Source organism: Helicoverpa zea, chromosome 15, assembly GCF_022581195.2.
Source record: "Helicoverpa zea isolate HzStark_Cry1AcR chromosome 15, ilHelZeax1.1, whole genome shotgun sequence".
NCBI lineage: Eukaryota > Metazoa > Arthropoda > Insecta > Lepidoptera > Noctuidae > Helicoverpa > Helicoverpa zea.
In genome coordinates this window covers 9,535,463-9,679,641 of record NC_061466.1, presented here as the reverse complement: position 1 = coordinate 9,679,641, position 144,179 = coordinate 9,535,463, and the positions used below count along the sequence as shown (strand labels likewise).

Here is a 144,179-nt window from a genome sequence, read left to right as displayed (position 1 = left end):
CATTGAGCTAGAGTAGGCCCTAGACATTGCAAGGTAATTTCATGAGTATCGATTATGTCATTTTCTTTTGTAAGTGCTTTGTTAAAGTATTAATACTAATTGCGTTTGACAAGCTTTTAGTTACTACCGTATCGATGGATACTTGTAGGTGAGTCTAGGCGCTTGATTCATTACTTTATGTTATTTGAACATTCATTGATTGTAGTTTGAATAGGAAAAAAAAAACAAATTAATTTATATTTAAACGAAAACATTCTATATATCTAAAAACTAAACTGAAATGAAAACGCCACTATTTCGGATTTAAAAAAAAGCTCGCCGTTCTTGCAACCGTAAAATTCGCACTCATAAAAATAATATCGCAATTTTCGCATACAGCTTGAACAAAACCTATGCGAAAGTCCAATAGTTCAGCTTTAATTCAATAAAGCGTACATTAAGCGTGAAACAATTTTCATAAATAAGCATTTTCTGGCAAACTTCCCATGACTTTGAGGGTATTATTCAAATATAAGCAGATTTGAGCACTTTGGTGCAGGCCAGCCCTGAGTTTGTTCCCTCAAGTTTTTGTCGGAATATTTGTCAATAAGCACTTTTAGTTTGGGATCGTTTTTCGTGGAATTCATTTTCTTCTGTATCATTGAATTGAAAATATCGAGGAAAACTAGTAATTGTAGGCGCCAATTTAAACATAGAGAGCTAATTATTTCAAATTGCATTTTGTTCGACTTCTTTAATCATTTTGCTTGCATTTCATTTACTACCTAGGTACTTTAAAATTGTATTTTCATATAATATTTTTAAAGAGCATAAACAGATAGGTACATAGGCTAAAGACTGAAGTAGTTAAGAGTTTGATATTGCTTTACGCTTCATTTAAGGGCGAGTAAATCCATAAAATAATTTACAATAACCTCACCAAACCCTTCAAAATGATATTCTTGAATAATACCTAGTAACTAAACCACAAACTAACAATTTGTTCCTCACAAGCCATTTTATCGCAAAAATACTCGCAACGTAATATTTTTAGAATCTCAACCTGGTTTTCTCTGGCTACTGCAACGAAGTACCTACATTTGAATAAATGCTATCCGTTGATACAACTTGAAATGCAATTAAATTCAGGCTTATATTTGTAACTTTGTGCTACTGTTTTAAATTGCTATTGTTTTCTGTGTTTTATTAAGTGGAGTTGGTTTAATTTAACACTGTCTGTTTCGCTCTGAGGGAACTATTTTGAATACGCGTAGAAAGTATGGTTGGCGTTCTTTGGGGGAGGGCTTTTTTCACGACGCTAAAAATCATCAAATGACCCCTCCCGCTGTGGGTTAACAGCGGCGAGGGAGTGTCAGACTCTTACTGACTAAAAACTACTTTTATGTACCAGGGCCGCGGTAATAACTCTTTCGAACAATCCTGCAGCCCCGGCAGGCTACAGTGCTGAACGTAGGCCTCCGGGGCGGGGCCCGTTCAGCACTGGACGGCAAGTAGCTGATATGATGATGATAATATGTGTTCTCGTACCGTTATAGAATATAGCCTATGTCACGCGGATATAGTTCAGATTCCTAACAGGGCAGTTTTCGAATCGGAGCAGCAGTTTAGGAGCCTGTATGGTACAAACGAAAAAAAATAATATCGTCTATATAATATTAGTTTATATAATATCAAAAGAAAAATAACTTCATTTAACAAACTCATTAAGACATTCTATGAAATTAAGTTTCAAGTCGATTACAAGAATCTAGCTACTTTAAAACAAAAATAAATGTCTACATTAAAACTCTATATTACGATAATATTTGAAAAATTACTACTTAAATCAAAACTTTAATTAAAAAAAACTTCGTAAGAAAAATAACTATTCAAGTAAATGAAACCTAATGGATTTTTCTCCTAGTCCTAGATTAACATGGAAACTTATTTCGTTTATTATGAATGAAATACTAACTAAATAACTTTGTAGACGGTCGTTATAACCACTTTGCAGTTTTCAACAAGAAACTGAAAGCACACTTGCCGAATATAAACGCTCAGCAGGAACTTGGATGTGAAAACATACAGGACTTAAGTTAGTGCAGTCACGTTTGTTAAATATAATAAGTGATTTGAATTATGATAGGTCAAAAGCTGACAATTTGAATCGCCATAAGACACTTACATAGTAATAACTTCTTGCAAACGCGTGTATTATACCGTCAAAAAAATGAAGATCCGCTTCTAAAATGGCGTCCACGAGCACAAAATATGTCAAAGTTTCTAATACTGCTAATACAGATGCTGGGTTTTGTGTAGTAATTATCGTAAATATGTAACGCTTATGTATTTTTTTACAGTTAGCGATTTCATTCAAATATCTCTCTTTTGTTTTGCTTGTCTTTTGTGTTGTGATATTATGTCTAACTGCGGTGAGCAAATTCATTTCAAATTCAATTCAAAGTAATTATCGTAAATATGTAACGCTTATGTATTTTTTTACAGGTAGCGATTTCATTCAAATATCTCTCTTTTGTTTTGCCTGTCACATATATTATGTCTAACTGCGGTGAGCAAATTCACAGATAGGTTAATGAAATTCGCATTAAATGACAAGGTATAGGACCTAGTCTAAAATACAAGTCATTATATGATCGACGTCTCAACTTAAAATCCAAACCAAGAGTTTCTCGTATCTATGGTTTCGTAACAGATATTTTGCCTTGCCTTCAATTTTACTTATAATACTGAGCTCAGTTTCCAGTCAGGCTGAATACTATGAAATCTAGTACTTTAAACGGAACTGACTGCCTATCTGTTGAACATCTGGTAACTTGATAACATGATATGCCTTGGTAAGATTGTTAGCCAGGATTTTGAATATAGTTTCGTACAAAGGCCTACCGTGTACTCTATAGACAAAGAGTAAGCTGACATTGATTATGAACGTTACTCATTTCCAAATTTGAATTGGTAGACACCATGTCTTTTTCCTATACCTATATATCTTTGTGTTGTTTTTTTTTACAATTACCGGTTTTTATACATATAACACAGAAAATAATAATCATTTGTTATTTTCCCACCTGCGTTCCCGTTCCTCTTTCTCCCCCGTATGTCCTCCGCTAAGAGGTCTGCACTGAACTACTCCTCCACATTTGTATAATGCGGACATTCGTTTATACAGCACGTGGATCATTTACAATCGTCTCGTATACCGTGATATTGTTTACTTGGAGAATATATATTGTTCCTCATTCTTCCCCTTTTGAGTGGAGAATATAAGGAATTCGCTATATTGATTAAAGAAGGCATTAATGAGGATAAGTATTTTTGTTAGTAATTATAGGTAATGCTCTCTATATTCCCGTGGTGAAAATTGTTAATTAACATTAACTAAAAAATAACAGTAACTTAATACAACTTCAATAACTATCATATTTTAAACCGCAAACTATAATTCAATTTAGGGTTAACCGCTATACATACAATTTGCAGCATCAAATTACATATTTATTTAATTAACAGATAATTATAAAACCAAAATATTTCATATCAGTCACTACAAATCTGGATTATAAAAATACTAACTAACCCCCGCGGTTCTACTCCCGAACAAAGGTGGCAACTTTACACAACTGGATTACAGGTACCCAACCTAGGACTTCCCTTTTAAGACCAACCTACTACCTAAAGAATTTTATCAGATCGGACCGTTCATTCCTGAGATGAAGTGTATTCAACCAAACAAACAAACTTACAGCTTTATAATATTAGTATAGATATAAAAAACAGCAGTAACAGGACTCACGTTTGATTTGTAATCTAATAATATTAAGTTATTTACGGGCCGCAGGGCAATAAGTTCTTGTTTCCGATAAAATGTTGCCACAGAATTCAAATCGTGTGTGGTATAAGCGATGAATGATTTTTGGCATATCTTAGAAGTTTGATGTTACATATTTTTGATAGCGTTGTTTAAAGAATCATTGCAATATTTATGTGACCAATAGAATAGTATAAAAAAAATATATTAATTGCACTTTTATTAATTAAACTGCTACTTACCGACTAGAATAAAATCTGCCTATTCTTTGCCTAACTATGTTGGAGTCTGCTTGCTAGCCTGACTTACAGCAGCAGCTGAGAAGCAGTGTTTTACATGGACTGACTGCCGATTGCCTATACTTTGACCTACTTGTTACCTTGTTACTTTGGCAACCTTTACTTATTGACTAAATCAATATCATCATCATAATAATTATGTTGGCGACCTAAAAATAATCCTCATAGTAACCCGCACTACACGTGGAAAATAATATCACACGGAAGTAAGCAATTCTCCCCAAAACAATTGTTTCCCCCAATGTTTGCTCCCAAAACAAAAAATAACGGTCAGCTCATAACTTACACCGCTAAGGTGCACAGGGGGAAATTTATTCATAGAATTCAATTTACTTCAGGTGTGGCTTGACCCTTAACGGGGAATAAACGGGCCCTATTATGAGTGACTTTCGTTTTTTTGTTTCTTTTTTTCGGCCTGTACCTCTGGATTACAGGGTTTGGATCGAGTGTTCGTGGTAAATTGCGCGGATAGATTGCAATTTGTTGGATTTGTTTTTTGAATAAATTTGTTGTTTTTTTTTCAGCGTAGATTTTATTTATTTTTTGGAAAAAAATTATCAAGGGTATCATTATAGTCGTATAGATGATTTTGAATCTTTTGGTGTATAGAGCTAGACCTTTTTGTTTGTATGCTTACGCGTAAGTCGCAGGAACCGCTAGACTGATCTGATCTTGCAGTCCTGGATAGCCCAGTTAATCGAAGAAGGCTCTAAGCTGCTGTTTATCCGAAAGGGCGGAATAATTCTCATAGAACGCGGGTGAAACCGCTAGCACAACCAAGTATTATAATATATACTTGCAAATTACCCAAATAAACACCAACGCCAACCAAAACGCCAACTAAAACTTGAACTAAAATAAACTAAATCATCCCGTTTTTCGTGCAACCACTTCAGCGAACAAACGATTTCCTCATCCTCAGCCAAATCCAAGAGTTTCCTCATATATTTGTGTTTTTGTCCACATTCTGTCTGCATTATGCTAATTTAACTGGAATTACTAATTGCTTGTGAAACTTTGCGCTGTTGGCGATGACAGCAAAAACGGGAGCTGGTTTTGTGTCATTATTACTTGCATGTTTAAACATGTTTAAAACAGATATATATGGCGTCGTAAATGTCTAACGTTTAACCAAAGTTTTCGAGGTGACGGTGAAAGTTATATTTGTAGATTAGCATAACAATTTTCGTCAACATAATGAGGTTTGGTTGTGATTTCGTTGGTTACAGGATAAAACGACTTGGAAATGAAGTAGCCATGACTGTAGATTAGCGGGCTTTTGTCGGTTAGCGGCACGTAGGTCACACTCCAAGAATTTGTTTATTGCTACCGGTACAAAAGCACCTTCTTCTGAATATCACAATCATAATAATTATCTGTAGGTCCAAGAGTTAGAAGCTACACTATTTCCTAGTAAGCTGTAGTTCATCCCGGTACGAGAAAATGTTACCCCGGAATGCGGTAAAACCGTGGAGAAATAACCAGTATACATAATGAAAACATTCTAATAGAATACCAATCAATCATAAATGATTGTTTTAAAAACAAAACCAAGTGAAAATCTCCTACCCTACTACTTTCGGCAATGCTTCGTCGAAAAACATGTAATAAATTGTATGTAGCCCGCGACAGATGCGAGTACGAATTCAAATAAAAGCGCTCCACGTCAAAATATTATTACATTATTCTGTTATTTCCAATAATATTTGGATTTTATATTGAAATGCTATAGTTCTATACGTGCGCTCATATTTGCCAGCCGTGAGGTACGTAATAACATTTAAAACTAAGTGTGAATATTCCGTGAGGTGAAATATAAAATGATGAATTGGACATACAAAAACAACTAAGTGTTGTTTTTACTAAAATACGCAAATGACGTCATTTTGGTAAAAAAATGTTGAATTATGGAACTTTATATTACACTAGCTTCTGCCAGCGGTTTCACCCGCATCCCGTGGAAACTACTTCCCGTACCGGGATAAAAAGTAGCCTATAGCCTTCCTCGATAAATGGGCTATCTAACACTGAAAGAAATTTTCAAATCGGACCAGTAGTTCCTGAGATTAGCGCGTTCAGACAAACAAATAAACAAACAAACAAACGCGCGTTCAAACGTTGGGTAGGTTCTCCAGTTTGTCGACGGTTCTGGTTTGTTCGAAAGAGTTACCGCGGTAAAATCATCAAATGCCCACCTGCTGTGGGTTAGCAGCGGTGTTCCTTCGTAGGCCTTTAATGTACCAGGACCGCGGTAACTTTTTCGACCAATCCCGCAGCCCAACACCACGGGTCTTAGTCAGTAAGTGTTTGACATTCACGCACCATCTCTTTCGCATATCAGAGTATCAGGCACTTACTGACAAAAACCCACCTACATTCCTCGATCCCTTTTTCTACCAGGACCGTAGTAATACTTTCATATTAAAACATGTATGACTTTTATATCAAATAGGTACAAAAATGATGAAGAGAAAGGCCGAAATATTTTTGTACGAATGTGTGACATTTAACTTTTTCGTTTATGTTACTAGGTACGTATATATTAGTAGGATTAAAGAGTGGGTGTTTTTCACGACATGTTACAAATAAAAGTTAACTATTGGCGGATCCCACAATGATTCCATATACTCAAGTTTTCATGTAGGGTAAAGGCGGGATAGATGCCGCAGTGGGATAGATGCCCCATTTTTAAAAAACCTAACTTCCCATGCTCGCGATTAAGAAACAACCGTTTAACTAGAAGCCACAAGCACCCCGCACCTAAATTAGCCACGCGCCATCGAGGGATGAGGTCGCGTTTCGCTCGTGTGTGAATTCATCTCCGCGGCGAACTTACAGCGAGCGTAAAATTTTTAAAGGTGAGTATTTGCTGTTGTATAACTTTATAAGTAGATATTAATTCCATCAATTTTTTTATTACGTATGTATATTGTTTCATGAACTATACATTTTGATGTAAATAGTTGCTCTATTGTATTTATTTATTTAAAAAAATACTAGGGTATCTAACCCTGTTAAAAAGGATAGTTGCCCTGATTTTTTACGGTATAGGTGCCCCTAGGGGCATCTATCCCTCCATACACCACGTGTACCCTGAATGTATTATAAGTGCTTTGAATATATATTTTTCATGTGTTTATGTATAGGTATTTACACTTTTTATTGATTACGAATGATTTACAGTTCAAACAGTGAAGATGAAGACAATTCACTTAAGAACAAAGTTAAGGAATAGAAAACTAAAGGTTTGCCGGTGAAGAAGACTAAAAGAGATGGGCAGGATGAGCCTAAAGATACAAATAAAAATAACTGCATATAATGCTTTGAAAACTATGAATAAACAAAGTCTAAATCCGACTGGATTCAATGTGTAATGTGTCAGTGCTCGTTACATGAAACCTCTATACTTTTCAGAAATTTTTGCTCGAGATGTAGAAAACTTAAAGCACTGTCCGGTTAAATATTATGATGCTAAGTATATTGTGTTATTTTAGTTTTTAAGAAAGAATGATTTTTATGATTTTGCATGTTGAAACTAAATAATTAATATTTTATAATAAGTGTTTCAAATATAAAATACATTATTTTTGTTGAAAAAATACTTTTAGAATATTATTGTGTTAATTTTAATTAATCTGATAATGAATATAAAAAGATTTTAAAAACTGCAAAATACTTTTCATTTCAAATAAATTAAAGTCAAAAAATATATAAATATTATTAATTTAATATACTTAAACAGTATGAAGGGCATCTATCCCGCACCGTAGGCATCTATCCTCGCTAGTATTTTCAAGGTGGGGCAACTATCCATAGGGGTAGGCATCTATCCCCAAAAATTGAGGTCTACAAAAAGCTAAAATCTGCAAAACGTGTAGTATATAGGTCCAAAAAGACAAATCACAAATAAACATAAAGGATTAAACTAGTTACATTCATAGGTGTTATTAATGTAGAACCAATATTTATTAAATTATAAGCATATTTCAAAAAGTGGGGCATCTATCCCGCCTTTACCCTAGACCTTTTGTAAGCACGACCTATGGTTCCCTATTATAGAGCCTGAAAAAGGATAATGGCTATTTTTATTCGGGTGCTGGAAGTGATTCCGTTCATGGAATCGTGGGGAACAGACAGTATTTTATATACAAACTGAAGAATAATCCACATTACTCCACTGGCATAACAAGGCACATGTTAGTATGAGATCCTCTTATTTCTTTCATTTTAGAATCAAAGACCATGTGTACAAAGTGGTCTGTTTTGTGACAAGTTGTTTTTAGGAATTAATAGAATTCTAATACAGGTACCGAAATAGAAAAAAAACTTAAGTTCACATCAAACGAGTTTTGTTTTTATTTATAGGTATTGAAAAAGGCCAATATAATATTTAATATTTTACTGATTTTTTATAAAATTTTTGTTGCCGCCACATGGGCCTTCGATTTTTTTTTTTCATAATACATGTGTAAGTTTTCCTAGAATTTGAGGATAGTATAAATAGTTCAACTCAGATTTGCGCGCGGCCCTATGTGTGCGTCGGCTTGTAAATATACAACTTTCATTCAGTGACGTCGTCCGAGCATGACGTGTTCTTATCGCTTTTTGTTATGGGTACAGTCGTTTACGAAAATGTCTAGTTCTTCACGGAGAAAATGTTTAAGGAGTCAGGTAGCGTTTCAAAAAATGAAACAACATTCAAAGCTTTTTATTATTACATTTTACAGTTTTTCATTATTTTCTCATAAGTTTTTCAAATTGACGTTGACAGTATCTAAGAAATAAATGAGGTGAAATATCTAAGATGAATTAAATACTCCTTACATATTTTCTAGATCTCGGGGTACGCGGACAATAAATAAAAGTGTGGACTAAGAATGTAAAAAGACGTATAATCTAGTATAATAATGTAAACAAAATGTGTGGGGAATTTTAAAAAATAATATTGCTTCGCATAATGTCGACCAAAATAAGACGGAAATAATGAAACTCATAAATGAACGTTTAAGTCATATTGATGAAGGGATGTTGGGTAATACTTGTCGACATGTACAAAAGAAAAAAGAAAAATACTATAGACATTTTGACATGGAGTCAAAATTTATAATTTACCTCGGTGAGAGTAGCGAATCCGAAAATTCATTATTTGATTTTTCAAGTAGCGATTCAGAATCATTATAAATAAATAAACATTAAATTACGTAATAACTATTTTTCTTTAAACAGCCGTAACCCCTAAATAACTGTATTTGTACCCGACTGTACCTCTTGTCACGCACACAAAGTCACTGTGTATGTACAAGGGTTACCCACACATAAGGCCGCGCGCAAGACTGAGTTGAACTTACTATAGTCATCTTACTATTGACATGACATAAAATAATATTCAAGCTATACATACCTACACATATTTCCCATTATCAATATTTAATACTGGTATTTTGTTACAAAAAAAAGAGTGACCAGACCGAACGTTGCAATTTTTTTTTAATAAATACAATACTTTCCTTTAAAAAGAAACCAAGATAATTTCCACAACAATATTAACGTGACTCCGTAAAAATATCGAAAACCACTAAAAATGATGAACCGCCATACAGTTCGCATTGTTCTAAAATTCCCAACAAGACGGGAACCGCAGGTGCACTACTAGTGAAATATTATGGGAAAATTCCCAGGTTTATACAGAAAAATAAAATATCACAGATAAATTTTGAGATACACGAATGTGCTCGGAATGTCCTAGACTTGTTCTACTTTTTATTTTTGTTTGCTTTTGTCATTTGTATTGAGATTTATGCGAGGTTCATTTGTTTTTGGTGGCCGTTGTAAAATCGAAGCGGTGCGGTTTAGTTAGAATGGGATTATAGAATTTTGTATTAATTGTACTATTCGATGTACAATCTCTATTGCTTGTTTTATAATGTACTTACTTATTAAGCTTATAATATTTACTTTTTTTTCATTTTTTTTATTTTTAAACATATATTTTACATTTTTAAATATTAAATATAAAAATAAAAAACATTTCATCATCATCATCCTCCGAGCCTTTTTCCCAATCATGTTGGGGTCGGCTTCCAGTCTAACCGGATTCAGCTGAGTACCAGTGCTTTACAAGAAGCGACTGCCTATCTGACCTCCTCAACGCAGTTACCCGGGCAACCCGAAGCCCCTTGGTTAGACTGGTGTCAGACTTACTGGCTTCTGACTACCCGTAACGACTGCCAAGGATGTTCAATGATAGCCGGGACCTACAGTTTAACGTGCCATCCGAAACACAGCCAATGGTGTCTAAGATATACTTAGAAAGTACATACAGACTTAGAAACTTACTTGAGAGATTGGTCCTTTACCCACTAGGCCACCACGACTTTTTCCAAAAAGTCAAAAAATAAAAATAAAAACATTTAAAAATATAAAAAATAGGTTGCCACCGATATCGGGCACAGGGTCCAAGGTACCGGTGGTTAGGGTCCCAGAGACAGAAACCTCCTCACAATACGCGCCGTATCAAGGAATACTGCTTTCTGAATCAGTCCCTTGATCCAGCCGCCTAACGAGAGCCTTCTGAGGTGTTGGTCGAGGCTCTTGGCTATTAGACCAGTGACCGTAACGATAATCGGCACAATGACAGCCGTGTCGACATCCCACATGGCGACAACCTCGTGCGCTAAGTCAAGATACTTTATTTGTTTCTCTTTCTCAGCTTTCACGAGGTTCTCGTCATGCGGAACGGTGACATCGACTATCATCGCGCGGCGCGCTAATCGATCTATCACCACTATATCAGGCTTATTGGCTGTCAGTAATGATAGATCGATCCCAGTACAACGTGATATGGTCGTTTTCGAGAACTGGGTCGGGCGCATACCTGTAGTACGGTACCTCAAGGTCTACAAGTTTGTACTGCAGAGCAAGCTGATGGTGGATGATCTTGGCCACTTGGTTATGACTGTGCAATAATATTTTCTTATTATTATAAAGCTGGAGCTGGAATTTTTTGTTTCCTTGAACGCGATAACCACAAGAAACACTGGTCTGATATAAATCGGGCCAGTAAAAACTAGCCTTCTTCCAGGCTTCTTTTTGTCCAGGTATTCGAAGTAGATCCCAAGAAACGCGCAAACCGCTGTCAGAAGCCAGTTATTACATAGCATAAACCTATCCTAAATAACAAAAGAAAAGCTAAAAGTATAAATTTAAAAGAAAGAAAAACAAAAGCCAACCGATTCCACGGTTCCATGGAAATAGGAATTTAAAAAATTACCATTTTTAAATGTAACGCTTCAAGCTGGTAATAAGAATGAACAGCAGTTTCCCAACTATAAAACGGTATGAATAAAGCAGCTAGTTGCAAAACACTTGGAATCGAAGCAGCTTTTTAATTCCGACAAACTAACAAACTGATTTCGGTTGTAACTTTTCAGAACTACCTTTAGACATGTTTTTCATTATGCAGAATTACTATGAGAAAACATTAAAATAGTAATTTTTTCCTGGTTTCTGAGGTACATTTTTCACGAAGTAACTTGCGTTATAGAAATCTGCCGTTTATATTTTGACTAATTGTATAGACCAATTTGGACAAGCAAACCTTCTCGACAATATCTGCAATAAACTAAAAAAAAAAATCTGGCAATTAGTCTCAAATTAATGATTCATTTTTGTACTTCACTAAGATAAAATTAACGCATTATAACCTATCTATACCGCAATATTAACATTCCTTAAGTTTCAGAAATATCCACTTAAATCAGCTCAACTTCAAAACAGTCACAAATAGAGTCCACACTGAATCACACAATTCGCATCCCGGACAATATTTCCAAAAAGTTTTCTCTCAACGTAATAGCTACGTTTGTACGACCCGCGATCAACCAAATTGAAAAATAACTGAGCGTCCTCACGATAAATTTCAGTTGGCAAACTTTCCTGTTTTAATCGTTAAAACGGAATTTTGGTCATTTAAAGTACTGTTATTAAAGTAAAAGACGTAAATAAGTCGGGTGACTTTAAGGCTTAGAGTATTGAACCAACTGGAGACGATGTTGCTGTGTCTTTTACCCTACTAAAAGTATGAGATGGTCAGTCATTCTCGATGACATAGGTGTGTGTCTAGTTTATAGAAAAGTTCTAAAGATGTGATCGAAAATGCTTGTGAGCTAGTGAGCTATCACTATTTTGTAGCGTTTCCTCGCCCTCACGAATAAATTGACAGACTTTTTTGCGTAACGATTTGTGTTCATGGCAGCTCCAGTTGATTACATGCTCTAAACTTAAAGGAGTCGACCATAGTATATCTTTGGAGTAGATTAAAATGGGAGGAATTTCTCTTTTGTTTCTCAGTGAGAATTACAAGTGAAAGTGCTCAGAATTTTCTGTTCAAAAACTTAATCGAAATCCAAAATGTTTGGCAATGCTGTGAATTGGTGTATTTAAAACGCAATCATTAATATTGTTTCAATTATCTTTGATAATAATTAACGTCTCGAATATGGAATTCAATAACATGCTCATTGTAACTAAAATCCTAAAAAAAAAAATCATTTCCTTGAATCATATATGTGTGTTTGTAACTACACTCAAAACTGAACAGATTTTCATGAAACCGAATATATAAAATAACAATTAGTTCTTGTCAGAATAAAAAAAGCTACTTTCATCCATGTGCTAAAAGTGGAACCATTAGAAAACTGATAAAATCGTGGGCAGAGGCTAATTAATCATAGTATTATACTCGAACCAACAAATCCCAATGCAAATAATTTTCACTTTAGAAAATTTCAAATAGAATATTCCAGAACTATTAAATACGACATATTAATATGACATTCAGCGCATTAAATTGGCTTAATAAGTGGACCGAAACAAATGGAGGAATTATTAGTCCGGAATACTACACGAAATTAGTTCCTGATAACCGATTTAATATTAATCGCTATTTATTTAATAATTGGATAATATCTGAATAACATTACCAAATAGTTAAGTAACAATGTCTGTCTGTCTGTCTGTCTGTATGTTTGTTACGATAGAGAGTCAATGAATTTGGTTTGGTACTTTTGGTGTACCTAGGTATGAAATAATAGGACGTTTTCTTTGAGACTAAGAAACAGCTGAAGGTGGAGTGATGACTTGCGCAAGACGGCTGGCAGGAGCTGGATGCGAGCAGCCGAAAATCGATCTCAGTGGCGTGCACTTGGAGAGGCCTATGTCCAGCAGTGGACTGCGATAGGCTGATGGTGATGATGATGAAGAAACAGCTGAAGAAAAGTCATAATTATTAACATTAAACTAATATCATATAAGTAACTTAAATGCATTCATTAATGAAATGGACTTTAGAAAATATAGTAAAACTAGCTACAGTACGCGGTTTTACCCGTGTCCCGAAGGCATAAAAGTTCTCGCAAATGGATGGAAAATAGCCTATATTTATAACTCTGATGTATTCTATTAGGTACTCCACAGTTTCATCGAAATCCATTTAGTAAAAGGAATAAGCTTCCGTACAAACATACATAGATATAGGAATTTTCGCATTTATAATATAAATATTGTCAATTTCCAGAAAAATCTAATAGCCTTCAGGTACTACAAAAATAACCTACTCTATAAAAATGAAATGATGATATAAAATTTCAGAAAATACCTTATACAAAATAAATTCATATTATTGATACATCTTTGAGTAGAAACGTAATCCTCCCATGACAATTGAAAATAACATTTTCATTAAGGTGAGTGGTACAAACCCGGGTGGTACAAAACCGGGTAGGTACAAGAATATCAGTTTTACGACGAATTATTACGGTTGGGAATTGTTATGAAATATTGACTCTAAGTATGTGTTTTGACGATTTTTTATAATGACTTTTGGTAGTGGTGATATATTGTTTTTGATTGACTGTACTTAGGTACTCGATGATGGTTCATGTCGGGAATTATTTTTTTTTCATGTTAGGCAAATGACAGTGATATTTCTTGCTTATGCTTACGCCTGTGATAAAATTGAATCTAATTTCCAATTATATTTTTTTTGTAATAACGTATAAATGTAGAGAGTTAATATTACTAAAACATTTTAAAATATTTATCCTTTTTTAACTGTTTTTGAAAGACTGAAACTAATATGTTTTCGGCAACCCTCAAAGAAAAATCTTAAATCTTTTGAGAAAAGTAACGCAAACGGCCCAGACTAACAATTAAAAAAGACAATCCAACTTATTCCGAACACTTTTTACACAAGTTACTTCGGCTATTATCGCAATAAAGTAAGTAGAGCAACTTTCATAGCGACATGATATTAGAGCATTAAAAATCTCAAGTTTTAAACGTTGTACCAAACTTATTTCATTATGTGCGACTTATGCTCTACTTGAGAACATGAATGCCAACGTGAAGGAATTATGGCTGAAGATTAGCGTGTACTAGTTGGGTAGTCTGGCTTCGGTTATGGGTTATTGCATTTTTGTCTGTCTGATACACTCTCGGTTTTTGGTGTGTTTAGTGTTCTTGCAGACAGATAGAAAGTAAGCTTGATTCCATTTCTGTAATCTTTACAAAATATAATCAATTTAGGCATTTACTAGTGTATGTATACGAAACTTTTAGACATACAGACAGTACACTGAATTACGCATGACAATTACGCATGAATTATGCAGACGAAATGTGTACAGACACATTTCGTCTAAAGTCTGAGAAAGGAAATAGGCTACTTTATATTCAGTTGCAGAAAGCCATCTATAGATATTTTTATTAGCTATTTAAATGTTTACCTTTAATTTAAATTTGTTACATAGTTTTGATCAGAAAGCGCGACAGATACCGAGTTACTTTCGCATTATAATATTAGTAAGGTTTAAGAGTGTCTGAACAGTATTCAAGTTATCGCAGCTACGCATTCTTTTGATGATAGTTTCACAACCTACTTTATTCTCAGTGCGTAAATAAGCCCCTGGGAAGCGAAACACAGCAACTCTATTAATAAAAGACCAATACCGTATTTCATTTTCTCCAACCCCATAAATCTCTACTCCCTGAAATCAAACTAACACTATAAAAATATTTATCTACGTATATGTATATTTAAACGTGTCCAAGAGCCCAGTTTAAATTTTACAACCCGTAAAAGTTTTACACCTCTTCGTGAGGCACTATGGTTATAAAATGCGAAATTTATGATATTGCATGGTGAAGATATGACTATATAGATAGACTGGCGGGATTTGCATGTACGTAAAATTATAGATGTATTATAAAAAAACGTATACAGCGCAATCTTAAGGTAACAAGAGTATATTAGGAAAAAATCACTTCACACATCATAGTTTCCAATTCCTGAAAGAATTTGGTTAAAATTGCAATCAAAATATATTTATTTATGCCTAAGTTTTGTGTAATTAAGGCAACTTATCATCGCATAAACTGACACGGCAATTCAATAAAATGACATAGAAGTATATTCTAAACGTTAAAAATAACTTTTACTTAAACAAAACATCATGCAATAAATTCTATTCTAAAATATAAAACGTAATTTCAAATCTGACCACAAATATCAAAACATGTCTACTGCGGTGTAAACGAATAAATAAATTCATGAATATTTACAATATGGCGGCAACACGGCGGAATATCGCGTTTAGATATGCACATTAATAATATTTCGGTGGCACTTTTTACATAATTTTCACACTTATACATAACTCTATACTAATATAATAAACAGAAAACATTTTTTGTTTGTTCCCAAAGGACAATGCCAGGGTCTGGGCTCATAGTTTGCCCAGCAGTGGGAGTAGTTCCAGAGGGTTCCTTAGTGCACTCTGAACACGTAATGCAAATATTTTTGAAATCGCTCCCTGGGGTCCCGAGGAAAACCAGTTCAAATATTCTCCATGAAGAGTCACTTGACAAGGCCTGAGCCATTTGCCCAGTAGTAGGAGTGTTTGGAATTGGTTCTTTACTTCACTCTTAACACGAAATTAAAATATTTTTGAAATCGGTCCCAGGGGTCCCGAGAAAAACCGGTTCAAATGTTCTCCTTAGATAGTCACTTAACAAAGTCTTTGGCATTTGCCCAGTAGTGGGAGTGGTTAAAGTAAATTCTTTACTTCACTTTTAACATGAAATTAAAATATTTTTGAAATCGGTCCCTGGGGTCCGGGTGAAAAACCGGTTCTTATATTCCACACTAGCTTCTGCCCGCGACTTCGTACGCGGATCCTGTCCCTTATGCCAGCGACTACGGGGTAAGCAAAATCAAAGATCTGAATCGTCTGATATTGAATTTTAAGGGCCCGTTGACTTGAAAACAACGGAATACGCATAGCCATTAGAAAGGTTCCATATATTTAATTTTTGTACTTTAACGGCAAAAGCACAGCAGACTAAACAAAACGCTGAGAACTGAACCGCAATAGACGTGACCATAGGGATAAAAGTAGTGATTCTAATTATTCCGCATTTAAGTTGTGTGTGGCAAAAATATTACACGTATTATTACGTAAAAAAACATTAAATGTTACTGAGAAGTCGTGATGACTTAGTGGAAGTCGTGGTGGTTTAGTGGGTAGAGAACCAATCTCTCAAGTATGAGCGTGCGTCTTTGATTCCAGGTCTGGCAAGTACCTGCCAATGCAACTTTTCTAAGTTCGTATGTACTTTCTACGTATATTTTGGATACCAATGACCGTTATTTGGAGGGGATGTTAAACTGTAGGTTCCGGCTGTCATTGAACATTCTTGGCAGTCGTTATGGGTAGTCAGAAGCCAGTAAGTCTGAGCAGTTTTACCGAGGGGTGTTGGGTTGAGCGGTTAACCGGGTTGTGGAGGTCAAATAGGCAGTCGCTCCTTTTAAAACACTGGTACTCAGTTGCATCGTGACTGGAAGTCGACCCTAACTTAATTGGGACAAAGGCAAATTGAGATAATAACGACAATAATAATGAGATACAAGCATCGCAGGACATCTGAGGCTGATGACGGGGAGTAGCGACCCCGCGGGGCATATATACTGAGTTCTCCAGGGAGAGTGTACTGTCCCCCATCTCCGGCCGGTCGGAGTGAACCATGATGGGGGTAGGTCTCACGTCTCTGGCTTGGCTTGACCATCCAGAGTGGAGTCGCTTGAGCAGGATTAGTAGTCCTGCTCGGAGGATAGGTGCCTCGTGGTAAGTGACCCACAGGGAGCGCGTAATCTGCGTTTAAAATCCGCCGAGGTATCCTCACACTTCAGCCGGTCATGTCCCTGTTGCCCTTTTGTTGCTATTCAGTGACAGATTCCCGGGGGCCCAGTAAGTGAGCTGGCGAGTCTCCACCTGCCATTTTTACATGTATCTAATACATTGTCATCGGCAGGTGCCATAGTTCCCGTAGTTTCCCCATTCCTAGTCCATTAGCATCCCATCACAATAGCCCAAGTAGTATTCATCCACAGTTAGCAATGGTATAGCACAGATTGTCTTTTTTTTAACGACGTTCACCGGGGATTGTCCTTGGGTTCATTTCTATAGTGTATAAAGGGATAATTGTCGGTTTTGTGTCACCATTTCATTAAAGTTGTCTCAAAAGGGCTTCAGCGTGTTGGCTTTGGCCTCACGTTGGCTCCCAAAAATTCGGAACTCTGTAGTCCCGAGGTCTGGAAGAGACATACAAAATAATAATGAGATATAAATAACGCAACAAAGTCGGAGAGTGGGGGCTCGTGACGCCACGTTTAGGTATGTAAAATTTGTACTAAGCAGTGACTTAACACAAAATTCAAGCGTGTTATATCTTCGTTATTATTTGTTTGTGAGAAGGAGAAAAGAAAAAATACGTGTCCATTATTTTAGGGTTATCTAAAAGATGGACTAATTACTTTTTTTGATTCACCATACCTATTTCATAACATTCATTTCTATACATTTAAAGTGTAGTATTGCTCTTGAAGTTCCACATCAGGTGTTCCAGATCTTCGATGTTTATACGTCAAAAGAGAGAGTGCTTATCAGATTGAACCACTTTTGCTAAAACGTCATATCTTTATAAGCTATAGTCTAGCTGGGCTCCTGGGTTTCCACATCAGGTGTTTTACATCTTCAATTTTTATAAGTCAACAGAGAGTGCTTATCAGATTGAACAACTTTTGCTAAAACGTCATACCTCTATATGCTATAGTCTAGCTGGGCCCCTGGAGTTCCACATCAGGTGTTTTAGATCTTCAATTTGTATAAGTCAATAGAAAGTGCTCATCAAATTGAACAACTTTTGCTAAAACGGCATACCTGTATATGGTACAGAGAAGCTGGGCTCTTGGGGTTCCACATCAGGTGTTCCAGATCTTCAAATTTATTATCTCAGCTGAAAATGCTCATCACATGAAACAATTTTTGCCATGACACCATTTTTGTATCTCTTATAGTTTTGTTGGTCTGTTGGTGTTCTGCATCAGGTCTTCAAGTTTCGAAGATAAATTATAGCCTATATGTTAACCAGGCTTAATACTGACACAACAAAGAAAAAATCATTGAAATCCGTTCAGTAGTTCGGAAGATTAGCGTGTACAAACAAACAGACATACAGACATACAGACATACAGACATACAGACATACAGACAGAATTTTTTTTTTGGATTTGTGCTCCATTACTGTTTCTAAACCCCACCCAATTATTATTTTTTTTATATATTCAATGTACAGACACAGTTTTTTTACAGATTTATTATATGTATATAGATGAACAATCGCTTCACAAAGCCTGTGCCATTTGCCCAGTAGTGGGAGTGATTGAAATAGATTCTTTACTTCACTCTAAACATGAAATCAAAATATTTTTGAAATCCCGAGAGATTAATCTGATAAGACTTTTCTGCCAAATAAGTCTTAGGATCTCGCTGTCAGGATCCAGTGCTGGAAAATGTTGGAATGGGTTTTTTTTACTGTGATTTTCAAATAAATTCTAAAAGCGTTGGATTCTAATAAGAACTGACAATGATTTTCTGAAAAAAAAGGCAATTACCGCAATATTTTTGAATTTACGGTTTAAATCTACAAGGTGCCTGCGCAATAAGCTATCTTCTAGAAAAATCTTATCAAGAGGAATAAAATAAGCTCGAACATGAGGTAGTTAGTAGATACCGTTGAGGAGTTCCCTCGTCTCTCTGTCGTCTCCATTGTCAGGTCAGATCTTAACCATTACAGTTTTGTGGTGTCTGACACATATACCCGAATGACAAGGTTTTACTCGATATGTGTCTACAATTTTTCGAGAGTCGCTCCCGATTTTTTTAGAGGTTCCATCACCAGACCCTGGGCCGGATGACAAATGAACCATTGAGGAAGTAAGCCCTTACAAACAATAAAATAATTGTTGAAATCGATTGGTAAACGACGGAGTTATGCACGTACAAACGTAAAAAGAATACAAATGAATTAAGAACCTCCTCCATTTTTGGAAGTCGGTTAACAAAAAGTAGTCGTGTACAATACCTCGTATTTGTCAATGAATATAATTCATTTCAATTAAGGTAATAAAAGTGGAATAGTTAAGAGTTCGTAAGCTTATTTTTATGTAATATTGAATAAGAGTCAAACCAGTTTTTCTCAGGACTCCCGGGATAGATTTCGAAATGCTTTGGTCTGGGACCTAATATAAGCCTATGGAACATAATACACTATGCAGTTACTGTGGGCAACACTTGAGCCCAACTTCCATACAAAGATTAGCATTGTCCTTTCATTTCATTTCATTTGTATATTCGTCAGGGAAATATCGAGTGATATTGGTAACATTTTTTTCAAAAGCTGACAAAAGGGAAGCTGATATATGGATGTTTCTATAATTGGACTACTGCAGTCTTTTATTTACTACACAGTTGGTCTTTTGTACTATATCAATCGAATTAAAGATCTGAAATAGAGTGTAACTTAAAAATCTTGCTTAAAAAACTGAATGAAGTCAGCCCTTGGCTTACAAAAAAGGCATGCGTATTCATCAAAGAACCTTAAAGTCTTTTTTAATTTTAGTTCCTTAAAATCTGATTTTATCACAACACTATGTTTTAGATAATTTTCATAATGATGTAGAAGTAGACATATAAATAGTCAAAACAATCTTAACCAATATCAAAAAACATGTACCTAGCAAAAGACCATATCACACCCAACACATTAAGGCCTTCTCGCACAAAATCACCCACACACCTTGATATTACAGCACCTATACATACAAACTTACCTACCGCTTTATATATACATATATATGGGAGTCACGAATTCGGAAATGGGATGTCGCGACAAAATCCCGGAATGATTGAAGACAGCACTAGATTGGCGGCCATCCGTACTTTCATAACTTACGTATCTGTGTTTAGGTAGAAGATACGGAATACGTAGTCGTATATTGCTGTGGAATCTGATGGAATGGGGTTTGATAGTTTATAGTTTTCATTTTGATTTTTTTCGAAGTGGTATTGGTGTAATTGTAAACAAAATTGATTGAGAAAATTACGTAGTTTTTTTACGTTATTTACCTATGAAATTACTCCTGGAAGGACTGAATTTAATGAAAAAAAAAGGTATAAAAGTAATTAATAGTGATTTATTTTATATCTAAGATTTGATTACCATTTATAACGTATCTTTATCCCCACGTTTCGTCGCTTTCTTTCCTCATTATTTTAAAACACTTCATCTAACTAATTCAATCACAGCAAAACTAACATCAACATCCAAATTCAACAAAGAAACGAATATAACTTATAGCATTATTAAAAAGACCAGAGGCCGACGACTTAATATTGGTCCTTCCACCCTCAGTCGTCAGGGAACCTTACCTTTTTTCCAGAAAGTTCAATAACGCTACCTAATGGCTCATGAATCAAAAAAATTACGTGAATATTACAATACTTTTTGCGCCATGCCGTGTAGATAGATTTAAAATACGTGTACCTAGTTATTTTTCAATGTTGGCCGTTATTTATAACTGTATTAATATGATTTATACGTGGAAAAAGTTTGAGGAAAAAAAGGACCGATAACTGTGGGGTGAATCTGGTTCACCTTGTGTTATGTCGCAGTATGATAAAGCTTGGTTCTTATTCCAGTTTCGGAATAAAATATGAAAGTTGAATGTAGTTAACATTTGCGGATGAAAGGACCAAAATTATTTTTAACTACATTTTACATTTAATAATAATGTCGGGACACCTTTTTCACACACGGTCGGTTAGCCCCATGGTAAGTTATTTATTAACTTGTGTTATGGGTGCTAACACAACTGATAAACTACATATATACATATTTATAAATACATATCATAACACCCAGACCACGGCCAACAAGCATGCTCATCACACAAATGTCGACCGAACCGGGAATCGAACCCGGGACCTCAGGTTCGGCGGTCCGGCATGATGACCATTGCGCCATCGAGGTCGTCATTTGGACCGACGATTCCAATTAAGAAAATTAATCTTGCCACTGCAAGCTTGTTAGCCTGATACAACAACTTAGTCCGGTTTCCTCATTAGCTTTTCATATTCAAAGCGCATGTAAATTCCATATTACACTTCCATTCATCTTTGGCGAAAACTCCGCCGCAGTAACAATACAGCGCTCCTAATCAAACCGGCCATGTTAAATAAATAGAAACCACAGCTTGTTATTTACGTATTGTTTGCATTACGGATAATATAATAACTAAAATTAACCCCCAGAACTCAAATAATGGAAGGAAAGTTGAACAGAATTAAATTAATTAAATCGCGAATGTTTCAAGGTAAGGAATACAAAGGTATTAAAACCCTTTGGCTAATTGTGAAGTACATGGATTGGCCTTAATAATTATGGACCCTTTATTTAATGTTCTGAGACCCACGACAAGTTATTAGCTTTGTTATATGTTACTTTTTAGGGATTTTTGTTGGCAAAGGGCGTGTTTGTTTGAAATTTTAATTGTGTAAGTATTTGAGTACGAGGGAGGTGCTACTTAGATAATGAAGCCTTTGGGAAAAAGTTGGTCCTTTTAGGATAAGCTTTGCCTTTTGAGAACGAAACTGCATTTTTGTACGTTTTTAATTAAAATCTGCTACTTTGATGTTAAATATTAATTTCAAATGAAACGTAAAGTGCAGGAATAGTAACATACATAGAAGAAGTTATAGAAAAATCATGAAAAACATTAAAATTATTTATTCTTAAAACAATTTCGATACTTTTCCCAACTATGTTTAAATCGGCTTCCAATCTAACTGAATACAGCTGAATACCAGTGTTTGCATGATGCGACTACATAATTATCTGACCCCAGTAACCCGGATTCCCTTTATCAATAACCGTTGTTAAATCCGAGAATTTGCAAAATGCTTTCACAGAGCTGTATAAGACTAATTAAGAACTTTGGACCATCAATCGCTACTTACTCGAAGCAAACTCAAACCCCCATCATTGCAAACTGCAGGATTAATATCTCTGAAGATCAACACCAACAGTTTATATTAGGGTGGCTACAGAATACTGCCTTTGTTGGTCACCGATTTTCATCGGACAGCTCAGGAACTGGTCTCTTTTTTGATCTGGTGGGAGTGCAGAAACCTTTTGCTATCAAACATCATTAGAAAAATGATGATGATGATGATGTCCTCCTAGCCGATTATCGGCTACGGCGGCTGTTCTCATGTAAGGAGATTAGCCAACTACGCAGGACGTATTATAGTGCACGAGCATTTGCGCAGACACAGGTGCACTCACTATTCCTTAACTCGCATAGCCCGATGGGACGGTAATCCGACACGACAGGAGAGAGATCAGGCGCAGGACCGACATTTACGTGCTCTCCGATGCACGTGTGTATCAATCACCAGCTTCCAGGCTCCGGGCCGCTTTGCGAAAGTCTTCTAAAACACACAAAGCTATTTCGGCCCGACTCGGGAATCGAACCCGAGACCTCGTGCTCAGCAGCCGCACTTGCGACAGCTAGACCAACGAGGCAGTTAGAAAAATAACAATGCAATAAGCGCACTTGTTTGAAGGAGACGATATGGCTCTGAAGCGAAGGGCTCTAGAAGGTACATGGGTAGGTTTTGATCAGTTAGAGCATGGCACTAACTTTCATTATATCTAACTAACTTCCATCAGCTGTGTCACCCGCTTCCTGTATGAGTTACTTAATGCAGCCGGATACAAGTAGTCGGCTATTTAAGTATGATATTATTTTCAAATTGGGATTGAGCTTTTTCAAACAAAACAAACAAAAGAAGCTTTTTCTAGTCAGCTTCCTATTTACAATGGTAGTATATAATGCATTCCATTGTTTTAAAAAGCCTACTTTTAACTCCAATCTATGGTATGCGATACATCTTCAAATTTCGAAGTGCCCCTAAACTAAGTCATCCACATACAAAAACCAGTCTTCTGCAACTCGCCTTAGCCAGTGACCAAGTTGAGCGGAGTGTGTCTTGTAGTCAGTTGACCAAAGTTGGATCGCCGGACGCCATGCTTAGTTTACTTTACGAACCAGGCTGTTGCTTACGATATTTTTATTGGACAACTCCAGTATTAAGTTTTAGAGTGTATGATGTGGAAAAATGTAGCGCTTGTTGTTCGGTTTTATGAGGATGTTGCAGATTTTTGGTGTTGTTTGGATTTTGAGATGGAAAATTTCGTTTTTTAAAGAAAAAATAATGATATTCGTATTTTTTAATCTACACTAATAACAAAGAGGTTGTTTGAAAAATTCTTTCATGGTTAGTCCATTTATTGAGAAAGATTTCGTATACTTTTTATTCCCGGCACGTGAGTGAAACCGCTGGGGGAAACTAGTTAAGTAATAACTAAGTAACTAGACTATTTAACACAATTTATTGAGACTACATTTGAAATGTATTATTCACAATTATTGTTCTAGAAAATTATTTTGTTTCAGTAAATGTATTCTTTGTTGAAAAGCTTCCATAATGGTTTAGTCTACAATAACTTCAATATTGTATTATTCAAATTAAATAATCTCTATTGAAATCAAATCAAAATGGCTTCTGATTCAAGGCCTTTCCTTGAGGCTGAAATAATAGACTTTAGATTAGGCATCAAATGTACTGAACCAAATTCTATCCTCCTCAAAGGAACGATGAACCATGAGCCATGAGGTGAATATATTTTCTTAACTGTTAATTACAAAATACATAGCTTCAGATAAAGCACCAAATAAACTGAACTCAGAGTAAGGTTGAGCCACTTAAAGGCTTATGCCAAAACATTACAAGAACAATTTGCACTTTTATACAGCCTGTACATTTATGTCACCTCCATAAAATACATTTGTACGGCGTACCTGTGCGCTAAAGTTGGCGGCATGCAAAATGCATAACGCGAGTAGTTTTACCATGACAAGCGAAAACAAGCATGAGCTCTCTGGGCAAATACATCTGTACTAGTGGTTTAAAAATATAAAAAAAATATACAAAAAATTGGGACAGTGATTGTGATAATGATGTACATAGGTGCCATTGTTTAAACGAATACAAACTTCTAAGAGCGCACAAAAACATTTGGTAAAAAAAATTATAAATGTCTGAAAGAACCTCTACTATTCTGGGAAGTCGATAGAAGTGGAAAGTTAATGTAATTTTGAAAGTCTTGGTGTTAGTAGTTAATTTTTATCACACGATAAATGCTCTATGAAGGCTACCCTACAGTTGAAATATACTGTCTGCCTGTGTCTAGTGATTTCTATACTTTGTCATTTTATTTATATTTCTCATCATGTCTATATTGTTCCCCAATTTCATCAACAGCCTCTTCACCATCATGACAACTCTCAATTCAGCAAAAATACGCAAAATTTCTAGGAAAGAAATAGTTTCTCATCTCCCTAGAAAAGCATGTCTTCGCACAATACATTTATCCATCCATAAACATCCTTCATCCCATATTCCAAAAGGTATAGGATGTCGTAAAGTGTGGCTGCCTCAATTGTGTTTCCTCTGTTACACTAGAATGTAGATATTCCGTCGAAATTCAATATAGTGTAGCCTTATACCCAAATTTGTGTGCGTGGCAAATATTTTTATCGCTCTCCGATTGTATTCGCGATATAATTTTCGGGGTAAATATGAATTGTGTGACGTTAAAAAGGTTGTATTTTATTTTTATGTGATTTCATACCGATATCTATTCAATACACATGAATATGTTCCTTCTTCCCTTCGGATCTTAGGACCAAAAATAAAAACCAACTTTTTGGCTCACCCCTTAGGAAACTTATCAATTGAGGATCCAAACCATTTATTAACATGCTCATTTCAAGATGACTCGTTCTGGTCAACAATAACTTACTTCCAATGGACCCCAACCGGGCCATATCTCTTTTCTAATCTTCGCAAGCTTGTCGCATACATTGAAGATCCGCCAACATCTACACATTGTCGATAACTAGTTACAATCACACCACCATTGATCACAGTCGTAACCAAAGTTTATTAGTGAAACGTGAGATTTCCTGCTATCTCAGAACCCTTGATAAATTGTTGTTGTGCAAAATTAACGGGTATAACATTAATTATTTCTGCTGTTATCTCAGAGTTGTATTATAATTTCGTTGGCGTTAGTAAATGTTTTGTGGTTTTAGCAGATTTGTGTGGATCATTAGTTAGTTTTAAGTGATCAAGATTGTTTCGGCTCTCTCTCGGCGTGGGCATTGTTCGTGGGAAATGTATTATTTTCTAATAAGTTTCACGAATTGAGTGCTTGCAAAAATGTATTAAATACTTTTAGTAAAAAAATTCAGAAGGAAGAAAATGATCCATAATATATATTTTTTATATAATCCAATCGTAATATCAATTCACATAAGAAGCACCGAGGTCTCATATCATCCGATTCTACCTAAACAAAAGAAAAATAAAGATAAATAAGCTCCAACAATCCTCAAAGGACCAAGGACCAAAGTTAGGTAAAGGTGGCTCAACTATCAAGAATATAAGGCGGACTATATACCACATAGGTGAGGACTAGCAATATGCGTCACCAAATAAAACCTAGTGTTCGTCGTATTTCCGACGGTTTCGTTGTTTTGGGTGGTGCAAGTAACAAGAAGTATGAGGTTTTGAAGAATATCTTAATATTGTTTTCCTATTAAGTCAAAGGTGTTACAACTTTTCAAACATTCTCTTTCTAGTAAGTAACAAAATCTGAAAAGATTTTCACATGCAATTGGGAATTATTCATTGTAAATCAAAGAACTACAAAATATCCATGCACTTTTGGGTTAAAACATACACAATTTAAAAAAGTGCAAAAGATCTTCTTTGACGCATTCCAGAAAGGTCGTTTACCCTATCTCTGAAATTTACATTTTACATTAGCCCAAACTCCAAAAACTTGTCGTGAATTGTTAGTTCAGAAATGGTAGCTACCAATAACTCTGCGACCCTGACGGCCGCTCCTTTAAACACGCCACTTGACTCCTTAATGCTGGGGTTGAGAACCTTTGGCTTACGTGGTGAAATTATTTTTTAAAATATTATATTAATAGGGGGTGTGCCTTCATGTTAAATTATTATTAATCTAAAGAGGTGGGTTATGGCTATGTGAATTTAGATGCACTTATAATTTTATTTTGAATGCAGACGTTCGGAATGGACCGACGACATGATCAATCGTCTCGTTCGGCTATTATTTAGCCACGTGCTCTTTCTATTTTATCTGATAACATCCCATTTTCCTTAAAAAGGCTACCCTTACGTTCTATCCATAGAATACGATACATACCTCAAATTTTTAAGTACTTTTCTATGCCCTGAATGAAGTCATCAACCTACAAGCTCTTCTTACAAGTTTTAGCAGCCCAACATTATATTGGCATGCCCAAACGATTTTGCCTCATACCAATAGTTCACCATCCCCGCTTAAATGTATGGATTGTTTCGGCGAAGTTCGGTATGGTGGTGGATCGGACCCTTGTACCTTTGCGGCTTCGTATAGTTTGGGTACAGGTGTTGCGGTTTCTAACATGTGATTTTGTGTTCCGGAATTTTCTTCGGGTCATGCGGATTAGATTTTGTTTCAAGTATTTAGTTGGTATGATGATGGGTATACTGTAGTGTTTAAGCTATGGTGTTATTATTGTCACTGCTTAGGTATGTTTTAAGGCATTTTAATAACGGACAAATCCGAATATTTTTTACTAATAAATGGAAAGTTATCGTACCTACTCTTCAATTGGTGAACATTAATGAAAGCTCATAGCTCATTTACTAGTTTTCTAGTTTCTAGTAATACATATTCAAAATCTTGAGGAAACCTGGTCTTTAAAGTCTGAGGTCACCAATCGTCTCATTCAAAATTGAGGTCAAAATCGTCCTGTGCTTGCAATAGGAGTGTAGAAAGGCTGAGAATGAATTCAAAGTCTTGACAAAACCAGTGACAACTATTCGACGACATCTACAGTCCCGCAACAGCTTCTAAAATTCTAATACCACTTCAAAACTGGAATCCAATAAACTAAATCCTAATTCAATACCAAAACCTGGCTAAATCACCATCCATTACCCACTGTTGCCATGATTTCGTTAGCCATCTCATTGGCTAGCCTTTGCCTATCAACGTGGCTATTAATAGCCTATTAGCACCGATATTAGGCTCCATTTAAACCGCGAGTTAGAACATTATGAAATGCTATTATCTTATGGTGGAATGTGTTTTGCGGGATATCATTAGCTGGTGGAAATACATTTGCATTTCAATGTTCTACTATTGGTATTACCGTTTTTGATACTATGAGTTTAAATTTTACTGTGTCTCTTACCAAATAGCGTTTCCTGAATCTATCTAAAGATTTACACTGTGGGATCTACTTATGTTTAGCTAAACAAATTGCAAATTGAGGTAGTATTGTATTCGACTTAAGAAGGTAGGAAGTGCCAAGTACAATCAGAAAGTTGTGATGAGGTCCTTTACTTTCGTTGTCTTTTTGTTTAGAGATGGGAAATTGACCCCTCCGGCTGTGGGTGCAGCATGAAGGAGTGTCAGATTCTCTCTGTCCTGCATTCCCGCCAGGCTTTAGCTCTGGTGGGCCCTAATATGAAGCTCTCAGCCGAGCTCTGGTAACCAATGAACAAAAATGATAATTGTGCAATAAAGCTATTTTAATTATCTGCACAAACGCATTAAACATGTTTGTCAAACAGTTTCGCTATAACTTTCGTTCCTAGAACAAACTATTTCAAACTACGTATTTTAGTAGTGGCATTAATTACTATTTATGGTCATTTAACCTGGACAATTTAACACAAAGTTTTAATTCTGATAACGTTCCACAAAACAGACCATAATTGTCCGATTAAACTTCAAGATAGAACCATCAGAAATAATAACGGTCTATAAATTTTGATAGCACCAAATCGGTCTAACCTTAAGAGTAAGTAAGCCGTAATTATTAGATACCCCTTAGGACCAGTCCTTAAGACTTGGTTAAGCTATTATAACTTAAGTTACTTGTTTGAAGCAATAAGAAGCAGCTTTGAGATTGTGGCAGTTAATAAGTTAGAGTTATTCAGTCATTTTATTTTAAGTTAGAGTATTATTTTGTGGGCATAACTTGAAATAAATGATGTTCTAGGTAAAGATATATTTACGCAGATAGTCGCAAGAGCACTTTACGACAAGGATCGACTACTTAGTTATTTATAACGTATAAATTAGTACATAAATATTTATAATAAGGAAAAAAATTGCTCTATACGTACCTGTACCTTACTCAATTATACCTTGCGCAAAATTTTATTTCACTTTTAAAATATTTTATCACTCAAAAAAAAACTTTGTAATAATAATAAATCATTTCATAATAAATCATATAATAAAAAAAAAACTTTGTTTGCCTATTATTGCAGGTTCTATAGCGAGAATTACACAAAGGAATTTTATATGGTTGCCACTAAAATGAGCCTGTAGAGTGATGTCATAAAGTTTAATTGACATTTCGCGCGGTGACAAGCAGTGATCATAAAATTTTTAACACTACGCTGCAGAAAGTGCATTTTTAGCTGTCTTTATTATGGGTTTGAAATATTGCGGACTTCAAAAATAAAGTGTTCTACCTCTTAATTTAGTTTTCATCGTGCCAGTGTTTTATGAAAAAGTTGTGTAGGTATCTGTATTTAAATAATGTAAAAATATCCTATCACTAATTGAGTACACATCCGAATTGAAGTCGATATTTTTTATACTAAAAATAACTTATTCTAAGACTTTAGTATGAAAAGAAAATCCACTTAAACCTTAATATTAATGTTACCAGTTACCAACCAAAATGATATCTTACAAGCCTAACCTAGGCCCCAAAATATGGCGCTCACGGCAAATTACACGGAACACGTGAATCGTCACACACAGTATCACATGTGGCAGAGTTGTGTGACGAATGACATCATATCTCACACATACACTTACCCGTGAAGTGGATTAAGTGGTCCTTTCAACCGCTTGATGTATGGACGCGGATCTTGCTTGATTCATAAGGACCATTTTCGCGTAACGCTTGTATAACACGGAGGAAGGAACGATGAGCAGAGAGGCCGTAAAGCATGTAGGTCAGGCGCCTTCTTGTAGGTCAAGTAACGTAATGGAAGTGTGATGATCCATATGACCAAATCGATGAGTACTAGTACGTGCTACCTTTCAAAAGGTTGGCCACGATCGATTTGTGATTTAGTTGTAAAATAATGGGCGGGTTCTAAAGAAGAGAGTAGCCAATAACGTTCCCCGAACATCCGCATTTTGGCGACGCTATTTTCATCATCAGCCTAGCATTTTCCCAACTATGTAGAGTTCCGCTTCCTGATTAACTGGATGCAGCTGAGTACCAGTGTTTTATAAGCAGCGACTGCATATATCTGACCTCCTCAACCTAGTTATCTGTGCAACCCAATATACCCTTAGATGCGACGTTACTTTCTTAGGAGATGTTCGGTTGTTATGACATCTCTGCTCGTCATTTTCTTCTCCATGCCTGGTGCTGTAAAGCGGTGTGTCATTTCGTGTTCGTTCTCTGCTGTCAGTCGGTTATTGTTCCACTGGTACTTTGATGTGGGCGATGCTTAATTCATAAGGGCCAAATCCGCGTGCGTTAAATAGGCAAGATGGCTGTGAAATAAGTTTGATTTACATTTTTATATTGTAAATATGATCCAATTAGTTTTGTTTAATGAAGCAAAAGGTACACCTTCGCGTGCCTTAATTACCTAGTATACCTATATTTGGTAAATGAAAACATTGATGTAAGTAGGTGTATTTTTCCACACCTATTTTATGTCCAGTAGGTAGGTGTGCTGAAGGATATTTTTGTTACTCAAAAGCTGTCGTCAACCTACACGAAACTAAAATATTTTTTTTTTCATTACTTATAACAAATAAGAATTCAATACAGGTACCTAGCTATGGTGACCACCCAGCCTTCGGCCCTAGATTAAGTCTGTACGCACACATGTATAATGTGCTGACTATAATTTTAAGAACTTAGGTAGATAAGTCGCCCCACCGGAGATGTCGCGCCGAGATGGGTCAGACAGTAGATTAGTTTTTTTACAATTAAAAGTACCTCAGAATCGGTAACACGCTTTTAATTTGTCTCCCGAAATTCCTTAGTAGTAATACTTAGTAATTTCAATAGTTTCCCCGCTCCGGAAACAAGAGTGGCGCAGCCGGTAGGATTTCGCTGTTATATTCCTAAATTCTTCGCGGTTTTAAATTCGTCGCGTGTCTCGAGGACGAGCTGCACGATAGCTGTGGGAATTTAAGGACGAGTGAAATCCGACGAACCAAATAAATTACTCTTGGTGCGTGTGGGCAAACAAAGGAATACCAAGGATGAGAGTAGCAGCTGGCTGGTGAGTGATTTTTTCGCCAATCCATGTTCCTCTATCCCCCAATACTTAATACCTACATTATTTTGAGATTAAACCTCTCTCATTATAACGTGTTCATTTAGATTATTGGCTTATCTCATTGTGTTCTATAAATAGAACCGACATAGAGTAGTTAAACTTTCAGAGACGCCAATTAATTGTTATCTCAAGTGTATTCTTTGCATTGATATTTTTATAAATGTGTTTTATTAAAAGTAATAAGTAAAGTGTATGTAATTCTACACCTAATATAAAAAAAAATATATATTTTATACATTAATATTTTTAATTTTATTACCTAAACTATTACATACATTTTGCGTCTAATTATTTTCTGATTTACGTGTGTTATGTTTGAATTGTGTTATCTTGTGTGTTTCATAGCATAGTCAATTGTACTCTCACGAATTGTTTTATCTGTTCCGTTCTCTACTCTGTGAACATGATGACTTCAGTGACTATTGAACAAATACCCAAAGAAATTATTCAATTAATACCTTTGTATAATGGTGATAAAAGACAGTTAAATCTTTATTTGCGAAAGTGTCAGTATGTCCTTGACCGATATAAGGGTAGCCACGAACAAAATCTTTACGTTTATAATGTTTTAACTAGTCGATTGAGAGATGACGCCGCAGCGCTCTTATCAGAACGTGAAGATATTGTGACATGGTCTGCTTTTAAAGATCTACTTATTCAACATTTTGGAGACCCGCGTAGCGAAGCGTGCATTAATATCGAATTAGAATCCTTAAAAATTAAATCCGGTGAAAGTTATTTAGAATTTTGTAATAGAATCCAAAGTGTTCGATCATTATTGATGTCCAAGGTCAACATGATTGAGGATACTGATTTGAAGAGTGCAAAGACAATTATTTATAACAATACGGCCTTGAATGTGTTCTTATACAATCTCCCAGAGAATATGGTTCGTATTGTAAGGCTTAAGGCACCCTCTAGTTTAGAAGCGGCCTTGAGTATAGTACTTGAGGAAGTTAATTTCTTAGAGCAGTATAATACTAGGAATCGCATTTACGGTCAATCTAGCAGTTTCGGATCAAAATTGGTAATGACGCCAGCGGGATACAAACCTTTATTGCCAAATAATATTACCACACCTAAATTTAATTTCGGTATTCCACAGAATAAATTCAATCAGCCCCAAGGTCAATTACCAAATGCATTAACATCACGCCCCAAGCCTGGGTACTTACCCCAATCTCAACAATTTGGGTACAGGCCACCCCAACAATTCGGGTACAGGCCACCTCAACAATTCGGGTATAGGCCACCTCAACCATTTGGGTACAGGCCACCCCAACAATTAGGATACAGGCCACCGCCACAGTTTGGCTATAAACCGTTGCAACCTCAGCAGTTTGGTTACAAATCCCCCAATAATTCTAATACCCCACAAATACTAAAACCTCAAACGCAAACTACTGATGTGTCTATGCGAACAGCCCAACCTAAATCGAATGTACCACAAGGTTTCAATTTAAATGAATTGTCTGCTGACGACTATGAGCCTTATTACAATAACTATTACTCTAACTATGACGATGACTATTATGGTGACTCAAATGAAATTAATTATCATGACGAGACTCATGTTGACTATGAATTACAATCAGAAAATGAAATTCAGGCACTGGATTTTCAGGAGAGTGCCTCGACGGACAAGAAATCTTAGAATTAAATTTTGACTCTAATTTAGAGCTACCGTATATTTATGTAGAAGAGATAGACGCAAAAATGATGATAGATACTGGTAGTATGAGATCGTTCATTAGTCCTACAAAAGCATATGAGTATTTTTACGACTATATACGTAATGAAAATTTTCAGGTGGTTAGTACTCATGCTACTAGTAGACATAATGAAGTAATAGAAATTCCTCTTCTACCTACCTTTGTTAGTGACGATTGGCATAAGTTCTATGTATACGAAGTAGATCCACGGTATGACGGGCTTATAGGTAACGACCTTTTACAGCAATTAGGTGCAATTATTGATCTAAAAGAACGAATCTTAAAAACGAATTCCACTTGTATTCCAATAATCAATAATAATTTAAATTATAAAATTACTGTACAGCCACGTTCAGAACAACGATTTAAATTGCCAGTAGATCAATATTCAGGTGACGCTATTCTTGACTACCAAGAATTTCGAAATGGACTACGAATGCCTAGTGCTTTAGTAAACTGTGATAGTGGATACGCATTTACAGTAATTCAAAACACTTCAGATTGCCCAAAACAACTGACTATTTGCCAACCTTTCACAGTAACGCCATATGAAAATACAGAATACAACATTAATTTTACTACGACCAATACTCCTCTAGAAATTGACAAATTACTTGAAGAAAATTTAGATAAATTAAGACTCGATCATACCAATGGCGAAGAACGTGAGAAAATTTATGCACTTTGTAGGGAATATAAGGACATATTCTACTGTGACCAAATCCCCCTTACGTTTACTAATCAGGTTAAACATCACATACGTACCAAAAATGAAGATCCTATATACATTAAACCCTATAGACAGGCACCTTTCATCCAAAACGAAATAAATAATCAGGTAGAAAAATTACTTCATGAAAATGTTATACAAGAATCTCATTCCCCTTGGAGTGCTCCAGTTCACCTTGTCCCTAAAAAGAAGGATGCGTCTGGTGAAATTAAATACAGGATGGTAATAGACTACAGACGACTGAATGACATAACCATAGACGACAAATACCCCCTACCTAATATTAATGACCTTTTCGACAAACTAGGAAAGAGTGTGTACTTCACCACATTGGATCTAGCAAGCGGCTACCACCAAATAGAAGTAGAAGAGAAGGATAGACAGAAGACAGCTTTTTCGACGCAAAACGGCCATTTTGAGTTTCTCAGAATGCCGTTTGGACTTAAAACCGCTCCTGCTACCTTCCAACGGACCATGGATAATATTTTGCGTGGTCTGCAAGGACTCCACTGCATGGTATACTTGGATGACATAATAATTTACGGAAATAGCCTTGACGAAATGATAAATAAATTAAGAATTGTATTTGACCGACTTAGAACAACTAACATGAAAATTCAATTAGACAAATCTGAATTTTTACGCAAAGAAGTGCTCTACCTTGGACACACTATAACTAAAGACGGGCTAAAGCCTAATGACGACAAAATAAACGCTGTATTGAATTACCCGTTACCAAAGACAACGACAGAGATTAAGAGCTTTCTTGGACTTGTAGGTTACTACAGACGTTTTATAAAAGATTTTGCAAAAATTACTCAACCATTGACAGCCTGCTTAAAAAAGCGCAACAAAATTGTTATTGACCAGAAATACATAGACGCATTTAACAAATGCAAGGAACTCCTGACACATGCCCCACTGTTACAATACCCTGACTATGACAAAACATTTATACTGACGACCGACGCATCCAATGTCGCTCTAGGCGCTGTGCTGTCACAAGGACAGATTGGCAGTGACAAGCCCATTGCGTATGCTAGTCGTACCCTCAGTGATACAGAATCACGTTATAGTACCATCGAACGTGAACTGCTCGCTATAGTGTGGGCAGTAAAGCATTTTAGGCCCTATCTGTACGGTAGAAAATTCTATATATATACTGACCACCGTCCCTTAACTTGGCTCCAATCTCTTAAAGACCCTAGTAGCAAACTCACACGTTGGCGGTTACGTTTGCAAGATTACGACTTTGATTTAATTCACAAAAACGGCAAACAAAATACAAATGCAGACGCTCTGTCCAGAATAAAAATCAATGCCTTACTCACAGACGACGAAAATCAGTCTCTAGCAGTTAATATTGATGAGAAGGAAGATAAAAATCTAAATGAATGTGCAGATAGTAAAGGTTCATCAACAGTAACGATATCTGATTCTAGTCGAACTATGACCTGTAGTCCTATAGATTTTTCCGACAATATTAGAGAAGTTCACTACGATACAAATGAGTATCCAATACGATCAGTGTCCAGTAAGTCGAACGAAACCGTTCATTCCGCTGTAGAATTAGAATCAACCGGTATACCTATTTTACATGAGGCGATCGACACCAAGCCGAATCAAATCTTAATATTTTCATGGTTTAAAAATCAAATGCATGTTAAGAACCTGTCACGTGACAAACAAAAGATATTAGAAGTTTTCCTGCCAAAAGATAATCCGCAATTAGTAAAGGACTTTTTAAAGGAATACATACAGCCAAAATTAAAATATTTCATTTATTTTGAGGAGAATGAACATCGGAAACTATTTAGCAATATAATAATTGAACTATTCAGAAAGGGAACTATTAACCTATTTGAATGTACAGAAAGAGTTATTTTTGTAGAAGATGAAGGAGAGCAAAAGGCACTTATACTTAAACACCATGAAGGAAAGACCTGTCATAGAGGCATAAAAGAAACGCTAGTTAGGCTCCGTAGAAATTATTATTGGAATAGAATGCAGGAAACTGTAACAGCAGTCATAAACAGTTGCGATGGGTGCCGTAGAATGAAATATGATAGGAAACCCATCAAACCTATATTACAACTAACACAAACCCAAGACGCGCCTTTTCAAGAGCTATTTATAGATCTTTTTAGTATAGAAGGTAAAACTTATTTAACTATAATTGACGCATTTAGCAAATTAGGTCAGGCAATCGAAACTCAGGGAAAATCAACTCCCGAAGTAACTAGAGCACTGATGAAATATTTTTCGTATTACGGTACACCCAGAAGAATAAGCTCAGACCCCGGAACCGAATTTAATAATGAACTAATTAAGGAATTTTTGAATTTACATAAAATTGATTTCCACATTGGAACCCCTAATAACCCCAATTCAATGGGTCTTATTGAGAGGTTCCACTCCACTATAATAGAAATTTACAGACTGGCCAAATACGAAAAACAATGTACTGATGCGGCTTCGGTTATGACTTATTCTGTTCTGGCATACAATCACACTATTCACTCAGTCACTGAACTTGCACCATTTGAAGTTGTCTTCGGACATACCGACTCAAGCAGTCCGTTTAGCATAGAATTAGAAAAACGTTATTTCCAAAAATTAGTAAAAGATCATGCAAAAAGAATAAAAACATTATACGAACACTTAGCAGACAAAATGGTTAATATTAAAGAAAAGAATAGAGAGAGTAAGGGTGGTGAAGGTGAAATAAAGTTTAAAAAAGGAGAAATTGTTTTCGGTAAAGACATAAATAAGCGTAAAAGTAAGGATAAGCCCCGATATATAAAAGCTGTAGTAACAGGCAAAGCAGATAAAAATATTTTACCTATAAAAATAGGAGAAAGGGATACCAAAATTCCTATTAAAAATATAAAACGTCCTCCACAGGTGCGGCATATTATTGATGACAGTCACGATGCTGTCGCTGGCCCTTCATCTGCAAAATCTTGAAGGTAATCCAGGAGTTTTACCGGTGAAACAAGGTCATGCATATTTCCAAACTGATCAGTGGACTATTGTAAAGATCATCAGCCTAGATCAAATTTATACTGACCTTAACTACATCTCTACCAACTATCAAGCGCTTTGTAATTTAATTGATTGGAATGCATCATACTCACAAGAAATTATGACTATTAAAATGCATACAGATTCCATACGTGATTTAACTGTAGAAAAATACCAACAGCTTATACCATCCAAACGATCTAAACGAGGACTCATTAATCCACTGGGCTCTATTATAAAAATTGTTACCGGTAATTTGGATCATGATGATGCGTTGAAGTATGATAATCTCATTTCTAAATTGAATCAAGGTCAAATCACTATATCTAAAAGGTTAACATTGGTCTCTAAAATGTTTGACAGTTTTATTAATGCCACTGAAACTATTGAACAGAATACAATTAACTTCCATAACAGGTTAACTAAAATTGAAACATTAATTAAAGATTTAACTGCTCAGCAAAATAGTTGGATTTTTCTGACGTACTTAACTGGGTTGTTCAATGTTTTCATGAGTAACTTTCGTACTATATTTATTAGATTAAGTGAAATCGAAACTGCACTTGCATTAAGCAGAGTCTCTATTTTACATCAATCAATTGTTAATTCTTCAGAACTTTTATATCATCTTAAATTAATATCCGAATATGAAAGCTTAATATATCCTCCCGCCGAAGCGAACTTGTTAAAAATAGAAGAGATTATATGTGTTAAATCATTTATTAAAAGTAATCAAATAACGTTTATAATGGAGATACCACTTACCGATAATGTTACTTATAACTATTATAAGATTTACTCCCTACCAATTTTCCATGACACCGAAAATAAGACCCTAGCTATTTTCCCCAAATACCCTTACCTATTGGCGAAAGAAAATAGATACTCACCAATCGCAATACCGTGTAGACCATTCTCTGCCGGTGCTCGCTTCCTCTGCACTGCAGACAACAGGATCCCCTTCTATGAACTTACCTGTGTCGAACAGCTTATGAATTTCGAAAACGACCTTACCCTTTGCAAACAACATCCAATAGAAATCGAACAGGTCAGAGTCCAACAAGTCGCTAACAACAACTGGATCCTGTATAGTGAAGAGAAGACCACACTAACAGAACGATGCAAGGATGAGACCAGTAGACAATTGGTATTTGGTACTTACCTGATGACCATCGAAGAACCCTGTGAGGTGGAGATTCATGGCATACACATTAATCATCGTATCTTCATAGAGTCCGATGTGGTGAAAAGAGTACCAATCATCGCCTTACCTCAGTTACGCACTAACGCACAGCTATCCAGTACACGTGCACTTGATATGAAGGGCATAAATCTAGACGAAGTGAAATATATGGCGTATTCGTTAAAACATAGTGAAGTGATCGAAAGTGTTTTTGATAAAAGGGACAGTAGCTTCAGTGCGTCCTTGGTGTACGTGACCTTAGGTTTAGTTATTTTAAGTATTTTTGTATTTTCCGTTTATGTTGTTCGGCTCAAATTGCTGAAATACACGTGTTTCAAGAAAAATTATCGGAACCAATCTAAAATCGATTCTCCCGATAATTTTCCTCTTAAGGTCGGAGGAGCTATGGTGACCACCCAGCCTTCGGCCCTAGATTAAGTCTGTACGCACACATGTATAATGTGCTGACTATAATTTTAAGAACTTAGGTAGATAAGTCGCCCCACCGGAGATGTCGCGCCGAGATGGGTCAGACAGTAGATTAGTTTTTTTACAATTAAAAGTACCTCAGAATCGGTAACACGCTTTTAATTTGTCTCCCGAAATTCCTTAGTAGTAATACTTAGTAATTTCAATAGTTTCCCCGCTCCGGAAACAAGAGTACCTATTAAAATCGTATTTTCAGACATTTCCCAAAAACGAAAAGATTCTCAAATCGTCAGTTATCGGCGAAATAATATGCTCAAAATAAAACAATTTATGCATGGTCATAGCACCAACATGTTTTCCATGGACAGCTGAGTGGTGAAGGTACATAATACAAAAAAAAAGCTATTTTCAAATTGTCCACGTAGGCGGTAAAGTGGGAGGTACTCATTAACTCTCACTAATCCACGCCTCGTATGTGTGACAAAGTATCAACAATTTATATTCACAAAAATGTACGAAAGAACATTTTTACTTTGATGTTAATATTTTTTTACTTAGCCCACACTGAATACCAGAAAAAGTCTAAATCATCACTATGAGTACATTATATAGGATTAAATAAATTAATTGGTGCCTATATTTTAGCGCGATGAAATCCGCTCAAAGGTTTCACAGACCGCAAGATCGCGCAGACAATCGTTACGAAACATAGCCATACATAGCACTACACAGCCGTGACGTATCGTCTATTAATCGTCATACTATCCATGATAAAACCTAATGAAAATCTATATACCTAATAGTTTTTGTGGTCATCAAAAACACTCACTCTCTTCTCCTGCTCAAAATTTAAGATAGTTAAAATTTTTAGTTACCTACCTACATTCCAAACTCACATTTGCGAAAACAAATCGAGTTCCCACAGTGAATCCCGTGCAATTTTATGTGGCAACTTATCATCTTTGGCGGAGCTATTTTTCGAATGTTTTACCTCGTTTAGTTGATGTTTGGTGCCTTTGACGACATCCTGTCTATTAGGGGAGATATCAACCTTTTGTATTTTAACGTTTTTTCCCTTTGTTCGTACATGATACTGTGAGCATTTCAGGTATGTAAGGGAATATTTGCATGTATCATGCGTGTTTTTCCTTACGTCACCAAAATATGTTTGTTATGTGACGTGTGTGGGTGGTACGATATTTATTGCGAGGGAACAGGAGAAAAACACGGTATTGATTTTTTATAGTTCTTCAGACATACATGAAATATTTCGGTTTCATTAAATTCCTTATTCTTAAACCTCACTTAATGATACAGTAACGAGGAAAAAGCTTAAAGGGTGCACAAAAGAAACAAACAAACCTTTAAAAAGTCCACGTCTCAGCAAAACACTTTGAAACTTAACCCTCCAACACCTCGCGTCAAACGCAAACCAAGACAAACCGAAATCTTCAACCAGCAACTGCTCACTATTTTATTCCAACTTTTAACGAGCGGTAGTTCGTTCCGTTTCGCGGATAGTCCGTCACGGCTACCGACTTTGTTTCCGCACGCTACATAAATCTTTTCTCTGGACGACTAGCGGGCTTTTAGTCTGGCATTACTTTTGAGGTTTGGATCTTTTTGTGGGAAGCATTCGAGTTTAAAGAGTTGGACTGTATTCTTCTTTGGGAGATATGTTCGGTACTGGGAAGTGATGGGTTTTAGAATAAAATAATACTTGTTTCATTCCTGAGTGTAGTGCTAGGAATTGGCTGAGTTTTATCGAAACTCACTGAGTTCCATGAACCTTGAATAGAATAATATGTAGGTACATATATCGTTTACTTTTCCGTGGTTTAATAAATACATTGTCAATTGTAAAGGTTCTCTAGTGGTCATATTTTGCGACAGTAATACAAAAATATCAGTAGATTAAATTGTGACCAATCCAAAAAGTTTCTAATACGGTAACAGAACGAATGAAAGGAAACCCCATCATTTAAAACAATATTACAAAGAAGGAACCACATCACTCACCTTACAATGAACGAACCAAGACTTGTCGGTTTAACGGAGGGTAGAAGAAACAGATTGTGTTAAAACTAAGTTCCATGGAACAGTTTCAACGGGAAATATGTTAATGGTACTTTAAACTTGTTGGAATTAGTTTTCTTTTTGAATCACGTCGTATTTGCTTTTTAAATGGTATCGATTTGTGAATTTAGTTCTCGATTATGTTTTTTGTAATTGTAGCGCTAGTCTTTTTGTCAGTGGTAAGACTGCATTGAAAGTTCCGCTATTTGTTCTAAGTGAAAGTTTTCTGATTAAATAAGTACTGACAATATATTATGTTTCATCACTTTCATCTGTTTTCCTTAGACACTCACCCTAAGATGTTAAATAGAATTCGTACCTTACCTACTTGTTACCACACAACATTTTCATTCACACATATTTTTTGTATGTCTATAACTTTTTGGACTTATTTCTAATGACCAACGAACTTTAATTTCCTCCTCTAACACACAATCCAAGGCCTCTATTTACCTATAAAACATCAAATAAAAAATCGTAGCTATTAGAAAAGCTACTCAATCAAGTCCAAAATATCTTGGGTGTTCGGCGAAGTGTCCGCGCTTACAAGCCGGACCGACAAGCTGCAATATCCGGGGACTGAACACACTGACATTGCTGTGAGCTAGAACTTGGTAAGAGATACAATTTTTGTTGTTTTATTTATGGAATAAAAAAAAATGTATAGAAACTCTAAAACTATGATTTTTTTCTTTATTTTTTTCTTATTTCTGAAACAAAAAGAAATCATTGAGTAATAGAGTTTTAATATTGCAAGGTAATTAACGGTATATCTTATTGTTAGGCATTTGTTAATTTGGCTGAATCGTTTTAGATGAGACTTTCATGTCTGGTACGAGATTTAGTTTTTTTCATGATGGCGTAAAAATATGAACTATCTATACAAAGTAATAATGAAATGTTTTACTTCCACTTCTCTACTAAAAATTATTTAGGCATTTCGTCTACCAATAAACTTCTAGTAAATTTAATACAGTACATGAAGCACGTTTATTATATTGTTTTCCTATATTTTCATCATCGTATATTTTCTTATATAAAGCGCTATACACACTTTAATGTTTGTACGTTACGCTCAGAATATTAAAACGAGTCGTATAAGTGAGATATTTTCAAGCTTATATAGCCATGTGAGGTAAATTGAGATGCGGAACTTAAGTGACAGTTTTTACGAAAATTCTTTACTCTATAAATTTTATATCATGACTAAACTTATGTACCTAAATTTCTTATATAAGCTTTAACTCATCTCATAAGTAGATTGATGGATTTATAACTATAAAAAACGAAATTAAGCAAAAGAAATACAAAATACTGCAACCTCAAATATTTTTATTTTACATGATTTTTTCTTCCAGTTACCACGTTGTTACGGTAACCAATAAACTAAAGTAATAATGTGTGGTGCTAGTGGTGGCCCCCAGCCCTTTGTGCGAGTCCTTTAAATACACTATTTTTAGACGAAGCACTCACTAAGATTTAGAAACTTTTCGTTATTTTGTCAACAAAGTTGGTATAGGAACCGCAGTATTCATGTTTGTTTACTTGGTGTGAAATAATGATTCTTCGACATGAAAGCTAAAGAAAGGCGTAAGTTTGGAAAAAAATATGTTTACATTTGAATTAATTAAGAAACTATGCGTCTGCCTAGATAAACATTTGAAAATACACCTGTATGTACCTACTATACTTTTTTCGCTATAAGATGAATCTCCTAGGACTGCGGGATTGTTTGAAAGAATTACCACTGTCCTGATACATAAAGCAGTAATATGTTTAAGAAAGTCTGACACTCCCTCACGCTGATAACCCACGGAAGGGATCATTTGATATTTCCCATAAAAAAGATGAATCTCCTACAGTTTTCATTATTTTCTTGTCACGCATCAGTATTCATTAATTTTACCTATTCCATCACTAATTTTTACGCATAGTGGACATACGTCTATAAAAAAATCGAGCGTGATCTTAAAAGTTAAATAAACTGCAATAAAAATGAAATCACTATCTCGTGCAAAATTTTGTACCAGTGCAATATCTTACGGTACACAAAGGTTTACTCTAAGAATATGATACGTGCTTTCTGCAGTGGCCTATAAACGCGACATGGTATCGTTTAAAATAGACCCGAACATCTGGGAAAAAGTTGCTGAAGTTGGACGAAAAAATTATCCGATGGAGGGGTCGCGCATGACAGTGCCTGGTTCGATCTGCTCTCCAAAAAACGCGATCTACGTCACCAACGAATGGCACAACCTCCAACATCACCAGGAACTCAATTTGTCTGCGGACGTTGCGACCGGCGATGTCGCTCCCGTATAGGCCTTGTTAACCATCAGCGCAAGTGCCAAAGCCAAACCACCTGAAACGGATGCAGCTTTAATCATCTTTTATAGATGTTATCAGGCCATAGTTTTTTAGTCATAAAGGTAGGCACACACTTGTTATTATGAAGAATTATGAATTAAGAGGATGACGCGTTGCATGGTAGATGGCTGCTCAGCACATAGACGATGATGAATTGTCTTATTTGTGTTAAAAAAAAAAAAATAATTTTGTCAACACATAAATGTACCTTCGAAATGTCAGTTGGACAGCTACCCGGCCTATTAAGAGAAAAGGATATGAGGCTGATATTAGTATTCAGTAGTCGTTTCTAGTTACAAGGATGTGACTAATAATGTATTCGAAGACACTATTAAGATTAGCCCTGAAAAATTAATTTTAAGGATTATTGCTTGCTTTAGCTACTACGCAACTTCCACAACTATCAAAAATGTGCTTCACCTCACCTTTTTATCAGCCAGTGGTGTCTAAGATATACTAAGAAAGTACATATTAACACACGTTAAATAGTCCATTTCAAATGCCGTTTATTATTTTCCGAGAGTTGATCAACTACCTAGAAAATTGATCAATTTACGAGTTTTGTTATTTTCCGGTGACACATACTTGCCTGGTACTTGCCTGACCTGGAGTCGAACTCACACACTCATACATGAGAGGTTGGTGGTGGCCAAAACCTGGTAACCAACTAAAATGGCAAGTGTGCGCTTTGATTAAGAGGACGAATTGGAATTTTTGGCGCCAAGGATCTCAATTTTTCTCAGTAAATACAAAACGGATCAAAATACAACTTGGTTACCTGAAAGTTCATGATATAAACCTTATTTTGTTAGACGTCAAAACATGATTAGGTAACTTTTATAACAGACAAAAATATATCAAACATACCTCTTTTTAAAAAGAGATTCACATATTATGGGCAAACGGGACCGATTTAAGCCTCTTAACTTTTTTAGTAGTTGAGTATATACATACTCTTTAAAATTGTAGAAGGAATTTTTATCAAATTATCATTTCAAAATAATAAAATTACAAAACGATTTTGTCGCTTACGACTTTTAGTTATAAGCTAGCGCGGGTATTGTTATCCTCGCCCCGCTCAGACCCCTTTTGGCGCCTTAGATGCGCGTGCCGGTTATGGAATTATTGTTGACCAATTCGTCGCCTTAAGCTATTATTGTACGCATATCTGCACACACCAAGACGTCATGTGTATGACAGACTCACGGAATGCTTCGGTATTAAACTGTATAACGTGTGTTTCAAGGAGTTTACTTGATATTCATTTGAGATTGCCGTTGAAAGTCTGTTCTGTTTCAGGTATAGTTGTTTGAATCTAAGAATGACAGAATTATTTCTGTAATGTTTAAAAAATATGTGTTAAAAACGTTTAAACTTTCGCTCCTTGTAAAATACTGGTTCTCAGCTGCATCCGGTTAGACTAGAAGCCGACATCAACATAGTTGGGAAAAGGCTCGGCAACCAGATTGTTATTTATCTGAAGAAGAACTATATATAGAAGATGTAAATGGAAGAAAGAATTACATCATTAGCACTGCTTTCAAAACGAAGCTTATTTTCTTTCAAAACATGATATAGAACAAAGAGCAAAGCAAATCCGTAGTGTTACGTTAATTTTAAAAGAACAACTCACAAACGAGATACGGCAGAAGTTTCCATAATTGTTTTAATTCGTATACAGTTTTTGTGCACCTCAGTGTAGACTGTAGACCGTACACTAGGTAGAAATGTCGACGTTTTTACATTTGCAAACACGTAGTTCATTTGCAGTGTATTCAAAATGACCTAGTTCTATTTAGTTTTTAAAAGCAACCTAACTTTTAGACGGCCACTATTTTTAATGTACGTTTCGTTAGCCATTTACGTGTGTTTGCGAATAAGCTTTCAGTTAAAAAGTTGATAGTATTTTTTTCGTAATCAATGGTTAATATTCTGGTCTAATTAAAAGTCTCTCTATAAAAACCTGGATTAATAAGTTGACTTCACAATATTGGCCTATACTATCACATTTTTTGAAAATCCCGGTATACATAAAATCTTTTTATTCTACCACCTTGTCTCCTTATAGAAAATCATCGATATATCTACGAACTTCATCACTGCCTACTCCCCAAGAAAATAAGCACAACCGTGATATTATGCTTTTATTAAAATTACTAAGAAAGTCCTCTCAATCTACACTCAAGCGTCTTTTGTAGTTCAAGTATTTAATTGCAGTGATCTTGTTACTGCTGCGCCCACGGCGAGCCCACGCACTCTCGACAGCGCGCAACTCCCACGCATGTTGTATTTGTAGGGCACTCATTATTTACAGGATTATAATTATTTTTATAGCAATGTAAGCTACCAGAATTACTGGTATAAAACTGGCTGTCCTATGTGGTTCCACTCGCAGCACGTGGGAACTTCTTACGTACTTCCCGCATACGGATAAAAAGTTGTTTATGGGATATTTTAAGTATAATATTTTTGCTAATGAGGTTTACACAAAATATCTCGTCTAAATAAATTTAACCGTTTGAGTGCGAAGAAGTAACAAACACACAACCACACGTACAAACGTACCTACTCCTGTAACAAATGTATTCTTCTTTAGTAGTGTGAACGTTAATATAATAACTAGCCTATGCCCGCAGTTTCACCCGCGTTCCGGATCGTAACAAAAACTATCCTAAGTCCTTTTTCCCGGATTAAGTTTTCACGACTTTCACAACTTTCACGACACGACTTTCTTTTATATATAGATAAGTATTTTTGAGACAAAAATATACTCAAACCTTCCTTTAATTTACAAAATGCCAAAAAAAAAAAAAACTATGTTTCATCTCAAAGTAGAACTTATAAAGTCTATATTTAACAGCAAAGAAGACGAAGGTATTTTTCTTTGATTCAGTTTGCAGGCAATAAGTGTTTTCCATTAGACAGTAATGTAATGAGATAGTAAGCCAATTTATATTGTTCCGTTTCGGTTAAGTAGGGCCTAGTAGACCGGGAGTTAGGCGAGCATTTTTGTTAACTATGCTTTTTATTTTTTTGTAATATACGTCTATATAAAATAAGCGGTTAAGATTTTTCTACTTTCAAACATTTTGTAACTTATGGTCTCTGATGGTTAGGGTAATAAAGTATAAGGATAAGGTATATACCCAGTAGTGATAGTTATGTATTTATTTTGTGAAAATCGTTTTTTTTTATTCATTAAATAAGTTTTACTATTAGCAACAGATAATAAAATGATAAAATGTTGACTTAGCAGTGGTGAAAATTGTAATTCAATGTTAAGCTTAAAAATGAATAAAAAATTGAAAAAAAATAATAATATTTTGAGTATGGCTTTTTTCATAATATATTTTAAACTCAAAGTAAAAATATTCATGCTAAGCATATTTAAATGAGTCTTAAAAGAACAACTCAACTGGCAAGTTAATATTGACATTAACCAATAATTAAAACATGAACTATTGAATAACAAAATTTCACTACGTCAATCAAACTAATCAACTTTCCATTAGTATATTAAAATCTTTGAAGTTTTATATCAGAATTCTGATTGAAAATTAACTAATTACTGAGTGAAGCCTTAGTACATGCTCTTTGGTTTCAGTCTAGATTTTTATTAGGATTAATTATGTCTTAAGATCATTAATTAAGCCTAGACTTAGCTTAAGTTTAGGACCTGTTTGAGATTATTTAGAAGTTTTTTAAAGGCTTGATTATAAACTTCTTTGAAGTTTTTAAGCTGTAATTGTGATTTGTTTAATATATCACAATTAAGTTGAATCCAGTTTGTAAGGAATTTTGTTTCAAGTCTCATAGTCATAAAGTGTTTATTTCTAAAGTTATTAACTAAACATATTTTGAGATATATTTTTTTCTTGCAATGCAAAATAGTAGGATCTATAAAATATTGTTTGTGAAAAATTCTACCATATTTGAGACGTTTTTTTTATTATTTATAACTTACCATTTTTGTGTCAAAAAATAACCAAAAACATTGTTGTTCCACTTTTTAAACAATAATTTTTTTCAACAAGAACAATTATTTTTGTAAACAGTAGTCCCGGCTCCTAGTCTATCACTAATGGAGTAGAGTTGCATGCTTCCTTTGTCTTACCTGTAAGGCTACGTGCACACTACCCATAACGGACCCCATCGATCATGCTCCGCTCGTGTGTACTCCTGTCTACAGCCGTTGAGGAGTACCAACATAACAATACAAGTTTATTAAATGTACTGTCGTTGTTATTTCTGTTTTTATAATTAGAGCTTTAATTTATTACTGAATATTTTTTAATGATTGCTTGTGTTCCAAAACTACTGAACCGATTCCTATCATGTCACTATTGGGAACTTGACCCTGTCCTCCGGTAGCACAGGCTATATTCTATTTTGGTTCCCATACCAACATAAAATATTGTAATCTCCGTGGAATGTGAACTATGGAAAACAGCTAAAGTAAAAGTAAAGTAACAGCAATACACTTTCTATACATATGTATATTATAAAGTTGTGTGTTTATGCTTTCATGTATGTATTCGTCTGTGAATAGCCTATTCATCTTTGAGCAAAAACATTACGTATATATTGCTGACGATAGTACATAGTGATCAAAATATGGAAATTACCTATATAAAAAACTATATTAATGATTGGTTTCGAAGTTGATTGATACCTTTATAATTGGCCAATCAAAGCTATCGAATCATTTCCTGATTGCATGACTTTTATCAAAAAGTGTTATTATTTTGAAGTACTTTTTAAACGCCAAAGAGAATGTTCGTTTTTCATGTTATTGCTGCAGGAAAATACTTTTTGTAGTCCCGAATATATCCATATTATTTATGAAAATAAATAACAAGTATACAATCCTTTATATTCTTTCCTGGGTCTTCTTCATTTCCTGACTTTATAATCAGCAAGCAGAAACACTAATCTAATTGCAGAAAATTTTTAACAAACATATAATATCATCAAAAGGAGCTTTCTAAGATGACGATTAGTTACTTTTTTTCCAGACATTTATTACTGAGCTGACATAGGTACCTCACACAATACCTATAATCATTTAATCATCATCATCTTCCTACCTTGTTCCCAAGTAATTTGGGGTCGGCGCAACATGTCTTTTTCTTCCATTCCTCTCTGTCAATACCTATAATTGATGATGATGATGATGATGTCCTCCTAGCCGATTATCGGCTACGGCGGCTGTTCTCATGTAAGAAGATTAGCCAACTACGCAGGACATATTATAGTGCACGAGCATTTGCGCAGACACAGGTGCACTCACTATTCCTTAACTCTCATAGCCCGATGGGACGGTAATCCGACACGACCGGAGAGAGATCAGGCGCAGGACCGACATTTACGTGCTCTCCGATGCACGGGTGTATCAACCACCAGCTTCCAGGCTCCAGGCTGCTTTGTGAAAGTCTTCTAAAACCCACAAAGCGATTTCGGCCCGACTCGGGAATCGAACCCGAGACCTCGTGCTTAGCAGCCGCACTAGCGACAGCTAGACCAACGAGGCAGTTACCTATAATTATTAGAGACATATGAAGCAAAAACAAAAGAAAATCCCCACCAAAATCAATCAACAACCCCATAACATAATTATACGCTAAACCATGATGAAGAACCGAATGATTTGTCCGACGTCCTTCAGAAATAATCCCGTAAAGGTCAAATCCCCGATTTAGGTAATCCCATACAAGTATGGGCCACTATTTCCTCTAAGAGCGAGCTAGAGCAAAGTTAAATTATTTAATTATATAGAGCCGCTTTTTTTCAAAAATATTGTCACATAAATTAACTCACATATTTATTACAGAGCTGACAGACTTCGTACAATATTTGCAAAATAATTATTGAAGACATAATAATGATAAACATAACCAAAATCAATCAACAACCCATTGATAAGAACCATAACCCATAACATAATTATCGCGATGAAGAACCAAATGATTTGTCCGACGTCCTTCAGAAATAATCCCGTAAAGGTCAAATCCCCGATTTAGGTAATCCCATACAAGTATGGGCCACTATTTCCTCTAAGAGCGAGCTGGAGGGAAGTTATTATTTAAGCCGCGCTTGGCGCTGACGGGTTTAGTGGCGATTCAAGTTAGGAGTGATGAGCGGTTGATAGAGATTATGATTGTAGGGGTATTTGTTGTAAAATATTTGAACATACAAGACTTGATAACAAGAAGAAAAAAACTATATTAAGATAGATCGACGGAGTTATGTAGAAAAATAGGAACTGTATGATAATGCAAGATGTCGCATTAAAAACATAGATATAACAAAGAAAATAAATTCATGAGTGTATAAAAACAAAATAATCCTCAGCATAAAATCCTCTCACGACTAACAATAAATTATCCTATAACTCGAAACTATCTTTCCCGTTTTATTTGCATAATACAATTTTCTTCGGTTTCAATCTGTATAAGATCCAAACTCGTCTATGTAAATGCGGGTTTCAATAACCATGTCCTTCATTTATTTGGTTACTAAATAGAGCCCAATACGAGTGATGTCAAATTCCTACCTTCAGTAAGCTAATCAACGGACAGGTTATTGAAAAACTAAAGGTCCATAACTTGGACCACACAACAAAACTAGACGACAAATCCGTTCAAAAAGCTACAGTATGATAAAATGCACTTTCCGTGCAATATGGCGTTCGAAATTACGGAATGTAAAGCTAATGTTTGACATTTTCTATACAATCTGTCATGGAGAATGCTATTACAGTGCGCTAGGAATACTCCCCTTGAAGTCAGGCTTTTGTTTTACATAACTTTGTCATGCTTGCTATTTTAAAAGGTTAAGAAATAAATGTTGTTCTTGAATTAGGTTTTGTATGAAGCTAGTAAGGTTAATGGAGTGATCATTTTGCAATCAAAGGACTGGTTATCAAGAATCTCCGATAGAGTCAGGAAATGTTAAGATTATTCTTAAGACTTAACGATTTCACACGATAAGACTTAACGATTTTTTTTCTAGCTATTCTCTTCGGTTCCACCAGTCTGAGTGAACTATTTAACATTCCCAGTTAAAAAATAGCAAGTTATTTTCATAATTCTAGATTATTGCCAAGCTTCAACAAAACTTATTCAGTAGCTATTGCGTGAAACAACAAAATATGCTTAGAAACTTTTGCCAAAGCATCCCACTAATAATATCAATTAGTGTAATTGCACACACATAAAATGAACACTTATATTCTAAACAGACAGACAGTCAGACCATAGAAAAACTAATAATTCTATTTCATTCACGGCAGGGGAAAAATTCAATATCTTTTGAAACGTCCTGCAGTGTTTCAATAATATTTCTCGAGAAACACAATGTTTATCGTTTATTTCATATATTCTAGACGATGTGACACTTCTCTATAAAGGTGAGGACATGTTTTATTTCAGTTTAGGTAGTGGTGGTCTAACCAAGGGGTATTGGGTCGCCCGGGTAACTGGGTTGAGGGGGTCAGATAGGGCAGTCGCTCCTTGTAAAGCACTGGTACTCAGCTACATGCGGTTAGACTGGAAACCGACCCCAACATAGTTGGGAAAAAGGCTCGGAAGATGATGAGGTGGTGATAGATATTAGTGTAGTATTTACTTAGTATACTTAATGGGTTTGAAAATACTAAGCATACGAATAATTTCGGTTTGTTTAGGTTCAGTGTAGTTTTAAGCAACACCATTTTCATAATATGACAAAATTAGACAGAACAGATTCATATATTTTAATTAAATATAGATCATACAGTTACCTTTTAAGGACTTATTTTCTATAATGCGATAATGTGTACGAAGCCTAAACTTACATAAAGTAGTTCCATACACGTTTATAAATCTATTATTATGTATATTTCAGTTCAAAGTAAATAATATTCAACAAAATGGGAATAAATTAAATAAGAAGAATTAATTTATAAAGTATTATATTAAGAAGATTATGTATAATATTATTTGATTATATTATTTCCTTATGTATAACCGTCATGTATAAATGAAATTATTCTTTGTGAAATCGGGATTATAGATGCAATTTCTGAATTTATTTTCAGATGATAATCATTTCCTGAAAACATTTTATAGTGAAAAATAGTTATAATGAGCTGGTATTGTGAAATAAAATACTTAATCTTGTATGGTTGAAAAAATACTTAAATCAAATTATATGTACCTATACTCGTAATTTTATAACCGCCCTTGACTAAGCTTTTTTGCTTGCCTCATTTCTTGTAACTGCCTATTGTATTTACCAAAACCGTTCTATTTATGCACAAAATAGTTCAGGCAAGTTCCTACAATAGAGAAATTTCATCCAGGTTTTAGGTCATATTTCGGCACCACCACATAACCCTACTTCGTGGAACACTGAGCTTGACACAGACTGCAAACTTTTAGTCGGCCGATAGATTGATCAGGCTCACAAATCAGTATGAAGATGAAGTGGTAGTGCCCACATTACAGATCAGGTACAGTCTACAGTCGACATACTACAACGATTGACTAAAAAGGGTGGTAATTAGAGAACACCCTTCTCCATATGAGAGGGGGCATGTGGCCAGTAGTGGGATTACAAAAAGGTTGATGACGATGGTGGAAAAGGATTTGGTTTACGATTGCTTTCAAGTCAACTGTCGGCCGATAGTTAAGTACATAGTTTGCAGGGTTTTTAGAGATTTAATTGGGGTCCAAATTTGGTTCCCTAAATCCCGCTGTGACGTACAATGTACTATGATAGAAGTTTTTGATGAAGGATAACGTTCTTTCCTATCAAAGGATATATTTTTGACAGCAACATTTTTAGCGAGCTATTTGCTATTTGTTGTGGGTTTTCTCGGAATTTTAGTGTGGTTTTGACAGGATTCAATACTTTTCTGAATACAGGGATAGTAGGGTTCTATTGGATTTTTTTTTAGTAAGTCGTAATCTTCATTTATTTGTGAAGTCGAAAATCGACATGATTTTTGACGAAGATATGGCATTAGTTATATTTTTATGGTAGATGTGGACTTATATTTAAGTCTGAATGAAAAATATCGTCGTGTAAATCAGCTCACTATCCATTTTACAAAACAGCGAACCCCCTTCGTTGTTCCAAACAAAAAGACGAATAAAACACTTTTTTTCACAAAAACTCTCCCATTCTTCGGGCGATTTTTTCCTGTCTTTGTTAGTGGAGACGAGAATTCCTTACTGTCATGATATTATTATAAATCTTGCAGATAAGTGGCTGTCGCGGCTCCTTGGTTTACACTAGTCATTTTTGTTGAAAAAAATATAACGAAAGATAAAGGATAGTGGAAGTTTGAAAAGACGAGTTTTTAAAAGTTTCTCGCCAGTTCTTTAAGTGTTTATTTTAAGTCGACTTTTTATTTTAAGTCATTGAGAAACTTGAGGGAAATGCTCGATTATTTTAAAAATCTTTGAATTAAAAATCTACCAATAAATGTTTGATTATTTACATTCAAAAAGTCCTTACAATTTTTTCGCCACGTTTTCAGCTATTTGACGATTCAAACTCCCTCTTGATGATATAACCAAAATTAATGACTTAACTTTGAAACAGATAAGTATTATGATAAATTCCTTATAGCTGAAAGTAATAAGCATCTTGCCGTAATGATATCTCGCGTTCAATGCCATCTGTCATGGCCGACACAAGATTGATGGCGCCTCAGAACTGTTCCAAACAATTAGCGATCTAGATTACTGAATGTAATGTAACGAATGTATGAAGAAATTGAGTGATTGTGCTATATGTTTTGATTTATTATTGTGGATGGCGTAAACCATTTCAGTATTTGGGTATAGAAGTAGGTTTTAGTCAGTAAAAGTCTGACAATCCTTTCCACTGACAAAACGGAATTGTGGCGTTATGATTTAGATATTTTCCACCTTATTTGGTGCTGTGGTTTTTATTAAACATTGCACTTACGGAGTATATTCTTCTTGGTGAACCGATGGCGATCAATCTTATATTTTAGCGGCTCAGTATTTCGCCACGCATACGGCATTATCAGTGACGACATGTAGGTCTTTCAAAGTGCAAGTTTTGAGGCACATTGGACAACACAGAAGGTGTCGCATTGTTTGTGGTGCGGGACCGTACCCGCATCTTTTGTCATCAGTGTAGAACTTAGATAGGTTGTCCATGCATTTGCCGACCAGTGTACGTAGTTTGTTGAGAGACTTCCATACATCCATTCCATAGGATTCAATCTTCCTTTAACCAAGTTAACGGTTAAAACATATCACTAAACCCGGTATTTTTTATTATAAGGCGGCCTAAAGCAAGGCGTAGACAGAGATTTTTAGTATACTATTTAAGTTAAGTTACTTTACTATACATATAAGTTCATTTTAAGTTACTTTTAAGTGCTGTTTAAGTTTAAATATGGTGTATTGTGTACTTTTTGTTGGTTAAAAAAAATCTGCACCCTCTTTGCCTCCTATATTTTTTAACGGACTAGATACCAAACCATTTTTTTTTTCATCACCTCATAGGTAATTGAATAGTGTTAAACATAGTTCACACAATAATCAGATATTAATCAGAACGAGCATAATGCGGCAGATACCGCGGCCATATTTCATTCCCGCCGCCGTAGGGAATGCTTCGCGAATCGACGTGTGTCACACTGATTTACGGTAACGACGCCGCATTTGATACTGACTGGCATTATTTTTATTTATTGCTGTTTATTTTGTAATTGATTTAGTGTTAGCGTCAGTGATTTGGGTGTTGGGTTTATCAGGGTATATTAATGTCAATTTGGTTGAATGAAAGATTAGTTGTGGCACACGTAGGTACTACGGGTTGCGATAAGCAATCTATTCGCTGTATGACGATTAGGAATTGTTTTTTTTTAATAGAGGTCGGTTAGAAATCTAATAAACTAGTAAAGTTAAGCAAATGTTGCTTAAAGTTTTAGTACTTACTATGTATGTAAATGTATTTCTGATGCAGAAATTGACGTAAGTGTAATCGTAATCGACGTAAAGTAACGTTTCAGTACTTATTCGGGCACAGATTACTAAAAATATCTTACTATTCGCGAGTTAATAATAATATGCCAAGCCTGATTTTTACCTTTAACAACCTACTAGATAAGTGAAACACTATACACTCTCTAAAACCTGCTGTATTAAAAAAATATGTACTTGGATAAATAAAACACATTCAATATTTACTAGACAAATAAACGGGGTTTGTGTTAATAAAAATCCTCCTATACAATAATAGTCGCAGATAATTTTAGTACACTCGTCCACGTGTAGGATCTTTATTGTTGTGTTAATTGTTTAGCCTCACGGAGTAAGGAAAGATAGCGGAGATGCCATAGTGCAGGTAGGTCAGGCGCCTTCTTCTAGATAGGTCAATTTCGTACAGTGGACCTGACCATAACGATCAGTACGAGTGAACTAGCTAGCTATTCGTTAAAATTTAAGTAAGGACGTAAACAGTAAATTTTCTCGTCCCCCGCTCACCCGCATTTTGGCGAGCTACTTTTTTAGGCGATTTTCCGTTATGGCACCTCCACTAGTAATTTTGTTCTCCGTGGTTAGTCCATGTCATGATCGCCGTGGGAGAGACTTAGTGTTAAGGACTTTTTCACACCAATGCCTGTGACTATTCATTAAGCATACTTTATTATAATATTTTTTGAAGTGTTCAATAGTAGGACTGGTGGTTCTAGCTGTATTGAATTCGCTCGTTGTTTGCAGGTATGTCTGCTGATGGGTGGTGGTCTACATACCTTATTAAAATTTGAAGAAGTTCACTGCTACTTTGACGGAAATTACAGGTAAAAAATACTGCACACTAAAAACCTTAACTTAAACACAAGCTTCTGTCAGCCTTCCTATCCGCTTCTCGATAATTATTAGATAAAAAGTAGCCTACAACAAACCTAGCCAAGTAACATCAAAATCAATTTGGTAGCTTTTGCGTTATAGTAATAATATAAATACAAATATTTCTGATAATTTAAATTAAACTAAAATATTATAAAGTAAATGACTCTAAATTGTACATCATTGCATGTATAAATTGCTCACAAAACTCCATCGATAGTGGAAAGGTCAAAACATTTGCTGGTAAAGCTTGAATATTGTATGAATTGTGTCCGCTTGTGTCACGCCAACACATTAGACACACCCTTTACTCTGGTGTGGCTGTTTGGCTGTTTTTATAAGGGGTGGTCACCTTTTGCTTGTGATTTTATTGAAAATACTTAGCTTGGCAACCTTCAAGGCAAAGTTTCATTCGAAGTTTTGTGTTCAAAATCTGCACCTGCTTAGCCTGCTTTGTCCATCCATGATTAGTTTTTTGTATTTTTGTTTTATAGTAGTACGGATTATTTTGTGACGAACAAAAGGGTTTCCGAAAATGTACAACAAATATGGCAATATATGTACGACTTTATATCTAAAATTATAGCATCAGTAGACAAAAGAAAACCTATCTGTGCTATCTACACAGACATGACTAAGGCATTTGATTATGTAGATCATAAGATCTTGCTAGAAAAACTTTATGGCTATGGCGTAAGGGGAAATGTCTTGAAACTACTAGAATCATATCTAAGCGACAGATATCAGGGCACAGAGTTTACTAGAATTTGTCAAAAGACTAAATTGATTACAACATATAAATCCCGACCCAGACGCGTGTATTATGGAGTGCCTCAAGGTAGCGTCTTAGGGCCATTGTTATTCTTAATCTATATCAATGATCTTTCAAAAGCTATAGAACAGAAAATGGTCCTATTTGCAGATGACAGCACTGCTGTAGTTGAATGTAATAATCCTGATAATTACCAAACAGATATTAACGATACACTTTCGGAAATTATTACCTGGCTCAATAATAATAACTTGGTTATAAATCTGAAAAAGACAAAAGTAATGCACTTCGACCAGCGACGCGAACATCCTGCTATAAATATTTCTTATCAGGGCAACCAAATAGAAGAAGCCAATTGTGTAAAATTCTTAGGTATTACAATAGACAATAAGCTAACCTGGAAGCCTCACACTGAACAATTATGCAAGCGACTGAGCCAAGCTGCATATGCACTCTTTCAGTTGTCAAAGGTAGTCAATATCGAAACGCTTCTAACAGCGTATCACGGACTAGTTGGTTCAGTTCTACGATATGGGCTTGTTTTTTGGGGGCAGTCCAGTGATAGAGAACTTATCTTTATGATGCAAAAAAGATGTATAAGGTCAATGTGTAGACTAAAAGTAACAGACAGTTGTGCACCTGTTTTTAAATCTCTTAAAATTCTCACATTGCCATCACTATATATTCTCGAAACTGCATTGTTTGTTAAAACTAACCAGCACTTGTTCACAAAACTGTCGGATGTCAGAAAAACTCCTATGCGAGCTAAATATATAAATCAGCTGTGTCACACAAGGTGTAAAACATCTCTCATGCAGAAAAGTTTCTTTGGTGTCGCCCCGAGAATCTACAACAAAATTCCCGATGAGATTAAAATTCTACCTCTCCATAAGTTTAAGAAAACATTACAAAAAATTCTAACTGAGAAATGTTTCTACACGGTTGATGAGTTCCTAAATGACTAATTTAGATATTTAATTCTAGTTTTAATTGTAAACATTTCTTACTTTAATTCTAGTACGTAGTCGAAACCATATTTATACGTCTCACCATAGACAGAACATAGCGCACTATTTTAATTTTAAGATCTACATTTATTTTTACCTATGTTTTACAAATAATAAATACTTTGACTTTGAGTATGGTTTTTCGATATCTTTAGATTTTTTTTGCATAATAAATAAATAAACATTTTTTTTGCTACATCTCTATGTAATAATCTCTATTAAAAATCGAAATTTTGTAATATTAATAATTTGCGAAATAGCAATTGTAGGACTTCTTTTTAAGAAGTTCTGAATCTGATATGTAACTTAAAAGAAACTGAATTTTAGAAGTAACTATTATAGTAATCTGTGGTTAAACCAATCGCATTAGGTAGTACATATTCGCTTTTCTATGCATCACTCTTCTAACACGAAACAACACAAGTATCTAATACAAACACAGTAACGCAAGAAACTTGTCCCAGCTGCATAGTTTTACAGCGTAGGAGCTAGAAACAAAACTGTGCAACTGAATATTTTATCAAATAAATTGCGTTTCCTTCGCTTTGCGTCGCCACCGTCACTGGACTCGACCGTGCTGTGAAATTGTTATTTTTTGCATTATATACGAAAATATGAAACTGTGAGTGAATGTGACGTTTCTATTGTCGTTTTATTGAAAATTATGGGATAGTACGTAAAAAGGTAAGTCTTTCTTGGTTCGAAAGTATCAAGTAACTACATCATAGAGTATTGCTTGGGAAGATACTACTTTAATTTTATTTAGGTACTTCATCATTCTATTCAATATAAGTGGTATTTATTACTAGCGGTTCCTGGATGACCACTTTCTGCAATCGTGTAAAAAGATTAGGTAGGTATATCCTTTTTCGTGCTATCTATATATATGTGCTATCTATGTATATATATGTGTAGGTACCAAAATTTTAATACCTAGGTTAACTGAATTTTATGTGAAAGCGCGATAGAAAGACTAGTTAGGGTAACACTTTAAGTTCCACTAAGCAGGCAAGAATTGTTCTTCATACAAAACGTAGCAATACCTAGAATTTCCTTAACGTTCAGGAATTGTAAAGTATTCGAATGTTTCGTGCAGAAATATAATATAACGTGTGTTCTTCGCGTTTCACATTTTATGTGCTTTAATGACGAAGCTTTCGTTTCAAAGCCTTTTTCCCTGTTTTTAGACTTTTCTTTGTATCTAACTTGTTGGTAAGAATAAATGGAATGTGAAAAATGAATTAGAGAGTAGGTACTTAATCAAATATGGTTGCTACGTGATAAGATCAAGTATAGAAGTATTTTTTAGCATTTGAAAGAATACGTAACTACAGGTATTGATGTTTTTTTCAGTTGATAAGCATAGCATATACCTAAAGCTATATAGTAGTTGTAGTATTTTGCTACAGATAAAATTAAAATTGCAGTTTTTATTGATAGCATATACCTACAAAAAGAATCAGTTTGTTGCTTCAATTTCTCCATGCAAACACCACATTGTTTTCATAATTCGAATATCCCCAGAAACCGACTAAAATAAATTATTTTACCTACTATTACCGCTTCATAAACTTAAAATATATTTTTACAAAAATAAAATTACGATTAAATAAACTTACCACCTATATTTAAGTCTTCAAAAACACCTTACCGTTGAACACTGGAGCAATAAAGTATGTCCATGTACAGTGCAGAAAAGGTACAGTAGTGGTATAAAGTTGTGTCTGTAGCGCAATGCGGAACACTAGACTTATGTCAGGCTGACTAGAAGAGGCGTACTTAGCTTCATATACAGGAGTAGTAAATTGATTTGGCTATTGTATATCTGTGGTTTTATTTGTGTCAAGTATTTTGAGGTTCTGATTTTTTTAATGGCTTAGGTAAGTTTTTTTTTGCTTAATAGGAACAAAATACTAAAAAAATAAACCAACTTCGATAATATGGCTTAAATCTTCTTATTTATCTGAAGAATATTATGCTGGCGAATGCAATAATGTCGGTACAGCCAAACGTGAGATATTTCAGTCAAACTGAGAACCTCTTATTAAGATTCGGTTAAAAATGGTGATATTCTTACTGTCGGTGCAAGCAAATGATTCTTAATCTGGAACTACTTACAATCATTCATATAAATGTTTACCATCCATTTATCAAGCAAACTGAAAAAAATACTCACTTTAAGAAAAGTAAGGTTTTCGGCCTTGCTTAACTCAACTCACAATAAGTAGTAGGTAAACCACTTACCACTTTGTAGCTATTTTTAACACAAAAGGAATAAAAAATAATAAAACAAGAAAGATTTTTACCATCCTTTTTATTTGTTGTAAACAGTCTTATAATCGAGCGATGAGTTTACATTTTATTTTTATACGTAAACAATATTTCAATTTGGCTGGTTTTCTAAGCGAATACACGATCTAATCTCACAATTATTTTTATCGTTGTCATTACATTACATTTAAAGATATACCTTAAGACAATATTTACAAGAATTGAAACAAAGTAATTGAATTACGTTTCCTCGTTTTTAATTTTTAAGCGTGAGACGGTGTGGTGTGACGTAAATTGGTCATTTTTGGATGGACGAAAATAGATGATGTTATGTTTAGAATTTACCGTACCTACACGTGATAACTATTCATAGGTTTTTGACTTGAAGTGAAACGAATTTTAGGTCAAAATTCTAGGTATACTAAGCTTACCCGCATACTGAATATAGGACAATTGGCCGACAGTTGGCCTAATGATAGGACAACATTTTTGTAAAGAAAGAAGTTTTTAGTCGGTTTGATGCCGGCCAAAAAGCTGATGGTTGTCATGTGCTTACTAATATTCATCTTCATACTAATTTATGAGCTCAAACAAACTATCGGCCGACTAAAGTTTGCAATGAGTTGGGCTCTTAGTCTCAAAGGTATTTTTACGTAACAGCCAAAATTTTGAATTCTGTTGAAAAACACCATTTTTATTTCTGACAAATAGTATGAAAAAATAGCTGAAGATAAAAGGGTTACAGTGATTGTTATTCCCAGTAGTTTACTCACAAAAAAAATTGTTCAGTTATGGAATACCTGGAAAAACCACGAAACGGTTATATATCTTTATTTCTGTTTTGATTTGTTCATGGAAAATTTCAGTTTTTACGATAGTTCCAGAAAACCTTTAATGAAAAAACACGCACTCCAACACTAGTAGAAATAACAAGAAAACGAGAAAACATATTATTTCTGTGACAAGTAGAGGCGGGACCATATAAATAGTGACGATAATATAAAACTTTATAAACTGGAAAGGATAATAATAATTGCTTATTTGTTGGCACTCTATATATTTTACATGGTAAATTACCCAACACAAAACAGAAAAACATACTAAAATATCACTTTAATTTTAACTAAAATATGTCACAATTTACGTCACACCACACATCTCCTAACAATTATGTACAGAGTAATATTAACTACGTAAACAAGTATAGCAGGGTAACATAACATAGTATTAGCGATAACACTGCCCTCTGGTGGACTGGTTGGCAACCACCTTTTGCTGCTTCTGTCAGACCTGTGATGATAAAAAAGTATAGTTTTAAATGAAGTTATTAAAAACATTAATAAAGAATTTGACATAGAAATCGTTCAGCAGTTGTTGAGAAATTGACTTACAAATAGATATAAGGATGAAAAACAGTACGCAGTATTTTATACCTGATCAAAGTCAAAGTCAAATCATTTATTTCATTAAGGCCTTTACAAGCACTTATGAACGTCAAAAATTATAAATAGGTTTGATTCTAGTTGCCCATTCCAAAAGTAGCTTATCATGGAGAAGAACGGGCAAGAAACTCCATGGTTACTTTTTTCAAAGATACCAAACATGTTACACTATTAATTCGTAGTTTTCTGTTTACGTAGGATTTAATAACAAAGAAATCTCAATTTATGGACCTAAACAATGAAAACCTTTTTTTTTAACTAACCTTTTCATACCACAAAAAAGAGACAAACATATTTATTTAACTATCATTCGTCATGTATTCAAATAAACTCGCAAAGATCGGGTTTCATTCCAACTTGTCATGTGACAATACACTGTCTGTCACATAATTCGACCCAGCGTTTCTATTCCGCAAAAACATGATATCAAATTCACTTTTGGATTCTACTGTGTTTTATTTGTGTTGCCTGTCATGGAATATTAAGAAAACAGACTACGGACTAAACAGTCGGCCAACAGTTGACACGAAGTTGGGCATTTTTTTTTTAAGTATATCTTGATTCCATTCAAAGTTTTTAGTCATTCTTATACTGGTTTAATACATTATTTTTGTAAAGCCGGCTTTTCACTATGAGAAATAACATAATATATTAATAATATTACATCCTTAGATTTAATATTTTATCGGTCGTCATACATTTCTCGTTGTACTATATTACATCCCAAACTACAAATATTTTTTCAAAATGTATCACTAGCGATAAAATATTATATCTCAGGATGTAATATACCTATAATACATAAAGTACCTATATTATATTATATCTCGTAGTGAAAAACCGGCTTAATGTGTACTAGACACCATTCATCTTCATGATGATTATTGAGCCCAAACAAACTATCGGCCGACTAAAAGTTTGCAGTGTAGAAATATTCTAAAGGAAACAAAACTGTTTACAGAATGACATAGGTTGTAACATTTCCATGGAGTTGTCTGGTACGAAAATATTTTTTTCAATGTAGACACGAATTTTGTTTGACATTCATAGAAAAACGAATTTGGGACAACATTTTTTGAGGGTGATGTTTTACTTTAATTTTGATGACGTTGCAGGTTGTTATAAATATTTACGGTGTTGCAGAGAAATTGTCTCTTTTACAGTTGGTTGCACAAAAATTATCATGCTAAATAACATTCATCAAGAGACGAGACTTTTTGCTTATTTCATATACTTAATGCAATTTACAACTTAAAATTGATATAAAAGAAAAAAAAAACCATTGAAACTGCTATCAAGTAAACAAACAAAATCAGCTGCATCAACTATAAACACAGTCTCAAAGAAATTTCAAAAGACGCCAGGGGGCGCTGTGTCTCTTCAAGTGTAAATAAGACGAAAATTAGGCGCCAACATTAGTGTCGCAATTTATTTCACGAATACTCCTTAAAAACGATGTTTCAAAGATGAATAACTTCTATTCAAAGCACTGTGAATAGTCCGCTTTTCAATATCGAAACTTTTTCATTGGAAAATTTTAAAAGCGGCTTCAAAATTTGTTCGCGATATTTTATACTGTTGTATGTTCTCATACTTAGGTATTTTATTGCAATTTTCGTTTCTTAAAGAGATCGTGATTGAGAAAAGGTGGGAAATATTTTAAGAGTGTGGAAGTACTTTATGTATGTACCTACTACCAACCAATGTTATTTATGACCCAACTTAAGCAGAGTTTCGTAGAGACAATCATAGTATCAGCAATGCATAATAAAGGAAGTAGTCTTTCTTGTTTTGACAGTTTTTTTAAAAACAAGCGATATTTTGTCAAAATGGGCCATTATTTTCATTTATTGGTATTACGTACAACAACACAATCAAAATTACAAAATACCAGATCTTCCATAAGTAACTATCACAACTACAGAAACAAAATAGCTTAGCCAAAAGAGAGCTACAAAAATCGCTGAACTCAGCTTTTGCATTTGAGAGTTTAGTTTTCAAGGTATTTTGTAATTTTTTATTGTATTTGTCTCGTACTTATAAAAGTGCTACGTTTTCTTTGACAGCAAGTGTAACAATTAATGATTGTTTTTTAAATAACTTACCACCAGCAACGCTGATCTGATTTCCAAAATCTTCTGAATATGAATTCAGTTTTATTTCTGCGAACAAAATAATTATTTTAATATCGATACCAAAACCTAGAAATTAAAATGAAGTATGGGAGAAATATAAATAGGTGTCCTCAATTTCACTCTAATATTTAGGGTCTATTAATAACATATTTTTTTTACGTAAGATGGCAGTAACCATCGATTTCTGTCTACTTTTGCATGTTTGAAGTATTGTGTTTTCAAATGAGCAAATGACTACTTCCTACATCAGGATAAAAATGAGTCTAGTTCTTAAATAGATAGATAAATATATATTTATTATGTAAATTATGTATTACAAAACATTATTAATACTATGTAAAACAAAACTAAATATTAAAAGTTTAGGTGACTCAATGGGCGGTCTTATTGCTATAAGAGATCTCAAAGACTACCTTTGGATGGATTGAGACAAAAGTTCTTTATCTTAACTAGAACTTCATTTTAATCGGTTCAGTAGTTTTGACATAAAATGGGTACAGATACACATAAGAATAGATAAACTTACCATAAAGTCTGAGCGTGCCCTCACTCTTGCCGAGCGAGTTGGTGCTCACACAGTTGTAAGTACCGATGTCACTTCTAGAGAACTGTCTGATGGTCAGCCACATCGTCACCTGGTAGGAGACCTTCTCTTCTGTTATTGTGTATTTTGGCCTGGAACAAAGAAATCGTAGTTAATCATCCTTCCCTTTTGTGAATCTTATAATTTATCGATCTGCAGTTTTACACGCAGAACAATTCCGCGCACATGGATAAAAAGTAGCCCATGGCTTACTTCAATAAATGGGCTATGGTCTAGTTGTCTACCAACGCTGCTGTGTCGTAATTTTCCAATCCATAAACTTCTGTTTCACCACCACCCTAAGGTAGACTGGCAGAGAACGCCTAAGGCGTTAAGTCCGCCGTTGTACAATGTGCATAAAGTATTACTGTTACAGCCTTTTTATCGACCCACTGCTGGGCACAGGCCTCCTCTCACATGGAGAAGGATTGAGCATTAATATAAAGTATGCATAAAGTATATTAAATAAAAAAATATATGAGAGTAAAGAAATTATATAACGAGTGCGTTTGTGTCTGCGCAAATATATGTGCACTATCATATGTCCTGTGCCATATCATATGCCCTAACCTTTTCCCAACTATGTTGGGGTCGGCTTCCAGTTTAATCGGATGCGGGTGAGTACCAGTGTTTTACAAGGAGCGATGCGATCTGCCTATCTGACCTATCTGGGCAATGGGGCACTAATACTGATACCCATATTTTTTTCAAATATGATCAGAAGTTCCTAAGATTCCTGTTCAGGCATACAAACTCTTCAGCTGTACATAGTACAATATTGCTATGTATATTGTACAGAAACATTATGAATATTGATGTATGTACAATAAATGTATTCCTATGTTTGTGGGTTATGTTAACATTCCCTCGGGTGAATTTATCAAAGAGAAATAACAATCAAAAATTAACAACTTCAAAGCGATTTTACTTATGAGATGTGGATTTATTATTTGGTAAGAACGTTATTTTAGGTCTATTTTTATCTTTGTAGTAAGACATATTAAAAAACGAAATTAAAACACTCGGTGTACTGTTTTGTTTCCTTCATTTATTTAACTATCTGCTAAGAGAATGATTTCACAAAAATAGTATTTTGTTTGGTTATCAGCCTCCGTTTGAAACTAACATAAAAGGTATGAACAATTTTATGTTATCGCGTTTTTATAACAAACTCTCTTATAAATAATGTTCACGTTTATTTATAGCCACTTTTACAGAGTTAAGGCCGGCTTGCACCATTTCTCACCGAATGCAATTACCGGTAAACGCAATTTAAAAAATATTGTATCTCTATCAATCGTATGAGGTATGACAAAGACAGAACATTGTATAATTTGGTTTACAATATATTTGAACCACGGTTCGAACCAATAAAACGCTTCCCGTTACCAATCGAAGCAAATAATTGAATAAATGTTTGTGATTCCTATGTATTGATTGAAAGCAAATACAATGTAGGAATAAATAAATAATGTGAAATGTATTGGTACTTGTGTAGGTAAATAATGTGAAAAATATGCGAGTATGATTTAGAACATAAAAACAATAGACCCAGTATATATTATGTAGTTTTTAGGCTAACATAAATATGTGCCACATGTTAGCGGACGTTGAAAATGGCTTGACTTTAAAGAAATATCCTTTTTGGAATCCGTCTTTTTAAGCAAAGTTTTTCTGATTCGAACTCCAACAAAAATGTGGATCCATTTTTACCCAGACGCCATTAAAAATATCCCTTCCCCATGTTTAGAGCAAACAAACAAAGGATATTAGACCTAGAATACTACCCTTTCCAAGCATTTTCGGATTCATTTCCTATAAAATTCTTCTAATTTAAACAGACTTAACTACATATGTTATAGGTGGACAGAATGAGCATTCCGAGACATGCAGCGCGAACGGTGGTTCGACCCGAACATTTTGATACATTTTTCGATACGCATGCCTCAAGGCAAGCGTTGTGCACCATTCTTGGTGCAAGACTCGCAACGTTTGGATCCACCTTACAACTTATGCTGAAACAAAGTAGTAGGTAATCTTACCCATCAAGCAACATCTCTCCTCTATTCTTGATCCAATAGTTGATGGTGTTGGGATGGGCCTCTACGTAACATTTTAGCTTAACGTCGGTGCCAAGCGGTGCTCCCAACAACTGGTTGGGTACTTTTACTGTAGGTGCAACTGTGGACAAAAGTTATGAAATAGATTTTTGAAAAAGGCATCGATTCATTTAAAATCTATTGAGTTGGTGCGTTGGTTGGGACCTGATCCTCAAGTTAGAATTACCTTTTATTTGTATGTCTCTAACCGACCACGGGACTACAGAGTCCCGGATTTTTGGAAGGCGAACGTGGGGCCGAAGCCAACACGCTGAAGCCCTTTTGAGACAACTTTAATGAAATGGTAACACAAAACCGACGATTATCCCTGTATACACTATAGAAATGTACCCAAGGACAATCCCCGGTTCTGTGCTAAACTATTGCTAACTATGGATGAAAACTACTTAGGCTATTGTGATGGGATGCTAATGGACTAGGAATGGGGAAACTACGGGAACTATGGCACCTGCCGATGACAATGTATTAAATACATGTTAAAATGGCAGGTGGAGACTCGCCAACTCACTTACTGGGCCCCCGGGAATCAGTCACTGAAAAGCAACAAGAGGGCAACAGGGACATGAGCGGCTGAGAAGGGTGAGGATACCTCGGCGGACTTTAAACGCAGATCACGCGCTCCCTGTGGGTCCAGCATCACCGGCCCACTCGCCACTTACCACGAGGCACCTACCCTCCGAGCAGGACTAACCTTGCTCTAGCGACTCCACTCTGACCGGCCGATGAAGGCAAGCCAAGAGGCGGGAGACCTATCCCCCGTCATGCTTCACTCCGGCAAGCCGGAGATGGGGGACAGTATACTCTCCCTGGAGCACTCGGATATATAGCCCCGCGGGGTCGCTACTCCCCGTCATCCGCCTCAGATGCCCTGCGGGGCGAATTACCTTTATTATTATCTTTATTTATCAGACCATGGATCCATAAAAACAACTTAATATATAAACTATGTGAACATAGTAGTAGCAAAGTCATTATTTCTTTTTCATATTATATTTTTAGTTACATTTACGTAGCCCTTAGCTGCGAGAAAGAGAAAAGGTGAGTTTTAGTCCAAATTGGTAACCATCTCATTGTTGCAACGTTCTTACTTCAACAGTGGGATTCTAAATAAAACAATGACCTGTCCCAAAGTTCTTCTACAAGTTTTACAACAACATTAACAAAAACTTAATATTAAAATAATTCCATTTACTAGAACAAAATGGAACGTAAAACGTTTCATTTTCTTATAGACAATGAGAGCGACCAAGGAGACACGTTTTGACAATCAGATCTTTCTTATGAGCGAAGAACGAGCACTTTATTGGCGTAACATCTGGTCGCATCAAGACATTTGTGCCAAAGGACTCCTAAGTACAGAGATATATTGAGAGACGATCTTCTATGTACTTATGATTTCCTGGTACTCGACTTGATATGTTGTGCGTTTTAAAAGATGAGAGGTTCTTAATGTGGATAATTTTTTTGTTTATTTCAAGAGTATTTTTTTGCTTTTAAAGCCAAATAATAATGTAAAACTAAACGCGTTATTTCTATTACTCTGAAAACAATCTGGATTTCTAGGTACTTTGCATTATGTTTTTGATAGTCTTGTCTGTGTTTCAGAATATAAGATCCATGTCAATATCCAAATGTTATTTTAGAAATAACCACTAGGACATTATTTCCAGCTATGAATTGATATTTTTCTAACTTCCATATCCCATTCAACAAAATAATACAAAACTGTGGAAAGTCTGCAACTAGAAGATAATTCTCCCCTCACTTTTCATTATAACTCATTAAAATTCATAGAATATGATAAAATCTCTAGTTTTATACTTGTTTGAAATTTTAATACAACTTTACTAAGCCGTTGTTGACTGCAGTTAATCTTAAGCCGTCAAAACTTCTTTTTACTTTACACTTTGATTGTAAATACCTACGTTTTGCAGGATTTGAAATAACAAAAAAAAACTTTGAATAATAAATCCTGGACAAACTTTGCAGAACAATGAGTCCTATTCTCATCAAATTAAAGCTGAAAATCAATCACCTCAACTTTAATAAATTTTATAATTGTTTTTGACCACAAAACTAGACAAGCTTCAGAGAAAAATAAATCCTGTTTTCATCTCCATAAAGTCAAAAATCAATAGCTACCAAAACTGGAAACAAAGATAGATCTTGCATATATTCCAGTAGTGTTGTTCGTTGAAAAGTCACGTATACTGGTTACTGGCATGGAGGAACTTGTATCATTTTGGATGGCATCCAAATTCGTGACGGGACCTGCTCCGAACGGATTAGATTATTCAAAGTGACAAACAAACCGATAGGGGAATTTTATATATTGTTTTTTTTTTAGCAGATAGTGTTGATAGATTTTTTTATTCGGCTATGAGTATAGTATCGATAAAGATTTAACAATTATTTTGCAAGAAATTTTCCATGTACCTATGTGAAAATTTTCCTCCAAAAAACTTTATTCCAGCTTTTACATTAATTGTAATAACGCAACTCTGGTCTGAAGATCTTAGAGTAGAATCTTACCGGTTACATTTATTATTTCCGTAACACAGTGACCCAGTTTGGTTATGACCTTGCCCATGCTTCCATTATGCATATTTGAGGGATACCCAGTGTATAGGTACTCACCTCTCATTTGCCGCCACTGCCACAGCGGCAACTCACTGTCCACGTAGCTCTCGACTACACAACAATATACTCACAGTTAACATTAAGTATGATGCGCTTGCTGACGGCAGGCGGCACGTCGTTGGCGGCGATGCACAGGAACGCGCCCATCTGCCGCCGGTCCACGCGCCACAGTGGCAGCGAGCTGCCCACGTAGCTTTCCACTACGCAAAAGAATAAATAACCAATTAATCCACGAACTACTTTTGTTGAAAACTAGCATGACTCAACTGCACCCGGAATATATAGGTAGGTAGGTATATATCTCAAACCACCTCATAAATCCATCTATTGATGAAGATCGCATGAAACTCCAATTAGGAGTCGTGAATAGATAGCTAGGTAGACAAATGCCCCTATTAAATGTTAATCCAATCCAAGAATCTACCTTCGCTCGCTATTCACGATTAGATATCAGATTACGGAATAACCCCTACATAGTCGTTCATCATAATAGGCCACAGGAAAGACCTATATTCCGTATATTCCGTAATGGAGGCTTACGGTTTATAACCGCGAGGAAGTCGTAACCGCTAACTAGGGGAAATAACTGTGGTTACGAACGCGTTAGTAAATCTCTGACTACCTAGACAAGCCTATTGCTGCCTGTTTTAGTATCAGAGATGATTAGATTTTTTACTTTAGAGGTGGAAGGATCATTTTGCTTGTTTGTGGTCCTTTTGGCAAGACGTGTGACTCGAAGGACCGAAAAATATATTCGATTTGATTCTATATTGTTTAAAAGTGTTTGTTTTTCAAAATTTAACTAAGTAGTTTTGTTTTTTTTTGTATTGTTATTATAAAAGCATAATATTAATGTTTTTCTAAAACATATTCTCCATTATATTAGGTATTTTTAGCGCTGTTAATAAAACCTGGTCCCTAACATCGAACCAAAATATTCTTTGAATAACCTGCTTCGTACAACATGTCAGCATATTAAAACTAAAAGCGTTCCTCAATTATCAATATTATACTAATTATCACCACGACACCGTTAGTTATACTAACAACTTAAGTAGGTTACACGCGAACGTATGGCGGTTCTGAAAGCTCATGAATGCAATGAAAAAAACTGAAAAAATTATATAAAAGAAGAAATTTATTCTAGCTTTCAAGTTTTACTTTAGAGCTTCTACACACTGCAAATTTTTTGTCGACCGATTTTGTTGTTTGGGCTCAAAAATCAGTATGAAGAGGAACGGTAGTACGCGGTAACGATAGTAGAAAAATCTGGTATACAGTTGGTATCGGACTTTTTTTTTTCTTTCGCGATGGCAAAAATCATCAAATAACCCCTCCCACTGTGGGTTAGCAGAGGTGAGGGAGTGTCAGACTTTTACCGACTAAAAATCCATCGTATTCCTTCGTAGGCCTTTTATGTACCAGGGCCGCGGTAACTCTTTCGAACAATCGCGTAGCCCCGGCGTGACTTGGCTCTGTTGGGCCCCGCAGGGGTTGCTGACATCTCTTTGAAGAGCACGTGGAATCGGATATCGGACTGACTTTGAACTTTGATTGGAATCAAGATTTTCTTGCAAAAATATCTTTGTAGACCATCGGGTCGACTGTCGGCCGACTGTTTAATTTGCAGTTTGCAAGTACCCTTACTTTACAGTCGTAGAAAAATTTACTGACCACAGTAATGTCGTAAACGTCTATTCTTGTTTGTGATTTCATAAAATAATGGTTTATTTTTCTTGGTGATGAAATATGTTTGCAGTTAGTTTTTTTATTACGGCCGTTCTTCTTGTTGAAAATTATTTTAATTAATTTAAAGACCGGGTTTTTGTTAGAAAAGGCGACGGAATTTTTAGGTTAAAAATATTGTGAAAATATATGGACTTCTAAATTCACTGATGACTTTCATAAATGGCTAAAGAAGTGTTATAATAGATGGGTCAATAATATACGCATGAATTTTGAGCATTCAAAATTCAATAGAATGATATCTATTGATTTAATATTCATTCATATTTGCGACTTCACCAGCCTCAAATACCTACGTAAATTCTATGAGTCCATCACAATAGTTCGCCCATATTTGAGCGCCAGTCAACGGCTTACCAAGGGTATTGAAATTGAATGAATGATAACTGTCAATGCGACAATACGATGTGCCATACGTCGTTCAATCATTATAATATCTATCAGTTAGGGTGCGGACACGAAGCGATAGCGGGGCGATAGGTGCAAAAAGCATTGCATATTACAGCGAATTTATTAGAAAGAAAAAATATATATTGCATACTATAGCGACGCGAATTTATAAGAAAAAAATATGTACCTACATAATATTTTAATATTTTTTCTTCTTCTTAAATTCTCGCTTTCACGACTATGTGCTAAGAAATATGTGCATGTCTATGTAATTATTTTGTAAATTACGACTGATGATAAATCAAAAAATTACTACATATTTGAATAGCGTGTGCACTAGAGTCTCTTCATCGCCGATTATATTCTAGATTTTTGCTTATAACATAGACCTTTCTCGCAAATCGCTGCCTACTGTAGCTTAAACCTTATTGTCCCCTATGAACGCCTCTTCATACATAAATAAAGCGGGCATTGAACACATGGTCATTAATACATCTATCTACAGTATGTGTAATAGATTTTAGTTGTGATAATCTAACTATGATGACGTTTTTATCAATAACACTGATTGGCTTTTACTTGAGTGAATAAAGTTGAGTTATTCAAATCGGAAATTACCCAAATGAGTTGAGAATACCTATAAGCGATTTATGCAATGAGTGGTTTTATATAAGCAGACTTTTTTTTAAGAAAATCTTTATTCCAATCAAAGTTTTTGGTCGGTCTGATACCAGCTAAAAATAGATACCTGATCTACGAGTAATGTGATGTGCATACTACCACTTATCTTCATTCTGATAAAATAGCTCAAACAATCTATCGGCCGACTAAAAGTTTGCAGTACACGGCTACTCTTAATCATATATTTTTTAGAGGCAACAATTCTACATAATCCACTACATTTCCACACCCCACTCACGAAATGTAACAAACATTTTAGTATTCAAAACAAGCCGTGATAAAATATGGCGTTTACTTTAGACTTAGCCAAAGTAAGGCCGAGGAAATGACTTAATATGCTGTTAGCTTTGCGTGACCGTAACACATAACTTCCAAAATATACTGTACCGTATCGAATACAACCATTAGTGAGCTTTAATGTTGCAATTGAATTATTAATATTTGTACCGAAAGGACCAGAAAAAGTGGCCTGTCAAATACGAATTAGTGACTTATTATACAGTTCAGGGTCAACAAAATATTAGGCGTTTTCCGCTTTTTTACCATACCTGATAGGATTACCTCCATTTACTTAGTTGAAATTAATACTATAGTGAGAATAAAGATGTAGAGTTTGTTAGCCTATCTAAGATAGCTTACTTATAGAGGCTACAGGTTAGTTTTTATCTAGTTATGTGAAAACTAGTTAAGTATACCTACCTATTACTAAATATTTGAATAAATAATGTTATTTTTCTATGAAAGCATAACGAAGAGTACCGACAGTAATATTTTTACTGCATTTTAGAAATAATAAAATGTTGACAAAAGCTTTACTTATTTATTTGTGTCTAAAATAAATAGAAATTGGTATCAGTATAATAGTAATAAAAAGAACCGTTAATTCCTTTGGGAAGTTAAGGGTTTCAAGATAGCTCCTAAGTCTGTAGTTTGACATAATCTGTTACCCAACGCCTTAACACTTTCTTATCGTCTCTAAGGACCATAAATACTAGATTTAATTTGACCCTTTATACGGATTTTTCTTTAGCTTTGAGATGATTTTTATTATGATTTTTGGTTTTGGTCCTTAAGTACAAAACTCTACAATATTTTTTGTTAATTTGTAAAGAGCTGCTCTTTAGCCCAGGACAAATATTTAAAACTAAAAGGAAAAGAAATGACTAGAATTTGTCAACCAAATAACTTAATATTTTTCTAAGTTCGTTGTCTTATACTAATTGTATAAATAGGGTTTGATTGTTTGTTTGCTTTAATCGAATAAACTCCGAAACTACTGAACCAATTTGAATATTTCTTTTCACTGTCAGGAAGCTATATTATCTGTGTTGAAAATGGTTTATGTTTAGGTACGGGCAGTAAGTAGTTCCCACGAGGCGCGGGTGTAACCGCGTGCACCAGCTAGTAAACCAAAATAAATACATATCTCCCACGCGAATTGAAGTAAACACAAATAATGAAACAAGTTTTATCTTTGTATCTTTTCTAAAAATAGGCACAGTCTATTTCGATTCCATTTTTGGACCCACGCAATTTATTTTGTATATTTTTATTTTATGAAACTCGTTATTGCAAATTTGTGTTGTCGCCCACAAAATGTATTCAGCCATTTTGTTCATTTGGTTTTCATTTTACAAAAAACATCACCAATTTAATGTAAGTGTTCCCGCCCACTGTAGACTTAACAGTTGACCCGATGGTTAGTCCAATATTTTTTTTTGTCGGTTTGATGCCAGCCAGATACCTGATCGCTGTAATGTGCTTACAAACTGTCGGGCGACTAATAGTTTGGAGTGTGCTCTAAGCGTGTAATGTGCGTAGCTATTCTAAGTAACTACGAAGCTTATAAGATTTATTATTTCGTCGCTCAAAATATACTAAATGGTCACTTAGTTCAAACTTTGTCCATGAATGCGTTAAAACGTGCTCCTTGTGGTTAAACCTTACAAAATACACTTACACTAATGATACAATTTTGTTCCTCATACTTTCTTAAAGGTAAAGTTAATGAACACAATTGTGCCGTAGATAACGTTATATACTTAATCATACAGAACTTCAGAGACGGTTAAAATATACTTTTGAACTCGATACCTAAATATGAAGTACTTTTTTAGCTTCTATTATCATTTAGTACCTGCTTACTTTTAGTCAGTAAAATCCATATAAAGCAGCTAGTTATTCCACAGCATCAAAGTGAAACTTTTGATCCGCATAACACGAGTTCAATATGTACGTTCATTAAATATATCGCAGCAATGTGGTTTCAATAATGTAACGTACCAGAATCCCTGTATCAGTTTGTGCATTACTAAGTACCTGTTAACAAGCTTGTACATTGAAAGTTTGGCGCTGTTTATTATTAGTATTTGGACTGTTAATGCAATTAGATCGTGACCAGAGGACAATATATTTATCCTAAAAAAAATGAAATTGGAAGGGCTAAATTACACGAAGCTTTCTGCCCGATTTGAAAATGTAACTGGATGCAATCCAGTCAGCTATAATTTAAGCCCAATTATTTAGAGGCTGTCCAGTGCAAGGTATAGCTACATCAAGCAAATTAAAGAGAAGGTGAATGTTGTGACGTATAAGGAAGTTCAGGAGTTGGCGCTAGATATATCATCATCATCATCATCTCAGCCATAGGACGTCCACTGCTGAACATAGGCCTCCCCCTTTGATCTCCACAGATACCTGTTGGAAGCGACCTGCATCCAGCGTCTTCCGGCGACCTATTAGATATATACTTAGGCGTAAATGGAAGTAGCTGCGCCGACAAGAGCTGGGCTCTTAAATTGATGATGATGATCCAGTGCAAATGGACGAGGTGAACCGATTCCCCTTTAAATAGGAAAATGGATGGATAAAGAAAGTGAAACTTTTGACGCTAGAGTTCAATAAAGTACGTAATATAATTACATTTTACGAACATTTAATATATCGCAGCAATGTGGTTACAATAACGTAACATCGCAGAATCCCTGTATCAGTTTGTACATCACCTGTTAACAAGCTTATACATTGAAAGTTTGGCGCTGTTTATTATTGGTATTTGGACTGTTAATGCAATCAGACCGTGACCAGAGGACAATATCTACTTTACCCTCTGAGGGCACGGCAGTGCCCCAGCCAAGACTCGAGCAAAGCGGGCACGGCCGTACCATCTTTTCTCGAAGCGTTTCGCGGCTATTTCAGCCCCCTGTATCTTCCATGTGAACAAAGCTAGGAGTTTAGGTTTTGGATGACCAAGAGTAAGTATTAGAATAAGCTCAGTCTCAAAATTACAAGACATTTGAATAAATAGTTTACGAGTTATGAGCGATCAAAGTTACAGCATTTTGTCACTGACTCACTCACTGACCGATCATCAAAAGTCTAAGGTACTTCTAGCAAACTTAGAACCTTCAAATTTGGCACCAAGATAGGTTATTAGCTACATATAAAGGAAAAATTATAAAAACCTTAAAACTTAATAAAAAAATAGGAAACAATATTTGCGGTTTTTCAAGAACATTGTGTATGAATTTTGACTGCATTGATAACTTTGTTATTTATTTATGTACAAAACGTTACTATTTGTTTTATTGTTACGTAGTGGTATATTGTTATTATGTATTAAATATACAAAATATGAATAAAAAAGCTAGATTTAAATGAAATGCATAATGATAAAATCTTTCATATTAATGCAGTGCGATAAACACTGCATGCTCGCTCGATAGATGGCATTGTCCTGGTCTAAATCGCGCTATGGTTTCGTTACATAGCTTAGTATAAGTAGTACTTAAAAAAAAATCAAATAATTTGCCCCTGGCTGGAGGCCTTAAACTCTAGGCATCCACAGGGATTTGACCGGTTAAGCAGTCAACAGCCTCCTAGGCTGAACTGCGAGATGCCATTCAAAAAAAAAAAAACAAATAATGTCATGTGATAGCGTCATCTACCTCTGAAATAAATCTCTTTTATTCTAAAAGATATTCGATTAAAAAATTCGTCAATTTCGAAATTTTTTAGGTTAAAAAAAATATTGTTTACGTGCTACTTTAGGTGTACATATTTAGTTTGTTATATATTTAGTTACTTGCATGTAAGTTAATTTAATTTGTTATATACTTAGAGAAGAAAGAGACCTACAAAAAATAAATTAGATCCCACCAAAAACATTAAATGTAAAAAAAAGCCAATCCTCTACGCAATTCCTCCAACGTAAAAAGTTTTGAGATCGCATAGAAGCCAAGTCCTGTTCTACTTTATTTGTAATAATAAATCAATATTTTGTGACTATATCAATAGTTTTGTTCACATTAAAATAATACTGTCTTGGCCATGAGCACAAGTTAAAAGTCGCTCCTTGTAATAATGAGTAAATACCATTGAATTGATAAATTCTATATGGACATGATTTTACGATTGGACTGATTATGGACTGATTGGAATTTGAGATACCATCGACTAAACATGCGCCATAGTACATGTGCAGTTCATTGATGTTGGATGATACTGACTGTCGGTCATTTAGTAACAATTGAATAAACTAAAAGTATTTAATTCTGTGATATTAAACTTCATGTTTGACTTTCACCTCTCCAAGATATGCTGTATTATATTTGTAGTTTATTGTGCTCATGGCCAAGTCAATATTATTGTAATGTGAACAAAACTATTGATATAGTCACAAAATATTGATTTATTATTACAAATAAAGTAGAACAGGACTTGGCTTCTATGCGATCTCAAAACTTTTTACGGTGGAGGAATTGCGTAGAGGATTGGCTTTTTTTTACATTTAATGTTTTTGGTGGGATCCTACTTTCTCTTTTTGAAATTGGAAGGGCTAAATTACACAAAGCTTTTTGCCCGATTTGAAAATGTAACTGGATGCAATCCAGTCAGCTATAATTTTAGCCCTATTATTTAGAGGCTATCCAGTGCAAATGCACGAGGTAAACTGATCCCCGTTAAATTAGGAAAATGGGTGGATAAGGAAAGTGAAACTTTACGACATTTTCATTAAAAACTATTCTAGTAAAATAGCCTATATGTACGTTTATTAAATACTAGCCGTTTTCCTGCGGTTTCACCCGCGTCCCGTGGGAGCTACTGCCCGCACGAGATAAAATATAGCCTAAGTTACTCGCAGATATATAGCTAATGGTGAAAGAATAATTAAAATCGGTCCAGTAGTTTTTGAGTTTATCCATTACAACCAAACAAACAAAGTTTTCCTCTTTATAAAATTAGTATAGATATTGCAACAATGTGGTTTCAATAATGTAACGTACCAGAATCCCTGTATCAGTTTGTGCATTACTAAGTACCTGTTAACAAGCTTGTACATTGAAAGTTTGGCGCTGTTTATTGTATGTAATTGACTTTGCAGTGTGTGTTGTAAGTTTCAGACTTATGAAGAGTTTGGTTTGAATTAGTGATGCGATTTGATTTTTGAGGTTAATTTTCATGGTTCCGTACCCAAAGGGTAAAACGGGTCCCTATTGTTTTCGCACCTCTGTCCGTCCGTCCGTCCGTCTGTCACCAGGCTGTATCTCATGGACCGTGATAGTTAGAGAGCTGAAATTTTCACAGATGACGTATTTCTGTTGCCACTATAACAACAAATACTGAAAGCTAGAATTAAATACATATTTTGGGGGCTTCCATACAACAAACGTGATTTGTTTATCTGTTTTATAAAAAATGGTACGGAACCCTTCGTGTGCGATTCCGACTCGCACTTGGCCGGTTTTTTAGCTGTTATGTTTGATATTTGGACGGTTAGGTAATGTAGTTTAAGCCTTTAACAACTCGACCAAAGACAGATAAATATTACTCGTTTCTTCTTTTAAAGTCTGGAGAAGGGTCTTAGTTTTATAAAGCTAATTCCCGATGTTTGAACCAATTCGGTAGAATGTAATAATTGGTTGCGCTTAAATCAGCTATATTCTAGCCTTATTATCTATGGGCCAGATAAATTGAAACGGAATAGAACTATCTGGTGCAAAAGGAAGTGGTTTATCGACCTTTTTTTAACGACGTCAAAAATCATCAAATGACCTGTGGGTTAGCAGCGGTGAGGGAGTGGCAGACTCTTACTGACTAAAAACCATCGTGTTCCGTCGTAAGCCATTTATGTACCAGGGCCGCGGTATCTCTTTCGAACAACCCGCAGCCCCGGCAGGCCTTGGCCCTACTGGACCCCGCTAGGGTTGCTGACATCTCTTTGAGGAGCGCGTGGAACAACGCGCACCGTCGACACGGGTCTGTCGTGGTTTATCGACCTCAGTTAAACTGGGAAAAGGGATATATAAGGAAGAAGGTAATATTTAGATTACTCAAACATTGTATCCTATTTACCAACTTATGTTTATAAATGAAATATATCTTCCAAAACAAGCTTATCAAAACAAGCGAGCCGAAACCGAGGCATGAAGCCAGCTTATTAAGGAAACGTACGTATGTACCGTACATATGTAACGAGACATTATAAATATGTCTGGTTGGGCCGCCTTTGCTCATTTCCCACTTTGAATTAAGAACAAGAATACATAGAGCTAGGAATGTCATAAAGTTGACAATCTTGAAACTGGTCCATTGTGTCTCTAAGATTTTGTTGACTTAGATAGTTTTTTGTAGTCGAGATTATGTCTATTTTATGAGATGTGAACAATAAGATTAGAACCTATATTTACGCTCTTGTAAAATATAAAATTATTGTCACAGCTTTTAAGTATGCAAATGTTTTGCCTATTCAAATAAACAAGAATTTCAAGACGTCTGACCCAAACAACAAAAACAACTTAAATAAAACCTCTTACAAAACGAAAAAGGTCCAAACATTTCGCTTCACCTGAACGAAACACGAAAAGCTTGTTTAAAAAAAATGCTTAGCCAGCATCAAAACGAAATCGCCGCAAAAAGACCAAAAAAAAACCAGATTCGAAGGACCAGATTTTGCAGCGTTCCTATCTAGTATTTTAGAAAGGCAACGGCCCGGGTAATGGAGGCAACACGGTTCCCCTTAGCTACCAATTTGTTCCGGCACCTGTGCCCAGTTATCCCATACAAGTCGAGCTTAATCTTAAGATTAAACTTTAAGATGTAAACAAAGTCATGTGTGTACGAATGTTCTGTTGAATTGCTGAGTTTTATTTGAGTTATAAAATTAAATGGGGATTTGTTAGTGTGTGACTTATAGTGCAAGTTTTGATGACTCATTTGGAATATAATAAAAGTTTTTTGTATTTTTTTTTAACTAACGATGAATGACTAACTGTTAGAGATTAAAGCGAATATCGGTTTATAACCGTCGATAAAAACTTTTAAATGATTACAATATATCATAATAGTATATCAGACCTTTTTGTATTACACGAAACTTTTTAAATTAAATGGTTGATATTATTGAATGCAGTATAGTAACTTTAAAGTAATACCTTTTCTTCATGACAACTTCTTCCTTACCTTTATCAAACTCCCTAGATTGTGGCTTCTTCAGCAACACAGGTTCGTGGTCCTCTCTCCTCCACGTGATCTTTGGAGGCGGGTGACCCGTCGCCTTGCAGGTAAGCGTCGCATTCTCCAACTCTTGGACCGACACATCTCCCGAAGTCTCGTCACTCATAATATCAGGTGGCACTGAGGACAAATAAACAAAAACTCAGTACAGCCAACTTTTGCAAATAAGACACGGTTTTTTAAGAAACGGCAGCACATTACCATACTAAAGGCACTTAGGGGCACGGACCGGCTACAGAATTCCCTCACCTAATACGGCAACTAAGTTAAGCATTTATATCAACAGCTCTGTAACCCAGAGTTAGGCCGGTAATACGCGGACCGCTTGTAGCAGTCGGGGGCGACAACTTCAAGCTGTCGACGGCACAGTGAACTGCAAAGTTCCATGGACGCTCATACACGAACCGCTCCAGCAGTTGCAACTGATTCGGGATTCGGGCGGTCGACAGCTTGAAGCTTGCCCTTGACTGTTTCAAGCGGTCCGTGTATAGCTGGCCTTAGACTCGCATACAAAATGTACGTCATAACATAACCTAAAAACAAAAACCGGACGATAAAATCCCGTACGCACGACTCACCGCAAGGGCTTGGCAATTTTTAACGCGAAAACTTTTTCTACCACTGCCAGCCAAGGGTGAAACCACGGAGGGGTTGCAAAGGTGAAGAGGGGTGAAAAAAAAGGTGAATTTTCACAATATTGTTGTGATTTATCGTACCGAGCGCGTTCTACGAACTTTTTGGTACTTTAACCGTTTTCGTTCGACGCCCGGCGATTTGCATTCAACAGAGACTTAAAATTTTACTAAGTTTTGCTTTATTTACGATTCTGAATCTTTGTTAATGTTGTGAATTCCTTTGTTAACGGTTGTTGCGGGATTGAATAAATTTTTGTAAGTGTTTTTATTGTATTTTTTAGTTGAAATGTTGTTCGGTGTATCTAAGTGTTGTGGTTTTGCTGGATCGATGAATTCAAGGATACTTGAATCATTGCTAGTACTATAAAACAAATGTTCGTTTCCTAAAGTAAGAATTAATACCTATCAAATGACTCAAGAATAATTAAGTAGCACAAAGCTTCGCACAGAACCTAAATTAGCACATTCAGAGCAGAATGTTGCCAGCGAAAAATGTACCTTCAAATATTAAAATGTTCTACGTAAATCAGACTTTCTCCTTGATGCATTTATCAAAGTGAAGTCTGCCTACCTTTTTAAATTTTTGATATATAACGTTAATTAGTAACTGGCATATAAATTACTAAAACGTGCAAAATGTCGAGATTTAGTCACGCTACCGAAAATGGGTCAGATTGATTAATGAAAAATATATTGGTTGAAGTTTCTTTCCTTTCCTTTAATTAAAAATAAGAAGCGGTTTTTAAGGAACTAATTAACGAAGGCTATGAATTATTCTTTATCTTTGGTTTGAATTTATTACGTTTATATTATTTTTTTATTGGGTCGAGTAAGTGCTACTTCTGTTTTCTTAGAACGCAAAATGCTTACAGTTACTTTTTCTCAAATTACTTCGAATTAATAATTAATTCGAATTATTGAAAATATATAACAAGTAATTTAAGAAGATACCTACATAAATATGTAGAAAAATATTACGGGATTTAACATTTGCCTCTAAAATGGATCAAAAAGAAATTCGTTGGTTGTAGACGAGACAGTTGTTATGTCGATATTTATTATCGACATAATAGTCAAACCAAACTGTCTGTAAAGTAACTTTAGGCTACTCATATAACACTACAAGAGAACTTTTAAATATGTAATAAGTTAAAATAGTTTTCATCTCAACATTTGTAAATTACCGAAGCCTACATTTATCACTTTAAAACTTTCCTTTAAAATCTAGGACTCTATTTAAGGAAGTACAAATCGATATCATGTATGTCGCGAGTAGACTCGATACTTCACTAATATATGTGTGTGCAGCACACGGAGAACAAAATTACTAGCGGAGGTGCCATAATTGAAAATTTCCTAAGAAAGAAGCGCACCAAAATGCGGGTGTTAGGGGGACGAGGAACGTTACTGTCTTCGCCCTTATACGCTTTCCTTGACCCGACCATTTTTTGTAATGCCAAAAATTATTGTCTAATGGATTAAATGCCGTCGCTAGTTCACTCGTAACTGACCGTTTTGGTCATGCCTACCTAGGGCTGCCGTCTCGAATTTCGCCAAACCCGGACATTTGGCGTAAATCGCATTTTTCCCCGAACGAGTACGTTTTTTTTAAAACCAAATAATACCTAATTTGTAATCCATTTACTATTAACATTTACTTAAACCGGTGTCTTGAAACCCCACCCGAACGGCCCCCGGACGGCCTCCAAACGAGGACAAATCCGGGGAAACCCGGACGGATGGCAGCCGCAAGTATTTGACCTAGAAGAAGGCGCACCTACCCGCATTCTGACATCTCCGATCATCATTCCTTACTCTGTGAGTGCAGCACTATTTTTAAACCATCGCATGAATATTGTAAGGGCTTCAAGCGACATGAACACGAGCTCTTGTGAACCAATAAGTTATATGGAACTTCCTTTATTGGATTTTAAGTCTAAAAGCGGCGGTATATGTTGATGTTAAATTATTTAAAGGTGGAAAAATCCAGGGACTTTTTAGATTTATTTTAGAGTTCTTACTTGAATCATTGTGTCAGAAATAATTATTTGAAATGAAAATTAGGAAGGAGAATTGTAATAAAAAAAAGATTATTTTAGAGTGTGTTTGATTTGATTTGCATATTAGTTGATACTTAGTTCGTTATTATTTTGTAATATACTTATAATATACTTATAAAGGTATGTGTTCTTCTGTTGTCCACCCAGAATGGAAAAGTCTACATATAGGTCAATAACCTGGAACAGTAAATGACCTACTTTGATAACAATTATAAACAGAATACACAGCTTAACTTAAACTTAACAGTTAACTTATTATATAATCGAATCGAAGGACCAAATTATTTTCCAATATGGGACAGTGACACGTGACCCTAGAAATAATATCGAATAAACGAATAATATATATTTGATTGTATTTGTTCCAACGTTCTAAATTTACAACCCCGGGTGTTTATTTACTTCCGCAGCCATTATGCATGTAAGCCATCCTTCAAGGTTGTACTAACTTTTCACGAGGTCTATTAATTATTAAAAGATTCGTATTTGCTGTTGTTACTCGTGTATTCGTTTTTGATTAGCTAGGTTTTTTACAGCTTAGTCAAAATATTTTCAATAAACATTGTTGATGCATTAGTTTGAACACTTTGATTGCCTGAAGTAGCCAGAGATAATTTGCAACGAATTCACCATATACCTTTTTAAATAAACCTTAAATATACCACCATGAACTGCCGAAAGTTTGTACCGCTCTTTAATTTTATTTATTTATATTAGTTATCGAACGACATCTCTCGAGCGTGACGACCTAGGCGCCCACCATCGAGACTGGTGGACGTGGTCTAAGGATCGAGAAGTTTGGATGGGGAGACCTTTTCCCAGCAGTGGGACATACTAAGCTAGTTATAAAATATCGAAAAACATGACGTGTTCTAAAAGCCGTAAATATTCATTTCTTCCAACAAACTTTGACACTGAAAAACTGCCTAAATAAAAGGCTGTTAAAACCTTGTCCAGAATATTAGCGTTGTCAGCCAATACTGGCACACACGTAAACTGCAACCGCCGATCAAAATTCAGACAGGGCCGATCAACGTTTGATCAATGATCCGTGGTTTAAAATTTTATTTTGTGTTAGGGTGACTACGAATTGGTATTACATGTGGGACTGTTCGATCTTTTATATAGTCAAAATTGCAGCTATAAATATGTATTTAGAAAATTACGCAAAACTTCACAGTTCTGACAACCAGCCTTAGGAAGGAGAATCGGCTTGCTCAGGTCACTGGGAAAAGAAGCTCAGATACATAGGTTGCTTCTTTATAACACCGATACTCAGCTGCATACAGTCCGACTAGAAGCTAACCTCAATATACTCGATGAGAATGAAATCTACAAAAAACTAGAGTGATTTATTACAAAATCTGTCAAAAAGTCGTATTATACGAGATGCTAGACTAAACTAGTCATCATCATTCTCCTTCCCTTATTCCGATTTTATTGCTATCGGAACATGCTGGCTTCTTCCATACTCTTCTATCTGCCACCATCTTTGACTATCCGCTGTTTCTCTGGTCATCCCCTTCCTATATCGTTTATGATTTTCCTTGCTTCGTATCACTACATCATGGTATATGCAGCCAATTTCAAAATAGTTTTTGGATCACCAGTAAACTAAACTAACAACATTTATTTGAATAGCTTGTACTGAAATATTTATCTAATTAGTTTGCGTTGAAATTAACTGGTTTACAATGATTGAAATGTGGCTAAATGGCGGAAATAATGTTCAACGTTTTTTGTTAATACCTATGTGTTAATATCTATAATACCTATGTGTGGTTTGGTATTTAAATGTTATTCTATGCAGAGCAAACGATTACACTACAAACTTAATCATGTTTTTTCCGGCACTAAAAAGTATAAAAAAAGAGTATTATTACAAAAGTAGTAAATTGTGTTACTAAAAAGTAGGTATACAAAAAGTATTTAATATAAACGCTACTATTAAAGTATAATCTACAAAAAATTACACCGAACCCTAAAATATGGAAACCCTATTCCCGCCGCCTTCAAAATTTGTATCCCTGAGTGCAAAAACTGGTCGATCAATCATTACGGATTTAACTGTACAGAGCTCGGAATTAAACCTTCATTGACATTCGACAGGCCGGATGGCACAATCTTTTAACTATAATTTATTTAAAAATTCCATCTATTTCAGCTAGCTCTGAATTTTAGCCATTCATTTTCCATATTCGTTCCACAACATCCTGTAAGTGGTTTATAAAATCATAATAAAACAACATGTATTTTAAATAAAATTCGTTTGAATGTTTATTTGGAGTATTGAATGGCTTTAGTCGGATCGGATTTAATGGAAATGGTCCAAAATGTCAATTGAGTTTTGTTTGATGCAAAAACAAATGAATATAGTGAACTTTGACTTTTTATAGATTTAAGCCTCTGTGACTGCATGTCACTGATTTCGATGCTCAATTATTATTTTCTGTCATAAGAAGATATTTTTATCAGAATCCAGTAGGAATTAAATATGAATGTGAATTTTTTATTCTATAAATTACAATTTAATGTAAACAAGTTTATTTTAAAAGTGCATTATAGTTTACATGCTTGTGAAATGTATTAAGTGGCTGTTAGGACACATCAGAAATGGATTAAATGATCTTTTAGGACACATTAATATATTTTCGTTTGACGAATGACTTTATCACTACATAGTATAAAACAAAGTCGCTTTTTCTGTTCCTATGTCCCTTTGTACGCTTACATTTTTAAAACTACGCAACCGATTTTCATGCGTTTTTTTAATATTAAAGAGGAAGGTTAATATGTATAATGACATACATTAAATAGTAGGGAAATACTGTTATCCCGTGCGAAGCCGGAGCGGGTCGCTAGTAATTATATAATTCTTTTAAAAATACAAAGTGAATCACAAAGGACAATGCTCAAAAAAAACCCAAGCCCGGCGCAAACGAAAAGTAACTCAAATTATAGGTAATAATAAGTAATGAAATACTGCATAGGAGGCATCATCGAAATCAATGGCTAAATGTATGAAATTGCTATTTGATTTTTTAAAGGGGTAACATGAGCAGCTGGGGCTTATAGTTTAATTAAAGTGCTATCTGAAACAAAAAACAAGTAATATGGCAAGTAGTTAATAAACTTCTCCAAAAAGATAAATCAATACCGAAATACAGGCTGCAGCGCCCACGTCATCGCGTCATGAGCGTTTTACATTACTTAGGGTGGGCTAGACATGAGGAACAGTTCGCGCATCCCGCAACATTTTTGGATCTCGTCGTGTTAGAAATAAAGAATCGATGACTTTTAAGCGTTATTAGATATTAAAATGAAAAGTGCATTCATATCCTGTTTTAGTTCTATCATCCTATTATTTTGTAAAAGTAGGTAGAATAGTGGAGAAGTTGCTATAAACATGTCATTATGTTGCTCTTAAACCACAACTGTATCTGTTTGCTGTTCCTTTTACTAATACATTATGTTACCTCTAAAATCTTGAGTAGCAATGTACCGCAGATGTTAAAATTCGAATAGCAATTTCACGCATATAGCCACTGATTTCGATAATGCCCCCTATGTAATATTTAATTACTTATTTTTACCTATATTTTGAGTTACATTTCTTTTGCGCCGGGCCTGGGTTTTTTTCTCATACTTCATGAGCATTGTCCTTAGGTATATAAAGCAATGCTACCCCCAACAAAAACCAAAAAAAAGGATGACATAAATAACTTAAGAAACAACTCAGACAGCTACAAAACTAAGGGGCTAACAAATAAAAAGGGGGCAATCTAATCGAACGCCGAAGTGGCTTCAATATGAAACAAGTTGGAAATTGGAAATACTGGTGACTTCCCTCTTGAGTCATGCAAAGCGGAGGTGCGAATAAAAGTAAATTGGTAAACTTTAAGTGTGCTGGCACGAGTAGTGTTGGGAATAGTGGCCATAGCCGACCGGTAAAATCGTTGCTTGAAAAATTTCGTACAAGAATTTTAATACATTTTTTTTTTTTGTAATAGAGTGTTTTTCATCAGCTGAATCATCATCTCCCGGGCCTTTTCCCAACTATGTTGAAGTCAGCTTCCAGTCTAACCGAATGCAGCTGAGTACCAGTGTTTTACAAGGAGCCTGCCTATTTTACCTCCTCAATCCAGTTACTCGCTCACCCCCTTGGAAAGACTGTTTTCTGACTTACTTTCTTCTAAACCGACCCGTAACGACTGACAAAAATGTTTTTATTACATTACTAGCTTCCACCAGCGGCTTCGCCCGCGTGTTGTGTTGATAAAAAGTTGCCTATGTGTTAATCCAGGGTATCACCTATCTACATACCAAATTTCAACCAAATCGGTCCAGCCGTTTTTGCGTGATTGAATAACAAACATACATCCATACATTCTCACAAACTTTCACGTTTATGATATAAGTAGGATTTGATACAAAATGATTCTTTTAAACACAAACGTTTGTTTTGACTTACTAATATTTTAATGTGGTATTGAGTTTGTACCTGCTCGTGTTGCGTTTTCTGCTAAGAAAGACTTCTGAACTAGGTGACATGTAATTTGGTCACAGTATTCAAATAGATACAGGATACAGTTAGCTATTTAGTTTTAATCGTCTTCTTAATATTTAGAGGCACAGAGTTTTTAATCACTAACAAACGAGAATAAAATAAAAATTCGCGGATAGTAAGATTTTATGTTTGTAAATTATTTTAACAAAACTTTATAGACAAAAATAAGTCTCTAATTTAATATTTCTCAAGTTTCCATTCCGTCAACAACAAAAGAAATAAAAGGAGATTGCTTTACTTTAAGTACACTGCAGCAGACACAGTTAATAGTGCTGGGAAAATGTACAGGTGATTCCGTTTTTACGTTCGATTTTATTTCTCGAGTCACATTCATTCGATTATTTAATTATATTAGGTGGCATTATTAATTGTAGACCATTACTTTTGTATTAAAGTTTAGTTAATTTAACATGCTATGGCTATATGAAGCCGTAGTAACCATTTGCATTTTTGACGAAGTTACAAGTTACTAAATTAATTCTTCAGTAGGTGTATTATATGTACATAGGTGTAGATTTTACTGTATAACAAAAAATACCTTTAAAGTAAAAAAAAAGTCCGTCTTCCGTCAACAAAAGATAAAAAAGGGAAAAACAAAAATAAAACAGCCCAATATAAAGTAAATACCTTAATTCACCCTTTATCGAAAGTTGAGATAAGTTGTCCAGTGAGCCGGCTAGTCGAGCGTAACAAATTGATGTCCCATCACTAGGTACATCAAAGAAACTTTCCCTTTGTGTAAACGTGTTAACTTGCCAGGTAGTCATATTTGTACTGTCTGAGTTTTTCAGACAACTATAAATAGTGTTTTCTTTGATATTTTTAGTGGTATTACTTAGAAATAGATGTCAATGACATGTTAACCAAATTCCGAACATTATGTTACAAGTCATTTTCATAGATGAAAAGCTTAACACAAAATGAAAAACATATATAAAAGTGACACCAATATGCTACCTTAAAATATCAACAAAGAAAAGGCCCACTTTACACATGAGGAAAACTACACTAAAACGTAACCATTGATCCCAAGCCAATGAATAGCCCATCAAATCGGGTGCAAAATTGTGCCTTTCCACCTCAACAAAACTAAACAATCGTAAAACCGGGCTTTACAAAACTCCTCTTTATCTAACACCAACCAAGTTTACTCAAAAGAAAACATTCGATTTTCATCCAATACGAGTTCAGATAGAAAGCAATCTTAAAGTTTTCACACTATTATGTTTCTAAGTTTATATATATCTGAGTTACGTCTGTGTCGCCACTTGAGACCTCACAGATGGAGTTCCGTACAAACTTTATTTATATCCCGGCTCCTCGGGAAATGTTTAATGTTGAATTTTTATTCCTTCCCCTTTGAGACCGCGTTTTACTTAAGAATTTTTCATTTTAAAATGCAATATGTGCTGTTTGATGTGCCATTTAGTATAACTATGTATGGCGTTGGATGTTTTCTGTGAAGTTCGTTAATGGAGCTTAGGGTGTTATGGAACTGTTTAAGTCTCGAGTAGTTGAAAGCCCCTAAAATTTCGCTTATTTCAAACCTGGTATAACCAAGTGAATAAGAACCACTTTCACTGCTCTTGATGAACAAATAGGTAAGTATATGCAATAGTCACACAATACCTATGTGTAATACATGACTTACAGGACCTGAAGTTTTCAACGCAAAAGGAACTTAGACAGTCTTTTCATTTGGCTCTAACGCTGCCATGATTAAACGAAAGAAATTATTTGGATTAAAACTTTATAACCGTTACTCTTTAACGAGTCCTTTGGGATGCCAAAGGAACTGCGAAGAAAAGCATTTTTATAAGAACTGTTCTTAAATGGAATGCTTCATCCTCGCTTTGGAGATTACTATTACCTACATTTTTTAAGACATAATGCAGTCAAAACCCTTATACACCATACAGAGACTGCAATTGACTTCAAGGAGAGATACTAGGTACCTATATACGTATGGCAGAATGGCAGATTAGTCCATCAAGATATGAGATGTCCATCACAAACGCACACGTAGGACACCCTAACAATAAGCTGAGATAGTGCAGGTTTACAACCGTCTCGGAGACAATGCTTTCAGAGTGGCTGGGACATATTCAAGCCAACGGTGTCCCTTTGGCGCTAAGATATTATGATGTCAGGCATAGTTTACTTGGAGATGTCTTGTGGTTGGCTGATTGAGAATGGTAAGGCTTAGTAATATTTTGAGGTTGTAGGTAGCTCAAATCTTAGGGTTCCATCTATTACTCTAATAGTTAGGTAATGTCTGTTTCTTTTTAAATTTGAAACTTGAGAGGATATCATTTCAACGGCCAAAATAGATGCACTTTGCGAATGATTAAAATTGTAAAGGCCCATATGTCTGCCTGTATCAAAAGAGGTAGATAGGTAGGTACGACCCGCATTTTGTGAATTCCAATAACTATATATTACTTTACTGCACTCTTCTGAAGTCTTACTTGTAATAGCTTTAAACATGTTTTGCTTCAAACTAGTAACAAGATTGACCACACCTACTTCGAAATTAAGTTGACATAAAAAGCAAGAATTTTCCAAACAACGCAAGTTCCCCGGGAAGGATCTCTATTTATTTATATTTTCATCCACACTCAGTCGGATATCCATCCTTTCGTCCCACTAGAATAATATCCGTTCTCAATATTGACTATCGTCTTGTTTTCTTTGAGTCCAAGATCGGCAATGCGACGTTTTAAGTTCAAAGATTCTGTTCGTGCAATAAGTTTTTCACAAGTTACAAAAACTTATAGCTTTCGATAAATTTGCTTGTACAAAGGATTTAATGGTATTTTTTGTCATGTTATTACAGTGCTTACGGATTTTTTTAAACCAAAAAAATATCTTATGTAGGTATTTCTGTATGTTTAAAAAAAAATCAATTTATATATCTTTTCACAAAAAAATAAGACATAATTAAGGAAAGTAGCACAGGTCATATTAAGTATGTATTTTTCATCGCTCTTAAATTGTTACGTTTAAAATAACCTCAAAGCCAAACAAAAATATTAAACTAAATAATGGATACTCTATAACTATTCCTAAACTCCATAATGACTTATAAAAACAAGGACATTCATTAGTGACCCCAGTAATCACTATTTCCTTGCAAAGGAGACACATTCAAGCAAAAACTAAGCAAGGAGTCTCGAGTGACTCAAAGACAGTAAAAAACGATTTGCAAAACATTTGTTTTAGGGTTGTCGAAGTTAGTAAGTTAGGGAGTATTTTTGGGGGTCAGTTTTATCATTAAGTAAGTATAAGATGTTGTTTGTAAGGAGTACACGGCTATAAGTGAGCGTAAGTGAAGATGTATGTGCGTAAGAAATGCTTAACAGGGTCCAATCATGGATGGGTGACCGTCTTGTCATGACGAGTTCCTCCGTCTTACAGAAGGACGTTCAATTGAATTGGTTGTCGGAGTTTCTGACTGTGACTATTCGTAAAGTCTGACACAGATGTTCAAATCTTAGCGACGTGCATAAAGTAGAAAGTCAATGCTAATCATTTACTTACATACATATGTACGGTGTTGAATTTAGTGTAGTAAGAGTAAATCTAGCAAAAAATGGAATTTCTTGCCCCATTTTATTCGACTTTTGGAATAGATATTATACATATTATTTGTTCTTTATCTTTTTATTTGAATGTATCAACCCTACCGTATGATATTAAATTCTAACTAGTAGCAGTGCGCTGCTAACAAGGTATCGTTATACGGTGAACTAGAGAAAGTGTCAGAGTGCACCAAGAAACTCTTTTCATTAAAAATGTTTTAAATAACATTAGTAAGGCTACTAATTTACTTTTGTGTTTTTTTTTTTTAGTAGGTGGTAATTTTATTCAGGATTTTCATTTTTATATACTTACTTATATTCTGAGTCTGTATATATTGAAACTTTTATTAAGTTCGAAAAGTTTATCAAAGATCATTGTTGTATTGGGCAATCGTTTTTGAGACTTAAACTTGAAAAGAGTTCTCAAACAATAGGCACGAACCAAGTTCCCAAAATTGACCAATACACAAAACTGTTGGGTAGTAATAAATTACAAAAACATTATAATCTTCAAAATACTTCATCACCATCTTCCGAGCCTTTTCGCAACTATGTTGGGGTCGGCTTCCAGTCTAACCGGATTCGGCTGTGTACCTGTGTTTTACAAGGAGCGATTGCCTATTTGACCTCCTAATCCCACAGAAACCTTAAAACCTATAAGTACTAAAACAGTCACCAGAAAAACCAAAATTTAATCTCGTACCAAAGAAATCAGGCGTTTACCATTCGTTACCGCCTTGTCGACCCAAGTGACACCGGCCTCCAATAAACTCCCGAACAACTACGAAATTGAAAAAGAAATCTCTTGGCATGCAAATATCGGGAACACAGGGAACAAAATTGCTAAATTCTGACCAGTTCTTCTTTGGAAATTTTCCTATAAATTAAAAGACCTTGGAGTAGTGAAATATGACTTCAATAAGGTGTTTTTTTGGTAGTGGATGACTTGTTTAAGAAGCGTTGATTGAGTGGTTTTGACTGTTTTAATTTAAAATGGGTTTCCTCCGAGCCTTTTTCCCAAACTATGTTGGGGTCGGCTTCCAGTCTGACCGGATTCAGCTGAGTACCAGTGCTTCACAAGAAGCGACTACCTACCTGACCTCCTCAATCCAGTTACCCGGACAACCCGATACCATACCCGGTTTATAGATAGGATACTATTCGATATGGTTAACCTTAACTGACATCCCACAATACAGGGGATTCTACTGTGGGGATCTAGGATCTCAAACATTGAAAAAAATTGACACATAAATTATTATTTTTTTCATTTTTCGCTCATAAATGTTATGACGGCTTATTAAGTTTTTAAAGTTAATATGTGTTAACAAATTTTTGTAAGGTTTTTAAATAGGTAAAACTTAGAGAAAGTAGAGTCAGAACATGGGTTAAATAAAAAAATATGGCCAACATTCCTACATTTTACTAATTCAATGCTCAAAATCATTTGTTAACCATGTCCTAGAAACCTAAAAACGAATCCTCGTTTTGGCAAAGCACTAATGTATGGCATTCATTATAAAGTTTTATTTTCGGAAGCCAAAAACTGTACTTTTAAGCAAGGATTTTCAAGTGAATTTTCGAATAAGTTATTGTGTATTTTTTGTTACTTTGCAGCTTTTTTTTATTAAAATCACCAATCAAGTTTTGAAAAGAATAATTAATCCTAGTAGGTATAAGAGTAAAAAATAAACTCCAGACTTTTTTAAAATATCAGTCGTAAAACTTTCAGCTAGGTAGGTAATTACTAGAAAATTGAGCTTTGTATTACCCAAAATACTTATTACCAGAAATCTATCTATGCCACGTAAGTTTGTAAGCGAAACCCAGTATACTAAATAGAGGTACATTTCTTTCAAGTCACCACACCCATTTTATACTATTTCTGTTACTACGACATGTAAGCCAGGGTGATCGATCGCCCGCCGTACCACACGGGTTGATTCCGATTTCCGTACTCTATTATAATTTTAATGTGGCCCTACTATAATATGTTGACCTAATGTCATGTACTCATGTCTTGAAAAAGGTCGGACGGTCCGTTGGTCGGATGTCGGATGTTCGGTTCGTCGGATGTAATATTTTTGGTTTTGAATGGAGGTGCTAAATTGGACTGAATTATGTATGAAATATGAGGGGTTTATATTTTTTTATGATCGCATACAAATATTATTTGATATTTTGAGTGCGTAAAATATATTTTTGTGATATCTCAAAATGATCACACAGCAATTTTAAAATACAATATCTTCTGTCTTAATTTTATTTCGTTTATATTAAAAAAAAAAAAACTAAATTGAGATTTGTAGCATATTTCACTTAAATTACGCCATGTATTTGCTGTTTCAAATAATTTAAAAAAATGAAATAATTACTTATAGCCTACCTTTTTATTAAGAAATTACCCGTTAATCAATTTCAGTATCTTACAACAAAAAAAACTAAACCCTATTAGCTACACAGAAAATTAAAATTTACGTAAAAAAAGCACCCCGTACGAAACTGCAACACCATCTATTCAGAAGCCGCACCCATCACTTTAACTGAGTGACCCATATCTAGAAGACGTTTCTAATCTATTCTTAGTCGGATTACCGTAGCTAAGCCAGCCCTATACGGCTTGTTGCCGATAAGCCGCCTATCTGTCACTAAGATTGGATAAAAAGACGTTTAAACTAACCTTGGGTTAATTGGTTGATCTGTTTCTGGGTGATTCGTTTTGGGGTTAAGTAGGGGGTAATGTACTGCGAGTAACTAAATTTTCACATGTAATTTATCTAAAACCGATCTAGTAAATAGATTTTTGCTCATAATTTATCTAAGCCGATGTAGATTCTTACCGTCGTACCACAAAAACTTTTAAACGTCTGTTGAACACTTGTCTAAAAATGGCAAATTATGGCGTTTAAATAAGGTCCGTTTTGCAGCGAAACATTTTTTAGGCAAATGTTCACCAGACGTTTAAGTTTTTGTACTAAGGCTGATTTAGATTAAACATTCGAACTCATATTATACACACGGAGTATTATACATGCCGGAGCCACAAGATACAAGCTGCGCTTAGTTTATGGCTCAACGACAATGTTAGCTATGTAAGGTTACTTTTGTCAATAAACATTATTTTATTTTTTATATTTGCCAAAATTACATAATTTGTCTGTACAATATTAATACAATTTAAAGAGATTATAAGATTTGTCTAGTCTACTTTTTGTCCAGCCACGCGAAAGTTTAAAGTATTATAATATTTTTAAGTGTTGTTAAAAATAGAGAATATTTTTAGCAAGTAGAGAACCATATTACAGAACATAAAGGTGGCCCAATATTTTTCTAAATACAAAACTATCATACCAGTAGCATTTCTCAAACTAAATATCAAGCACAATAAAAACAAAGTTGGTCGTGCTCACAAGTCACAGTTGAACATTGACATCTGACGGATGGGTTGTCAGCAACCGTTCGACTCAGCGGTCAACCGATTGTAGAACGAACATTTATCTCGGTAGCGGTAGAAAGAGTTTTTAGAAATACTTTGTGTAGTTTCTTTTAGTTTTTAGTTTCGTAGTACTGCATATAATTTCACTGTTTATTGTTTGCACTTATTTATATCAATATTATACTCAAGTGGACCAAAGTCGTAGATAAGTTCCAGACGTATAATAATATAACTCGTGTTGTTTCTGAACTACGTATTTATCAGTTGTTTTGATACATAAAGACATTTTAAGAACGTTAAACTTCAATATAAATGCAATCTCGTTTAAAAATGTATGTTGAACAAAAGATAAAATAAATATTATAAGTTTGTAAAAAACTGAACACAACAATTTATATCCTATTTCTTGATATTTAATGTGAACATTTCTCGCGTCTCTAATCACGCAATAAAACTCATTTTCTTTCTTTCTATAGTTCCTTCTCACACCTAGTCAAAGTCAAAAAGCCATTCCATATAGTAGGTAATCCACTCACCGTAAACATCGATACACCCAATCTGCCACTTCATACTAGGCTGCGTGTTGATCTGACACATGTAGCAGCCACGGTCCTCAGCCCTCAGCGGTCTAATCCTCAACTGCCAAGTCCTGGGCGCGTCCATGTGGACGGAGTACCTCGCGCTTAGGACTGCTCGGTCGTGCATTGTGAGGACTGTCTGGTCTTCTGCTCGAAGCCAGCCTACCTGAGGAAGAAGGGGTATGGTTAGAACGTTTTGAATTGAATTTAGAATGGATAGATATTTTTATTTCTTTTGGAGTTCAAATTCAGAATTTTATGTATATTATTAACTGGCTGCCAGACTCTCGTCCGCGTCTTGAGGAGACTGCTTGCCTCACATAGATATAAAGTTGCCTACATGGTATATTGATCAAAAAGTTATAGAATATTACTGAATATTGGCAAGTTTCATCAAATTCTTTTAGCGTGACCCTTTGACGTTAAAAGACTAAATGGATTTTAAGAAGCATTCATAATATTCGTTTCAATATTTTTTTATCGACATCACAAAAAAAAACAAAGTTTTCGTTGATAGGGCGTGTATATTTTCACAAAAAAGTTAAGGTGTCCTTTTTCTTAAATAACACTACGTATGAACCAATGCCTTAAATTGTTAATGATATTAGTAGTATTGCTCCATTCATATGTGTTTAGAATTGACGTTTGTAACCAAAATAACACTACACCATGTAGTTTTAGTGACCAAAATAAAATGTAGTGTTCAAAAATAACTTGAAAGAGTGACGTGTATTAATAGTACAATGTTTATTTTAGGAAATTGGTGTAGGTACTATTGTTTCTTATTCGAGACATAGTAACAAATAAGTGAACATTAGTCACGTTTTCACGATGATCTATGAGGTATTAAATAATGTCTGCTTGGAAATATTAACAAATAGCATTTTCAATTAGCAAATCATGTTAACGATCATTGTTTTTTAGGCATCGTTCAGACCAAACGTATTGTCGGCCGCTGACTGTGAGCGCGCGTTACGCAGTTTATTGCTTTTCCATATATATTGAAATTGTCGTTCACACCGAACCGACTATACGCTATTACGTCGTCTGTTGTCGCTGACTCTCAGTGGCCGATTATTTTACTACGCGACTATGCACGGCTGACGCGGATTGGCTACGCGGACGCAGTTGCCGAATAGCGCCGCTCCGCCGCGCCCGCACCGCCGCGCGCCTCGGCCGCAATACACTCGAGAAACAAACTTCAATGAGGACAGACGTGACACGTGACACCTCGCGACGTTCGACACCGAAAACTTTATTGCAGAAGTACATTCTAGAGAATGTATTTGGAATGCGAATTCAGAAGAATTTAGTGATAGAAACTTACGAAGATGCGCTTGGGATGACATAGCATCTGTTATGTATGAAGATTGGGGGGTTCAAATACTGAGCTCTTTTATGTGTAGAATAGTCAGCCGCTCAGCGTACGCATCTAGTGTGAACCTACACGAGCCTATTCTTTTGTTCACACATGTAGCGCATCGTACGCTATAGCTTATTGTCGGCTTGGTGAGTACGGGTACTGCAGATTGAGTCGACGTTCACACTGGGGCAGACAGTGAGTATACTCACAGTCAGCGGCGGACAATACGTTTGGTGTGAACAATCCCTTATCTATCCAAACTTGTTATGTTTTATTCGATATTATACTTAAAACACTATTGCTTTGTATAATAACGACGAAAGAGAACTGTGATTAATTTATATATCTTAAACGCCACAATAAGTTACCAGGATATCAAACAAGCATACTCAATTTGATCACACCTTCAACTAGGTATAATGTATTAACTGTGGATTAAAATAACCGATCCATCCGTTGTTTTACGATAACAGATTGCATTTTGACATAACTTCATATAAATTAAGCCAAGTAATCTGTAATCAATAAATAATGGATGAATCGTTTATGGTAATCCTCAGTCAGTAACCAACATTAACCTAAATCAATTCAATTCTAAAAGAGTTTTATTTTCACCAGATTGAATTTGAAATCGCATTCTCTTAAGATTTTCTCGGAATTTTCTAGAAAAGGATTACTTGGCTATTGTCTGCAGTCATTTAACGAGCGTGTGCTTATCACAAACGTGCAGGTGCCAAGTAATTCTAGAAGGTACTTTATCTAACAAATTGTTCTCAAGTAATGGTCGAGAAATATCCCCAATTAGTAGTAGATATGTTGGTCATTCTTCTACTTTATTGAATGAAACAGTTAGGTACCTTTACTTGGTCGTATTTTTTTTTTATTTAGAGTGTCAGGAAGAGTGTACTTATATAATTCTTGTAATGTGGGTTATTATGTTTGTTAATTTTTCATGCTTAAGCCATTCAGTAGATAACCTACTCAATTTAAAAAAAAATGCGTCACAAATACTTCAAATAGAAGTCTAAAATACTTCAAATAGTACTTCAAGTGTAGACAGGTAGCAATGCATTAGTCAAAAAAGTCATTATTAATACACAAATAAATAAATCTCAGGGAAAACATATTGATTTTAGTCTAGCTAATATATCCCCACTGTTTAGTAAAGGTTCACACATAGAAAAGATACACACACAAAAAAAGCAGATTACATACAGCAATATAATCAAACAAGTTAAAAATAAAAAAGAACCAAAAAACTAAAACAATACCATTCAAAAAATCAGTTCAAAGATTCCATATCGCTGATGAGGATTTTCTTTCTAGGTCAGGGACCCAGTTAAGTCTTCGACCCTTCGTATCCCTTTGTGTTCGGCCCTTATCTCTCATTCCGATACTTTTCTGGCCTGTCAAAATCTTCCGGCGGATCACTAAAGAGGTTGGATATCGTAAATATTGTATTGACGCCCTTGAATCATGGGTAATCTTTTCTAGAGGATGTTGTTTGCTAGTCAGGTTTTTGATGGGTTTTTAAATGTTGAAATGTATGATACATTAGATATACCTAAGTGTCATATACTAGACTAAATAATGTTTGTTACATATTTCCTACTAGTTGATTGACCCGTGTCCCTAAGAATTACTTCGTGTGCTTCAATAAAAATGTAGCCTACCTCGTTAAGTGGGCTATCCAATACTAAAATAATTATTCATATCGAACTAGTAGTTTCGGAGATTACTGTGTTAAAGAAACAAACAAATTCTTCTCTTCTTCTCAGTCGGGCACTCTTGACAGAGTGGTCGTGGCTGTTGATGGGCAGGGTTGCGGCGCACTATCGTCGGGAGCCTTTAGGGCCGCTGCACGTCGCACGATGCCCCTCCATTTTTGCCGGTTTTCGGCATCGCGAACACATTGTACCGCAGTCGCTTCTGTTGTAGCTTTAATGAGGTCGATCCAGCGGGTTGGAGATCGACCCCTCAGTCTTGTGCCTTCTATACGGCCTTGCACTACAAGCCTCTCCATTGAGTTCTCATTTCGAGAAATGTGCCCAAAGAACTTCAAAATTCGCAACTGTACTATCGACGACAACCTGTCACGAATGCGAAGCTCCTTGAGGATGGAGTTATTGGTGCGGAATGCTGTCCAGGGTATTTTTAATAATCGTCTCCAGCACCACATCTCCAGGGCATCGATTTTCTGGCGGTCCTGCTTTCTCAAAGACCAAGTTTCAGCTCCGTAAAGAAAGATCGGAAAAACTAGACATTTCATCAGCCGAACCTTTGTGGTCTTTGTGATTCTCCTGTCGTTCCAAATCTTCCCAAGCCGCTCCACTGCAGATCTAGTGATGGTGCATCTACGCTTGATCTCTTCTTCGCAACCTCCAGCATTTGTGATAGTGTGTTAAAGAAACAAACAAATTATTCAGATTTAAAAATGTGTTGGCTTTTATCTCCATTTCGATAACCAAAACATCATAATAATTAGGTACCTCAGTCACGGTATGTTTATCTTAAGCGTACACAGTACACATTCATGATTACAAAATATAAACGGTGACTGATTGAACTTTTGATCTTTATTTATTTTGGACAAATAGTAATTTACTTCATCAATTTTGTATCTGATGTTTGACATAATTTCGTAATAAATAACATAATATACTGAATCCATTGACAATGCCTGAAATACCAATCGTAATCATTAATCCCTTAATAATATTATAATCAAAATATTAAATACAAAATACAAATACAAAATATTATAATCAAAATATATATTGATTATATTATAATCAAAATATTGTTCTTAAAAAAACATTTAAACTTCCAAGCAAAAAATACAAGACACAAAACAATAGAATAAAAATCACGACGAATTCTAAAAGAAAGCAAACAGGCAAAGGCAACAAAGAATGCTACAGCATTCAGCCACCGTGTGTACCGATATTAAAATTCACGACGTGAAAAGGTGCAGCACTATTCCTCCATTGTTATTCTAGGCATCTAACCAGAAACAACTCTTAATGAAGGATAATCGGTAAATTTTTGACTCTAATTGCCACAGACAATGTTGTTGCTAGTGCGCCCGTTTTTTCTGCAGTCGCGGGCATTTTGAAATAGGAATTTGTGTTTTTGTTAGAAATAGTTTGAACTAAGATTTGTTGGCATTCAATGGGTTATTGTTTCAATGTTTGCCGTACTTGATGTAATGGTCGTGTAAGATTCAAATTTAAATTATTATTTTTTATATTCCAGAATAGCTCATTCGGTATTAAAAATAAAATCATTTCCACCAGCAAAAAGGTTTATAGAGCGTGAATCTCCGTTTTCAGTGTCATGCACAATTTAATAAAGAGCAATTTTCGACCTTTTTCATCGTAATTAATTTATTCATTAACTCTTTATACTATCATCACAGGACACTCAATGTATTCATTAATCTTTAAAACTATGTTTATATAAACATACATTATTGAAGCTTTTTAAACTATGGAGAAAATATCCAAAGAATTCCTCACTTCATTGCGACACATCTCGGTAATTGTTCTAGAAACTTTCACGCAAAAATAGCCTTAAAGCTGGCAAAAGTTTCTTAGAAAAATACCATTAAAAGTTTGGCGAAAAAAAAGCGAATATTAACAGGTTAAATATGGATTGATGTTAATTTTATAGTCTGTACAAGTTAGCTTGTACTCGTTATTGGCGATATATCAAGCTAAGTGCGAAAGTTGGGAGCATGTTACCAACTGGCTTACAAGTGGCTTAAAGCATATCTGGTAGGTGTTACTCGCGGCCATGTTGGCTTGTTACTGTAACAAGTTGTGTGTTACTAAATAGACTAAATTATATGAGGGAAGTGTTCAAAGTTACTGCAGTTATGTGCATGTCTCAGCTGTGGCTTTTTAGGAACCAGTAATTTACTGCGGGTGGCTCAGTTTTGCTAGTTTGTGGACCTTCACGTTATTTGTGTGAAGGATGACATGCATTTTCTGTTGCAGAATTGTTCATTTGTTAAGAGCCACCGTTAAAACCATATCAAAAGGATATAAACTCTTTTGCAAAAAAAGCGGGCACCTACACGAAATGTTGGTTTTAAGGACTTCACGTGTATTTCAAAGGGTTTTAATGACTTTAGTATCTTACTAGCATCAAAAGGGTTAGCCAATCATGCGTAAGAGTGTATTCTAAATTTGAATTTCGTAGATTTGCTAAGAAACTGGTTAAACATTGTTTTGGACTAATTCCTGGAAGAAAGTTCGTGGGCGTTTTGAAAAGGTTTTGATGTGATTTTCAGAAAACTGGTAATACAGTTTTAATTAATGATTAATGTTCCTTCCTGATACATCAAAACATTTTTGAAAAACTATGCGTATTTGATAAAATTTTCACCTGCTTTAAATGGTCTATGCTGATGATTGATGGCAATGTTAAGAGTTTCGGTATTTTTGTGTAAACCGTTGTATTGTTTAGATATTGTACCCACGCCATTTAAAATATCCCTTTCTCATAAATAAACACAATTTAGAGGAGTATCAATACTTTGGGCTGCGACGAAACCAATTTAAAGTTAGCAGTGCCGTTCACAATTCGGCTCCTATCAGACTTTGCCTATTCCCAACTATGTTGGAATCGGCTTGCAGTCTTACTAGATGCAGCTCGGTACCAGTGTTTTATGAGGAGCGACTGTCTATCTGACCTCCTCAATCCGGTTACCCTGACACCCAATACCCCTTGGTCCAGTCTTACTGGTTATCAGACTTTCTGCCATATGACTACCCGTAACGACTACCAAAGATGTTCAAATTACAGTTGCTCTTAACTCAATTAAACTAAGTAAGTAGTTTTATTTAACAAAACTTCTCCGCTACATATATTTTCTATACAGGCAAGATTTTTACCAAAACACCCCACATACAAAATGAACCATACAGTCTCAAGTCAACCCACAGCCCCGACCGAGATATGACACAAAGGCATTATCAAGGTTACCCTCCCGATATAGCACCTATTGTTTTTGTTCCGATATAGATAAATAGCCCACAGATGGGATACAGCGATATGAGATACAATGCACCGGTTAGTAGTATATATGTACCTACGTAGGTTTATGGTACTGTCAACAAGTAAATTCCATTAAATTAATGAGGTGTTTTTTTCTCTACGTAACCACCTCTCTAATTGTTTACATGCAATAAAACCTTTGAAAATAGAACTATTTACTCAAATTACAAAATGCACTATAAATGCAAAAATGTTCAGCGACTTCTGTAATTCTTTGATGTTCAAGTTATTCTGTTTTGTGGTCATAACAGTTACTTATGGAAGATGTTGATTATCTTACTAAATTCAGTTGTGTTGCTAACCGTATCTACAAAACTTGTTTGTATTCGTGAAGAAAAACATTGCATAATACTAAAGGTTCCATTCGTTCCTTCAAACCACGCTAAACTCGCGTGGTCGTATAGGGAATGTCTTTATCAAATATACCTCTGAGCCCTGTAGGAGTATAGAAGTAGATCACTTGAATGAAGTTCTTAATATAACATAATATTTTCGCTAAAAAGGTCAAAAAACCTACAAACCAAACCTACGGATCACCAACACAAATTAGCGATATTTTGATGCCTTATTTGTCATGATTCTTTAAGGAAATCAGTTGTCAACACTTATTGTATTGATATTAAAACCAGATTGGGTACTTAAGGCACCCAAAGATAGACTAATAATTGTAGAATGTACAATTTTATGGTACAGTATAGACTGTAAATTCTATAGTGATTAAAGTGATTGAAATTCCTCTATCTAATATGACCATGAACTCGTAACATTGAATCGATTTCATAGCCTTTTAATGTACAATACCCTTTGACATTATATTATTGATCATATATATCACCTTTTATCAATAACCAACGGTTTTCCCGCGGTTTCGCCCGTTTCTCGGGGAAATTTCTTGCTGTACCTGAATAAAATATATCCACCACGTTACTCGGAAATAGTGTAAATTTTCAACAGTGAAAGAATTTTTCAAATCAGTTCCGTAGTTTCGGGGCATCAGGGTACAGACAACCAACATATTTCTTATTTGTTAAGGCATGATTCCGAACGACGCAGCAAGCAGCAGTGTTGCCGCAGCAGTGCTGCCGCGACACTACTGGTCCCCGTACAATTTCTATTGGCTTATATGAGATTACATTCCGAGCTAGGCAGCAATGTCGCGGCAGCAATGTAGCGGCAGCACTGCTGCGCGTCAGTGTCGCCCTGCCGCCGCGACAGACCAGTAGTGACGCGTTTGCCGCCGCAGCAAGAGTACCTACTTGAATGTTGACACGTAAATTGACAACAAAAGGATGAATTTCTCTGACTCAGACTTCTTCCTCTTGCAACAGTATAAATAAAAGTTGGTCATCAATCGACATCTTGTCAACTCTAAGTAAACTAACGAATACACAACAACGAATCACCACGAACAGAGCGACACTGCCGCGTGGCTCGGAATCAGCGCGACAGGCAGCACTGCTGCGCAGCACTGCTGCGGCAACACAGCTGCGGCAACACTGCTGCGTGCAGCGTCGATCGGAATCATACCTTATTAGCACTTAGCACATATGAATATGATATCCACGTGTCATAATACCTCACGCACATACAAACCATAATTTTAAAATTAAAATCCATTAAGTACAAAGATTACAGTTTCAGTTAACTTAATGGCGTATATCGTGATGTGCCCGCGTTAACCTAACGTGTTTAGAATACCATCTAACTTTAATCATTAAGCTGTATGGTTATAGAACTTACGGTTTTCAATATTAGGGTTAACGGTAACGGGTTTGGTTTGAAGTGGCTAATTTATAGTTTGTGGCCTTGATGGAAAATGAAGTTAAACTATGTTGCTTTTAGAATGTAAGTAGCTATTTATATCCTTGACCCCAAATTGTGAGTATTTACTTTTTGGCTCGTTATACCTACGCATATTTCTAGAAAATCATTTATTGTTTTCTCATTGCAGGTACGGTCGCGAAAAGCTGTTTCGAATTCTTGGTGAGATTATGCCCTTTTAGGTAATATTACGTGCCTTATTCGCAGTAATATATTTGTAGTGTCCACAAACCGGGCTGCGGGTTGTTCGAAAGAGATACCGCGGCCCTGGTACATAAAAGGCCTATGACGGAACACGACGGTTTTTAGTCAGTAAGAGTCTGACACTCCCTCACCGCTGCTAACCCACAGCGGGAGGGGTCATTTGATGATTTTTGACGTCGGAAAAAAAAAAAAGTGTCCACAAACCACTCATATTACTTTAAAGTACCTGTTATAAAGTATGGCTTATTTTATCCGGTAATAGCATAGCTTTCGAAAAGTTGCAGTTTCTTTTGTACATCGGTTCTGTAGTTTGGTTATTAGCTTACTTTGTGTTTGGCAAGGTTTGTGACGGCACATCCTAGTACTGCTTCTCTCCCCAAGAAGAACGTGTGGTTACCGATAGGACGCTCAAACTCAGGCTCTTCTGAAAACTTCTTTGTCGTCATTTGAGAATCTGAAACAAATAATAAATGACAATAAGAAAAAACATAGGTACTGTACGTAAAGGTCGGGCGGGAAGGATATTTTTTCAAGCCTCATGTAGTTTTTAAATGTTTGATATTTGTTATTTTATTTACTACATTAAATTCATGTAAAAAGATGCAGTGAGAAAAAACATACAAAAACAGAACAAACAGAAAAACTTTTGATTTTCTTCGTGCAAAGTTTTCAGTAACAAAATTGATTAATTTTACAATTATTTAGCACTAAAAATAACTACATAAAAAACCTTTAGTTACTTTAAAAGTATTACATTAATATAATAGGCACGTACGTATCAGCCAGCAGTAATTATAAAGGGAAAAATGCAACGATTGATTTATTCATTCGTCTCACGCAAACGATTATAACATAATTAGTTCAACCAGGTGTTTCCAATCCACGTTAGTTTCATGCCATACCATTCATATAAATTAACTGATCTAATGTGATATACCTATATTGTGTAAACTAGGAGATTATTATTAGGTTGATATTTTTGTCCAGGAGTTTAAGACTCTGCTTTAAAATTTTAATGATGTGAGGTTCAGTTATTTGTTTCCTTATGCCTCTTATTTCATTACTAAACTCTATAGAATTTTTCCTGCACAAAGTTTTTGGCCCGTTATCGTTCCTGTTATCGCATACGATAATAGATAGAATCTTAAATAGCAAACAAGATAAAGTGGCATTCCAAAATCAGCATTTTTTCTGGAGTTTCTTTCAAACACGACCACTTTGCACTTCCCACTTCGAGAGCACGTAACACATAATCTTATTTTCCTTTTTCCTATCATCGGAAGCAACAGGCCATTAAACACTGAACTAATAAAGTTGCCAACAAAAAAAAAAAAACTAGTTAACACTTCAAAACTCGCTATCAGGTCTCCGAGACCCAATCAACGTGAATTTTTTATTCTTTTTCAAAGTTCCAACACAGAGCGGACGTCATTCGATCGAGAAGGTGTAAATTGTACCAAAGGCTGTTTGCAACACGTTTTTATTTTAGCAACGTGAGATTTTTGAGTTGTTCCGCCAGAATAGCAAAAAATGTGCAAAGATAATTTAGTCAACAGTGAAGATAGAATAACGGAATTATTTAGGACCAATTTAAAATTTATCACAAAAACTCATTACTTTTCAGAATTCAGCTGATAGTGTGTATATTAATCACATGAAAGGCTTTTTCTTGCACTGTGATCTGGTTTTTCCGTAATGGAATTATTCGTGTTGGTACACATCGTGGGCTCTAGGTAATATGACATGCAAGTGATCATTATCTGTCTAGCCTTTTTCCCAGCTATGTTGGGGTCGGCTTCCCGTCTAATCGCATGCAGCTAAGTACCAGTGATTTACATAAGCTATACCTACCGAAGTACCTACTGCCTATCTGACTTCCTCAACCCAGCTACCTGGGCAACCCAATAGCCCTATAAGCCTGGCTAGAGACTAAGCCTAAGACTTTCTGGCATCTCACTAGCTTCTGACAAAGTTCCTTAATAATAGTACGAGGTGATAATTGACTGTCTCAAACTGGATTCACAGCACGCAGTACCTATATATTCCCAAAATTCTAACCCTAACTTACAGTTATGAATGAATCATCCTGTATACAATTCTACCACTTCCAGCCTCATTACAATTCCACAAATACAGCCGGTTAACAGTTCAGTATTTTGACAGCCTCTCAGAGTACTCTCATTTACATAGATCACTGTAAAGTTTGAGTCTGTACCTTCTGAGTTCCGTTTAGTTCTTATGAGTACTTGGAACTTAGTAGAGGCACGTGGATGGTATAAGTCTGTGAGGTTAAGCTATGTTTGACAAGGCCAGCATTTTTTTAATATGTATACATATTTATATTCCTGAATTATTATGCGATACATTAAATTGATAATGTGGAAGGTTACCTTACTTGGTCAAGCTTATTTATCGATTTATTGAAGAAATGAACTCGGTATGACTTGCAATTTATGTGGTAGATTTTTTTATATAAAACAAGTGATATCAAGGCTTCATTTTATTGCACGAATAGTGGATGACAATAATGCCTGGTCATCTTTTCAATCAATAGTGTAAGTTTCTCAAAATAGACCAAATCAAAGTTTTCACTCAAAAATAACTTTAAAAATTAATTTCTTAAAAGCTTTCGTCATTTACTTTTAAGTTTCTTCGCAGTCAATATCATTGTCAACCTGTGAAGCATCGAAACATTCAATAATTAACTCTTTAAACCCTTCAATCAATATACAACCTTATTAACTAAAAGATAGGGTTGGAATTCGATTATCGATAACCTATCTTTGATGAAGCGACTTAGTACCAAAACTCTCTTTGTTATTGCTAACCTAGTTTTGAAAGTTCGATATTATTCACAGGTAGTTAGCAAATGAACGGTCTGTTTTTGTAGGTTTTTTTTTGTAATCCAATGATTGGAAATCGAATGGAATTTAGAACATTTCTAATGAAACAGTCATCGGTTGTCGTTCGGTTCATCTAGCTGTGTTAGGACATGTTAGTAGCAGATGTGGTGTGTGTTATCATAAACAAGTCATAACATTAGAACGTAAGAACCATCCATCCTCCATCCTCCGAGCCTTTTTCCCAACTATGTTGGGGTCGGCTTCCAGTCTAACCGGATTCAGCTGAGTACCAGTGCTTTACAAGAAGCGACTGCCTATCTGACCTCCTCAACCCAGTTACCCGGGCAACCCGATACCCCTTGGTTAGACTGATGTCAGACTTACTGGCTTCTGACTACCCGTAGCGACTGCCAAGGATGTTCAATGACAGCCGGGACCTACAGTTTAACGTGCCATCCGAATCACAGTTATTAGTGTCTAAGATATACTTAGAAAGACGTAAGAACATACTGTTAATTAAATAAAAGTCGGCTGACAGTTGGCCCGATGGTAGGTATTCTATTTAAAAATATCTTGATTCTAATCTAAACAGTTGGTTTGATATAGGCTAGGTAACTGATCGCTATTACGTGCGCACTCCTATATATGTCCTTCTTCTCCTGTACTTATGAAGCGCCCGATCGTTTGTCGGCCGACTAAAAAGTTTGCAATGTGCGGGCAATTTAAAACGGATTTTCATATTTTTTTCTAAAAACCATACTAATCATAAAATTATTTACCCACAAAGATCACACAACAGTCCCCTTTGAGAATTATGTTACCACAATCAGACATCCAAATACATTTATATTTCACCCGTTTTTTTTCACCTATTAAAAAATTCAGGCACAAAACATTCCGCAATTGTGTTCAGTTAAATAAATAATAACGGTGTTCTTTCCCTTAGTTTATTATTCTCTTGGGTATCGCGTCCATTTTGTTTAACATAGACCCTTGGTCAACCCTTTACAGTCAGATTAGAGGCTTAACTTTAAAAACGGTGATAATGGACGATTTTTGCTGGAAAAACAGGGGCCCGATTCTCCTAAGTTAATAATGTCAAAATCGAATAGAAATCGAATCGCAATATGATCGCAAAGCAGTTTTAACCATATCAGGCATTCTGCTACTAATATAAGACCAATCGTATTCCAACGACATTCGATTGGTCTGCTATTTTGGTGATTTTGGTCTATACGGTAGTTTGTTCTACAATCATATTGCAATAGATAATCATTTGCAGACAAAATGATTCATTATTGAATGACAGAAAAGGATAAAAACGTTTATTTCAAAGAAAAAATAGCGGAATGCCACATACGTTTCAATCGTAATCGAGTCGGGATTGGATCGCAGTCGAACGTGAATCGTATGTTGCTTAAGTAAAATTAGGGGAATCGGGCCCCAGGTAAACGTTTACAGTTAAAAGGTTAGGAGTTTATGGTGACATGGAGGTTTATGATAGGTTGTCGGTTTTATTTGGCACAACAAAGGTAGATACGTATGGTATAAAATAATGTTTACATAGGGTTATTGACTATTTTATTACAACCTTGTTATGAGATACCACATTACCATTTAATAAGGTCTTCCAGGTAAATTCAAACCATTCCTTCAAATAATTCAGATTTTTTCTAGTAAACTTATTAACTGTAGGACTACTTAGCTTTAAACAGTTACCTTAGGCAATTCTGACTTTTCTACCACAGTCTTAATGACAAATTACTTGTCAATTATTATCAGTTTTAAACCAAACACCCTCACACTCACGTTATTACAATAAATCACTATTTTATCACAAAACTTTTTACTACCAAAAAACACAAACAACAAACAAAAAAAAACTTTTCTCAACCAAATGTAGTTGACACACATAACCAAATGATAGAACAATTTACGATACTCGAACATAGGCGTTTATAAATGTGACCGATATAGAAAAAAGCTCTAAAAAGAACAATAAAACGCCGTATATAAAAGTACGTAAAACGGGCAAGGCCGTTGTGACGGCTTCGAGGCAGTTCGCACCTGTCACCAAATGCTAATGCATGGGGTTTCACACAAAAACGCCATGCTTCTTTTTAGGGAGATTGTAGGTTGGAAAATAGGTGATTTTTTTTTTTTTGGTTGGGTGCTATGGCGACTAAGGTTGTTTGTACATTGTTAACGCTATTTTCATTATCATCATCTTCATCTTCTTTTTGAGGCTAGAATGCCTATATTATATTAAAAAAAAACAGGACAAAATCAAAGGTTACCCATCACTAAGAGAAGCTTAATTAGTTCTAGTCTCAATCTCATAAAACTTTAATATGTAGTACCAAAAGCTATGATGGTAGGTATGTGCACATAAAGGTATCCTAAGATTGCATTACTACATTTTTCTTAAGTAGAACTTATTCACATCTGCTACTTAAATAGACGAGGAGAACAAGTCAACTCTTTGACAATATTAAGCATAATTTTAAGGCCTTCCAGCATCCAAATATTTACATAACATGTTTATACCTATAGAACCCGAAAACCACACACATTTCACCCAAACCGCCAGCATTAATTTCTAAGGACCTGCACACATGTTAACAAAGGTAGCTAAAACAATAAAGCGATTAAGGAAAACACGTAAAAGCACATATTTATAAGGCTTTCACGTTCTGATAAAGCAATAAGTATCATTGCTTGTCACTTGCAGTATTACTAGCTTCGGTTCTAGCTTCTACCTGCGATTTCACCCGCGTCTCAAGAGAATTGCATCGCGCACAGAGATAAAAAGTAGCCTGTATTATAGTTAATTTAATATTTAAGCTATATTACTACCAAGTTTTATCAACATCCATCCAGTAGTTTTTGCGTGAAAGAGAAACATACGTCCATACAAACATCTATCCGTACATAGAAACTTAAGATTTTTTAATATTAGAAAGATATAAGTGGGATTGAAATGACTCCAATAAACATAGAACTCTCGGTATGGTGACCGACCTTAAAATAATATAATATGGTATAATAGTAGTTATAATCCTGATAAGGTTATAACTTTTCATATTATGTAAAAGGAATGGACAGTTTTAGATATGACTATGAAGATACATTGAAATCACTGAAGGTCAGAATATACACACTTTTTTGTTTGTGTGAATCCTACCAGCATTTGAGTGAATTTCTATCACTTAAATTGCTATCACAACATACATATTAGCATAGTACGTTTTCAGTAAAGTTAACTACGTTAGTTAACGTTCATTGATCTTTACATCTGCAGTAAAAGGTGCGCATCCACTGGTACGGTAAACAACAGATTTCGGTGTGCTTTGAACAAATTCCTGCGGAACCAGTAATTGTGTTTAAGCAATGCTAAACGCTGCAGCTTTTGTGTGGCAGTCGATGCGTGCCTTAAAGTATTGCTTTGCTGTTCGGTTAAAGCAATTTTGTAATGTTGTTTGTTCTTTTGAGTACAAACAAATGACTGACGAAAGGAAATACTTGTAGGGCCTTATTAATAAATACGGATTAAACACCAGGAAAAACAAAAGAATAACTATACATTGTTATAGTTTTTAAACTTGGAATACCTTGACCTACTCCTCGTTTATTAATATGGGGTAAAAATATTTAGTACATTCTTTGCAAAAGGGGCATCACCTATTTAGATAGCATTTGGTTTGTAGATTCTGAACCTTTTTCCGCTGTAGAACAAGTTCGATATATATAAAGATATAAGTAAATCCATGGAAAGCATATAGTTGATTTATAACATCACAGGTACCTACACCTGTAACAACACGCGGGTAATGGGTACCTACATATAATAGCTCACATTGAACGAATGAGAGCCTGTCTATACGCCATAAGATATAGATAGTTACTTACATTAGTCGAAAATTTAATACAAAACTAACTTCCCAGTTGTTTTCCTAAAATTAACAACAAATTCAAAAGCTCGGTCAATCTAAACGTTCACCAACTACAGTTACATTTCGCAATGGTTAGCGCGATTTATTCCGGCGTACTATTTGCTAGTTCGATTCCGTCAGGCGTTTTACCGCCTAACTGCGAACCAGCGTGCACTGTTGATAGGTACCCACGCTTACATTTATTGGGTAAACACTGGCTGAAGTGGAATAATATTTTTTTGTACGCTCCCCCGTAAATGGGTAAATATTTGAAAATCTTGGTGTCCGTTTTGTTTATGCTTTTTCTTGTTTTGTGGTGTGCGTTTTGCGTTTTGAAATTTTCGTGGTAAATGTTGGTACCCCCTAGTTGACCACTTCATAGTTCATTCAGTATGCATTACTACGTTTCGAAGGGCATATCAAACTGTAGGTCCCGGCTGTCATTGAATATCTTTGGTAGTCGTTACGGGTAGTCAGAAGATAGTTAGTCTGACAACCAGACCAGACTTACCAAGGGGTATTTGGGTTGCCCAGGTAACTGGGTTCAGGAGGTCAGATAGGCTGTGGTACTCAGTTGCATCCGGTTAGACTGGAAGTGGACCCCAACGTATGTAGTTGGAAAAAGGTACTAGAGATGGTAGGTACTGGGTATGCATTAAACGTAACGTACTCTTAACTTAATCTAAAATCGAACCAACATTCAAACGATTGTCATTTAAGAAAGAATTTTGCTCTTAAAAACGTTTAGATACTTTACGAGGACTTCATTCAGTACTCAAATAAAAGTACGCTATAAGAATGAATTTTTATAGAACACTTTACTAATATTAAATGACTATCCGTTGCTCCAATAATCATAACCATTTTCATAAAATCAAGGAATTTATACGGTACTTATAACGCTTGCGGTTTATCTACTAATTAAGATTCACTAAGTTATAAGTAGGTTGGTAAGTGGTGCTTAGCTAAGTTAATAAGATATGAATTTTAACTGCCTGCCCAAAAGCTTGGCGGTAATGAATAAGTTTAGTTTACGTTACATTGCTTTAAGCCGCGGTTTTCACTATGGGATATATATATTATAATATATATCACATCCTGAGACGTAATATTTTATCGCTCATCATACATTTTGAAAAAATATTTATAGTTTGGGATGTAACATAAAGTTTTGCATATTGTTAAATGAATGTCGAACGATAAAATATTATATTATTATCTCTGGATATATTATATTATATCCTATAGTGAAAAGCCGGCTTTAAGCCGCGGTTTTGCTCGTGCCGGCTGTATTACTTGGCTGGGAGTATGTTACTATTTAGGTAAGAGGAAATGTTATTTCTTAGTTAAAATATACGGAACTAACGTCTTGCTTTACTTTAACACGTATTGTGTAATGAAAATAGGTATTTAACTATTTTTGAGATAGTGTGCGATATATTATTTGGATTCATATCTATGTATCGTGTATATAATATTATGTACGTGAGTTTATTAGTTTATTTATTTGGTAGTTTCACAAAAAAAAATCGTATATTACGAAATTCATCTGGACAATGATCTTGTTACAAGAAAATAGTGTGTGATATGTATAACTTAGTGACTAAGACGTGACGTTAAGCCAGTAATTAACAAATATGCAAATTGAACTTAATAATATTAGGTTACATGCAAGGGAATATAACAAATGTTTAAAAATATTAGTATTGATAATATTTTACATCATCTGCTCAAAATTACTTTTATTAATAACTGTTCGTACTTCGGTAATGAATTTTAATTTCCGTATTCCTCATCATCATCATCATCAGCCTATAGCAGTCCACTGCTGGACATAGGCCTCTCCAAGTGTCTCCTATAGCAGCCGAAAATCGATCTCAGTGGCGTGCACTTGGAGAGGCCGTATTCCTCATAAAGAAATAATTAATTCAAACCCTTACCTTTTAAAGCCATAGTCGGTAAAAGCGCCAGTGCGTGCAGCATCGACCAGAAATACGTCTTTTCGTTCTTCATTCCGTTTTCACAAAATCTTCACGAAATATCATCCAAAACAGTACATTTTACACTAGCAGTCACTTGTTTGTTCTTCATTTAAATGTTCATTTAATTCGCGTCACGGTTCATTTAATTCTGGTCGTTGTTCATTTAATTTTTGAGAATATGTGGACATGTGTGATGTTCTTGACTTTTTTTTATTTGCTTTAGAATCTGATGCTTTTATTTCGGTATTGTGAGTTTATTAACTTTTATGGGTATAATAAATCAAAACTGTTTTATTTTAGTTAAGTTTTATTACATTACAGAAAAAATGTTATATGACAGAAAAAAACCATTATTTTTATAATTTTTTCATTGTTTTACAAGTACTAGTAACAATGTAGGAATATTTCAATTGATGAATAAAACAAAGGACTTGTATTTAGACAATATAATAATCCATTTCTAGAACGAAGGTTGTTTACCCAGAGGATACGAGTTTTCCTCAATTAGTAGGCTTAGAACAATAAATCTTTTGTATCATAATTTAGGGCATTTCTCAGAAAACCTTCGAATATATTACCAGGAAAACTATTCAAATATTTATTTAACAATATTGTTCAACCCTTATCGAGTTTAAAGACAAACTCTAGACTAAGTCAGAACTACTAACAATGAATCCCCCAGTACCCCAAAAAGTTAGATTGCGTTTGAACCCACAAGTAACTTAATCTGAAAATAGGACCGGTCCCCGACTGTAGATGTAGCAGATGTTCCACTAAAGCAATGAACTTTACATCTTTGTTAGCGAGAAAATCACACAGGATTTTCATGAAAATAAAAAAAAAACACGTTAATTTTTAACTATTACTCACACTAACGTTACAAATAAAAATAAAAAATCCACTGTTCACTTGACACTCAAAAAACAAAACAGTTGCAACAAACAAAAATATTCGATCAAAAAATCCGGCACAACTTATTCCCACGGACTTCGGATCGAGCTACGAAAACGAACCCAAACGCGACCGACCCGCTCCGGATCTCGTAGCAAACTGGAGCGTAGCGCGTAGCACACAGCTACGGCGTAGTCTACGTCATGAAAAGGTTATCGTTCAAGCCCTTATACATTGCGCCTTTTGCCTCAATAGGAATGGGAATGTGTCATGTCTGTTTCGTTTCACTCAAAGTATGTTTAGATTTCTTGCGTGGATTTGAATGGGTTGCAGTAAAAGTGTCTATGTACAAAGGAATGACGAATAAGGTTCTGCAATTTTGTTGTTTTATGGCTGTCGTTGAAGTTTAAAAGACTTATTTTTGTAAGGTTGTAATCAGTAGGTGGGGAATATTAGTAGGTTGTGGTAACTGGAAGTTGTTAACGTTAATCGAGGTGATAAATTGTTATAGGACTAATTTGAGGAAAGAATATGCAGTAGATCATATTTAAAATTTTTGAATACATTTTTAATTATTAATGATGATGATGATGTCCTCCTAGCCGATTATCGGCTACGACGGCTGTTCTCACGTAAGGAGATTAGCCAACTACGCAGGACATATTGTGCACGAGCATTTGCGCAGACACAGGTGCACTCACTATTCCTTAACTCTCATAGCCCGATGGGACGGTAATCCGACACGACCGGAGAGAGATCAGGCGCAGGACCGACATTTACGTGCTCTCCGATGCACGGGTGTATCAATCACCAACTTCCAGGCTCCGGGCTGCTTTGTGAAAGTCTTCTAAAACCCACAAAGCGATTTCGGCCCGACTCAGACCTCGTGCTCAGCAGCCGCACTTGCGACAGCTAGACCAACGAGGCAGTTATTATTAATATAGATATGATTAGTCGCAACTAATATGTTTATAAAATGCTATCACTACAGATATGGTAATGTTATAAATATTTAAAATTTTGACATATTCAATAAAGTACACGAAAAATAAAAAAAATCATTAGGTTTCATTTTCCCATTGAAGAATAACACAAATATAACCTACCTACACCCCAATTAAAACGACACAAGACATTTCTTAGAAACATTACAACTTGATATTTAGAATAATCAACAAAGTCAAACATGAACAGAATGTATGCTATCCTGACATTTTGATAATACAGCGACAAATATTTCAGTACATTGAAGTCGGTCTTAAAATTTCACAAAAAGGTAAAATTGAACTTTAAGCCTCAGGTATTAAGGTTGAAAATTGCTTGTCACATAAGTCGATTAGTTCAGTAAGTACCCATATTTTATCGCCTATAAAAGTACTTGTTGTGCGTATTGCTATGAATCTTTGATAAGAACTTAAACATACCCTATATTTTGTAAGGGTCAAAGGTTTTGAACGAAAGATCCAAAGTTCAAAAACAGTTGAAGCATATACCTGAAACTTTTGTTACTGATTTCATATTCTAAGCGTTACTGTGGACCGTGTAAACAAATAAATTTGGATGTTAGCAAAACCTGCTAAAATTGCTTGACTTGTAAAATTGGTCAAAATCGAACAAATGGAGTCAAATAATGTTATTTGAGATCACATTGAAAGCATTTAGTACTATTTTATATATACATATATTTTATATATGGTTTAAAAACACGCGACATTATAAATTATAGCATTCTTGCTTATCGAAAAGGTTGATGCATTTTGTGTATTTTTTTTTGTGTGAAGAGATTCTTTCAGTGCAGTAAAGAATAATAATTTTCATTGAATCATCCTTCCAATATAAACGCGAAAGTTTGTGTATGTTCCTGTTTTATGCAAAATCTATAAGATGAATTTGAATAAAACTTATCTTTCAGTAATACAACTAATGCTTCTTTTTATCCATGTGTGGAAAGTAACTACCCTATAAAACTGCTTGCTTAAGCTAGTTTCTAAACATAAATATACAGAGCCACTCTGAGAAGACTTCGTCTAGTCTCCGCGAACACAACTGCAATCACACTTGACGAACTGTCGTCACAGTTGCGTCACAAAGCTCTGAGAGCACGCACTAATGACCTGTGACTTGCCACAGTTGTGTGTCAATGGTAATAGTGTTGTTAAACAAGCTTATTTGCGGTTGGTTTTGCCTTATCTAAAAAAATATAAGCAGGGAAATATTTTATTTGATAGTCTGTGTTTGTGGTTTTACCTGGGAATTTTAAGTCAAGAATGAATTGGTTTGTTCTAGGCAATCGTGCTCTCTCTCACTCGTAGTTCACTCTTCACTTGAAATAATTCTTCACTATTTGAAAATCAAGCTAACATGTAGTAGTGTGTTCCTTACAGAGATGGGTTACCGTCTTTTTCATGTCATGCAGGTGTCTTCATGACTCGAAAATCACATAGGAAGATAGGTCCTGGTTGTTAAGATGTTCTAACGTTCAAACAATTTTGACGTTTCTACCAGTTAGTAGAGGTAGTCAAAAGCCACAAAGTTGAAGAGGCTACTGCTTATTGAAACAGTAAATAAGTCAATAAATAAACAATTATAAATAACTAAGAATCTAAGAAAACGGTAGACGTGGAACTGAGTCATTATTTTTAATTCTCCTCCTTCTTTGAATGTCAAAGTAAAATGTCAAATATAAAGACGTGTTTCAATTTATAATCAATGTTATTAGCTAGAAAATGTGCATAAAACCTATTGTTTACATACATGTTATATATTATCTATGAATAGGAAATGAAGTTTAAGAATACCACTTATAAATTAACTATCATCATCTGATTAATCTCTTTCCCAACTATGTTGGGGTCGGCTTCCAGTCTAACCGATTGCAGCTAAGTATTAGTGTTTTACAAGGAGCGACTGACTGCTGCATATCTGACCTCCTCAACCTAGCTGCCCGTGCAACCCAATACCTCTTGGTAAGACTAGTTAAAAGTTTACTATGTTAGGCCGTATACAGGACGAAAGCTCTATTCTATAACGGTCCTACTTAATTATCTAGTATTCACAGTATATAGGTAGTGATAAAAAAATAGAATCAGGCTTATGTATTTTGCGAGACATATTATAATATAGGATACATTTTTGCCATTCCTATTCGTCCAAACTACAGCAGGTAAATCAAATTCCATCAAAAAACTGTTAGATACTACCGAATTTCAACATACCATACCACATAAATAACGAGGAAAAATATATAAAAATGCTGTCTGTACAATAAAATGTGAACCCGGTTATCATTTATAGATATGTCGAGGAAAACTCACCCGAAGATTTGGGCCCATACAATGATCGATGGAAATGTTTGCTACCTTGGAAAATATTTATTTTGTACGCAATATTACCTATGTGACGTCATAGTTTATGTCCGTATATAAATTACTGGGTAAATATTTTTTTGTGTTTGAATGTACCGTGTTTCTTTGAGGTTATGTTTTCCTGGTATGTACAAGATTAAGGTGTACTTTTGGATATGAGATATATTTAAAAGTGAAATACCATCTATTTTCGATACGTATAATCTATACTTTCGGGTGTTTTATTTTCTTCTTGGAAAGAGCTAGCAAAATAGCATAATATATATAACTAGTGCGAAAGCGCTACATTATCTATTCGATACCCACTGCTAAAATTCTATAAATACTCCCAAAATCGAAACAGAAATACTGCCTTAAAAACCTTACTTTTAAAATTCGAAAGCTTATAACAAAGCGGACTTATCTGCAAATTTTTGTAAGAGCGGGTGGGCCCGACACTCATTCTGACGACGTTATTATTGACGCCACAAGTGACCCTCGAGAGATCAAGGCGAGAAGGATCTCTCGTTGCTGAAGATGCTGGGTTGGGCAAGAGGCTGTTGACAACACGTGCTATGTAATGTTGATCATAACATTGAGATCATTAGTGAGAAGGTAGATACCTACTTTTTAGCGTAAGGGCAAATTATTGTCTCTGTTAGAATGAGTATTTTAGTAAATGGTTTTTCACATTTAGTTGTTAATTGGAGGATAACTGTGCAGGTAAATAAATCTATAGATACTATTTTATAGCTAATCTCCGGATCTTGTGGACTGATTTGAAATATTATTTTTGTGTTAGATGGCTAATTTATCGAGAAGGGTTCCTTTTTCACCCGGCTACGCGGAGGTATTCCCAAAAAGATAAACCGGATTTTATTTATATTTAGTACTTCATTTTAGTCGTTAAACGTAGCATATAATGTATTTGGGTAGTCGAAAATATATACCATATTTATAGCAAAATTGTTATTTATAGGTAGCTAATTTCACTTCATGTTTATGATAATTATGGTAAAATTGGGTTTACGATGAGAAATTGAAAAAAAAAATTGAAAGTTTGTCATCTTTTGACAAACAGGAAAATAACTTTTTTCACAGGTACTCAACCTAAATATATTTGCGATAGACACGAGTACATATACGAAATTAGGTCAATCTTTTATTTGGACCATATATTTTTTATTAAAATAAAAATGTGTAGGTATATAAGTGTTAGAAATCAATGTGCAATGGTAAGTATTTGAAACTTTTTCCCAGGTAAAAAACTTAATATGCAGCGTTTTTGCCTATTCCATCTACTTTTATTACACTAGCTTCTGCCCGCGACTTCGTACGCGGATCCTGTCCCTTATGCCAGCGACTACGGGGTCAACAAAATCAAAGATCTCTGATATTGAATTTTAAGGGCCCGTTGACTTGAAAACACCGGAATACGCATAACCATTAGAAACGTTCCATATATTTAATTTTTGTACTTTAACGGCAAAAGCACAGCAGACTAAACAAAATGCTGAGAACTGAACCGCAATAGACGTGACCATAGGGATAAAAGTAGTAATTCTAATTAGTCGGCATTTAAGTTGTGTGTGGCAAAAATATTACACGTATTATTACGTAAAAAAACATTAAATAGATGACAAAGTCGTGGTGACTTAGTGGAAGTCGTGGTGGTTTAGTGGGTAGAGAACCAATCTCTCAAGTATGAGCGTGGGTCTTTGATTCCAGGTCTGGCAAGTACCTGCCAATGCAACTTTTTTAAGTTCGTATGTACTTTCTACGTATTTTTTGGATACCAATGACCGTTATTTGGAGGGGATGTTAAACTGTAGGTTCCGGCTGTCATTGAACATTCTTGGCAGTCGTTATGGGTAGTCAGAAGCCAGTAAGTCTTACCAAGGGGTGTTGGGTTGAGCGGGTAACCGGGTTGTGGAGGTCAGATAAGCAGTCGCTCCTTGTAAAACACTGGTACTCAGTTGCATCGTGACTGGAAGTCGACCCTAACATAATTGGGACAAAGGCTCTTGAGATAATAACGACAATAATAATGAGATATAGGCACCGCAGGACATCTAAGGCTGATGACGGGGAGTAGCGACCCCGCGGGGCTATATATACTGAGTTCTCCAGGGAGAGTATACTGTCCCCCATCTCCGGCCGGTCAGAGTGAACCATGACGGGGGTAGGTCTCACGCCTCTGGCTTGGCTTGGCCGTCCAGAGTGGAGTGGAGTGCTAGAGCAGGATTAGTAGCCCTGCTCGGAGGGTAAGTACAGGGAGCGCGTAATCTGCGTTTAAAGTCCGCCGAGGGATCCTCACCCTTCAGCCGCTCATGTCCCTGTTGCCCTCTTGTTGCTATTCAGTGACTGGTTCCCGGGGGCCCAGTAAGTGAGGTGGCGAGTCTCCACCTGCCGTTTTTACATGTACCAAATACATTGTCATTAACTAACATCCCATCACAATAGCCCAAGTAGTTTTCCTCCATAGTTAGCAATAGTTTAGCACCCAAACAAACAGATTACCTACAGTTCAGTTCGAAGGTAATTAACTGGCGGAGAATCTTAACACCGCGATTCAGAAATGAGACGAAAATGCACAGCGTTCATCATCCCTTATTTTATCACCCGTGGGGGTTGAATGGGGGTTGAATTAATCAAAATCGTATTTAAGCGAACGTCATCATAAAATTCTGATTCGTCATCAGGACTTCTTCATAAAATCTAAGAAGATGTATACAAAATTTCATCCCCTATTTTATCCCCTTAGGGATGGAATTTATCAAAATCCTTTCTTAAGGGTTGCCTACGCCATAGTAGCTTTATGCATGCAAAGTCTCAGTCCGATCGGTTTAAAACTGACAAAGTTTCATACAAACTTTCATCCCCTATTTTATCCCCTTGGGGGTAGAATTGATCAAAATCCTTTCTTAGCGGATGCCTACGTCATAACATCTACCTGCATGCCAAATTTCAGCCCGATCCGTCCAGTGGTTTCAGCTGTGCGTTGATAGATCACTATGTCAGTCAGTCAGTCAGTCAGTCACCTTTGAGTTTTATATATTTAGATAGATTATAGGTACTAATTATACTCACCCATATTTTTGAAAGAGCTTGTTTTTAAAGAAGTTTTGCATCATGGCAAACGAAATATGCACAAGAGGTTTGTTTTAGTCAACTTATACGATGTTAACCCCAAATACTTTTCAAACCATCACTTGTCTAAACTCTGCAACAATATTATATTTACCAATTTATCAAGTCTTTAACATAAGATTTAGCTCAGAACAAAATCGTACACTATGCTAGTAAGCCATCACTTAGGACAAGTACACATTAGGGGGTCGACACAACTAATGAGTAGGATTTGCTGGCGTTGCGGTGCGTTTGAGTTATAGTCGAAGACGCTCATGTGTATCAAGCCTTAAGAACGGTATGATGTCATTTTGATTGAATGTGGAAGGCTACTGTGGTTTCTGCTGCATGGTGGGATTACCGTAGCTTATCTATACTTCTATACTATAAATATTATAAAGAGGAAAACTTTGTTTGTTTGGTTGTAATGGATAAACTCAAAAACTACTGGACCGATTTTAAATATTCTTTCACCATTAGAAAGCTATATTATCTGCGAGTAACATAGGCTATATTTTATCCTGGTGCAGGCAGTAGCTCTCACGGGACGCGGGTGAAACCGCCGGAAAACGTCTAGTCGTATTATACCTAACTAGTCTAGTAGTATATATGACTTTACTAGATGGGTCGATGAACTTCAAAAAGTTTCTCAAACCTACAATTGGGAAAAGGCCTTAATCTATATAATTCGAAATGAATTTTATGTGTGTGACGGTTAGTATGCTCGATACTGAATTCTTTAAAAGCATTCCATTCATTGTGTAATACACAGGTAGTATATGTTATAGTTTGGAATCTAGAAAGAGTTATTGGGTCTATGTGGCTCAGCTTAAAGAAGTTATACCTACCTAATTATATTTGATGCGGATTTAAGCTGATATTGCTGATTTTACGTATACACACTTATGCATAGCAGTTTTATAGCAAATACTTTATTTTCAGCTAGAAGAATTCGTTTAGGATCATGTTCCAAGTTTGAGTAGGTATGATAAGTTATTACATAATTCAGAAAAACTTCGAGCAAAAGGTACACTCTAATTCAACTACAAGGATCAAAGATATCTTTAAATATATTTAAGTAAACTCCTTATTCACTAAATCGTCTTGTGTACATATAATAGTTATTCATTCACATTTTCATATTAACACAACTACAAAAAATTCACGGTCACGGTCTTAAACCGAAAATAGTTCGAGCAATTTTCGCGGCAAAAAAATAACTATGCGTGCTTGACTACTATTATTTTGTAAGCTAAGTCTAGTTTATTATTGCTCTCAATTAATATAAATAGCTCGTGAGTAACAGGTATGAATTATTTTACTTTGTTGATAGCCTAACTCACTTAAGTAAAATATACAATTGACGTACAAGAGTTAATCTTAATATACGATAAATGGTGTTGTTTGAATATATTGTCGCATTTTTTAAATTACCTACAGATAGATATCGCAATAAGCTTTGAGACATGAAGTACAAAATAATATTACAATAAATTGGACTTCTTAGTTCAAATTCTCTTTATCAGCCCTTGATAATTTGTAATTCGATGATTTACTATAACTATAAATGATTTTGAATTTCATAAAAAATATAGGTAGGTATTCTCTTGTTTAGAAATAACCTTTAATTCTAAAGCAATCGCTTCTGAATGTAATCTTTGGAAGTATAAATTCGTAACATTAAGTACACGTAAGTATTAACAAAGTTGGAAAATTTCCACGATTTCACACCTACAAAGTCTTAAGGCGTGATTCCATCAGTATGCGGCGAACACAAATATTCCTTTTAGTCTACTTGCTCTACAAAAAATAAAAACTGCGTGCGAACATTTCTAAATGTCCGCGGTATTGCAACCTCTATGCGCGAACATGCTGCCAGTGGACTCGCACCGGCGCGAACACAATTTTTATTCTCAAACAATTGTGTGTAACCAATTTTGGTGGAATGGTTCGTAAACTTTTCCCAACTATGTTGAGGTCGGCTTCCAGCCTAACCCGATATAGCTGAGTTCCAGTGTTTTATAAGGAGCGACTTCTGATCTCCTCAATCCAGTCACAAGGGCAACCCAATACCCCTAGGCAAGACCTTCTGGTTTCTGACTAACCGCAACGACTTCTGAAGATGTTCAAATGACAGTTTATTGTGCCCTTCGAAACACGGCAGTTGTACAAGATATACTTAGAAAGTACATAAACTAGAATGTCACTTACATTGGTACTTGCGAGGTTGGTTCTTAATTACTAAGCCACCACGTTTTCCCACTAGGCCACCACGACTAGTATTTGGTGGACTCATTCCATTACATCTTAAATCACAAAATTAACATCTCCAAAACAGATAAACCATTACCGATAACCTGAAACCTGCACAAACAACGCAATAATCTCGAAAGCCAATTTGATACTAATGTCGTTTTATCCAAGGGCCATTACACCACAATGTTATAGGTAGGTATGGTAATTTTGTATATATTAAGTTGCCGCTGAAAACTTTGGTCATTAGAACAAGGCCGGTGTAAGTGCTTTGAGACTGTTATATCTACATACAGTGGGCAGGTGGGACCGTAGGGTGTGGGGTAAGTTATAAGCGGTTTGTGTGGGAAGATTTTAGGAAGTAGAGAAAATGAAGTGTACCTAAATTATGGAATACTGAAAATGGGAATAGGGATTTTATTTTTGTGTGATGGTTCTGCATTACCTTTTTTAGGCATATGCTATTTACTGCTAAAAAAATAATAGTTTAAAAAAACTAAAAAACACGCTTTTTATAGAAAACCGAGCTAAAAAATAGAAAATAAATTTTAATGAATTTAAATTAAGAATATAGTGTTAAAAATTTCAATGAATATAAATTAATAATTGTGAATAAAAAAAAATATTTAAAAAAAAGCGTGGGGTGCATGGTGTCAATAGTTATAAATATTTTATTGACAGATATGAGTAGAGTGATTTTCATTTCGATAATATCTTAAAAAGCACCCCACGTTTTTTTTTTTAATAAAATATTTTTTTTTATTCACACTATTATTAATTTATATTCATTGAAATTTTTAACACTATTTTCTTAATTTAAATTCATTAAAATTTATTTTCTATTTTTTAGTTCGGTTTTCTATAAAAAGCGTGTATTTTAGTTTTTTTTTTAACTATTATTTATTTTCTACTTTTTAGTTTGGATTATTTATAATAGCTTTTTAATTTTAAACTATTGCACGACTCATGATGCGAAGCATCAGAGAGTGATTTACGATTGAAAAATTTTTTTCGCCTTATTTTGGCAACTATTTTTAGTATTAAAGCCTTGTTAGTATATAATTATCATTAATAAAAAACGACAACTACAAAATTAACATCGAGTCCTGCCTTATCGACTGTAGAGAAAAATTCTAGAAAATTTTAATTAATTTTCTTACCTTATCGACTATAGATGAAAATTATATAAATAAAAAAAAAACATATTTTGCAAATTGAAAAACATTTTTACAAAAAAATTAAACCGACTTCCAAAAACACTATAAAATACCTAATTTGAGGTGCATCGGCCTCGAAGTCGGTGTCTAATGGATATCACTAAGTTAATTTTGCCACCGACTTCTAGGCCGATGCACCTCAAATTAGGTTTTTTTTTTTTTTGCTTTTTAGTGTTTTTGGAAGTCGGTTTAATTTTTTTTGTAATTTTTTTTTATTTACAGCTTTTTAGTGACACAAATAGTTGTCACTATACATATTAGTGGAAAGTTCTCATCAATACAAAGAAAATAAGCCCAAATACGAGGTATTTCACATATTCAGTTGTCGAGTTCCCTCGACCTTCTCTGATCTCCATCATCAAGTCAAATCCAAACCTTCACTATTGCAAAGGTTTCGTCAATACAAATAATAAGAGCCCAAACACCAGGTACTTTACACATTCTGTTGTCGAGTTCCCTCGACCCTCTCTGGTCTCCAGCGTCAGGTCAACTCCAAACCTTCACTGTTGAATAGTGCTTTTAGGCATACACCTGAGTGTCAAGTTTTTTTACCCTATGTATGCCTACAACTTTCGAAGGTTGCCCTCGATTTATCAAGGTTTCCATCATCAGATCCTGACCTGATGACTATGGGACCAACTGGCAGCAATTCCGCGTCGAACAAAAAAAGAATCACGTAAATCGATCTATAAACCTCGGAGTAATCGATGTACATACATAGAAAAAAAACATACCGGCTGAATTGAGAACCTCCTCCTTTTTGGGAAGTCGGTTAAAAATGCAAAAATTTTATCAAATTAGTGTATTGTCATCGGTCCTCAATAAATCTACAAAGTTTGAACGAAATCTGGCTGTTTAAAGTGGGTCAAAATCGCGCCCAAAGAAGTCGGTTACAAACAAACATACAAACATACAGGTGAAGCTAATAAAAAGCTTTTAATAAATCAAAAGCTTGTCACTGTAAAAAAACATCGTTCATACCCGAATTCTCCATCGCCCAACATTTTACCTCTTGGAATTTAGTCTACGGTATTAACTTCAATTTATACACATTCCTACTCTCGCAAAAAGAGCGATTTCTGAATTCGGATAATTATCTCCTTTTACCAAATACTGCGTTAGATTAATTTTAGACTTTCTTCGTGACACATGTATTCTAATCCGAAATTATCAATTCTTCAGATGGATGAATATGAACAAATTCTGTTTTACTTACAAATTGTCACAAGCTTATCACTTGGACCACACACAAATGTCTAGGCGTGCTAACTACCAAACTTTCGGCTATTATATGTCAAAACAAGTTTCATTGGAGCCTTTTGTATCATATATGGTCCTGTGGTCCTGTCTTTGTCAACTAAGAAGCAATGTAACACATATTGTAAAATTTTGTGGGCTAGTTGAGTGTAAAACTAAGGATTGACGTAATTGACTTGTTAATTCCGAAAAACATCAAATAACTTTAACTTTTATAAGAGAAAAACGACACATACATTTTGTTGACCTTTACGTCAAAAAAATATATCTTACATCAGTATTTTTTCATAACATATAATAAAAACGTTTGCCTTTACATGAATTTTCAGGTCGATTTGTACACTTACAGGATTGGCATGGCAGAAATATGATTCCAAAATTACCCGGAATCTACCATCAAATTAGTAGTCAATTCCAAAGATTATAAAATTCATCGTTGATCCAAAAACCTACAGCATCAATCGTTACCATCAAACCTTCAACATTCAACCACTGATTGACAATAACCTTATTTACACCAAAATTCTGAAACAAAGAGAAAATATTCAAAGGGAACTGCCAAAAAATATTCATATTTTTAGGGTTCCGTACCTAAAAGGTAAAACGGTATCCTATTACTAAGACTTCCTTGTCCACCTTTCTGACTGTCAGTCTGTCACTAGGCTGTATCTTACGAACCGTGATAGTAAGACAGTTAAAATTTTCACAGATACTTATCTATTTAAACTGCAGCTAAAACAAAAAATACTGAAAACTAGAATTAAATAAATATTATAGACACATCACTAAAGGGTCTAAATCAAAGTCGCTTAAATAGAATAAAACAAATATTATAGACATATCTTTACATATATAAAAAGTCGCTTTCTCTATCCCTATATCTCTATGCTTGTATCTTTAAAACTATTCAACGGATTTTGATGCGTTTTTTTTACTAGATAGAGTAATTGAAGAGGAAGGTTTACAATATAAAAACAACCATTAATTAGTGGAGAAATTTTATGTCAGCATTGCACCCGTGCGAAGTCGTGCGGGTTGCTAGTATACAACAAACGTAATTTTTTTGGCCGTTCTATAGATTCAGGCGCTCCCATTCTTTCACTTTTTAGATAAGTACGGAACCCTTCGTATCCAAGTCTGTATTGCACTTCGCCAGTTTTTTATTTGATCAATTTTTGTTGCTACCAATTGATGGATCGAGGGGAAGAATTTTGTAGGAAATCGATCTCATTTGTACGCGCTCTTTGATGAGATGTCTGTCGGTATCGAAGCACAAGAGGATCGGAGCCTTACTCCGGTTTTATATTATAAGGACGTTTTATTTTTTCTTGAGGTTGCTTGCAAATTAATCTGTGTTAAGACTCGTTGTATAGGTGTTCAAATTATTTTTATGCTTGTTTCTGGGAGATGTATTTTTTGTTTCCTTTTTTTTAATTTTTATCAATAGGGTTTTTATGCTACTGAATTAATATTTTGAAATAAAGACTAGGCATTTCATTACAGGTCGAGTTTGTGCTAAGTGACTGCCATGTTATTCAATGGATAGGCAACTTTGTGTTTTGCCCCAATTCCTACGTGCCTTAGAAAGTTTTTTAAGTTTTAAGAAGGAGCTAGATATTCAGTCGAGAGTTTAATTTATATGATGAATTAGAAATGGCTTAGCATAAATGTTATTGATAAAAATCATAGAAAATCATCGATGCTCTCAGGAGTTTTAAAACAAGCAAATGCATTGATTTTACAATATTTTCCACGCAAAAAAATCCCTTGTTGTCCCATTTTATATCGCCCCAGATTTCAGTAGCACCGAAACGGGAACAAAACAAAAAAATACACATATTTAGATCAATACACTCCACATGGATTTAAAACCATATTCCCTCAGGAAATATAAATACTGAATTGAAATATCGTATAATGTGTATCGGAATCCCTTCCCTTGGTGTAGAGCAGACGACCAATATATCCTGACCTCCCCGCCCCTTCTTAGTCGAAGAGATTGGGGATTAAGGAGATAAGTCCAATGCATAGTCGCGGGTCAGATAAAACTGGTTGAGTCGTAAACGTTCGATAGGTCGGGAGCTACTTATGACTATGAATATTTATAACGTATTAGCTGAACGTCGTTTGTGTTGCTACTGGTGAATTTTAAGGGTGGGTTGCAAGACTAAAAAAATGAATTTATTATGGTACTTTTTTGTGTTTACTGAAACATGGTGAGAGGTGTTGCGTATTTTAAGTGAATTAGCTAAATTGAGTGGAGTAAAAAACTTTTATTTATTTGTGTTTTATTTGCAATGAATTTTTGTATTTTATAGCTTCCAGTGGATCTAGATTCTTTGGCTACCTGCTAATAAAACAGTAGATATATTTTATTCAGGGACTTACCTGCTTCTTTCTTGACTCTAAGTTCAGAACGCGAATCCATGAAAAAAATATTTTACTGGCATAAATGATTCAATATTCGATATGGCAATAAATTAATAGGCTTAATAAATTGTTATATAGGTTATTTCCCTTAAATATATTGCACAAAACCTATTTTTTTTTTCTAACTTACCCAATACGCTCATAGTACAAGCGTCCCCTTAAATGCAAATTATAAATGTTTATATAAAAGAGTTCAATTTATATTCTAATTCGATGGCTTGCTACAGCCCAAGGTGTCGTCGCTGTCGGCACTTTTCGAACTAAACAAAGCTGTTATAGCTAAACCGTGGTTTAAATAGAACTATTAGATTTTATATCGCGCTTGGTTAAAAGTTGTAGCCTAGTGGGTAAAGAACTATCCTCTCAAGTATGAGGGCGTGGGTTCGATTCCAGGTCAGGCAAGTACCAATGCAAGTTTCCTAAGTTTGTATGTACTTTCTAAGTATATCTTAAGCATCAATGACTGTGTTTCGGATGGCACGTTAAACTGTAGGTCCCGGCTGTCATTGAACATCCTTGGCAGTCGTTACAGGTAGTCAGAAGCCAGTAAGTCTGATACCAGTCTAACCAAGGTATTGGGTTGCCCGGGTAACTGGGTTGAGGGGGTCAGATAGGGTAGTCGCTCCTTGTAAAGCACTGGTACTCAGCTACATCCGGTTAGACTGGAAGCCGACCCCAACATAGGTGGAAAAAAAGGCTCGGGAGATGATATCTTATTTTAATGTTTGAGTTTATCATCATAGAATACATAGAGTTACTCCAGAATCTTCAATTAATCTTAATCACACTTATCATTACAGTGATAACAGCACTATCACAGCTAGCTTGTATAATATTGAAGTCACTGGTAGATAATATGAAATACTTTCATTAATTGTGCGAAGAAATTGATCGACTTGTTTTGTTACACTAGCCGTTTCCCGTGATTTCGCTCGTGTGCTGTACTACTTCACAATACCCTGGGAGAAAAATGGAATACAATAATATAGTCCACATAATATCGCAACACTTGCACCTGTTTTTTGTGTCTTGGTAAAATGTCCTTTTACGAATCCCCTTCCTGTCGGGGGATGGGAGAGAGCTATGTGGGACTCCCCGGTACAGAGATGTTCCCGGTATACCCACTAAAAAAGGCCCAGCGGCACTCCGACCTCGCCCGGGTGGACGGGGTCTGGGAATATATGGTGTCCAGTCCCACACTGACCGGCGACTGTCCGCCTAACGGCAGGCCCCTCTTACCTCCCCTCCCCCCCTGGGGAGTAACACTTGTCCCTAGATTGATAAAATTAATAATTCAAGATAAAAATATTCTAGCAAGTAGGTACGTATTAATCTTAGTAACTATTAGAATAAAAACCTGCGTTAGATAGCCCAGTTACCGAAAAAGGCTTTAATTTACTTTTCATTCGACCGCAAGAAGTAATTCTTACTTTGTTTTTTACCATTTTATTAGAAATACCAGACCGCTTGTGGAAGCTGGTAAAAAGAATATTATGACTAAAGCCCAAAATCAAGAGTATCATGAAATTGTCAAGTTCAACTTTCAAAATATATAGTGATTTTATGAAAAATTGACGGCAAAATTGGCCCTAAGAAGATAATGATAAACCATGATATTTTTATAGTGAAAAAACATTGATCAATATATGTATTTCATGTGATTTTTCAGTTCGTTATCAGTTATCGACAAAAAGCAGTTGATAAAAACGTTATAAAGAATAAAAGGCCATATAATCTTATCACTTTACTTAAACTGATCGATTACACCTATTATTTACAGACAAAAAAATATGTTACTTTAAAATATGTAATTTTCGTATCTAGTTGGTCATCTATGAATCATAATAGGTAAGTACTAAGTATATGATGATAGTAGTAATCTTTTTATACAAAAAATATAGATATAGAAGTGTTTCATTATTGTCTAAAAAATAAGAATCTTGATATTAATCACAAACCATATCACTCTAGTTAACTAATAGGGATTAAAATTACACACTAAGGTAAAAGAAATAAAAACCATACATTTTCTTCAGTTTACACTTATGTAGATTAACTTTACTCCGTAGTTTATTATACAGGAAATTATGCATTATAAAAGACACCACCATAAAAATATATTATTGTAGTAACTCCACACTTGTCGCGAAACATAAAATGCCCCACATTTAAGATCAAACTATTTTCACACAAACTTAATTATATAGAACGAAACCCAAAAGTCACTTCGCTTCTTCATGAAAACTTCAAAAATCACACAGGCTTGCATACATTAAGATGACTAAGCACCGCTAAGCAGTTGGAATAATTTACTGTCATATAATTGGTTTCCAGAGCTTCTATGTTGTCCTTCTGCTCCTTGGTTTTCTGAGTTGCCGCCACCTCCTTCTGTGTTATTGTCACCTCCTCCTGTGTTGTTATCATTTCCTCCTGTGTTGTTGTCATTTCCTCCTGTGTTGTTGTCATTTCCTCCTGTATTGTTATCATTTCCTCCTGTGTTGTTGTCATTTCCTCCTGTGTTATTATCACCTCCTCCTGTGTTGTCACCTCCTCCTGTGTTGTTGTCATTTCCTCCTGTGTTGTTGTCATTTCCTCCTGTGTTGTCACCTCCTCCTGTGTTGTCACCTCCTCCATTACCTGCTCCGTTATCGTTTCCTTCATTTACGTTAGATGCTGGGGTAGATGCCTGGGTAGGTGGTGGGGTAGTAGGAGCTTCAGTAGAAGTTAAGTCATATATTTCATACCATAACTTGTTCCTCTGGCCCGCCATTGCTAATGTAGACACGAACAGACAAAACGACAGAAGACTCAGAAACACTATAATTTTGTTGTTCAACATCCATCCTAGTGTCCTCTCAGTATAATATTTACACGAGTTACTCATTTTTGTTTCTTTTTTTTTAATTTCTTTACACACGAGTACCACAATCTGTTTCGTTGCGATGAATACCTCACTTTCAATACCTGTTTTATCTATATCTCATTTATCCAACGATAAAGCGGATAACGTTATTCACTTTGGAATAAATCTTATTGCTTTAGTGATAAAGTTGTATTCTTTTTAACAGGATACCAAATTATTGATAGGTACTGGTCAAGATTAGATATGAAGTCTCCGATTATTTGTTGAACTAGTGATTCGACAGTCCTTTATTGCGCCATCATTATTTTAGGCTCGAAACAGGATTTTTATTGAAACTTGTTAGATTAGCAGATCAAGGCTGCTGAAATTGATGATTCGTAGTCATCATAGTCTACCACACGCAATAAATGTATAAATCATTCTGATCAATCACCTGTTTCAACTATACCAAACTATGTTGACTCAAATATATTTGATATATTTATTAAAGGCTCATCTATCTAGCCTTGTCCCAATTAGATACGTGTATTGGGATCGACTTCTAGCCTGATCAGATGCAGCTGAGTGCTAACATTTTGTATACCTACAGCAACTGCCGATTTGAACTTTACAACCTTGTTACTCCAGTAATACTAGCCCTATCAGTAAGAGTGGTTCTCAGGTCTTTTGGCGTGCTGCGGGATAGTTCAAAAGAGGTATACAAAGGGCTCAAGAAGGAACATGGCGGATTTTAATCAGTAAGAGTCTGACACTCGTTCACGCTGCATTTGATGATTTCCCACCAAATAAAAGCCTACTATATAGCATGTGATCTTAAGCAATGGCCAAAGATATTCAAAACCAAAATATTAGCAAAGTTAATCTATATTGACCACAATCAATATTTTTATGCCAAACATCAACCTTATTATCTGCATGCTTTGCAGTCGATACTGTTATCTAGCTAGAAGATACCATAATATAGTTATCAGTTTACAATATGATGCAAAATCGATTTGAAGAAATTTTTCTCGTAGCAAACTAACTCACTTTGTAGTGATAATGAACTCAATATAACTAGTTTTTTTTTTCTCTATGGAAAATCAGGGCCGAACCGACCCCCCAAGCGCCTGTGTTCGTAACCTACGAAGCGCCTCTTTTTTTCCCGACCGCGCATTTTGTAGGAAAGTAATCTAGACACACGGCAGTGTGTCCGCCAAGTTCGAGCAAAAAAAGCGACACACCGGCCGTGGGTTATATTACACGAACCATTTCGGGCCAAATTCGACCCCCCTGTAACTCAAAATCTATTTTATTTACGCATATCAAATTTCTAGTATCTATTGAGACCCCCTCATTTATCTAAAATACAAAATTTCATTAATATACCTATTGTAGGTCTTGAGATATTGACGTCAGAAAATCGCTATTTTTACTATACACTCACTGACTGACTGATTCACTGACTCACTCATCAAAAACCTAGACCACTTCCAATGGTCGTATTGACTTGAAATTTGGCATGGAGGTAGGTCTTTATGTCAAGGTAAAGGGAAAAATCTGAAAATGGCCAAGTGTGAGTCGGTTTCAAAATAATGAAGGTGTTTTATACCCGGTGTAAATTTATACCCCTAAGGAACTAAAACGAACTAAATTTATCTATATTTATATAATATACCTTCGAATGGTTTGTATTTAGTTTAGTTAGAAGTAAAATAGTGTAGTTAGAAGTAAAATAAAAATCTGAAAACGGCCAAGTGTGAATCACTTTCGAAAATAACGAATATGTAACTTTGATCCACGAACATAATATATGATAACATGTCATGTCAGTCAGTTGGTAAATCTAGTCCATTTAGTTAATCTAGTTCATTTCTTTGTAAGAAACATAGTGCATATTAAAAAATCTAAAAGATAGTATAAATGAGACATTCCTTTAACTAACTTCATCATAAGAAAAAAATAAAATAAACAACCTTACAACAATAAATGAAATCCCACCCAAAACAAAAATGTGAAAGACTGCCAAGTTCGATAATATGGGAATGCTTCGCCTATAAAAGAAGTGAGATCTGAATAAGTACCAAGTTCCATACACATACCTCAGTTAAAAATAGTTACTTTTTAATGATGTTACTTGGAAAGTTTTCATACACCTTGTTATAAACCTACTAAACGCAATGAATCAAGTATTTAATTTTCTATTAAAACTTGCCAAGTAACATCATTAAAAAGTAACTATTTTTAACTGAGGTATGTGTATGGAACTTGGTACTTATTCAGATCTCACTTCTTTTATAGGCGAAGCATTCCCATATTATCGAACTTGGCAGTCTTTCACATTTTTGTTTTGGGTTATTTATATCAGTGTGTATTGGGTTTGTAAATATTCTTTGACATTATTTAGACCATTTCGATAAATGATACGTCGTTTGAAATGAGAATGATAGCGGTAGCGAATCGAAACCGAGACCTCGAGCACAGCAGCCGCGCTTGCGAACACTAGACCAACAAGGCAGTCACAGTAAAAGTATTACACGTACAGTAAACTACCTTGATGGTTTTCTAGCAAACTTGAACAACCATATAAAGCCGAGATCTCTAATTCAGTTGACGAAACTACATTCCACATTGAATGTCAGATAGATAGAATTATTTCCTCTGCTCCCTGTAGCAGTGAGTATAGAAAATTTGCTCCCCTCCCGTTTAAGGTTAATGACATCATCCGTATAACAAATTGTACGAATTTATATGAAACCCGACGAGCCTCCGCCCTATGTCTTCAAATGAAGTAATTTCTAAGAATAATCTCATGTTCTGTGACGGAATAGAGTTGAACTTCTTTATATTCAAAAGTAATGTTCAATTTGTTTTTTTCTGTTCAGGACTTCTTTCACTTAAAATAAATTTGAACATGATTAATGATTAGGGGCTACAAATCACACCTATTGATAGTTTTTCTTCCAGTTTAAATTCTTTATCTTCGTTAGAGACATCCCATGGGTGTCACTTTATGTTGTAAGAAATAAAGCAAAAACAAAGCCACTTATCAGCTAAGACGTTATGAGTTTCTAAAAACTGGGTACAGGCCTCTAACCCATATCCCAATTTTGCTTTCAGTCATTGTAAACGCGTCTTCTTCTTCAATATTTACTTTTTATCTTCTGTCTTTTCACAAAGTGTATTCTATCCAGCCATAATAATTATTGGAAACTCCCCCAGTTTTTGGAAACTCATAAGGTCAACTCATTATTAATAAAGCAAAAATAATGAGTTGACCTTATGAGTACCATATCTTATATCTTAGGATACCACATAAACCGTAAAACGACTCTAACGAAGATAATTGTCTTTCACATACCTAATTAAACCATGGAAAGAGTACAATGGAGTACAAAACAGTGTTTATTTTATCTGCACATACCAATACAAGTCTCAGAATTATTGATTGCATCAAAACGTCCCCTTAATCTACATGAATTTATTATTTATTTATAAAATCAGATAAGAAAGTCGGTGCGTAATCTCTTTGTTATCGGTTGTTTTTCTTTGTTGAATATTTATTTATTTTTCCTTGTATCTAATTATGCTAATAGCTGTTTTTGTTCTTTTGCTATTGGTACCTTTTTTATGAGAAATCACTGTGGGTGCAGCATGAAGGAGTGTCACGCTCTTACTGACTAAAGCCCACGTTCCTTCTAAAACCCTTTAGGTGCCAGGGCCGCGGTTACTCTTTCGAACAATCCCGCAGCTGTTTTGGAACACAGACACCTGGATTGAACTTTTTCATGTGGACTCCATTCCTGTTCTTAACTTAGAACATCATCAGGTTCCCTTTTTTAAGGTGTATCCAAACGATTGTCATTTTTTGCACTCTGGTGGGATTTTCATGACCGACATGCCAAGATAGGTCATTATCTTCTTGTGCCAGAAAACTTCTGAGTAAGCCTTTCCTAAAAAGACTCAGACTCAAAAGTAATTTTAGCAAGAGTATCTAAAACCCATGGGTGTTACTGATTCATTCAAATCTATCTGTTTCTTTGTGTATTAATAATTTTTCTGACTCAATTTAAATTATTATTTCATGAATGACTAATGTGATGACCAATAAATTAAAGAGACTTTTTACACCCGTAGACTTTGAGTAAACAAGGAAACTAAAAATGTTATCGAAAAAGGAAATCATTAATCAAAATATTAGTTTTACCCATTGAAATCTACACGTATCTTGTTTGTCAATCAGCCAAATGTGAAATCAGCTATTGTATGTTATAGAAAAGCTCATTGTAGTAAAGTGATATAAGGATAGATACTTAAATTGGTTTAATGTTGCAAAACGACAAACATCCTATAATTTATTTAATATAGGTTTTTTTTCAAGCATTCTACTTAAAAGTACCTTACTTTTTGCTTTAAAGTTCAATCCATTTCCTTACTTGTTCAGACGACAGACAGGATGTTCTGTCTGTCTGAACTAAACCTATCTTAATCTGTCAATCTTTTTAATAGATTTTTAACGTTACCGCAAATAGTAGAAGGTTGATGTTCGATGGGTAACATTTTACATATTACATAAGCGTTAGCTTGTACATAAACGTTATACACAAACAGAGTAATAAAACTTTAGGATTCATAAATTATCAAATTGCCGCCAATTGGTCCAATCGGCGATTTAACAGCTGATGTAATTCACCCCAAGAATTTCCAATGTTCATATTTTCTTTACTTAAAAAATCATCATTATCATCCTGTTCATATTCCAATTTTATTTAGGGTCGGCGCAGCATGTTTTCTGCCGGTTTTCACACAATCCATCCATCGTTTCTTTGGTCGTCTTCTACCACTATATCCGTCCACGTTCATACTCATCACCTTCCGCACAACATGAACACACATGCCCATACCATGACAGGCGATTTCCACATAGCTAGTCAGTTACCGGTGCCACTATGAAGTTTATTTATAAAAAAAAATGCCGCCACTTCTAAACATCGCTTGTGTCTACACCGTGACCATGCAACACCCTATTCTCTTATCTAACTGGCTCATTTCTTACATCCAATGAATGACAGGCGAGCATTTGTCTGCCGAACCCTTTGTATTAGCACCAATGTGTAAGGTTCGTTCAACTTTTATTGGGTAGCTTGTTTTCGGTTCTTTTTCGCGAATTAAGTAGTGCTATTAACGATTTGTTGGAGTGCTCCTTGTTTTGTGAGCCTTTTTTTGCAATTTGAATCTTGTTGTGTACCTAAGGGTAGTTGATATGATACTGTATTCATCATAATCTCAAGATGGTCACCCATTTGCAGATACCTGTGGCTTTTTTCTTGGCCACGAGGTCCTCAATTATTACAGTAGATTACTCATAACAACGAAAACCATTGACAGCGTTTTCACACCGGCAGATTTTCCCGCAGTTTTTTTTACGCGAAACAAAACTGTAGTATTAAACAATTTAGACATATTTCTACATTGCCTGTTGATTCAGTCATTAAATATCATAATAAAAAAATTCTAAAAGCATTCAACCAAACCCGCATACAATACTTATAGTCAAAACAAAAACGTACGTTCTAAATCAAAACAGTGCGCGTATACATAAAATTGAAATCAAATTTTCTATCGATGGCGGATTCCCGCGGGAAATCACTGACGTCACATATCAAACCGTTGATTTGGAATTTTGCTCGCGAAATAAATATTTTATTGATGATCAGTCACTCCGGCTTTGATCCGCTTTGAGCGTAAAGTTTTTAATGCTGATTACTTTGGTGGCACGTTACTTTGGTATGCACGGGTGGGGAGGTTCAGTGACTGAATTATTTTGTTTGGAGGTGATGTTAAAGGAGTATTTTTAATGCATTTTTTTGCAATGCCAATCGCATTATAGGATTCTACAGACAAATACTTGAATGGTTGATTTTGATGTATTTGGATTGTTCCCAAAACCAGTCTAACCAAGGGGTATTTTGTTGCCCGGATAACTGGGTTGAGGAGGTCAGATAGGTAGTCGCTCCTTGTAAAGCACTGGTACTCAGCGGAATTCGGTTAGACTGGAAGCCGACGCTAACACAGTTGGGAAAAGCTCGGAGGATGATGATGGATTGTTCCCAAAAATGCAAAAAACTATAAATTTAATGTTAAAAAATCACGCAAAAAACAGAAAATTTAATAACAAAATGCAAACAATCATAAGAAAAATATGATGAAAATCTTTAATAATGCAGGCTTTTTTACTATTTTATTGATTATGCACAGATTTTAAAAAGTGTTTAAAGAAATAAAACTACCTCTCGTATTATGTCCGTGTGTATAATTTTTAACGCGTTCGTATGTCACGCAGCACTCAACAAGAATTAAATGCATTCGTTGATACGTCATCAGATACACCTACATAACAGTGCGATGATTTCGCAAGATTATGTGGGAGAGGTGTAAAAATTACTAAAAATATATTATAAACCATTTACTACCTTTTTGTTTGTTGTAGTTTGCCACGCCTCGGCAAACGTAGTGTAGAACGTCCTCAGGCACGGTGGAGTGATGACTTGCGCAAAACGGCTGGCAGGAGCTGGATGCAAGAAGCTGAAAATCGATCTCAGTGGCGTGCACTTAGAGAGGCCTATGTCCAGCAGTGGACTGCGATAGGCTGATGATGACTACCTTTTTGTTAAAGTAAGAAACTTTAAGTTACTAATAGAGCTGTTTAGATATATGTATCCGCACTAGTGGATTTTGTGCTCGGTTCGCTACTAGAGCACAATTGACAACTACCGGTTAAAAGGTGTAATACTAGGCCACAGATTCTGCCGCTCAGAACTTGTTGCAAACCGCGACAAAAATCCGCTAGTGTAAAAGTAAGACTGAAACATTTAAAAGAATATAGCTGTAATTAAAATGGTTTAAAGAATTAAACAGTTACTGTGGTTACAGAAATTATGAAATATGTAAGAAATATATGTATGTATTTCCTTGTTTATGAATGGCGCAGTTGTCAGTATCTTAATACGACGTCGATAAGATAAACAGGTAATTTACTGAGCTGACGAGTTATTTTAGTTACCTATCTATTCTTTTGTATTGGAATATTTGATTAAAATTATTCAAAACCAACAATCGTCCACCAACAAGGTGGACAGACGACCTTATAAAGGTCGCCGGAAGACGCTGGATGCAGGTCGCCTCCAACAGGTATCTGTGGATATCTAAGGGGGAGGCCTATGTTCAGTAGTGGACGTCCTATGGCTGAGATGATGATGAAGCCACATTCACTCACGTCCCGTGGAAACTACGCCGCACATCTGGATAACAAGTAGTTTGTTTCTTAGTAGGATAATTTTCTCTAATTTCGCTGGTAAAAAAACGATTCGCAGGTGTGAAAGCGGCCTTAGGCATACAAGGTTACTATTTAAGCCATTGTATTCTACCCCAGCGGGGCTCAGACTCGAGCGGGGCTCAGCAGGGCCAAGGCTTGCCAGGGCTGCGGGATTGTTCGAAAGAGTTACCGTGGCCCTAGTACATAAAAGGCCTACGACGGTTTTTAGTCAGTAAGAGTCTGACACTCCCTCACCACTCCTAACCCACAGCGGGAGGGACCATTTGATGATTTTTGGCGTCGTTAAAAAAAAGTCATTGTTTTCTAGGAAAAAAATATGGTGTAACATACATATATTATTAAGTACCACTTTTACCATTACATAAGAAAGCCAAGATCCCAATCACAGCTGAATAGACATACTCAGTACATAGATCTGTTGATTCAGACACTTTGAGAGTCCCTTAATATTCAGATTATATGGAATCCGAATGGTATCTTAATTTAACAGCGGGGATCAACCGGATTTGTACGGATTTAGATCAACTTTGAAGTTATTTATGTATATTTTTAAATTATATTTTTGTAGGTATATGTTTTGGTTTGTTGTGTAATATATTGTAAATGTACTACTTTGGTATGTTTCACCTATAATTCAGGTTCAGATGGACGCTTATACGTAACTTTTAAGTGTCTATTTCGTGAGATGTAGACAAGGTCTATAATGAAAAATGTTATCATGTTGGCAAATAAAACTTGTCGCTATTTAATATCCAGCAATAATACAAATCTGTGTATTTTTGAATACAAGCAGTATAATGTCAAAGCTTGAAAAAATCTAAAAAAAAAAAATACATAATTCCTTAAACACAATGAAACGCAGCTTTCAAATACATAAAGTGAAGATTAAAAAAATCGCAGAACAATGATCTGAAATCAGAAGTCGTAGCGTATATGATACCTACCATTTCAATAATCCGATTTTAACAACTTACTGCTAACATTGTCCGCCTTAAACACATAGTTCCGGTCTCGAACAGGGCTGCCACGTTGCAGAAATATAAAAAAAATATGTTTAGTATCAGCAGTATTAGTATATCATCATCATCATCATCTCAGCCATAGGACGTCCACTGCTGAGCATAGGCCTCCCCCTTTGATCTCCACAGATACCTGTTGGAAGCGACCTGCATCCAGCGTCTTAGCGGAAGGTAGAAGGTATTAGTATATACTGATCCTAAACTATAGTATAGCATTTTGAATAACGAATGATTTGAATAATTTGAATAATTCATTTGAATAATGAAGTCGTGGTGGCCTAGCGGGTAAAGAACCATCCTCTCAAGTATCAGGGAGTGGAATCAATTCCAGGTCAGGAAAGTACCAATGCAACTTTTCTAAGTTTGTTTGTACTTTCTAACTATATCTTGGACTACAATGTCTGATAAAAAGGTGAAGGAAAACATCTTGAGGAAACCTAGACTGTTAAGTCTGAAATCACCAACCCGCATTGAGCAAGAGTGGTAATTAACGCTCAATCCTCCTCCATGTGAGAGGAGGCCTGTGCCCAGCAGTGGGACGATAAAAAGGTAAACTAAACAAAAAAATATTTTACAAAATCTATTTGACTGGCAGCCCTATCTCTCTGAGTGTAAAGCTTCAGCCGCTAGCCTTTTCACTTGAGGAGTTAAGCCAGTCTGCTATCAGGGCTGGCACACCGCGCGATTGTTGGCTCAAACGCTTAATTACTTTCAGCTCGATTGAGCACTACAGCTCAATTGAGCGTAGTGGCTTTTTAGTTTCATACTTTTACTGTCATAATGTGGATTGGATTTTGGGATAGGGATTGATAGGTTCTTTTGGTAAGTGGTTTTTCTATTGAGGTTTGGATATGGTTGCCTTTAAAAGAGTTTGTCTTTTTTAATAATAATTGTAAGCTTCTTTCATGTCATGCTTACTTAAGGTGAACCAGGTGATTAAGGAAACAGGGTTCACTACAATTTACATAATGCTAGTGCTGTGTGTCTGGAATAAGGCTAGACAGAGACTGGGAGTATGTTAAATATTCTTTAAAAAATCATGACCTACAAGGTAGGAAGACAGGTCCAAAAACTTACCCATCTCACGTACATCTATTTTCCAATACCCTATCAGCATAAAAAAACAACAACGCATGGGCAAAAAAAAAAAACAATCCAAACAAATCCAATTACATCAATTTATACGTACAAAACAAAAACGCCAGCAATATAAATCTTTGTTTTCTAGGTAGCAAAAGGTACAGACCCATAAAAAGCCTTCAAGGAGTTCTGACAAATGTCGTCTAGTGGTTGCAGTGACGTGAAAAATGATCCTTTTAGATAAGGGGACCAACCAATTGTTATGTATAACTTGACCAGAACCACTTGAACCCCCGCCCCTCTTCCGATGTAAGAAATCGAGTAGCTCAAAGGGGAGGTTAGAAAGGTTACACAGGTCAATGAGAGTGGTCGTTAAGAACCCAAGGGATGTCCCTTTAGATCGAAGCGTTCCTTAACTTTGGACTGTTTGAAATAATTTCCGAACTATGATGCTGATGTTAAAGGTTTGTGGAGTGTAATACTCGTAGTTTGGTTGGTAATTTTGTTTGTTAATTTATGCTCTTTTGATGGTTCATGAAACATTAATGAGGTATGGAGGTACTTTACATTTTCTTTAATACTGGCTGATTTTGCTGTTCTCAATGACCTAAGGGAAATACTGCCCAGACCCCTACGAAAAGCAGCCTATGTCCTGCTAGACATCCCCTAGTTAGACGATCTGTGTACATACCAACATTATTTTGCGTGAAAGAAAGTTACGAGTACCATTTACGAAAAATACTTGGCCAAAGTAATCTTCAACAAAGCCTATAAATGCCAGATTTCTATATTTAGACAACACTGGTAATTCCTTCCTAGTATTAGCAAATGATTTCTCTACTGAGAGGAATTACTTGAATTAATTTCTCTTGTTTCATCAATGTTTAAGTATTCTTAGAACAAGTCTAAATAGGGATTGTGATGGATAACCGACTTTTGCATAGCTATATATAAAGATAAACTGTGTGTTTGTTTGATTATAAAACCGCTTAAAAGATATATAGGTAGATGAAATTCATGTTGTTGATGGTTTTGTCTTTATTATATTTATTATTTTTAGCCCTTAATGTCCCACTGCTGGGCAAAGGCCCCCCCTTTGTCTTGAAAACATTACATTTTAACCAAGCATTACAATTCCAACAGGATGCAAGTGAAATCGCAAGGAAAGCTAATATCCAGTAGATATTAATATAACCATGTTCCTAGAAGTTCTATGAAGCAAATACATAGATTGGTATAACCTACATGCCTAATATTAATTGCTTAGTTGCTCCTATTAGGAACGGGAATATAATATTAACAGGCAGACATTAAGACCAAGGATATAATATATTGCCAAGCATATAGATCGTGGTTTCAGGATAGATTAAAGGAGCCTTTTGATTGGTTGACTCCAATTGATAATTAGGTTTGTTTCTGTATAAATAGTGTCCTACCATCTGGCTAGTATTTTTCCAACTATGTTAGGGTCGGCTTACAGTCTCAATGAATCAAGATAAGTACCTGGCTATTTGACCTCCTCAAACCAGTTACTTAGGAAACCTTTGGACCTGTGGATCCTAAAAACCATCAGAAAAAAAATATTCCAATGGTATACCATTGTGTTTTAAGCACACAAGTAAAAATTAACACAACAAAAATATATCCCCAAAAATATTATAGCACACGTATATTTTTATCCAGTACAGGAGTGGCGCGAAACCTTTTAATAAATTAACATAAGCATTACTGGTTTTTTCAGTGCATCACATAAAACTCATGATTCCCTCGAGTTGTGGCGTCATTTATTTATTAATGTACTAATTTCCGCCCGCGGCTTCGCCCGCGTAGAGTTCGGTTATATCGCGTTTCCAAGAGAATTCTTCAAAAGTCCGGGATAAAAACTATCATATGTTCTTTCTCAAGGTCTACTCTATCTCTGTACCAAATTTCATTAAAATCAGTTCAGTGGTTTAGACGTGAAAGCGTAACCCACAGACAGACAGACAGAGTTACTTTCGCATGTATAATATTAGTAGGGTATTCTGTGTGGGCGTCGAGAGTTTTGTACGATAACGTTTTAAGTAAGAGGCTGTTATAAGACTTCTAAGAGAAGTTATAATTTGATGCGTGCTTTTTAATGAATATAACAGACTTGGCGAATGATATAAAGTGTAATCAACCTATAAAGCTAGCTTCCTTAAGGAGTTATACATCTGGAGAATCTTTATCTCTTAGGGGTATTGGGTTTTCCGGGTAACTGGGTTGAGGGGTCAGATAGGGCATTCGCTCCTTGTAAAGCACTGGTACTCAGCTACATCTGGTTAGACTGGAAGCCGACCCCAACATAGTTGGGAAAAAAGGCTTGGAGGATGACGATTTTCTCTCTCTCTTTTCTCAACACCCATTGATATTTACTTTGATAAAAACAATAAAACTAATCAATTCAATTAAAGCTCCACTACGGCAAGCCGACCCCACAATTTGCATGTACTCACAAATATTTTCGCTTTCGATATTTCGACACCAGAAGTATCAATTAATGTAAGGGACAAAACACGTATTTTCAGGAGAGCCAAAAAACGATTTTATTTTTTTAAATCTCTCTATAACTTTTAACTGGTGCTTCCTATTTTAATTGTGTCTAGGACAAAGTTTCTTAGAATTTCTTCTTCTTTCATGCTATAAAGTTAATATTTTGGAATACCCAGCGGTTTAAAATATAGCATGTCCCTTACATTAAAAAAATATGTTTAGTTGTGCCTTACGTTACCAATATTTTATGTGTAAACCGTCAAGCATAGCGTAAGCAGCAAAACAAAAAGAAAATTATACGAAATTCTACTGTAAAGAACTTTTATAGTATTGCAGTTTGATGTAACTATAGATTATCTACTAAAATTATGGTATTTTGATACTTTGGAAATAGGTTCTTTGCATGATTAATGAGCTTAGCTATCACAAAGGACAATGGGCACTTTGTATGGGATTTGGTACCCGCTCCAACAGTAACGTATGATATATCATTAGAAAGGTATTTACATGAAGAATAATAAAAACTATGGGGCTTGCCTCAATTAGCTGTCCGATCCGAGTAACGATAAAAATTGAATCGACATAGAAACAATTATGTCATCCATATATGCAAATTCATTAAGAGGCATATGTCGTCAGTGTAATAATTTTAAACTCAGTTATTAGACATCTTACATTGTTTGAGATACACTCTATTATAATCTAAAAGTTGTGATAGTCTATGGAGTCATACTACGGAAACACAATAGTCATCTGATTTGACAAAAGTTCAAAACATTTCTATTCATCTTTTTTTAAGAAGAAATTCATCATTATCTCAGCACCTCTTGAGGAGCAAGATTAAGTCGTAATATGTACTATGTTAACATCGTCCCCTGACTTTGCAACCTTAATTGATTGTAAATACTGAAAGACTTTCATCAAATACATAATCTAGTTCTGCGTGAACTGCAAAGGATTGCACAGTCTTTTTTTAAAGCAGTCGGCAGGCAAACATTTTAAGAAGGCCAAATTCCTGTTTTTTTGTTGCTTTACCAGTTTTTATTCAATACAGCTGGATTTAAGAACTACATCTACGTTGACGATTTATGAACATTACACATTCTGCTAGTCGATGTCACGTGAAATGGACAAGGATTTGGAACTAGTCCTCATATTAAATTTTTTTTGCCTTGCCAAGACCTACGCAACGGTACTAGAATCAGCACTGTTGGACAGGGTACCAAAACGCCCATCGTCCTTTAAATGAAATTTAGGGATACAAAAATAAAACGATTTCTTGTTAAAATATTTTTATTATTTTCGACTTTTATGTCTGCGTAATTATTATAAATTCAACACACTAATCAGTCAATTTAAAAAAATATAATTATGTATTTGACTCCATGATCTCTTATGATTGAACAAAGCTAAGGCCTTAATTAACAGTTGTACAAACTATGTACTTTTAATATTTACGTTTCATTGGTTTTATAATAAAAAAAGAAAAAATATTTTCTCAAACTTAATCAACAGTCTTATTTATTGAGTAATTGAATGAATGTACTGGAAACGAAAGACGATGAAAAAATATGAATTGACTGAAGAAAAAAATGAATAAAATAATATAAAACATGAACACTAATATATATATATGTATGTCTCTTCAAGACCTCGGGACTATAGAGTCCCGGATTTTTGGGAGGCGAACGTGGGGCCGAAGCCAACACGCTGAAGCCCTTTTGAGACAACTTTAATGAAATAGTGACACAAAACCGACGATTATCCCTGTATACACTATAGAAATGTACCCAAGGACAATCCCCGGTTCTGTGCTAAACTATTGCTAGCTATGGATGAAAACTACTTGGGCTATTGTGATGGGATGCTAATGGACTAGGAATGGGGAAACTACGGGAACTATGGCACCTGCCGATGACAATGTATTAAACACATGTTAAAATGGCAGGTGGAGACTCACCAACTCACTTACTGGGCCCCCGGGAATCAGTCACTGAAAAGCAACAAGAGGGCAACAGGGACATGAGCGGCTGAGAAGGGTGAGGATACCTCGGCGGACTTTAAACGCAGATCACGCGCTCCCTGTGGGTCCAGCATCACCGGCCCACTCGCCACTTACCACGAGGCACCTATCCTCCGAGCAGGACTAACCTTGCTCTAGCGACTCCACTCTGACCGGCCGATGAAGGCAAGCCAAGAGGCGGGAGACCTATCCCCCGTCATGCTTCACTCCGGCAAGCCGGAGATGGGGGACAGTATACTCTCCCTGGAGCACTCGGATATATAGCCCCGCGGGGTCGCTACTCCCCGTCATCCGCCTCAGATGCCCTGCGGGGCTCATATAATAATTAGGAATGGGCAGACAGATTAGACAGAAAGTCGTGGTGGCCTAGTGGGTAAAGGACCAACCTCAAGTATGAGGGCGCGGGTTCGATCCCAGGTCAGGCAACTACCAATGCAACTTTTCTAAGTTTGTATGTACTTTCTAAGTATATCTTAGACACCAATGACTGTGTTTCGGATGGCACGTTAAACTGTAGGTCCCGGCTGTCATTGAACATCCTTGGCAGTCGTTACGGGTAGTCAGAAGCCAGTAAGTCTGACACCAGTCTAACCAAGGGGTATCGGGTTGCCCGGGTAACTGGGTTGAGGAGTCTTGTAAAGCACTGGTACTCAGCTGAATCCGGTTAGACTGGAAGCCGACCCCAACATAGTTGGGAAAAAGGCTCGGAGGATGATGGGCAGACAGATTATGATGATAACTATTAGTAAATTAAACTTTTTTAATGGTGAAATCGGAAGGGTTGAAATAACTTTTTCTATTTGGTATTTTATCTAGTTATCGTCATCAGCTGTCTTCACATCTTCATCGTCGTCAGTTTCAATGAGGGTATCTTTAACTGACGATTTAGTCGGCAGGTTCAAATATTCAACATGAAATCTTTTTGGTATTATGCCCATGTCGCACAATTTGAACTGCGCGCGAACACGTGCGAACAGGACGGTGCGTCGCGTCGCTGTCTTACCCCTCTCCCGATACACCCGCAACGTCTTACGCTAGTCGCGCGCGCCAGAGTTATAACCATTTAGAAAATCAAATTAATGTAAGTACTCGGTATTTTAGCAATAATCTCTTAGACAAATAAAGTAAAGCAAATGCGAATTTGATTTCTAGTTATTACGTAATCGGCATATTGTAGTAATGAGCTTAAAATAAAGATAGTTTTGTGAGATAATAATGTAAGAGAATAATTTAGAAAAAACAATAATCTTGAATTAAAGTAAGGGACATGTTATTTAAATCGACTGATTTGAGGTTTAAGGTAAGGGTGTAAATTATTTAATACTATGACTTACTTTATTTTTCAGAGAAAAAAATATATAAATGTCTGTTACATCAATTTTTCTGTCATAAATCGTTTTACGCAGGCCAAAAATTTTTACTGTAAGGGCTCTTTTTTTAACGATAGATTTTTTTTAATAATACCAATCGATAGAGCGTAAAATTCTGGATCCAATGATATATATAACTTATTTTCGTCAAAATGTCCCTTACGTTAATTGATACTTCTGGTATCGATTTGCCATCGTATAGACAAACATGGGTTGTTTGCGGCTTCTAGTTTAATAAGGCCCAGATGGGTCCCGGCCTTGTCTTTGAGCCATTTGATATTATATCAACATGTATAGCCTAGCAGAATAGATTTAAGGGACTTTGTCAAGTAAGTAAAAATATTGTAAGCGTCTCCCACTGCATTATCAGCCTTAGGGTTATTTGATGATTTCCTTTTTACCAAAACGGGTGTTAATAAGGCATATTACGGACGAATCTAAATTTTCTCATAGATGTGATTTAATAGCTATTGACATCTGTCTATATGTCACCGGAAAATAACAAGACTCGTAAGTTGATCAATTTTCTAGGTATTTGATCAACTCTCGGAAAATTGTTCGCTTTTTTTTCGATTTTAAGTCACCCTCCCGCTGTGGGTTAGCAGTAGGAAGGAGTGTTAGACCGACTAAAACCCACCATGTTCCTTCTCAATCCTTTTATGTACCAGAGCCGCGGTAACTCTTTGGAACAGTCCCGCAGCAGACTTTATTCACTGTAGTAGGTATAGTACTGGAGTTGAATGACACACCTACCTTATCACCCTACTTACCCCATTTCTTATCTACGATTAAAGTAGCCAAACACCACTTGACTGTGATTGTCATGAATCATCGATTCCTGGAAACTCATTGAGTTTATCGGTAAATGCATTGTTTATATTGAATACTAGATGTTGCCCGCGACTTCGTCTGCGTGGGAAATATAGAATTTCCAATTTCGTTTATTTAATCGTTCATTGCTCATCCCCCGTAGGTGATAGCGTGATAATATGTAGCCTATGTGTTGAACCGGCCCCCAGGTAATAGTCATGCAAAATTTGATTTAAATCCATGTGGTACTTTTTGAGTTTATCCGGGACAAACATACAGACATACAGACATACAGACAAAAATTCTAAAAACTACATATTTGGGTTCAGAATCGATTATGGATCAACCCCCAAGAGATCTTTTAAAAAAATATTCAATGTACAGTTTTGACTTTCCTATCATTTTATTATATGTATAGATATATGTATAGATATAATAAATAAATAAATAATGTCTGTACACATTTTCACACACGGTCGGTTAGCCCCATGGTAAGTTATTAATTAACTTGTGTTATGGGTGCTAACACAACTGATAAACTACATATAGCTACATATATACATATTGATAAATACATATTGTAACACCCAGACCACGGCCAACAAACATGCTCATCACACACATGTCGACCGAACCGGGAATCGAACCCGGGACCTCAGGTTCGGCAGTCCGGCATGGTGACCATTGCGCCATCGAGGTCGTCAAATATACCGAATATACCGAAAATATAGTCATAATATGTCCTATTAATACTCACGTTTTTTTAAGTCGGTGAAAAACCTTAGAATATCGAAGACGAATCTTGCGTCGTATTCATAATGGTGAAAAGATTCAATTGCAATGATAATATTTTAGACACAGCGTT

General features: G+C 35.4%; 3 protein-coding genes across 3 annotated transcripts; 1 reads left to right on the top strand and 2 right to left on the bottom strand.

Annotated features, from left to right (window-relative positions):
- Positions 1 to 30,527: 30,527 nt before the first annotated feature.
- On the top strand, positions 30,528 to 38,259 carry LOC124636970. Its single transcript, XM_047173269.1, has 2 exons — positions 30,528 to 30,980; positions 36,384 to 38,259. Exons 1-2 carry the CDS (start codon positions 30,961 to 30,963, stop codon positions 38,122 to 38,124), a joined length of 1,761 nt encoding a protein of 586 aa, XP_047029225.1. The 5' UTR covers positions 30,528 to 30,960; the 3' UTR covers positions 38,125 to 38,259.
- Positions 38,260 to 58,511: 20,252 nt separating this feature from the next.
- LOC124637159 (limbic system-associated membrane protein-like) lies at positions 58,512 to 110,055 on the bottom strand. Its single transcript, XM_047173512.1, has 9 exons — positions 109,758 to 110,055; positions 101,369 to 101,496; positions 92,552 to 92,759; positions 77,683 to 77,856; positions 67,476 to 67,604; positions 64,687 to 64,825; positions 62,588 to 62,736; positions 62,032 to 62,088; positions 58,512 to 59,774 (listed from the first exon to the last, which is right to left on the bottom strand). The coding sequence occupies exons 1-9, from the start codon at positions 109,828 to 109,830 to the stop codon at positions 59,674 to 59,676; spliced, it is 1,158 nt and encodes a 385-aa protein (XP_047029468.1). The 5' UTR covers positions 109,831 to 110,055; the 3' UTR covers positions 58,512 to 59,673.
- Positions 110,056 to 126,346: 16,291 nt separating this feature from the next.
- On the bottom strand, positions 126,347 to 127,298 carry LOC124636982 (N66 matrix protein-like). Its single transcript, XM_047173282.1, has one exon. It carries the CDS (start codon positions 127,202 to 127,204, stop codon positions 126,602 to 126,604), a length of 603 nt encoding a protein of 200 aa, XP_047029238.1. The 5' UTR covers positions 127,205 to 127,298; the 3' UTR covers positions 126,347 to 126,601.
- Between the last annotated feature and the right edge of the window lie 16,881 nt (positions 127,299 to 144,179).

Excerpts from the sequence above, each read along its gene's own strand:
- LOC124636970 (XM_047173269.1), top strand. The coding sequence starts at position 30,961 with ATGAGAGTAGCAGCTGGCTG. Across the intron at positions 30,981-36,383 it reads ATGAGAGTAGCAGCTGGCTG|GTGCGGCATATTATTGATGA; the intron begins GTGAGTGATTTT and ends CGTCCTCCACAG.
- LOC124637159 (XM_047173512.1), bottom strand. The coding sequence starts at position 109,830 with ATGAAGAACGAAAAGACGTATTTCTGGTCGATGCTGCACGCACTGGCG. Across the intron at positions 64,826-67,475 it reads CATCATACTTAATGTTAACT|TTGCACCTACAGTAAAAGTA; the intron begins GTGAGTATATTG and ends TTTTGTCCACAG. Across the intron at positions 62,737-64,686 it reads GGAGAGATGTTGCTTGATGG|GCCAAAATACACAATAACAG; the intron begins GTAAGATTACCT and ends TCTTTGTTCCAG.
- LOC124636982 (XM_047173282.1), bottom strand. The coding sequence starts at position 127,204 with ATGAGTAACTCGTGTAAATATTATACTGAGAGGACACTAGGATGGATG.